This window comes from Talpa occidentalis, unplaced genomic scaffold, assembly GCF_014898055.3.
Source record: "Talpa occidentalis isolate TD23 unplaced genomic scaffold, MPIMG_talOcc4v2.1 talOcc4.10, whole genome shotgun sequence".
Lineage (NCBI taxonomy): Eukaryota > Metazoa > Chordata > Mammalia > Eulipotyphla > Talpidae > Talpa > Talpa occidentalis.
The window spans coordinates 75,963,893-76,085,788 of NW_023600993.1; the positions used below are offsets into that span (position 1 = coordinate 75,963,893).

Consider the following 121,896-nt stretch of genomic DNA (forward strand, 5'->3'; position numbering starts at 1 on the left):
AGCAGGATTTTGTCTGAGGTAAGAGAGGCCAGTGAAGGGACATTTACCCCCACTGGCTGGGACCCTTTCCTGACCCCTGAGCATCTCGGCTGTGTTGCAATATTTCCTCAGGAGAAGGTTCCATTCTCAGAGGCTCTGCCAAAAAAGTGCATGAGAGCATATTTTCATTCTTCCTGAGACATTCCTTCCTGCATCTCTGCTGGCTACGTCCTTTAGTTTCTCCTCGTCCAGACCCCAGATGGTGAGACGTGACCTGAAATGGGCAGCACCCACCTCCCAACATGCCGATGCCATCAGGGGGCAGCCTGTTGGGAGCATGCGACCCCTTTGGGTACTCAGCCAAAGAGTCCCTGTGTGTGATTTCATCAAAGGGGACATTCCAATGTCCTCTGCAGACTTTCACATTGCTTGTGCAATCTCCAACTTGAAAGCAGGGAAAGTGTGAGCCAGATATTCTCATCCGAGGATTGGGGGTTCTGCTCATTCATGAGCCTGGGAATGTCTCTGATTAGCTGGCGGGGTGAACACACTTGTCGTGCATGACCCTGGCTTCTGGACAGCTGCAAGACCCTCAGAGGAAGACTGTCTTTTTATCTCAGGCTTTCAGTGCCCTGAGGGCTTGTCATAGTCTCTGTGGACTGTCTCCAGCAGGCTCCAGGGCTTCTGACCAGAAAGCAATGCTCAGTCACAGCTCATCTTATTATACACATGGCAGACAGAACTGAGCCATTCTCCTCTCTGAAAGAAACATCCTGGAAATAGCTAAAAGTCAAAACAAACAAAATAACAAACAACCCATCCAGACCTGCAATCTGTGCCCCACTGGAAAAAAAAAACTCTGTCTGGGTTTTGGGGCAAAGAAATTAGGGAAGGTGAGCACACATCTGCAGTTCTGGAAAGCTGGCTGAGCATTGAAGTTGATTGCTAAAATGGCCACCAAATCTTCCTAACTTCATAACCGATCTCCTCAGGGAGTAAAGTCTATTTCTTATCGGATGAGTCTCAGCTTGCTGTGACTTGTTTTGACTATAGAATGTGGTAGCAGTAAAGCATATGCCAGTTCTGTGCCTGAGCCTTAAAGGGCGTTGCATGTTACCTTGTGAGAAAACCCAAACATTCCTGCTGGAAGAGGTGTGGCTAGTCACCCTATTGCATGACTGACAACCACCCAACCCTTGGACATGACGATGGCCATTCTAGATCAGCCAATTGTCAGCTGACCCTTATTTGATCACAGACCCATGGAGAGGTTAGCCGAACCAGCCCAGATGACAACCACCTGACACATTCATAGAGTTCTGTAAAATAATAAATGGTGGTGGTTTAAGGTCACCAAGTTTTCAAGTGATTTGTTACCTGGCAAAATTTCATCATCAGGAGGAGGGTGGGAAGAAGAGTGAGAGGTAAGAGACATCAGACGAGTTGGTTGTCATAGTTGTTTGCTCATCTTTTTCACCTGTGCATCACCTCCTTTAATCTATCATCAGCCTTAATTTTACAGGTGAAGTCCAAACGAGACAGGTAAGTTGCTTGGGGTCACAAAGACAGAGGTACATTGATACTCAGACTTGGGGTCTTCTCACCTGCCTAGTGTTCTGTAGAGTCCGCTTCTTCTCCCCAAATCCACATAATGGGTGTTCACAATATTTGAAAATGTAAAATGTGTGCCATAGTCAGACAGAGTGCCTGGTGGGTTAGGCCCCTGCCTTAGTTTGATAGATCAGGGCTCAAATCCAGACTCCACCCCTCCCAAGATCTGTGATCTTAATTAAGCATGTGGCTTAATTTCTCTGAACTTCTGTTTCCTCATTTACAAAATGGGATGACACTGGCATAATTGAGATGTGTAAGGAATAATATTTATAAAGTATTTTTCCCTGATCTTGCCACAAGGCAATGATATTATTATTTCAGCTCTTTAGGTCATTGCCCCTATCCTTCTCAAAATTAAACTTCCAGGCAATAGCCTGAGGTTGTCATCTTTGATGATTACATACGCCCTTGGTTCCTGAGCACCTTCTCTCTCTACTTGACTTAGACTAGAATACTACATTAGTGATCCCCCACAATGAACAATGTGTTTTGATATTTACATGCCCTGTTGTCCACACTAACACTGATTGGGGCTTGGCTATATGATGAGCTTTAGTCAAAGGAACCTAGCAGAAGCTTGATGACTGTTTGTCCACTGGAGCATGTCTTTTCAGGAAGCTCCCTCCTGGAGCCCTGACACTACCGTGTTGTAAGGAGGATCAAACTGACCATTCAGATAGGCTACTGGAGACATCCAAGGAACCTGACCGATAGCCAGAACCAAGGACAGAAATATAAGGTCCTAGACAGCTTGCCTTGTAAGATATTTGATTTTCAGCTCCAGAAATCATGGAACAGAGGTGAGTTATGCCTGCTGTGCGCTGCTCAAATTCCTGACCCACAGAATGATGAGAAAATAGAATGGTTGTATTTGAAACCTGTAGGTCTTGGGGTATTTTTGTTGTTGTTACACAGAAAAAAAGATGATCAATATAGCATATGGCTCTACAAACTAAGGTTCAGGCTCAGCAACATTCAGGAACTAAACTGTGAAACAATTCACCGGAACCCAGCTATTAATGTGTTAGTGACCCTGAAACACAAAGGCAGATACCACATCTAAGTATATGCAAAATGATGACCACAATAAGTCTAGCTAATGTCTATCACCTTCTGAAGGTATAATGCTTTTTCTTGTGATAAGAACTTCTAAGATCTATTGTTAACTATAGTCATGGTTTTCTTACTTTCAAAATGGGGACAAGAGGAATGAAATAGTGAAAGCTAAGGTGCTACAGGGACATCCGCTATTACAAAGAGGGAAGTGATTGCTGAAGTTGATTTAAATGGCAAGTTTGAAAAGTCTTGGGTTTTTGTCTGGTGTATTCTAGTAGAGTGGAGTTTTTTCTCAGCGATTGGGTATATCAATCAGTTAAGAGTACTGCAGACAAACTGTTATATTTGTAATAAAAATAAAAAAAAGAATACTGCAGACAAAATGCAATTAAGAATGGCTTAAATAAGTAGGCAGCTATTTTCTCACTTGATAAGAAGTCAGGCAGTGGGTGAGTGCTGCCATTGGTGAAAGTGCTCAATGATGCCAGGAATCCACTCTGCCACCTTCAAGAGTGTGGCTCATATGCTATTCATGGTCACAAAGTAGCTGCGACAGCTCCATCAAGGACAGAAGATGGGAGAATCTAAACTTTTCCCAGAAATCCCCTTAGGAATCCCCTTCTATTTAGGTTTCATTGGTTAGAAATATGTCGTCTAACTACCTGAGATGCAAAGGAAGCTGGATGACCTTAACCTTTTTTAGATGTAAGAAAATACTTGGCCGTCTGCTGGCTTAACTGACTAATCTCACAGTATAAATTTGAGTATTCCATTTTTTTTTATTTTTTGCTAGTTTCTGCTTCCTGATATTTTTGTAATAGATATATTTTATGAGTATAATAAGTAAGAAACTGATTAAGAGCTATTATTTTCAAAATAATCAAATAAAAGTCTTTGATTTACTGTTTTCATCTCGAGCATGGCCAGAGAACAGTGATCACACACATTTTACCCGGCTTTTGTGTCCCCTCTCATCTTCCAAATCCAGCAGATTAATATTCAACTCTTTTTAAAGACTGACAAATTTCCACTTTTGACATTGGGGGTACAAGGACCCTGTTTAATTGAGTTCTTCTATTCAATACCCTATGCAGGTCACTTTTTGAAGTGCTGTCTATTTCCACCAAAGGTCACATAACAAAGAACAGTCTTGAGACATATGGAAGTAAGTTCAAAAGCAGTAATGGCCAAATGTCAGGCTTTGATATGAATGAGGTCTGCAGGAAAAGTTTATAATCAAAATTTTGTTCTCTGAATCCAGGGGAAAAATCATCAACTGTTATTGACAAAGTGGTTGGTAAACAAATAAAGAAGGTGACAGATTATGGCACCAGGAGATGTTGCAATCTGCAACATGTTCCAGATTAACTGATGTTGTCCTGGCCAGTGAGACCAGTTTTAGGGAAATGTGGCTTGATTTAAAGTTGATGATATCATGTATCTAGTTATTGGAGATGAAAAGAAAACTTGCCTGTAAAACATTGCTAATGAAATCAGAGCAAAGGGTAGGCTCTTCTCCTGGGTGTGTGGAAGGGAAGATTTGTTCTGCACCAGGCCAGTGGGATGTCAGAGTACATTCTTTGGGACATGATCGTGGCCACATGACCTCAAGTTCAACCCCAACAGCCCTGAATCACACAGGTTTATCAATGTGGGTAATCACGTATTTTAATACCTGATGATTTGGAGATCAAATGGCTTTTTTATTTTCTTGTGATGTATGTCTACAGACTGTGTGTGTGTGCATGTGTGTGTGTGCATATGTGTGTGTGTGTGTGTGTGTATGTGAGAGAGAGAGAGAGAGAGAGAGAGAGAGAGAGAGAAAGAGGCTCATGGAGGGAGGGAGAGTGGAGGAGAAATTTACTTTTATATTCTCACTTTATAAGTCTAGATTTCGAATAGCCCATCTGTGATGATTTAGGATCTTTTTTTTTGGAACTAGAAATGGATATGTGGCGGATGAATTGTGCCACACCTTTCTTGACTGACTTTGAGGAATACTGAGGCAATTAAATTTACAGGCAAGTCCAAGAAGAGAGGGCAACACTCTTTGCAGTGGAACCCACACAGGGAAGGACAAAACAGCATTAGAATGAAACCCCGTTGGAAGAAAACCTCTGTATTCTAGAGCTCAGAAGAACTTAACCACAGTAGAACATTTTATCCCTTCTAAAGGCAAATTCGTTTTAAAATACAGTAGAGGGCCTCCCCCGGTGGCTCAGCAGTTGAGCGCTGGGCTACGAGCCTGCCTGCAGCTTCTGCAGCGCTGGTTCATTCCCTGGCCGCCGGCAAGGGTCCCACAATAAATAAATAAATAAATAAAATAAAATAAAATAAAATACAGTAGAAACCTTATTTAGGTTTTCTAAATTCCTGCTATGAGCGAGACCATCCAGTATTTTTCTTTTTCTTTCTGGGTTATTTCGCTGAGCATGATCCCTTCCAGCTCCATCCATGTTGCATCAAGATCAACAAGCAACTATAAACCAGAGACACACTATGAGGGGGTGGGGGGAGGAGGGATTAGGGTCAAAATAAGAGGGGGTGGGAATTGTATGGGGATGATAACCAAGATGAAATGCATACATTGTGCAAAAATGAAAAATGATGTAAAAAAATATATCAAAGAAAAAATAAACAAATGAAAGTTAAAAAAATTTATTTCTTTTATTTTAAGTTATCATTTTCTTTTCTTTTCTTTTCTTCTTTTATTTTAACATTTATCAATTTCTTTTATTTTAACATTTATCATTTAAAAAATTTTTTGACAATATTTGCTTCCCTCCACACCCTCAGATTGAGTCCCCATAGAATTGCCTTCCCCAATGCACCTGTGCACCATCACCTCAGTCCCCTGTGCTCCTCCCTCCCTCTGATCCCTCTCCCTCCTCCTCCCCTGCAGGATGTCTCTGGTTTATAATTGTCTGTTTTTGCTTTGTTGTGTTTTGTACTGTTATTATTTTTTTATACTGATGTCTTATTTTGTTCCCCTATATTCCTGTTATAAGTGAAACCGTCTGATATTTTTCTTTTTCCTTCTGGCTTATTTCACTGAGCATAATTCCTTCTAGCTCCATCCATGTTGCTGCAAATGGCATGAGTTTATCTTTTTTGATTGCTAAATAATATTCCATGGTGTATATGTACCACATCTTGATCCAGTCATCTATTTTTGGGCATTTGGGTTGTTTCCAGGTTTTACCTATTGTAAATAGTGCTGCAACAAACATAGGTGTACAGGTGCTCTTTTGAATCACTGTTTTTGTGTCCTTTGGGTAGATCCCTAGTAGTGGAATTGCCAGATCGTATGGTAGCTCCATTTAAAAAAAAAAAGAATTTCTGAAAAAAAAAAAGAAAAAGAAAAAAAAATACAGTAGAAACCTCTGGCCTTTCTCAGTTCTCTTTCATTAAGTTCCACTTATCCAAATTCCGCAAAGTTCCTGCTTGTAACAGCCCAGAGGTGCTGCAGAGCTGTCAGAGCCCCACTCAGAACTTCACTGAGGCCCTCACTTTTCTTTTCCTCCTGGCCTCTGGTTACTGAAAACATTTGCTGAAAATTGCTGTCCCACTCAAGAGCTGTCAAAGGTAATTGTGCTGCACAAAAGTTACCAAGAAGCACAAATAATATGGTTACCACCTGGCTACGAAGTTAATAGAACCTGTCTGATGAGATCCAAGGCTGCCCCACGTGTACCCGCCAGTTTCTGTCTGAAAACCATGATAGAAATTTGTGAGGAAGATGTATCAGAGGCCTCTTAAATGGCAATTTATAATACAAATCCTCATGGAAAGGGCAGTTGTTAGGTCACACACCAGTGAGGCCTGAGGTTCCAGGGGTGGCAGCAAGGAACAAGATTTTGGGGGAAATTAAGCACTTGGGGGAAAGTGGACCTGTGTGAAGCAGACAGCCATACTAACTGCAAAAAGCTAGGTCTAGTGTGAACTATTCTCACTGCTGGCAATGACCTGGGTATCTAAGAAAATGAAAATCAGAGATTCAGGATGTGGGAGGAGTCTAAACTGTCTAAGTCTCTGGGGAGACCCCTACCCCAGCCCCTTTCCCCCTGGCCAATTGTGCCCTTCCAGATGAGCAGCAGCCCTTCCTGTTCTTTAAACTCCCCAGAGAAGGAAATTCTCCTCATTCTTGGCAGCTATATTCAGGGTTATATATCCTCCCTAAGATTTAAGCCTAAACTTGAACTTAGAAGATCCCAAGAAATTGTTCAAATACAGGTGCCTCTATTCATAGGGCAAAAATTCCACAAAATGCCTGAATTCACTCATGAATTCTCTTAGTGGCATCTAGATTTGTCTAACGCTGCCATTTTTGGTCAGAAATTGCCTGTGGATATGAGTCCAAGGTCTGGTGTCAGCTCCCTAATCCAGTAGGCAGGTTGTGGCTCAGAAAAGAGGATTTAGGGCCAGGAATTTCCAACTGAGGGATCCAGGGATCACATTGGAACCATCCTGACTTTATTTAAAAAAAAAAACCAAGCAATGTTAGGAATATCTGTTCTTTTTATTTTTGGCGACATTCACATTGGAGTTTTTGAGGTATAAAAAGTAGGTCTTGCAAGCAGTCTCTCAATTGAAACCAGGGCTGGGTACATAATTATTGATGTCCAGTGCACAATGAAAAATATGGGGACTTTTTCCTCAAAAGCAAAACAATACTTTTTTCCTTTTATTGTGATCTTGCTCTTTCTCAACCTCTCATGGTATTTTTTATTTACCGTTTCAATGTTAAACTTGGGCATGGGGATACTTGTGTGGTAAGTGTAGGCCATCATAGCTACCCAGAGTCCTAACTGGCAACTTAGCGTGTCGGGTGGGTGTGCCTAGCTTTGATCTTCCTGCACTTGTAGCAGAGCCAGAGGGGTAGAGAGAAGCAGTGGTCTCTGGTGGGGAGTGTGAGGACCTTGGCAGCTAAAAATCCATGCCAGGTGGGTGAGGAGGGCATGTAGGAACTTCCAATTTATAGCTGATCAGTCTGAAATACAGGTGGCCCAAGACAAGTGATTAGCATTGTAGAGGCAGGAAGGGCCACTGAGCAGGTTTCTAGGATCCAAGCAGATAGGAGGGTAATCCTGGATTCCTCCAAGAGGAATCCTGGAGCCCTCGGTGGCTTTCTCAGGCTTTTATTGAGCTTTACATGTAGTGTGGCAGACACATGGCAGGCAGGAGTGCCGGGGGGCCAGGAGACCAGAAGGCCTCCAAACCCCCAGCAAGTCTTCACTCTGGGCTTCTCTGGCCTTCTTTCTCCCCTTCTCACTGCTGCCTCTTCTCCTGCTTCTCTCCTGGTTCTGCTTCCCTCAGTGACTATCCTAATACTCCTCCCATGGCTCCCAGAAGTAAAGAAGACAGCTTACAACAATGTAACAACTGCAGGTGCCCATGAGGCAGGGCAATCCTAATGAGGGAGGGGAGAAAAGCCTGAAAACCATTTACCCTACAGCATCTGCTGTAGGGCTGTCTTGTGGGACTGAGCCCTTTAACTTTGGGGCCTGACAGTAATTCTAGGTAGACAGTGTCCGAAGTGAATTGGACGTCCAGTTGGTGTCAAAGAGTCAGAGAAATGGTTTGCCGAGCATGTGCATGTGGTGTCTGGAAGAATAAATCCCTCAGTCTTTATTCAAAAGTGTGGCACTGTGATTGGGGGTACTAAGATCATGGATGGGACATTTCTCTGTACATCACCACAGGGAAAAGAGGAAGAGAATCACTGATGCATTGAAGAACTCCCATACTCATTCTCCAGGTTTCTCCCCCGGCCCCGGGAAATCCAGAGGGGAACCTGAATCTCCAGCCAGTGTGAGTTTGAAGTAGGCTGGGAAAGGAGATCCAGGAGGCCACAGTATGATATGTAGATTGTCACTACGCCCCGGCTCATCTCTGCATCTCTTGGACTTGCTTCCTAAGCCCAGTTACCCCAAAGAATAAACTCCCAAGTTTCTGCCAGAAAGCAAAGGAAGGGTTCTTGCTTAGATTTACACAATAAGAGAGGAGAATTAATGGGCTCGACCACGCTATAGGCAGATGTCCAGGTAATGCTTTTTCCCACAGTGAGTTTATCTCTCACCTTCGTCTAAGAATTTTCATTGCTTATAAACATTGAATAATTCAAGAGTCATCAAGGTGAAGCAGCTCTGTTCCCACTTGTCTGCAAGCGACTGACTTTTCCTTTCTTCATTCAGCCAAGGACACCATACTCCATCTATTTCTCACCTTCCAAAAATTTGCCAAAATCATTTGAGACAAATTATCTCATTCTCTTTGACGTAGTCTATTAATTTGTTTTTAAAAATGCCTTGACTGTCATTTTAATAAGATTTATAAGAAAAGGTAGTCATGGTCAATTCCCCTATTTTAACTAGAAGTTTTCCTTAGAAATCTTAATCTGTTTTTGAGTTGAAACCCAAGCACTTTGCTCTTAGGCAAAATCTAATTTATTAATTGAATAATAAATAATTTAGAGAAATAATAAATGCCATCTATTTCTCATAGCCTGTGTTTGCTTAAATAAAATTTGAGTCATCTTGGTCATTTAGTCTTCTAACTTTTAGTAGATTAGAGGCAGAATTTTAGCAAAAATGTGGGTAGAGTCCTGATAATCTCAAGAGTAGCTGACAGACCAAATGTGACAGAAAACTCATTATAACAAACTAAAAAACACATAATAGTACAATTTATATAGGTACAAATAGTCCATACATTTAAAATGCATTTCTCTCCACTTCTGTTGACGGTTATGTTACAGGGCAGGGAGAGGGGCACCCCAGACCCCGCAAACCTGCCTACTCTAAATGGGTTCTGCCATCTGCCACATCAACACAAAACATATGAGACTTTAATGGGAAGGAACTTTAATACAATCAGGAAACAATACAGAAAAGGTAAAGAATGTAGTTTCTAAATCAAGCACCCAAAGTTATCCGTCCCCTCGTGGGTAAAAGTCCCCCAAAGCAGGACTGGCCCAGAGCAAGGCCCCAAAGCCTGTCACAAATCTAATGCATCTTCTAGTGGGGACCCACAGAAAATCATCAGAAACACCAGACAAGTCTGGAAGGAAAAGAGCAAAATCAAAATCAAGACAAAAACCGCCATTGTCACCTCCCCACGGTCACTCACCCACATCTGTGTCACCCAGTCCACAACCAAAAGACAAGCGCAGTTTCTTCACGTGTCTCTCAGCTCCATGTGCCTCCTCCAGGTCTCCTTCTGGTTCCATCCTGCTTCCTTCCTTCCTCAGTCTCCTCTGCAGCTTCTTCTCTCCCTGCTTAGCTCCACCCTCCCTTGAGTGGGACGGGAAACCTGGAAACTCCCCTTTTCCTGGGGACCACCCTGTTACAATCCCCCTTTCAATTTTTATTCCATGATATCTATGGTGGCACAGATCTCAGGGTGTAGTCTTAGGAGACAGTCTTTTTTCAGGGTCACAATGTGTGTAAGAGAAGCAACAATTAGTCAGCAGCATTGTCCATGAATGTCCAGTATGACAGTTTTCCACTACTGGAAAATAGTCCATTATCCAAGCCAAAAGAAAAAATAAAAACATCTGGAGGCATTAGCCAAAACAAGACAGCAAATATATCAAAATTACAGGGGAAAAAAAATCTTAAAATTGCTTCAACTTATGTAAAAAACATATTATCTCAACTTTGATCCCAAATTTTTTTTTAAAGATTTATTTTATTTGTTTATACAAGCACTGTGTACAGTCAGAAGTGCAGGAGGGTGAGAGAATTCACCAGAGCCAGAGCGGGCAGCAGAACAGGCAGAAGGACCGAAGTACACTGCTGAGGGGAGCAGCGGGCGGCAGGAGAGGTCTGCGCGCCATGTGGGACCCTCCTCCGGTGGCCGGGGAGCAGCTGGGGATCGAATCGGCGCTGCAGAGGCTGCGGGCAGCTTCACAACCCAGCGCTCAACTGCTGCGCCACCAGGGAGGCCCTTGATCCCAAATTTTTTGAACAGCATAACAAAAGTTTGCAAACTAAATCTACTTTTAAACCATATTACCTATTTTTGCATAAAATCTCAGGGCAGAATAACTAAACAGCAATTTCAGCTGGCTTTGTTGGAATACTCAATATAGGATCAGAGCGAACTCTTGACATCCGGTACATGTAAGCTTCAAGAACAAAGTTGGTCTCGCCAGACTCCACCTGGGCTTTTCTCTTCTTGAGGGTACCAGGACATTTTCGTTTGCCAGGTCGTCTAGTCCTGCCAATGGAGACAAGCTTCCTCACCTTCTTTGGAATTCTCTGGAACCCTACAAACAAAGCAACAGGTTCTCTATTTCAACTTCCTGGAAGAACGCCATTCAAAGCCACACAATGAAACTCATCTCCAATTGTTTATGTTTTAAGCAGACAAAATTATGGAAGTTATGCAAAAATAGACACTGACATGAGTAGTAAAAATTACTACCACTATTTTTATACTGTGTTGGTATCAAGGGAAAAGAAAATGCAAACACAAGTTAGCTCGGCTGAAAAAAGAAAAAAAAATAATTAACATTGCTGCAGGTCCTGGTCAGTCAAAACAAGAAAACTTTGTTGAATCAGAACAAAATTTCCAATATTATGTCAAAACTTAGTAAAAATCAGGTGTATCTCCAACAGTCTATTCACTCCTTTGTAGTAAAATTTTTTTTTTAAACCCATCAAAAGTTCCACCTATAGGAATCTGTTGAGGCCCTTCCCCCCTATATTTTACAGAAACATTTTCTGTAGATAAACAAAGTATACAATATTACAAGGCGACAATCACCGCTGACAATTTACATGCATATCAGGTACTATAAGGTGTTTTATACACGTTTTAGAAAACCAATGTTAACATTTTTGTACATGTCAAAGTTTTACCATTTTCCCAAGTGGCAATGCTTCCCTTCTAGTTTTACTTTACAAGGTGATCCAAATAGGACAATTTCATCTAATGCCTTTCCCAGGAGGAAAGGGAGAAACTTGGTGGAGTGTCTCAGGAGCTCTACTCAGGTTCCACAAAATTTCCTTAGATCAACCAAAGACAGGCTACCAAATTTTTACTTGAACTTAGATTTCTGGGAAACTTTGCCATAAACATCAGAAAACAACAGCAACAATAATATTCAATGTCTATGAAGGCACCGGCTTAGTTCAGTAGTACAATGTTGACAATCAAATCATAACCTTTAGTTTTTTTCTCATAACTGGAGGCTCTTTTTTTTTTCCCCAAGGTCTATAGGCACCATGTATACCAATTTTTTTCAACCTCTAGAGGCCAAGACCAAGACACAAGGGAAAGACATAGACGTACAACATATAGACAGTTTTTTTTTAGTTATGCCATGTGGAATATCTTATGTAACTGCAGTTTAACTCCAAAGGTTCAGAAAAATGCAAAGTCCAAAAAAAATGTGGAGTGTTGAAGGCAGAAATCACAGGGTCCAGTTGTCATCCTACAAACCTAAGGCTTTGGAAATAGGAAACCTAAGGCTTTGGAAATAGGAAGAACAAGTTTTATTAATCACAAGAGTTACATGACCTTGTTTATCTCTTTAGGGTTTTCAGTGTTCAAGACTTTTTATTAGAAGCCAATCCTGGGGTATCCTGTACAGCAGCTGAAAAAGCAAAATCAACAGTTAACTTTTAAGCAAAAGGAGTCATCTCTTGTTAGCCACTAAGCAGGCAATACTTGGGTTTCCTGGAACAGAACCTGAAAAAGCAAAACCAAAATATCAGCAATTAATTTTCAATTAAAAGGAGTCATCTCCTTACTTTTGTTAGCCACTCTGGGACAGAAGCTGAAAGAGCAGATTCAACATCAAAACACAGATTACACCTTCCCCACACTAGGGAAGGACAGCAACAACACAGACATGAAAACCTGGTACAGTTACATGATGCATCATAAAGAGTGCTTTGCACAACAGGCCTTGCTCAGTAGGAAGCAGAAACTTAGAATCTTGTCTTACACCAGCAATTAAATCCAGAATTCAAATGCCCAAAACAAATTGTGTAGACAAAATTCACAGCAGCAAATCCTGTCAGACTCAGACAAAATCTTTTCAATTTTTCTGATCCGAATTTGTAAAAATTCAAGTTATCTCAAAGAATCCATCAAGGCTACCAGCAATTACCAGTTACTGCTTAGGCTACTCTTTCCTTAACAACCAGCCATATATTTGTTAATTTAAACACCACTGCTCCACAGTTGGCTTGCAAAACCCCTCAGGCAGAGAGCAGGAAGTAGTCAGAAGTCAAAGCAAAGTCAAAGCAACATTATCATTAAACAATCGTTATTGCCCTTAGAAATGCTAATGAGACAGCAGATATCACAAAAAGAAAAAAAGGTCCAAAGTCCTAGCAACAAGAACCTCTGAGTTTTACAAGAGCCTGCCAAGTGGCCTCAGACGCCATCTTTGACCTGGCCATATGGTCCAACGTACTAATTTATCTTTTGAGAAAAACTGCTGCATGGAACAATTTCCACAAAATTGAATCTCTTAGCAAGTGACCACAAATTACACACAGACACAAAGAATCTTCACAAACCCAAGCCAGTTTTTCAACAGCAAATTTACTTATGAAACAAACACACTAAAACCAAAAATCACATCTGCGCTTATGGTAGCCAGTGCCATAGGGAAGCCCATTTCCCCATGGGGCTGACTAACCACGGATGGCTCTGTCCTAAATCACGTTGGGCGCCAAATGTGTTACAGGGCAGAGAGAGGGGCAGCCCAGATCCCGCAAACCTGCCTACTCTAAATGGGTTTTGCCATCTGCCGCATCAACACAAAACATATGAGACTTTAATGGGAAGGAAATTTAACATAATCAGGAAACAATACAGAAAAGGTAAAGAATGTAGTTTCTAAATCAAGCACCCATCCCCTCATGGGTAAATGTCCACCCAAGCAGGATTGGCCCAGAGCAAGTTCCCAAAGCCTGCCACAAGTCCAAAGCACCTTTCAGTGGAGACCCACAGAAAATATCCAAAACAACCAAACAAGTTTGGGAGGAAAAGAGCAAAATCAAAATCAAGACAAAAAACATCATTGTCACCTCCCCATGGGTCTCTCATCCACATCTGTGTTACCCAGTCCACGACCAATAGGCAAGTGTAGTTTCTTCATGTGCCTCTCGGCTCCATGTGCCTCCTCCAGGTCTCCTTCTTGCTCTCCATCCTGCTTCCTTTTTTCTACAGTCTCCTCTGCAGCCTCTTCTCTCCCTGCTCAGCTACACCTTCCCTTGGGTGGGGCAGGAAACCTGGAACCTCCCCCTTTCTTGGGTACCACCCTATCACAGTTACTACTCTCTTTGTTCCATCTAGTGTCAAACACATGATCTCTGGTTCCAGTGAAACACCCTGCTCTATTTCACATTCATGAATTTCTATTTTAGAGCTTTAAATTTCTTGTAATCACATACACTTTCATATGGTCATCACAAGTCATCCTTCAAACCTCTTTTGAATTCCCATGATGTTCTCTCTCCCCCTTCCCTTCTGTGTTTCCTAGAAACTTGTTTAGATTCATATAATAGTCCTTGTCTTACTTTGAGAGAAACTTTGAACTTAGACTTTTGTCTAAGTTTTCCAATGGGATTGCAATCATTAAACAACAGGGGCCTTTGCAATGGGCTGAATGAATTCCCCTCCCCACATACCCCACAATTCATATGTTGAATTGCTAATCCCAGTGTGATGATACACAGAGGTGGGGCTTTGGGAAGTAATTAGGTCACCCCAGTGAGCCCTCATGAATTGGATTGTTATCCTCATAAGAGGTCAGAGAGCAAGTTATCTCTTTTTAAACCATGTGAAGATAAGGGAGAAGATAAATCAGGAAGAGGACATTTACCAAGAACCCAATCATGCCAACACTCTGATTGCAGACTTCCAATTTTTAGAAGAGTGAGAATTTCTCTTCGTAAGTAACTCAGACTCTGATATATTTGTTATACCAGCCCAGAATGACTAAGACAGTCATCACTCTTGGCATAATGCTTTGCCCATGAATGCTCCTGAATAAATGTTGGTTGAATCCAATTGAAAGTACAATTGCTTGATATTATAATCTTTAGTCCTCCAGAAAATATCAAATTGAATTTATATATTCTGTTTAAAAAAAAGGTGAATATATGATAATTTTTAAAAATATTTCAAAAATAATAAAATGAATCAAAAATAAATTTACACATGTGTAAAGGGCATATATTTTTAATTTATCATAACACTTATTTCTTGTTGATAGAAAAATGAGGCATTAATTTTCATGTGGAAAATAATCTTATGCTACTAAGTTATTTAAATTTGAACATTAGAGCTAACATATGAAACATCAACTATATCATTTTTAAGAGGCTGTGTAAGGAGGTTGTGGGGCAGATGGAAAAAATGTGAAATTTTTATTTTAATTTTTATTTGGAGACCAGCTTGACGTGTCTGACCTGATCCCAAAATGTTTGGGATTAAATCCTATCTTGCTATTGTCTCATGTTGTAATTTCCAAACTGCTTTTATCTTCACTTTGGATTGATCTTTGATTATGTGTGACTCCTGACACATTTGCTTTAAATTTCTCTTTCCTCCCCTGTCAAGTGGTTAATGATCTCAAAATGTTATGCTGGATTCTTCAGATTTCCCAGGAGGTCAAGTGTGGGTAGAACATAAAACAAATATTTCAAAATGCAGAATCACCTTATTCACAATTTCTACTTCTAAATGCCAGGTCAGCTTCATGAGTATATGACTTGGGTCATTGCACAGGGCCCAGGTTCAACAGGACTCCCTACTTGGTTGAAACCTCTGTTACTGCTATTTTGACATTCTTAATAACTTTATCTTTTAATCTGTGTTGTTTTAAGTGAAGTCTGACAGACCAATGGAGCATGTATGTGAGCAGAAAAGATACATACAGTATATGTGTCTGCTGTTTGTAGCTGCCTATTTACACATGGCGTTTGTGCTTGTCTACCAGCAAAGGATTTTTTAAAAAAGATTTATTTATTTATACATACAAGAACTGGGGCAGGGCCTCCCTGGTGGTACAAGGGGTTAAGATGCAACCTATGATGCTATCTGCAGCCACTGCAGCATGAGTTTGATCCCTGGCCAGGGAGCTACCCAGATGATGCAGCAGACCTCTCCTGACTCGCCTGCTGTTCCCCTCAGCAGTGTATTTCAGTCAATCTGTCTGTACTGTTCCCCACTCTGTCTCTGGTGAATCCTCTCACCCCCCATGCCTCTGGCCTGTACCCCAGTTCTTGTATGCATAAATATATAAATCTTTAAAAAAAAGAAGTGGGGTGTAAGCCAGAGGTGCAGGGAGTAAGAGGATTCCCCAGAGAGAGTAGGGAGCAGAATAGGCAGACCTACTGAAGTACACTGCTGAGGGGAGCAGCGCATAAGACAAGAGAGGTCTGCTGCACCATAAGGGTTAGCTCCCTGGCCAGGGATCGAACTCATGCTGCAGTGGCTGCAGTAGTTTGATAGTGCTATCTTTAACCCCTGTGCCACCAGGGTAGGCCCCCTTTGGAACAGAATTCCAGCAGACCCAGGATGCCTGAGATTCAGAAAAACTAACACCTTGTATGTCTGTAACATGCACTGGCAGTCACATTTCCCATTCAAAACAGAGCTTATTTGAATGCAGAAATAGCGGGTAGGAACTACATGGCATGGTAGGAAACATGAATGATCAAGAAACCTTCCCATATGTTACATTACTAACCATTTATGCTAATCTATATGAGAACCCTAGCATGACCTATAGCTCCCCTTCGTTTCAGGTTTTTCTTATGTATCAGTAAACCCAAAATAGACTATTGCTAAGATGTGAATGTATAGGGCCTCCCCGGTGGCGCAGCGGTTGAACGCTGGGTTGCAAAGCTGCCCGCAGCCTCTGCAACGCCGGTTCGATCCCTGGCTGCTCCCCGGCCACCAGAGGAGGGTCCCACATGGCGCGCAGACCTCTCCTGCCACCCGCTGCTCCCCTCTGCAGTGTACTTCGGTCCTTCTGCCTGCTGTGCTCCCCACTCTGGCTCTGGTGAATTCTCTCACCCTCCTGCGCTTCTGACTGTACCCAGTGCTTGTATAAATAAATAAAAATAAATCTTAAAAAAAAAGATATGAATGTATAAAGAAGTAAATTAAATTGTTTGACTTAGTTTTGAACATTTTTTGCACTGTTCTGGTAAGAACAAAATACATGTGCATGGATAAACTATGAAATCAAATTGTGTGATTTTGGGGATAGTGAGGAAATGATACAGATATGAGCAGAAATTGATGAAAGTAGAAACAGAAAAATAATAAAGTCCACTACAGTGAGAACTAGTTCTTTGGAAAGATCAATAAAATTTATAAATTTTAGCCAGATGAACAAAGGAAAAAAAGAGAGAAGACAAATATTACCAATATCAGTAATAAATGGGGGAATATTATAAAGACCCCATAAATATTAAAAAATAAAGAAATATTATGTATTTAATACATATAAATTTTACAATCTAGATAAAATTGTTAGCAGGCAGAGTGAGGCGCACCCATGAATCCCCAACCTGCATGCTCTAAATGGGTTCTTCCAGCCATTGTAGAAAGACAAAAATGCTCTTAGTGCATAAGACCTTCAATAGATAAGAACTTTAATGAAATGAGTGTGCAATAGAGAGAAGAGAAAGAATACAGTGTTTTCCAAAAACACCCAGAGATGCACATTCCCTCATGGGTAAATGTCCAGCCAAACAGGTTTGGCCCAAAGTGGGACCACTGAGGCCCCCAAATTTGCCACAGTCTAAGGCACCTTCTGGTGGGGGGCGCATAGGAAAGGCGTAGAGGGACCATGCAAGGAAAAGAGAAAAATCAAGTTGCAAGTTAAGATAAGGGCTGCCATCCTTAGCCTCCACACAGGTCTCACCCATGTCTCAAGTCTCCCCTCCATGTCCCCCAAGTCCCTGGTGCAAGTCCAAGGCTGAGAAGTTAAGTGTGGCTTCTTCACATATGGCTGTACTCCACGTGCCTCCTCCAGGTCATCTTCCTTCAGCCTCTTTCTCCGTACTTTTTAGCTTCCCCTTGCTGCTAAGCTCCACCCTTCAACCTGGAACCTTCCTTTTCTGTGGGGATTACACTGTCACAAAATGAGGAAATTCCTTGAACACCCCAGACTACCAAACTACTGAAAATAAAATGGATACTTGAATAGTCCTATAACTATTAGAAACTGAATACATAGTTTAAAAGCTCCCACAAAAGAAAACTCCAAGCTCTGATTGCTTCACATTTATAGAGGACATAGCACCAATCCTACACAATCTCCTCCAGATTACAGAGGAAGAGGTAACACTTCTAAATTTATTTATGAGACAAGCTATTGTGATCAGAGATTTACAGGAGTTTGGAGGGTGGAGGTGGAGGATGTGACTATAAGAGACAGTAAGAGAGAGATTTTGGGGGATTGATGAAAGTGTTCTTTAAAGCATAAAGCACCCTCCGTTTCAACCACTGATATTAAAAAATAAGGCTTTCTTTCAAGGTGAGTGTTAAATAAATACTCTTCACTTTAAATTTTCTTTGAGTAATTAGCTCTACACGTGGTTGATGCCATGCATTAGAAAAAAAAAAAATCAGGGCCTCCCCTGGTGGCGCAGGCAGTTGAGCGCCGCACTGTGAAGCTGTCCGCAGCCTCTGCAGCACCAGTTCAATCCTGGCTGGCCCACGAGGGCCCCACATGGCGCGCAGACCTCTCCTGTCTTGCCCGCTGCTCCCCTCAGCAGTGTCTTTCATCAGTCTGCCTGTTCTGTTCCCTGCTCTGTCTCTGGTGAATCCTCTTACCTTCCCGTACATCTGGCCTGTACCCCGGTTCTTGTATAAATAAATAAAGAAAAAAGAAAAAAAAATCACATGCAAATTGATGAAACAGTCTCCAAATGGTCATATAGAAATTAGAAGTGAATATTTATCACCCCGTTTTCAGTTGTTTGATGCAGTTGGAATTCTTCAAAGAGTTGATAATTCTGAATCTGGTTTTCTCTTAAAAAGGATCTTATCTTCTGAAGGAGGGGTCTTGTCTGTAGTTAGGTCTTTGGGAACATCCAGATGACTGTTAGGACACAGCTTGCAGAGGATTGATTTATTTTTGTTTTTTTAAATAAAGATTTATTTATTTATGCATACAAGAGCTGGGGTACAGGCTTAAGATGCAGGGGGTGAGAGGATTCACCAGAGACAGAGTGGGGAGCAGAACAGGCAGACCGATGAAATACATTGCTGAGGGGACCAGCGGGTGAGACAGGAGAGGTATGCCTCACCATGTGGGTTGCTCGCTGGCCGGGGATCGAACTTGTGCTTCAGAGGCTGTGGATTGCCTCGTAACGTGGTACTTAACCCCTTGCGCCACCAGGGAGGCCCCAGAGGATTGATTTATAATCCACCTCATTACCTTTCCTAGAGCAGAAGTGTGAGTCCTCTCATGACATCTAGACACAGTGCTCATCTACCTTGTTTGAGAAACCTATTACTTTTGGAAACAGGTATCAGAGGTACATGCAAGCAAGCAAAGAGCCCTAAATAAATATGCCTCAGGGAAAAGATTTGCATGTGCACAGATTTTCTTTCCCAGTACAGGTGTACAACCTTGCTTTTCAGAAGGGACCTAAGACCTCTAACCCCCTGCGAAGAACAAAAGGTAGTTGTCTTGTAACAGGGTGGTCCCCAGGAAGGGGGGAGGATCCAGGTTCCCTGCCCCACCCAAAAGAAGGGTGGAGCTGAGCAGGGAGAGAAGAAGCTGCAGAGGAGAGTGAGGAAAGAGGGAAGCATGATGGAGAGCCAGAAGGAGACCTGGAGGAGGCACATGGAGCCAAGAGACAGGTAAAGAAACTGCGCTTGCCTTTTGGTCATGGACTGGGTGACACAGATGTGTATGAATGACGGTGGGGAGGTGATAATGGCAGTTTTTGTCTTGATTTTGCTCTTTTCCTTGCAGACTTGTCTGGTTGTTTCTGATCCTTTTCTGCGGGTCCCCACTGGAAGATACGTTAGACTTGTGGCAGGCTTTGGGGCCTTGCTCTGGGCCAATCCTGCTTAGGTGGACTTTTACCCACGAGGGGACGGGTAACTTTGGGTGCTTGATTTAGAAATGATATTCTTTGCATTTCCTGTATTGTTTCCTAGTTGTGTTAAAGTTCCTTTTCATTAAAGTCTCATATGTTTTGTGTTGATGCAGTGGATGGCAGAACCTATTTAGAGCAGGCAGGTTTGTGGGGCCTGGGGTGCCCCTCTCCTTGCTCTGTAACACTGTCAGTTGTGGTATCATATGTGTTTTCCATGTGAAGGGACTCTCCAGAGTCACCCCCATGTGTCCGGCTATCCTGTGGGCACCCCCTGGTAGTCAGTTAGGGGGAAAGGTACTCTCTTTCTTGCATCCAGAAGATTTCTGGCTGGAACCTGTTGTGGGGAGATCAGGGTGAGGCAGCGGGTGGAGAGGGTTTGAAAGAATTCACCAGAGACAGAATGTAGAACAGGAAAGGCAGATTTATCGAAATACACTGCTAAGAGGAGCAGCTGAGGAGATGGGCGAGGTCTGCATGGGAAAAACGATTGGGGGCTCGCCTTTATAAACAGTTTCATGGGCTTTTCATGACAAGGAAGTAAGTTTGGGGCAGTTAGTGCTGGGATGTCTGGTCTTTGGTACTGACCTTTTGACACAGAATGTGTCCTAGCCCTGTTTCCGAATTCAGCATCAAAGTGGTTGGTCTTATGGCCTGGTTCCCATAGCAACCTTATCAATGCCCTTTATCTGTTCAAATCTCCCAAAACTTCCTGCTGGGCAAGAGGTGCAGGCTTAGATTTTAACCTTATTAAATGATATATCAACAGAATCCTTGGTATAAAATAAAAGAGAAGCATCCTAATTTGTTTCTTTTGCACAGTAAGAAAGAAGTAACTGACCCACAAGAGAAGAAAGAGTAGGAAAGAAACTATTTTTCTGACCAAATGGTGTTAACATGTGGTCATCAGAGCTAGGAGTTCTTGTGTTTTTCTTCAGCTGCATGAGCATGAGTAAGTCTCTTTGGTGCCACTGTGCTTTAATTTTCTAGTCTGGAAATTAAGAAATGCAAACTAAGTTGTTTCTAAGCGGGCATCTAGCTTTAAACTTATCAATGTGTTTAGTCAATTTCTTCTCAGAGGTGTTGAATGCCATTTTTGTCATATTGTTAGGGGGAAAGGATAGATATTACTAGGTATTAACCCTAGAAGAGATTAATGCCTGGAAAATTGAAAATATAAAGACAACTTTCAACTATCTATTTTATAGATGGCTGAACAGCCCTTCTAGTTTTTGCAGCACAATCTTCTTTAATAGATGATCATGATTTGAGCATAATTAAAAACAACTGAAACTGAGTTTAGTTTTTCAGAAGGTGCTTATCTGATCATGATTAAAACTAGTTCTAGTTTTAAACTAGGGTTTGATGGCGGTTAAGAGTAGAACATTTAAAATGGAGGCAAGACCAGAAACTGGAGGTAGAGATAGAAATGATTAACATAGGTGTTAATTCAGCTACAGAAATGAAATATCTTTAGGTTCCCTGGGCTGTAGCAAGTATCTGGAGGTGCAGACCAGAGGTGGGGATATGGAGATTAAGATCTTTGTAGAGAATCACCGGTCCTTACCAATCAACCTAGTCACACCTAAAAGTAATTAATTTTACAATACATAACAATTCCACGAAAGAATGAGCGCCTAGGGCCTCCCCGGTGGCACAGCGGGTTGAGTGCAGTGCTGCGAAGTTTGCTGCGTGGGTTCCTTCCCCTACATGGTGCGGCAGACCTCTCCCGTCTCACCCCCAGCTCCCCTCAGCAGTGTATTTCAGTCAGTCTGCCTGTTCTGCTCCCCACTCTGTCTCTGGTGAATCCTCTCACCCTCCTGCACTCTGGCTTGTACCCCAGTTCTTGTATAAATAAATAAATCTTAAAAAAAAAAAAAAGAATGAGCCCCTATCCAAAAGAAAAACATTATATCGGGGCAATTTCTGCACTGGCAAAACCCAGCTGTTTTGCTTGCCTGTGACTGTGCAGGTGTTTCTGTTCACAAACATTTTCCTTTTGCAAAGCAGCAGCAGCAGAGCTCTCCTGCCCACCTGTGACTATGCAGGTGTCTCTCTTTTTCTTTCTCCTGTTCGTAATAAACCTGTCCTTTTAAAATGTAACCTGCACCTGCCTGTGTCTGCACGAATATCCTCGTCTCCTAGGTAAACTTGCCTTACGATGCTGAAAGGGAAACTGCCGAAAATTTTCTCAGAGGTAACCCAACGACCCCTTTCTCTGAACCCTATACCTCTTCGCCGCGTGGGTTTTCAGAAACACATAGGGTTTATGATTAAATTTGACACTCCTGCTAAAAATGTGGGTAAGATCCTCATTCTATGGTTTTGGGTCACATTCATCATTTTGAGGCTTCATAAGCCTTGAGGCTAGAAGTTGTATTTGAAAAAGTCATCTCACATTTAATTATGTCTTACAGATAACAAGATTCCCTGCAATGTCCTGTGTATATTTGTTTTTTGTTTTGCTTTTGTGGGACCCTCGCCAGAGGGTCGGGGATGGAGCTGGCGCTGCAGAGGCTTCGGGCAGCCTCGCAAGCCAGTGCTCAACCTCTGTGCCACGAGGGGAGGCCCTGTCCTGTGTATTTTTAAGTGAGTCTCTTAAGTGCTCTCACCTTGGAATTCCTCACCTGTAAGTTGGGGCTGTGAATATCAGAGAGCCATGGGACATGTTTTGTAAAGGGACTCACAAATATTATCGAGTTATTAAAGCTGATATTTATCAATTTTATTTTTTTAAAGATTTTTATTCATTTAAGCAATAAGAATTAGGATACAGGCTAGAGGTGTGGGGTGAGAGAATTCACCAGAGACAGAGCGGGTAACTGAACAGGCAGACTGACTGAAACACACTGCTGAGGGGAGCAGCGGACTAGGCAGGAGAGGTCTGCTGCTCCATGTGGGTAGCTCCCCAGCTGGGGAGCAAACTTGTGCTTCAGTGGCTACCAATCGCTTCACAATGCTGCATCTTAACCCCTTGTGCCACCTGATATTTATCGATTTTAAAGCTGATTTCATCGCTAGATCCCACAGATGGTTACTTTTTTATTGCAAGTTATGTTTATTGGAAGGAAATCAGGTAATATTTCTGAGAGAAAGGCGCATCCTAAAAGTGATGGACTGTATAAGAATCCTGAAAGACTCACCAGAAATGAGGCATTGCTCATCAGTTTGGTTACTAAAAATATTGGAAAAGAGAACACAAAAAGATTTGTCTATTGTCCCATAAGGAACCCTACTTTTCAAATTGTTGGGGTTGAAGAACAAGATTTTCTTCCAAGGTGTATGATCAATATTCTTTCCAAATTTCTTGGTTATTAAGGTTAATTATTAAAATCAACTCCAGGAGCAGTCCACAGCATGCATAAGAAAAATCAGGTCCAAATTGATGAACCCAGTTCACCTAGTTAAAGATGTAAAGTATTAGTTATGCAGATTAAAGTTATTTATATAGTTATTAGTTATATTTTTATATAGCTATATAAAAATATATTTATATATTTATAGTTATTTATAGGTTATATAGTTTTATATATATAATATATACACATTAATTATTAATATTAAAAAAGATAATATGTAATTTAATGCTTAATGAACCAGGAGACAAGGAAACCTTAACTTCTTATGAATTGTACTGTATTGAGGTAGCCATCTATGTTTTTGGAAGAAAAGCATACAAGGTTATTAGCTTCATGGAGTAAGAAATGGTGCTGAGCTTTTTCTATGGTGACACATAGTGGGGGACACTGATTCAATACTCTTATCTGGAAAGATTTTTCTACCTTTGTAGAGTGATTTTTTTTTTTTTTTAAGATTATGCATACAAGAGCTGGGGGCACAGGCCAGAGATGCGGGGGGGTGAGAGGATTCACCAGAGACAGAGTGGGGAGCAGAACAGGCAGACTGATGAAATACACTGCTGAGGGGAGCAGCGGGTGAGACAGGAGAGTTCTGATGTGCCATGTGGGTTTCTCCCTGGCCAGTCGGGGATTAAACTCGTGTTGCAGAGGCTGTGAATTTCTTCGTAGTGTGGTGCTTAAACCCTTGGGCCACCAGGGAGGCCCTGTAGAGTGATATTGTTAACAAAGTAATCTCCAGGGAAAGGGGAGGTTCCAGGTTCCCTGCCCAACCCTCAGGAAGGGTGGAGCTGAGCAAGGAGAAGAAGCTAGAAGACTTGGAAGGAAGCAAGGGGGTCCACAAGGCCTGGAGGAGACATGGAGCAGAGAGACATGTGAAGAAGCCATGCTTGCTTCTTGGCCTTGAACTTGTCCTAGGGGGACTCGGAAGGAGACACTTGAAAGCAACAACAGAGATGTGGGTGAGAGACCCAGGTTAACATTGGCAGCCTTTATCTTGATTTTGATTTGCTCCTTTCCTTCCAGACTTGCCTGGCCCCTTCTGCCCCTTTCCTGTGGGTCCCCACCAAAAGGTGTCTTAGACTTGTGGAAGGCTTTTGGGCCTCAGCGGCCTTGCTTTGTGCCAACCCTATTTGGCTGGGTTTTTACCCACGGGTGATGGATAACTTTGGGTACATGATTTGGTAACTATATTCTTGCTCTTTTTCTTCTCTTCATTGCACACTAATTGTGTTAACATCCCTTTCCATTGAAGTTCTTATGCAAAGGAGTATGTTTTGTCTTGATGTAGCAAATGACAGAACCTATTTAGAGCTGGCAGCTTTGGGAATTCTGGGGTATCCCTCACCCTACCCTGTAACAATTCCAAGTTTTCTGTCTTGTATCTCTTGAGCCTTTGTGTTTCTAAGAAGTTACTTCCCACCCTTTGAACCAGAAAACAGTCTTCTTAGCACCTGTCTTTGCTTCAAGAGTTCAGCCCCTGTGTCTCCTACTTTTCATGAACATACCTGGACCCCTTCCCTGCTCACCATCTCATTCTTTGGAACAAGGAGTATTTGGGAGTGTAGCTCTGTTCTCTGCACCTCTATCTCATGTCATGGTAAATTGCTCCCTCATAGTGACTGTTTTTTCTCTTCATTGTCCTGACACAATCCCTGGCAGGTTGAGTACATGCTTATAAAAGTGGCCCTGTACTATTAAGTCTTTTGATTCTAAGATAATTGTGGGTGATCCACCAGTTGTTCATAGAAGCCAAGAAGGACTCCTGGCTTCACCACGTTTTTCCTGCCTGTTCTGTCAAATGTTGTCTCTTCTACAGTAATCCCAGGGACTCTTTTCATCCCAGGGTTTTATTCCAAATGGAACGTTAAAAGGGTTCAGATGAAGAGAGACAGGTCGGGACGGTGGGGGTGGGGAGAGGTGTGAGCTTGTCCAGATCTGTGGCTTTGCCAGGACTGTTTTTAAGTTGACACAGGGCTAAATAAAAAAGCCCCTTGCTTTGATCTCAGGGACTTCCCGGGTAGACTGTCTGATTAGATAAAGATCACGTATCCACCCTCACCCTACTCCGCCCCCACCATCCTTTAGGAAGTAATCTAAACTTTGCAGTCATTCCTTGTCCTGCTCCTGTCTCCTTCCCAAAGTCTGTTTCTTTCTGTCTCACTGGGTTCCTCCCTGGGTCTTGTTTTTTGTTTTTGTTTTTTTTTTTCCTGTTTGAGCAGGAAAAGGAGCTGAAGAAAACAGGGCACTTCTCCTTACTTTATTTCTTCTTAAGTTGTTTAGAAACAAAGTGAAAGCTTTGTTTGAGAGCCTCATATGGACCTCGTCTGGCCCTGGGCATCAAAGGGAATGGGTCTCTGCTGCATGGTCAGCTTCTGGGAGGCTGGGAAGCAAGGCAGTTGGCAGGTGGAGGGTTTGGAGAGAGAAATACAGTCAGTCCCTGCATTGGTTTCATCGGGGTGTGAGGTCTATGGGGGTGGAGGGGTGTTCGGGCGGTCTCTTCTTTTAGAGCAACCTGTGGCTGCTTAACTGAGATGTAACACCTGAGAGTTGTCTGGATGCCCCACAAACTGCCTCTGATGATAAACTGACTTGCTCTTGGAAGGGGGACAGTTTTCAGAAATTTTCAGAAATATTTGAACCCAAAGAGTTGCTAAAATGAAAATCATTTCAGCCCAGCTGTGACCTTTCAATAATTAAAGAATTATTTTTCTTGACAAAAGAAAGAAAATCATGTAGACCAGGCCATGGCTTTCTGACTTTGTTCTGAAAGGAAAGGAAAATCTCATCAAGATAATTAAAAAATGAGATTTTTCAAAAAAGGGTACTTATGCTATTATAATTGTGGTTTGTTTTTTTTTTTTGATCAATGTTCTAAGTGATTGTAGGGTAAAGAAAATATCAGGCTTTTCTGCCCTTCCGCCATCAGGATAGATGATGGATCCTTGTCCTGAATGCATGCCTGATGGCGGGCACCTGGAATAGGGTGTGGGCATAGGTAGATGGGATTCAGCTGAGCTAAGACTGTGCTTTTAAGGGCGGCGTCACGGGGGGACGCCAGCAGCACCAGCAGCAGCAGCAGCCGCAGCTGAAGCCGAGAAGCAGCAGAACGAACGCTAGAGAGCCCAGATAGAGTGAGGACTTGCTGGGGGCTGGGAGGCCTGCCAGCCTCCCAGCCCCCCAGCCAGCACCCCTGCCTGCTATATGCCTGGTGAACCCCAAATAAAAAACCTGCAAAACTACTGAGGACTCTGACTCCTCCTTTACCCGGTCTGCATGGGATCAGAAAACCTGCACTGCACCCCTTCCGGCCCCTTACAATTGGCGTATGTCGGCAAGATCCATGCAGACGGGTATTGGAGCCCTCCGAAGACCTGGAGGGACTAAGGAGAACAGACTTTGCCTGTGACGACGCTGGAGGCACCATGGCGGTATAGAAGATGGATACGTCCACGAGCTACAGGATGAGACCTGGCGTGAAGGAGACGCCCGAAAGGACCAGCCAACGACACCGGAAAGGACCAGCCAACGACACCGGAAAGGACCAGCCAACGACACCGGAAAGGACCAGCCAACGACACCGGAAAGGACCAGCCAATGACCCCTGAGGCAGCAGGCCATTGCTGAAGCAGGGAGAGGTCAATGGACTGATAGACTGATGAACTGATGATTTTGGACTGACAATCCCGCCAGAAGGCGGAGGACCTTAGCAGGTTATGTTTATTTTTTGAGAAACTGGGGGTGGCCAGTGGGCCTAGATGGCCAAAAGCAGCCTGTGTATGCCCAGTGGCCAGGTGGAGGAGAAAAGCCAACTAACGTGGCAAAAGCTGGTACTGATGCTAAGTTGAGAAGCCCTAAAGCGGCTGTTAAGCAGCCTGGGTATGCTGAAGCCCTGTGAGTCTCGTAAAATCACCTATGGGTGATGCCCTGCTCATTCTTGAGTGAGGGTGAGGAGCTGAGGAGCCCGTCCTTGGGGGACGGGTGGGGAATGTGGCTTGGGGTGGAGCCCAAGCCAAATGCAAAGTTTGGATCCCCAACCCATGTGCTTGTGCAGTGGGTTGGCTTGAGAGCAGGGGTCTGTGAGTCGCATGGGTGGCTGTGAAGGCCGAGTGTTGGAGCGACTGCAGACAGAAACCCTGAGGGTTGGCGATTACCCCCAACAGAATAAAATTGCCAATCCCAGAGCTAGTGCATCCTGGGGGTGGATGCTGTGTGTGCCTTGTAGCCGAGACTACAGCTAGAGAAGGCCAGGAAGCCTGACGGCTCCTGGTGTGTTATAGCAGATGCCGTGTGTGATTTCCCCTCCCTCGTATGAGCAGTGCCTTCGGCAGCAGATTTGGTGGCTCATCTGCTGGTACCAATAATTGTCTTTTGCACTTGGTTGGTGCCCTGCCTGGACTTATTTGTGTTCTGTTGTATTTTGTTATGTTGTATTTTGTTATTTGATGTATTTGCTTTTGTGGGCCATGGCTGCATTGTTTGTTTGCTTAGAAAATTGTGTATATATGTATAGACTGTATGGCAGAAAACCCTGAGGGGGTGGACTGTAGGGTAAAGAAAATATCAGGCTTTTCTGCCCTTCCGCCATCAGGATAGATGATGGATCCTTGTCCTGAATGCATGCCTGATGGCGGGCACCTGGAATAGGGTGTGGGCATAGGTAGATGGGATTCAGCTGAGCTAAGACTGTGCTTTTAAGGGCGGCGTCACGGGGGGACGCCAGCAGCACCAGCACCAGCAGCAGCAGCAGCCGCAGCCGAAGCCGAGAAGCAGCAGAACGAACGCTAGAGAGCCCAGATAGAGTGAGGACTTGCTGGGGGCTGGGAGGCCTGCCAGCCTCCCAGCCCCCCAGCCAGCACCCCTGCCTGCTATATGCCTGGTGAACCCCAAATAAAAAACCTGCAAAACTACTGAGGACTCTGACTCCTCCTTTACCCGGTCTGCATGGGATCAGAAAACCTGCCTTGTGCCCTGTCCTGCCCCTTACAGTGATACATACACACATAACCATATGTCAACTCATTAAATCTTCATGACAACCCTATGGGCAATAGTACCATTTGCTAACCATAGTTCACAAACAAGGAGTTGAAGGCACAGAGAAGTTAAGTAACTTGTTCAAGGTCACACAGCTAACAGATGGTTGATTAAGGATTCAAACCCACGCAGGCTTGCCCAAGAATTAGACTGTACTGCTCTATCGCTCAAATAGGCACACATTCTTTGGAAGGCGATTGAATGTTAAAATTCATTCATCAGTTTCACAAGCATTTTGAGAGGTGATTGCTTACCAGGGACGTAATTGCGACTAAAGTGTACCAAGTAATTGCGACTAAAGTGTACCAAGTAATTGCATTCAATCTGAGGCTTCAAACAAGAGACCAAAGATCTTGTTCAAACTGTAATGCGACTAAGGATTTTAGGTAATATGGGCCCGGGGTTCTGTGACTTTTGGGAACAGACGGTTCCTCTTCTTACTCCAAGCAACACTCTCACTCAGAGAAAAGGACCTGCGCTCTGAGGCTTGCTGAAAGTGGGTACCTGAGCTAGTCTGGCTACACTTGACATAGAATTTTGACTACAGCTGTTACAGTCAGGATTTCTTCCATTGTGGCCTAAACTATATGAATAATTTTCTTTCCAGTATATATGTGTGTGTGTGTCTGTGTGTGTGTGTACATACACACACATTATGTGTGTGGGGGGTCATAGATTGTTAGCTGGAATACATGGCTGCCCCAGATAAAAATATTCCTCATCATCTTTAGCAATTAATTATGGTCAATGACTGAGTTCTGGTCAATGGGATATAAAGATAAGTGTCCACTGAAACATATGAAAAGTTATTTGCACTTCCTGTTTGCTTTTCTTTTATGCTGGCTGGAATATGAAAATGATAACTGGAACTTGAGCAGCCATCTTGTACCATGAAATAGAAATTACTTGAAAAAATGGGGCCTCTCTGATGGCACAAGGGATTAAGTCTTAGCACTATGAAGCTATCTGCAGCCACTGCAGTACGAGTGCAATCCCTGGCCAGGGAGCAACCCACATGGCAGACCTCTCCTGCCTTTGGCCGCTGCTCCCCTCAGCAGTGTATTTCAGTAGATCTGCCTGTTCTGCTCCCCACACCTCTAGCCTACACCCCAGTTCTTATATGCATAAATAAATAAATATTTTAAAAAAAGAAATTGCTTAAAGAGAAATGTGGAACAATGAGATCAGAGATTGTAGGAACGTGGATCCCAGACCTACCTAGTTCTAATTTTCCTCTAAACTTATTTTTCACAAACAAGTAACAAACTTCTATCTTATTTAAGCCATGGTTACCTTGTTTGATATAACATTCTTCTTAAATAATATCTGGTGTGGTTTGAATCTTTCTTTTTTTTTTTTTTAAAGACTCGTTTCTTTTTTATTTAACTAGATTTATCTATTTTTTTATATAAGAGCTGGGGTACAGGCTAGAGATGCGGGAGGGTGAGAGGATTCACCAGAAAGCGGGGAGCAGAACAGGAGGAGCGGCGGGTGTGACTGGAGAGGTCTGCCACGCCATGTGGGACTCTCCCTGGCTGGCTGGGAATCGAACCGGTGCTGCAGAGGCTGCGGACAGCTTCACAGCACAGTGCTCAACCTGCTGTGCCACCGTGGAGACCCTGAATCTTTCTAAAGCTTTTTCATATCTGTTCACTATACTTCCGTTCTCTTTCAGAGTTAAGTTCTTTAGTTTGTACCTTTAAGCCCAACTGGTGCCCAGTCTTTCTAAATTTTACCCTTGGGTTTGCAAACACAGAAGGGAGCCAATGCTTTTAAAGTTAAAGTGCTTCCTCAAACACAAAGCTAACGTGCCACGCAGAAGTCAGCTGATGAAATCTGAGTTCTCTTGGATTTTTGGGAAGTGTTTTGGCTTGAGACACAGGCTACTCTCTTTTTTATGGGCTTATCTTACTTCTGGAAAAGGACACCACTCTCTATTTCTCTAAGGTCCCTAAACCCTTAGAAGTGCTGGGGATGGGAATGGGGGGGCCTGATTAGTGGGGTGAATGGTTTGAGTTATTGGTCACTTCCCACAGGAAGGAAAGCACAGGACCTCTTTCTCTCAGCTCCACCTGCTGTCCCTTAGGATTTGATTTGGAGTCTATGGTGACCTCTTCAAAGCAGGGTGGATAGATTCTCTAGTCCCTGATATTGGGTGACTCTTTCCAAACTGCTTGTTTTCTTACCCCCATCTGTCACCAGGATTTTGGACTCCTTTTTGCTCACTGGAAGAGCACTGCATAGTCTCTGGGGACCCATTCTGGTGAGAGTGTCCCCTTCCTTTAATGAGATTCCAGCCATTCTATGTGCCAGATGCCCAGTTGGGGTCGTAGCCCCAGAAATGACAGGATACCATGTGGGTCTCTCTCAAGTCTTGTGTGTGTGTGTGTGTTGAGTGTGTGTGAGTGTGTGTGTGTGTTTATGGTTGGGAGGGGGTTCACTTGCATTAATAGTTTTCTTGTAGCCCAAACTTAACCATTTTATATCTTCAAGCATCATAGCAACCTCAGAACTTTGAAAACCAAATTCTTTCCTTTTTTCTTTTTTTGACAAATAAATGAGATAGTCTGGGATTTTTTTTTCCCCAAGTCTCTGTTTTGCCTTTTCATCTCTCCTGTTCTCTGAGTGATTGTTCCCTGTTAGGATTAAGTGAGGCTCATTCTTCAACCCTTGACCTCTAAGAGACCCAAACATGATGTGGATCAGAGGACTCTGGTGTGTCTGAGCTCTGTCTTCTATAACTCCCAGTTTCTGACTAAAAGCAGAAACACCTGGTGTGCTGGGTTCACATCTGGTCAAACCAATAGAAGCCAGAAGTTGCCCAGTCTCATTGTTCTTACCCTGTTTGTTTTTCTGTAATTTGGCTTTACGGGAGAGAGGCTGTGGAAGAAATCTGTGGATAGATTTGAATGCTGAGTCATTGTGGTAAAACTGGTCAAAGAAGGACTGTGCGGGACCTGCTTGAATCTAATATGTACACAGGTTGAGAAGGAAAACTCTTTCAAACCCCACTCAGGTGCGGTGGGGTAGGACAGAGGGCAAAGATACCTTCTCCACATTTGAAGCAAAAACAGTGAAAGAAATACTGATTTGGAGCCAGACCTACCCAGGTTTGAATATGTATCTCCTGTGTACTCATGGGCAAGTCTTTCCACTCTCTGAGTGTTGGGATCCTCACATTTGATACTTTTTTTTTTTAAAAAAAAAAAGATTTATTTATTTATACATACAAGAGCTGAGGTACAGGTAGGCCAGAGGTACATGGAGGTGGGAGGGAGCGGATTCACCAGAGACAGAGTGGGGAACAAACAGGTGAATTGACTGAAATACACCGCTGAGGGGAGCAGAGGGCCAGACAGGAGAGGTTGCCTGTGCCATGTGGGTCACCTCCCTGGCCAGGGATCAAACTCGTGCTGCAGAGGCTCTGATAGCTTCATAGTGCTGCAACTTAACCCCTTGCACCTCCAGGGAGGCCCCCTTTGATACTTTTAAGATGATCAAGTGAGATGACTTCCCAGTCTGGTGTCTAGCACAGAGCAGATGCTCAGTAGCAAGCATTTCAGTCTGAAGTGGGAGCCAGTGGTGCAAGAGTTGACATTATTATGGGGTCTCTTGGTTCCTCCTGCAGAATTGTGGGTAGGACAGTGGGGTGTGATTGGGAAATATCTCTCAACAAGATAGTGGGACTGGCTTGAGGTCTTCAGTCTAAAAAATGCTGGATTTGGCACCAGGTTTCCAGTCCAGTGCTCTGTTTACCCCAGACTCTGCATGACCCAGAGGAAAGGAGAAATCAGGGAGAGGTATTGAGTGCTTCTTCTGGAATTATTAAATGGGAAGAGAGATTGCTTGAAAGCCAGTATGTACAAATATCCTAACTTTCTGTTACCGGTGTTAGCACATGCATCAGCCCATCCTCCTGTGTGTGGAGTCACCTGTACTAAGGGGCACTGGAATCATGATCTTGTAGGATACTATCTAACTTATGGCATTTATTTTTCCTTTTTAATTTTGCTTACTTTCAGTACTTACCTTAAAGTATATCACACACATAGGATATAATGTAATAATTGTGCATTACCCAATGCTCAGATTTAATCAGTATTAATATTTTGGCATATATTACACATATACCTACATGAAATAGTATATATACACATATATATGAAATAAAATATTACCTCTAAAGTTTCTCCCCTTCTTTACCCATTCCCTGACAGTCACTCCCAGGAGCAACTGTTTATCTTGAAGTTGGCAGTTAGATTTCCCATGCATAATTTAGTACTTTTATTACCTATCTCAGTGTCCAGACATAATAGAGTATTGTTTTGTGGGTCTTTAAGTTAATGAAATTGTATAATGCTTTACATTATCCACTTGCAATGTTCTCTTTCACATAATATATTTTTATGGCACATCTGTGACAATATGTATAACTCTAGACCATTTATTTTAACAGCTGGGGAGCATTCTATCTTATGAATTTAACATGGTTTATTTGTTCTGTTCACTGTTAGTGGACACTTTAAGTTGTTTCCAATTTTGGATTGTGTTGAATATAAAAAAGTCCTCTACAATGAAATTGGTAAATTCTGCAACTAGATAACTTCACATTTGCCAGGTATGATCACATTATTCTCCAACTTACATTACCACAAACAGTGCATTGAGCATTTTCTCACCATCTTGCTCACACTTTGTATTTTTAGACTTGTTTTCCTAGATAAAATGTGGCTACTGTCTTATTAATTACAACAGTCATAATTAATCAAGTGGCCCCACAACACCTACCCCATTGTATTATAGTCCTCTGATATAATCATCCCCATGGAGCCTTTCATGAGACTTGTGTTATCTTTGCTAACCTTTGGTCATAGGTGGATGTTATATAGGAGTGTTTACTTCATGAAGATTATTTGAGCCATGCACGGTGATATTTGTGCTTTTTTCCTGAATACATTTTATACTTCAATAGCATGTTTAAAGAGTATTATTAAGAAAAGATTGATCCCCCCTAAAATGACAATTTAGCTGCAAAATGGCCAATTGAGTGGCAGAGGAGCTGGGAGAAAGGAGTATTGGGGAAGGTAATTGGGGCAATGCAGTATAGAAATAGCAGAGCAGAGGAACAGAGAGTGAGTTTGCAATTTAATCTCAAGTTTCAGTTTTCTGTATTTGCTGCTGGTGATTTTAACTTCCCAGCATTGGATTCCTGTTTCCTCCCTATTTATTCTTTGTAATATTATGTAATGGCAGGAAGGAGCACTCAAGAATACCTTTTTTTTCCCTGTGATATGCAGCAGGCGAGCTTGGCTTCCACCTAGTTCAGCCCCTCATCAAGGAACCTGAAATATTCATGATGGAAAGTTCTACACTCCTGAGACATTGGTGCAGAATAATTCACTCTTTTTTGGTTGGAGGAATCTTGGTTACATGGTTGTGAGGGGTGAGGCTATTGGAAATCTCTTCCTGGTCTTGGCTAGACTGGATCCAACCATACCTGAAGGGGGTTTTGAAGACTCCTTAGGCACCTGTGGATCAGTGGTGTGAGTTTCCCATCTCCCTTTATAAAAATTTTGCTTTAGTTTTATTAGTTATGTTAACAACAGGGACAGTGGATTACTTTAGCAGCCCCAAAGGGAATTTCATCTTGGGAGATTCTAGCTTTTTAAATTTTTTTTTGCTTTTCTTCTTCATAAGCTGAACTCTCCTAAGTCTTAAAGAAAGTCATGTATATATAACCCCCAAAGACAAGCTGGTAACATTCATCAGCATGGCCCTTTTCTCTCTATTTTGTGCTTCTTGGGTTGTTGTTGACCTTGCATCTTGTAATCCTGAACAAAGTAATAATACATTTTGTATAAATTGGGAAAAAAGTAATGTATAGGGGAGGCCAAAGGAGGCACAACAAGACAAAGCAAAATTGTATTCAAGTGCTATAAAATTTTAAAGTGGTGCTTGTTAAGGTCTACTACCATTCCCTTCCACTAAAGGTGCATTCATTTAAACTGTTCTCTTCTATGGCAAATAAACCTAAGATTTAGCCATGACCTTTGTGAAAAATAAACTTAGCTACACAGAAAAAAATTCTTTTTCTTTTATAAAAGTCAGGCTTGAAATTTTTATATCCTTTGAGTCATGTTCTTGAAGCAATTGGCTGATTAATTCAAGAAATGTTACTTTCCCAATTCAAACATGGCATTTTGAAAATCATCCATGAATTACATGCCTAAAGAATGAAAGTCTTTTCTGTGCCATTTAAAGTTTTTTTTTTTTGCATTTTGAGGGCAGTCATGAATATCTATAAGGGCACATTTATTACTCCCAGAACAGATAGAAAATTAGCAAAGTCATAAAACTCCTACCCAGTTTTGCTATTGCAGCTGTCTTAATGCAGTCCCCCGGCAATTCTCCTGCTGCTAAAATGGTTGAGGATGATGTTATTTTTACCATTACAGGCAAGGACCTGGTCTTGTATGTTGGCTTTCCAAATCTCTACATGGAGATCTTAAAAAAAAAAAACCAAAAAACTGCACCTAAGCTTTGCTCTTCTAGAAGTGCTCAACAAAGAGTTTCTAGTCTCAGATATTTGTTATTGAAAACTCTTAACCTTCCGATCCCAGAAAACATCCCACTTCTTCTAATCCCATTCAGTAAGCCAATGCTAAACCTCAGAAAAGCAACCGACTGTAAGCGTTCTGCCTTAATTTACACTACTGTATTCCGGATCTGTACACATGGATGTATGTTTCTGTACATACCCACCCAGTAATTACCGAGGCAAGCCTTTAATTTGTATGAAATCATGCAAGCATAATGGTGACGACCCACACATTTTTCCATTGGAAATTGTAAATGGATGAGAAGAGAACCCCTTCCCATCCTCTCCCCACACACACTTCCTTGGGAAGCTTTTCTTGACTCTTTGGAGATGAGGGCAACATCACTGTTCATGGGGGTTTGAATCACCATCACTCAGTTAATCAGAGCAATGTTACTCAAAAAGTGTGGTCCTCAGAGTGGGACTGGTCTGCAGTCAGCAAGAAGCAGAATTTTATCTAGCTTGTTGATTCTTATCATAAAACATGGGTTTTGTTTTCTTTTTTCTTTTTTTTTAAAGATTTATTTATTCATTCATTTATTCATTTATTTATTCATTCATTCATTCATTCATTTATTTATTTATTTATTTATTTATTCATTCATTCATTCATTCATTCATACAAGCACTGGGTACAGTCAGAAGCGCGGGAGGGTGAGAGAATTCACCAGAGCCAGAGCGGGGAGCAGAGCAGGCAGAAGGACCGAAGTACACTGCTGAGGGGAGCAGCGGGCGACAGGAAAGGTCTGCGCGCCATGCGGGACCCTCGTCCAGCAACCAGGGATCAAACCGGCGCTGCAGAGGCTGCAGGCAGCCTCGCAACCCAGTGCTCAATCGCTGAGCCACCGGGGAGGCCCGGTTTTGTTTTCTTTTGTAAAAACTCAGTGGTATTGAAATCTAGTTGAGTTCCTATCTGTGGCCAAATGAGGCTGACTTTTCTCTTTTTTTCTTTCTTTTTTTTTTTGCCCTTTGATTTTTATTTATTTTTATTTTTTACATCATTGTTCATTTTTAAACAATATTTGCTCCCCCCCCCGCCATCCCTCTGGTGTAGTCCCCATAGAATTTCCTTCCCCAAGGCACCCGTGCACCATCACCTCAGTCCCCTGTGCTCCTCCCTCCCTCCCTCTGAATCCCTCTCCCTCCTCCTCCTCTGCAGGATGTCTCTGATTTACAATTGTGTTTGTTTTTGTTTTGTTGTATTTTGTATTGTTAATATTTTCCCCCTGATTTCTTATTTGGTTCCCCTATAATCCTGCTATAAGTGAAACCATCCGATATTTTTCTTTTTCCTTCTGACTTTTCTTTTTGGTAGATCAGTCACCAACAGCAAAACCTCATCTCCACTGGAACATGGTGGCACTAACAACATGCTAATATTTGAATAGTACTTATTTAATGTATTAAGTATTAATATTTTATTACTTATTTAATACTTATTTAAGTATTAAAGCATGAAATGATGTTTTGGTTTGGGATCCTTGCTCAGAAACAGATTTTGAAAGAAAGTCGAGCAATGATTCTAGCAAGCAACTGGAGGAAATGGGAGAGAAAGACAGGGGTGGGAAGGAGACCAATAAATGATGGGTTAGTAAGAAGGTGATCACTGTGAGTGATAGGAAGTAGGTACCACTGGGAGCTCTGGGAATGGTATGAAACATGTCAGTCATCTGTTAAGTATTCCTGGGGGGTTACAGTTAAACTATCTGACACTTCAGTTTGCTTCTATGCAAGCTGAGTAGGTCCCAGTGGCTAGAGAAAGTTGTCAGACAAAGATTTGCAGGTGCTGCCAGTTGAACATTGGGCTGGGCTTGCATGGATATGGAAAATGCCAAGGGGTTGTGTAAGACATCAAAAGCATCTTCCCATGAGTAGGTAGGAGAAGTGGTCTTGTCCTAATTTATAGATAGTAAACTGAGGTCCAGCTTAACATTCTAGAACAATTTGGATGAAAGTGATACAGTGAGAGAAATCGCCCCTTTTGATCATGTATTTTGGGTTCATCCAGAGTCCTTTCCATAAGCTATCCTTCCTTCCTATCATGTGTAAATTGGGTAGCTGGTAGGTCTATCTGTGTGGCAGAGACTGGCTGGGCCCTTAAGTATCCTCTTTCTGCTTCCTAAGACGTTAAGTGGATCTATCTCTCAGTATCCCTTACAGAAGAGTGTGGTATGTATCGGAAATATGGAGACTGGGTGGAAGTGACATACAGTACTTCCTGGTTGACCTACAAAAACCTGAAAGCATATTTTTCTTGTTTTTTACTCCTACATAGAGCATCTAGGGCATCCCAGAGAGTCATGCCTGGAGTAGGACAGAGTCAAAATAATGGATCCTTGGGTCATCTCTGAACCACTTGACTAGAAACATACTCTTTAGATTTTTTTAAAAATTAAATTTGTCAGTTGTTTATATCTCCATATAACTTTAGGATTATATTTTTACTCCTCTTTATGTGCACGTGCTTCACTTATCCTTCACCAAAACTCCCATGCCAATGCCCTAATCCCTTCCTTCCCCTATCCCTGCCTTCCTCTCCTTGTTCCCTCTGGCCACCATTGCATTTTTCAGAAAGTCAGAAATTTGTTTTTGCTGTATTTTGCCAGTATATGTTTTTGGTTATTTATATTGCACAGATAAGTAAAACTATCTAACACCTCTCTTTCACTTTCTGACTTATTTCATGTAACATAATTATCTCAAGGTCCATCTATTTTGTCTCAAAAAAAAAAAAAATAACCCACTATTTCATCTTTTTAATAGCTCAGTAGTATTCCATTGTATATATATTCCACAATTTCTTTATCCAGTCATTTGTTGAAGGACACTTAGATTGATTCCATGACTTCACAATTGTGGTCTGTGCAGCTATGAACATAAGAGTGTGTAAATCTTTTCATATTATTTGGGAAAATACCTAGTAGAGATATTGCTGGCACATGTGGGATTTCCATTTTTTCTCTCTTAAAAAAATCTACACACTGTTTTCCCTGAGGCTGAACCAACTTGCATTCCCACTCACAGAGGATGAGAATTCCTTTTTCTTCACATCCTTGCAAACATTTGTTGTTTCCATTCTTTTTGATATAGGCCATCTCCCAGGGGTGATGTTATAATTCATTGTGGTTTTGATTTGCATTTTCCTTATAATAAGTGATGGTAAACAATTTTTCATGTGTCTGCAGGACATCTGGATGTCTTCTTTAGAAAAATATCTATTTATGTCTTTTGTCCATCTTTAATTGAGTTGTCTGATTTTTTGTTGTTGGATTGTATAAGTACTTTGTATATTTTGGAAATTAGCCCCTTGTCAGATGTGTGATGTGTAAATATCTTCTCCCAGTCTGTAGGCTGCCTTTTTGTTTTTGCCATGGTTTCTTTTGAGGTTCAAAAGATTTTTAGTTTTGATGTAGTCCCACTTGTTTATTTTTGCTTTTCCCCCCCTTGCCATTGGAGTTGGGTCCCCAAATACATCTTTGTGGTAGTGTATCCCCTATGTTTTCTTTTAAGTATGTTATGGTTTCAGATCTTATAGTTAAGTCTTTAATCCATTTTGAGTTAAATTTTGAGTGTGGTGTTAAATGTGGATCTAGATTCAATTTATTTTGCACAAGACTACCCAAATTTCCCCAATATTACTTGTTAAGAGGCTTCTTTTCTCCATTGCATAGTCATACTCCTTTGTCTAAGACTGGCTGTCTATATTTGAGATTTCTATTCTTTTTCATTGTTCTGGGTTTCTATTTTTGTTCCAATACCGTGCTATTGAATACTTTGATTACTGTGCTGTGTTATTTATAGTTTTAAGTCAAGAGTGATAGCTCCCCATTTTCTCTTTCCTCTCAGGATTGCTATAGTTATTCAGGGCCTTTTGTGGTACCACACACATATTATAATTGTTTGATTTTCTTAAAAAAAATCATGGGATTTTGATAGGTATTGCATTGCATCTGTAAGTTGCTTTAAGTAATATGGGCCATTTTAGTAATGTTTATTCTTTCAATGCATGTGCATGGGATGTGTTTTCATTTTCTTGTGTCTTCTTTTATTTCCTTTAACAGTCTTAGAGTTTCCAATTAATAGGTCCTTCACTTCCTCCATTAAGCTTATTCTCATCTATTTCATTCTTTTTTGTGTGACTGTATACTTTGATTGTGATAAGCAGCTGTGACTTGTGGATTATCTATTATAGCAACTACTATCTTAATGCAACATACATGTTTGGCCAAATAATCAATTTTTCTTTATACTACTTACCATTATGTCAGAGCAAGTACTTATTTATCAGCTGTCTATATACCAATAAGAAGAGAAATAGACAATGATGTATCTCTGGCAGCTGGAATATCTGACAACTTGTACATTCTCAGTATTTGTCCAATGAGTAAACTCTGATGCCCAATTTTCATTGCACATGGTACGTGATAGGCCCTGTGCTAAGAACTTCATATATCTTATTTCATTATCACAACAGCTATATGTGGAAATTGGAATGTAAAGAGACTGATTAACTTATCTAGGGGTATCCAGCAGTCAAGTCAAGAAGGAGCTAGGATCAGAATTCAGGCACTCTGACTCAACCCTCAAACTCTGATGATCTGTGCACATTGCTCAGACACAGTATGAGGGTGTAGGAACTGGGGTATAGGAAAGCATGAAGCATAGCACCTGCCAGTGAGGTCTCCTCAATAAGCAACAATTATCATGGCATTGGTGTACATTGGGGAAAACAGTCTAGTCTTTGTTCTTACTCATGGAGCAGATTATCTTTAAAAATGTTCAGTTTTGTTATTCACCCAATCTGAGCAAGAGCTCAGGTACAGGATCAAAAATGCTCTTACAGAATGTGAGAAAACTAGGCAGACTGCATAGAGATAAAGACACATCCTCTATCACTAATGGGAATTACCATAATGGTTGATGCAGGAATATTTATCAGATTTGAACAATTTTAGAAAAGGCAGAGTAATTAGCTGGAGTAAAGAAACCTAATCTTGTGGGTGTTGAGAAGAGTTAGGAAGAGAGTAGAACAAAGGGTTTGAGTTAAGAATTTGGGTATGGTAATTAGACAAACTGGCTACAACCAGATCTGCCATATATGGAATAGTGTTATGACTTCAGGAAAGTTATCTAATCTTGTTGGGCTTTCTTCCCATCACCTATACCATGGATGCAATATGCCTGCTTCCCATGGTAAACTAATCAGCACAAAGGCACAGAGCATGCACTCAGGAAAGAGTGATGGGTATAGTATTTATTCTCGATCCCTTACCCCGGTCAGGGGTAAAATCTACCCTCTTGGACACTGAGCTATAAAGAGAGAAACAAGTGAGAGAGTCATCATGGGGGACACCTGAACTGGGGATGAAACTTGGAGCTCCCTTTACCCTTCCTATGAGCAGCCACTAGAGGGCCTTAAACATCTCTGTTTGCCACTGTTGGATTGCCCAGGTATGGCACCCCAGAAACACAGTGGATTAATATAAAAAGGGCTCTCTTTCCAGGGAGAAGGAAAGGAACAAAACATTTGCTGAGAGGCATTTGTAGAACAGATTCTGAGAGGTGCTGCTGGTGTGGCCACAGATAACCTTTGCTGTGGGTTAAGTCTTGACCCTTGAGCACATGATCCACTTCTCATGAAAAAATTACTGGGTGTTGGCCTGGAACTGGCTTGGGGCCCTGTATTGAATGAGATAATGTCTCCTTGTTTTATTAGATAACCTGAGTAGAGATGTCTGTATTCCTGAGGATCATTCATCAATCCCCTGAAGCTTTGGCATTGAAAAGTAATTTATCTTGATTGAAGCAGATTATAGTTCATCAAATATCCAGAGATGTGGCACTGTCCTGATTATATACATGGAGACTAAGAGCAGCAGACAAAGAGCCCAGGGCTACTCGTGGGCTTTTGATTCAAGCCTCCTTCCAACCATCAGTTCATCAGGTCAGCAAGGTGATAAGAAGAGGCAGAGTTCATTGAAAACATTCCTCATATCAGTCATTCTCACTGTAGTATGAAAGAGTTCTATTCCTTTGATCTTCCATGCAAAATCCTTAACAAAATCAATTTTGATATGGTTCCATAATTCATCCTCATAACTTTTTGTCTCTTTGCCCATGACTCTAAAGTTAGAAGTTTTCAGTATGCATCGGGCTCTTTCCTGGTTCCCTGACTTTGTTCATAGTGTTTCCTTATTTTCTTTTTCCTCTTCACTGCTTTATGAAATACCCCTCCTTCATTAGGCCCAACAAGTGCTTCCCTAATTCTTGCCTCTATTTTCTCATTGCACTTTGCAATTCTATTTTATTTTATTTTTTTAAGATTTATTTATTTTTGTACAAGAGCCGAGGTACAAGCCAGAGGCACGGGAAGGTGAGAGGATTCACCAGAGACAAAGCAGGGAGCAGAACAGGCAGATTGACTGAAATACACTGCTGAGCAGAGCAGCGGGCGAGACAGGAGAGGTCTGCTGTGCCATGTGGGATTCTCCCTGGCTGGCCGGGAATCGAACCCGCACTGCAGAGGCTGCAGACAGTGCGGTGCCCAGCCCGCTGCGCCACCGAGGAGGCCCTGCAAATCTATTTTAATAGAAAATTTATCAGAAGGCATTATTTCTGCATACTTTTGTTTTATCGTTCAGTTAGACCTCTCATGTGCTTTATCTAAGCCTCTGCTTGAATCTATGTCTTCACAAGGAACTTACCACCACAAAGGTAATATAATCCACTGCAACCAATTCTCTTTACATTATTCGAAACATCTCTTTCTATTTTTACAATCCAAATCTCAAGTTTCCCTGATATACAAACTTATTGATTCAATCCCTGCCAATTCAGTTGTCTAAAATTCCTTCAGATGCGAATAAGTCTCCTTAAAGATAAGCATCATCGTGAGAGTGGGCAACACATGGCTAATTTAATCTAAGATGTAAATGACAGATAAGAGTTTTTCCAAAAGAGCAAGATTTTATTAAGGTGGGGCCAGGAATACCAAAGACATCAGGTATGATTTAAGTTCAGCAACATTTTAATATATTAGAAAGAGCACTGGGTTAAGAAATGAAAGGTGTGTTCGATGTGATTTTTTTTCTGAGTTTTGGTTTTCTCATCTGGAAAAGTAATAATTTGCATGATGAATTGTTTTGTTTATTATAGTTGCAGAATTTTGCCTGCACTTTCATCACCTTTACTCCGGCTTTCTTAGCTCTTTCTTTGCTTTGTGTGGGCAAAAAGTCACATATGTTAATGAACTTTAGCCTCTTGGGGATTGGTGTGACACCCTTGGTACCAAAAATGCTATGACTTATTCCACAATAATGTCAATCAATGAGCCCTTTATAACCATATGGTTTGAATGTTCCTTTCCCGTGCCTTGAAACCCAGCTTTGCCAGGGCTTTTATGGTATTTGTATCATAAATATTTGCAGGTAACACATTTTATTCAGGTAACACATTTTATTATGATTTTATTATATATTCTCTTCCTGGAGTTTGCAAGTAAAGACTGCATAAGAACCAACACTTTATTTATCCTAAGTTCCACCCTACAAAACCAGGTCATATTAAAATTGCTCGATGCTCTGACTCAATGACTCAATAAATACTTTACAAAAATAATGTAGTCTTTTTCCTTCTTAAAACATAAAAAATTAGGATTTCCTAGACTTGAGTCCCTCTCCCTTTTTTATATTTATTTACTGAGAATGTATCAGTGGAGAAAAAATTATTAAGATGGCACTATAATAAAATAGATGAAATGAGGTTCATGTACCTATCTTATTTGTTTTGCATTTTTCTTTGGAAAAGTGCTATTCCCTGTTTTCATATCTACCCTTTCTGCAGCTTTCTGAACCCACTAAGTTGTGAGCAGAAATTCTGCCACCCTGGGGCCTTTTAGTAGAATCATAGCATTATACCAATAATGGCAATTATCTGAAAGTCTATTTAAAACCAGGCTTCAGATTTGCCCCTAAAACATTCATTTTCCCTTTCCCCTACCCAGTATGAAGCAAGGGCATTTCAGAAGCTGAGTGTTCAGCAAGATGCCCCACGACTAAATAACATTTGGTTTAAGGTGTGCATTTTCTTATTTTGATAGATTTCCATTGAACTATTTATTTTTAAAGAAATCTTTACATTCCCTTTCTCTTCCACTTCCCTAAGCCCCTTGGTGAACTCTCACAGAAGTGATTAAATAGTTTCATCATGACAACTCCAGAGAAAAGGTTATGCTTAAGTCACATTCATATTAAATAAGTTATATATAAAAATTGCTTATAACGTTTACAGCTTCAGTCTCTTTCCCCCTTTGCTTCTCTAGGAAACACCAGATCCAGATGTGAATTGAATCCCACCCACTATAATTCCAGGATCTTCCATTTCTCTGTCCTCATCCTCCTGTTGACATGATCCCTTCGAAGACTTCTGAGGCCTATAGGCATTGTAGGTGGCAAGGGTGGCTTCAGATGGTCACCTGGACCTGGCACACAGCCCTAGTGTAATTTATGAAAATAATCATATGGTATATACAAATATACATAATGTGGAGAAGAGGGACTCTGCCTCAGGTGGCAGATCAGTGCAGTGCCTAGTGTCACAGATACTAGAGGTGGCCCCTAGTTAATACTCCCTGGCTTCTTGGAACTGCTTGATGTAATCTTCATCTGAGGGACTTTCGGTGCACTTCTGTCCATTGTTGGGAGGCCGGGCCTCATTATACCTGCTCCAGTCGCCCTTGCAGATAATCCAGGGCAGGACGTCCACTTTGTAGTGAAGCTCTGCTGAGAACTCTGTGCTGATGAGGTTGGGCGTCCCCGCTCCTTTACCCCTGGTGATGAGCTGCATGTTGTCGCCATAGCAACAGTGCTGGGCAGCCAGAGTAGTGCTTTCCAGGGACAGCATGGAGCGAATGCAGTACCGGGCTGTGGGTTTGTAGATCTCCAGTTTCTCCTTGGGCCCACTGGCATCCTTCCAGCGGAAGTCCTTACGCTTGATGCGGTCAAAGATGTCTGCCGTGCTGTAGGCCACCTCCGTGGGGTAGGAGCATGGGCAACTGGGTAGGTCATTGATCACCTTGTGCATGTACTTCTTTAAGAACTCGCTTTTGCAGCTCATCCACCGCTCACAGCTGTCAGTGTCTGAAAAAGGCCACAGAGAAACCCTCTAACCAAATGCAAAAAGGGCAGAGGGTGATGTAAGACAACTCCCCCTCCCAGAGTCAATCTAACCCCATTGGCTTCCCTTTAGCCACCAGGTGTCCATGCTCACCTCTCTTGAATTTGGGAACTTGGTTCAATGCTGAATTAAAGGCAACTTCCTACCCTGCCCACTTTATATTTGAAAAATTTTTCAAAAACATAGTGGAGAGCACATAGCTTTGCAATGACTACCTGCATGCCACCAGGAAAAGGGAATCAGAAAAAGCTCTCAGGCAAGAACTGTAGCGCTGCCAACTGGAGGTCAGGCTGGGCTATGCAGACTTGGTGTGTGTGGGTAGAGGGGACGTGGGCTGGTCACCCACAGTATCTGCCTCAATAAATTGCAGTGGGTAAGATGAGGCATATTTAAGGAAGCCTACCGTGATGCTTTGTGGAGTGACTCAAAGGAGGCAAAGGAATAAGTGGTCCCATGGGTGTTCAATGCAATGTCATTTCTATCAGTGCAAGTGTGTGACTGGTCCTGAGACACGCAGAGCTGCATGGCAGCCACTGCATAGGTGCCCCGCTCAGAGCTCCTACAAGAAAACCCATAATGAGGACTTCGCAGAATGGTAGTCTCCAGCTATAGCAGCTTTGGATCTGCTCAGGTGTTCACATCAAGGTCACACTCAGGCTGTGCTACTCTCAGAAAATGACTGAGTGTTATGGGCACCATTTTGGGACTCCTCCAACAGACAAAGGCTTGGGATGCCCCCTTAGCATGACTCAAGACTTTATCAGACTTGCACTGAGGTATTTGCTTCCCAGTTCTCCTTCCGTCTCTTTCTGCATCTCAGTCTGAAAGTTCTTCCTGCCTATTCTTTTTTTTTTTTAAAGATTTATTTATTTATTTATACAAGCACTGGGTACAGTCAGAAGCGCGGGAGGGTGAGAGAATTCACCAGAGCCAGAGCGGGGAACAGAACAGGCAGACTGATTGAAGTACACTGCTGAGGGGAGCAGCGGGCGGCAGGAGAGGTCTTTGCACCATGTAGTACCCTCGAACCGGCGCTGCAGAGGCTGCGGGCAGCTTCACAACTCAGCACTCAACCGCTGCGCCACCAGGGGAGGCCCACTTCCTGCCTATTCTTGATTTCTCCCCTATCGCCTCCTCCAAAAATCTCTTGAAATTCTAATTCTACCTGATAAATGCTCCTTGGAGGACCTGAACTGACAGACCACACTAACAGAGGTGGAGACAGACCATGGGAAGGTGCTCCAGGTACACATTAATCATTCAAACCAAAGTTAAATAGAAAAAAACTGGTCTTTATCAACAAAGTTCAGTGAGACTCCAGAAAAATGGCTTTGTATTTTCTCTAGGGTGGAAAGTCATCTTAATTCATGTACCTACAGGACATTGATTGACTGTGCATCAAGCTTACATAGTGTTAAGTGTGAACAAATACAAATATTAACTCAGTTAACTTTACAATATTTCTATCAGGTTGGCATTATACCTCCTGCTATTTTACAGATCAGAAAATTGACATAGTGCAGATAAAGAAACTTGATCTTGCACAAGTCACGCTTTTCCCATCTCTGCTGGGCATCTTCTGTTTGTCCTTCTATATCCTCATTCCATAATTTTCCTTGCCCTGGAAGATTTTTCTGTGAGAACTGAATTAACAGGCTCCTTGAGCCCTGACATCTAGTTAGGTTGGGCCAAAAGGAGGACTGGCCAGACCAGAGGAAGGGAAAGGAGTGTGAGGGTATTTGTCCTCTTTACTCCCCCCTCCCTGTTATGAATGTGCTATAGCCTTCTGAGAGCCAGGATTGCTGTCAGATAGCCCTCTTTGCTGCTACCTGGTAGGTTCTCATAATCACTACTTCATCTGTTCCCTACATGGAATTGGGTGGTAAGAGTTCCCCACTCTTTCCAGCCTTGGGTTTTTCTACACTCCCCTCTTGGTTTACATTCATGCTGCTCATACCTTTGCAAACAGTTCCTCAACTGCCCTTCAATTACCCGATTTGCATGTGCCATGTATTTTTCCTGCCTGGCACCCAACTGATTCATCATTCTTACTCCTCCCTTTGTATCCATAGCTGCCTCTCAGGTGTGGCTTTGTGCATCTGGACCCATCCTTTGCGAAAGGTCAAATGGCAAATGGCCGCCTGCCTGTGGTGTGTGATACAGGAGGTCTGAGAAGCTCTTTGCTGTGAAGGACTGACTTTGCTGTTTGTTGGCCTTTACATTTATAAAATTCCCATGTTTCATCTTTTTAAATTTGTTTTTGGGTCAAATGCTTTGTGTTTGCAGAAGGCTCCTGCTACAGGCAGTTTATATGAACTGTGGTGGAATACCTGGATAGCAAAGAATTTCCAAGCTATCTCCAGTTTGGTTGAGGAAGCAGGGCAGAAGTGAAGAGGCTAAGAAAGAATTTTGGACGTCACAAAAGGAAATGGGGCAGAAGTCTTATTTTTCTATAATATTTAATTATATCCAGAAGTATATGAAACTATTTTTTCAAAAGAAAGCTTCCACCTTATATCTTAGTTGTCACTTAATTTTGTTTGTTTCCCATTTATTGAATTTGTTCTAGAATTTTCTAGCAAGTGAATGGCATGGTATAGCAAAAGTTTACAGAAAATTCATGTGGTGGAGCAGGGCAGGGATAACATTGAGAAAGTTCCCTCCCTCCCTCTGCTGGAGAACTGAGGACATCATTTCTTGCTGTCATTTTGGACACTCAGTGAGGGCTATAATGTTCCATGGGTCTTGCCTCTTCCTCTGGACTGATTCTGTATTAGGGAGGAGTGGTCCTAGCTTCACTGTGGCCATGGAGACTGTAGCTAGAGGACAGCTAGAGAAGGGATTCTCAGCTCTGTCTGGTGCAGGAGACACGGAACTGCTCTCTTGGAGTATATTCAGTGAGCAAGGAACATGCTGGGAGAATTGGACACCATAAGAGGAAAATGAAACATTTAAGTTAATCCAGAGATGGCCTTGCAATAGCAAAAGGAATCTTCAGAACACTAAATCAATATTTGGATAAAAACGAAAAAACCTTCTCACCAACTTCAAATAGTTTGGTGGCATTGAACTCCTCACTTCCCGCAAGCAGACTCACTTCCGTGGCAGCTGTCCTGAAGGTGTCTTCAATGCCTAAACACAGACAGGAGGTCATTTTTTCCCTAGTTATAAGGAAAAAGTCACTCCCCACCCCCAATTACAACAACAAATACACTCGAACAAAGCCTTTTTGTATTCATTACTACGCAAGGGCAGAAACTTGCCAGCAGAGGAAACAGTAAAAAGCTACATAGTTGAGCATAAAATATATTAAAACACCAGGTACCATTTGCAGCATGAAATCGGATCTAAATGTGCCAGAGTGGGTCCTAAGGAACTCGTTTATTAGGCCCCCAAATAGGGTTTTGGGCAATAGGGGACACATGCCTGCATGGTATCTGTCTGGTGTATCAGGGTGACAAACTAGAGGTGGTATAGGGTAGTGCTTAGTATCTTGTCTGGATAATACCTGCCTTAGGGAATGACTCTCCTTCAAGCCATTACTAGTGTGACCTTGGGCAAGTCACTTATTCATGTGATAAACAGTTTTTGTATCTGTAAAATGGGGAGAGCTAAATGATGCACCTTCAGGGTTGAATGGATTAAATGAATTATGTGTAAAGAAAGCACTTTGAATAGTCATGGTAAATGTTTGCTGATATTTTTCCCAGGGAGATTTGTCTAGCTCATTTTGAGGCTGCAATATTTTACAATTAGAGATCAGACATCGCATATTCTAGAACTTTCAGCATTGCTGATGATGCCACAAAAAGATTAAGTTGGGCTTGTCGTTACTTGCTCTGAGGAACTGAACCCAGGTGGCCTCAATCTTTCTGGCTCCCCAAACTACCACCCCCACCCAGGCTTCCTGTACAAACAGGAATCCTGTGTAAGCTAAGGCAGTGAGGAGAGGCAGGGGTGGTGGAACTTGGACTATTCGTTGGAGAACCTTGGCTGCCCTGTTAGGCGTGACTTGCTTCCTTTTAAGGGGTTCTTTCTGATTTTATGTGAGCGCCCTTAAACTTATTTGTAGGATTGACTTAAGGGACAAACTTTTACAGTTTAATCACTGCCAGGTCAGGGAGACTGCTGCCCCATGACTCTTTCCAGTAAGCCTGAGAATCAACAGACCAAATAGGCAGGAGGTCCTGCAAAAGGAAATCCTTCATGTTCCAAGGAGCTCTGAAAAGCTGCAAGATTCAGGAACAGAAAAGCAGAAAGGATGGAAGGAGGCTAAGTTCAGAAGCACACAAAGTGTATGAGCAGGACTGGTGAGAAGGAAATAGTCAAAATGGTGACAGGGAATAGCCGTCCCCTAACAAGATGACTAAGTCTGTCGTCTTGCCAGCTGAGAGCCCTGGATCTGGATGCCAGCTGTGGGAGATTAAAACAACAGATAAGACCCAGATCCTGATATTAAAGGCTGTTTGTATCTAAGTGTGGCTGAGCCTGATACCCTTCCTCCTAGTGACAGTGGCATAGTTCAGTGGTTAAGAGCATGAACTGTCTAATCAGACAATCAGATTCAAATTCCAGATGGGTCACTTTCTGCCTGTTTGAGTTCTAGGAAAATTAACTCCTGCCTCAGTTTCCACGCTGGAAGGGATCATGCTCAGTGAAATAAGCCAAAAAGAAAAAGAAAAATACCGGATGGTCTCACTCATAGCAGGAATCTAGAATACTTAAATAAGGGACCAGGAAAATGAATAACTATAAGAAAGTGAAAATCAAAACCAACAAAAACTATGAACCAGAGACACTTTTTGGGGGGTGGGGGGGCGGGAGGGGAGGGATTGGGGTCAGAATGGGGGGATTGCAAATGTATGAGGAATATAAAAATAAAATTTATTAATTTAAAAAAAAAAGAACAGATAGTTATTGTATCAGGCTATTATAAGTGTTACATTAAATAACATATATAAAGACCTTAGAAAAATTTTGATACTTAAATGCTCAAAAAATTTCTTATTTCTCATAATCTTTATTGTTAATTTACATATTTACATCATCTTTATTTTCACGGTAGTCACATTCTCTTTTGCTTTGTCTTCATCATTATTTTCTTCTTCATTTTCTTTATATTTTCCTTCTTATAGTTTTCTTTCTTTTCTCTTTCTCTTATTGTTATTATTATTATTATTATTAATTTCTACCCCATCCAAATTCCATCATACCAGATTGCAAACTTAGCTTCATTATGATGAGCTTGGGGAAGGTCAGAAGAAGCATTTGATAATTGCTATAATTTTTTGAAATCCATCTGCATAGCTGACAAGGAACCAGAACAACCCCTCCCACTTTTTTTCTTTATTATTTTATTAATTTATTAAGTAGAACATCAAGTGAAATGTTTTAAACATTTTCTCTTGAATTTTTACCTCTACTGAGAAAAAAAGAAAAATTATCACCTGGGTAAACCTAACATCAATTTATAGTTAGAAAATAATCATAGGGCCTCCCTGGTGGCTCAGTCAGTTGAGCGCAGTGCTGTGAAGCTGTCTGCAGCCTCTGCAGTGCTGGTTCCATTCCCGCCGGCCTTGAAGCAACCCACATGGTGAGCAGACCTCTTCTGTCTCACCCTCTGCTCCCCTCAGCAGTGTACTTTGGTCAGTCTGCCTGTTCTATTCCCCGCTCTGTCTCTGGTGAATCCTCTCACCCTCCCGCACATCTGGACTGTACCCCGGCTCTTGTATAAATAAAAAAAAAAAAAGAAAATAATCATAAAATAGGTGAGAGTCTCACATGTTCATTACTGGGAAGTGAAATGAAATAGCTAAGCGCTGTCATTTTTCTATAACCTACCTTAGCATTTTCTCCAAGTTGAAACTTTATAGTATTTGTAGAGAAACTGAAATATCATGAGTTTTTTTTAAATTGAAGTAACATTGATTTATAACATCATATAGGTTTAAGGTATCAACACCTGTATACACTACATTATGCTCATTACCAGAATTCTAGTTTCCATCCATCACCATATAGATGACGAATTTCGCCTGATTTATCATCCTCCTTCTCTTCCTGTCTGTAATCACTATTTTGTTCCTTTTGTGTAAGTTTGTTTTTGTTTTATTTAGTACATTCATGTGTTTTGTTTCTTCATACATAAGTCAAATCACATGGTGTTTGTCTTTTCATGCATGCCTTTGCAAATGCTAGGATTTCATTTGGACATCATCTTTGTCCAGTCATCTGTTGATGGGCACTTAGGTTGTTTTTTTCCAACTCTTGGCTATCGTGTATAATGCTGCACAACACACACCTCACATCTCAGCCCCATTTTCTACATATGCTCCCTTTCTAACTCACACGTGCCCAGTTTCCTTCCCTTCTCTCAGCAGAAACCCCTTTTCTCTGCCACTTTTTTTGCTCCAAATCTCAGCTGTCTGACTTGAGAACAGTTTCTAAGGGTAGGAAAAGGAAGTCTGGGGTGCAGAGATCAAATTTTTTGTCTCTGAATTTCTTTCAGATGAAGCCATTTAGAATGCGTGGTTTCTTGGAAGAACGAACATATTTTAGTTTGGCATTCTACCTGGCAATGGGAAATCCATATAATAAATGTAAAACTATAGACCTCCTGTTCTATTGGTAAATTTTTCTGTAAACTGTCACAGAGTATATATTTTAGTCTCTGTGGGTCATATATGGTTTTGGGTGCACAATCTTCCTCCCCCTTCCTTATCCTCTTCTTAATAACCCTTTAAAAATGTGTGGGTGTGCAAAAAATAGGCTGCGGTTTGACAATGACTGCTACAGACAGTCATGATTATTTTTCACTACTAAGTTTGCAATTAGTTTAGCTTTTAAAACACTAACAATGGAGTTAAAGCAACAATTAACTGCCAAGTTACCCCAGTTTCTCCATGAGAGCCTTCAGCTACTCTCAGGCATTACCTTCAGGGCTCACTGCATGGTTTGTCTGTAGATGTTTGTCAAAGCTTCACCCGACTTTCTTATCAGATCATCAGTGTCTGTCCTCATGTGTCTCTTCAAGACACAACAAATCCCACATCAAAGGCCCAAGTTAACCCGAGTCCTTCCTTTGAATTAAATAAGTACACTGTGGCATTGTCTTCTAGGTCATAGCTACTGCAATTGCGCATAAGAGTGAAAAAAAAATCCATCTTTTCACCCACTCAGCTTATTATATATCGCTTGTCTCAGTTTGGTCAGAATTCTTAATAAGGAAATGGTTGTCTTTTATAAAGTCAATTTCTGTAAGTTCTTAAATGACAAGATATCCCTTGAGCTTGGAGCTGCATCCCTTCATAAACACACCTGGGCAGTTTGGACGGTCACATGTCCTAGATTCCGTGGCAGTGCAGGCGTAGCCACAAGACCTGGTCCTTTTTTGGTTGCCGTTCCCACAGGTAACACTGCAGACAGACCAGATACTCCAGTCTCCTTCACCATCTGTGGAATCTGCAAGGGAGCCAGGGAGATGGTCACCAACCCAGAGTCCCCAAATCCCTTTGATCAAACAGCTGCCCAGTTGTCCTCTTCCATTGCTGACACTGTTGAGGGGACCAGATGCCTATGGGGTTAGCTTTTATAAGGCAGGGACTCTGAAGGACTCTTGGTGATCAACACATACCCAGGACCTGACCCATAAAGGTGACCACTAAGTTCTTGTTAAAAATGCACACATTTGCAGAAGATGGGATCTTCTCTCAGTTAGAGATGCCAGAGTACCTTCCATCTCTGTACATACATTCAAAATCTGGGCAGACTTTGGCCTTAGAAGGTCTGGCAGCTGCCAACTTTAGCTCGACTAAACCTGTGAACTATGGGACATCACATAAAAAGAGAGGAGCCACAGGAAGGCTCACCCAGACACTGGGTATATGAATAATGCCATCTTGAACTTTTTAGCTCTTCCCAGTGCACTGCAGAATGCAGCAAATCTCATTGGAAGTAGAGGAATTACCTGAATTTCTGAGCCACAGAATGAGAAATAATAACCTTTCCGTTGGGGAGGGTTATGTAAGTGAAGATAACCAGCACATAATGGTCAAGCTAGAAGTGGTCCTTTGAGGTCATCACTCAACATCAACCCATTGCATATTTATGGAATCCCTATTATATGCCAGACATAACTTTATAAATGTGGGAAATGTCATTAAATAAAACTCTCAAAGATTCCTGTTCTGATGCAACTAGTGCTTTAGTGAAAAGAGTCAGACAATAATCAATACACACAAAAAAATGAGCAAATTATAGAGTATATTAGAAGTCAATAATTAGTATGAGAAATGGAGAAAGAAACAAGATTGGGGCGACTGGGAGTGTGAGAGCTATGATGGAAGTTGGTGTATTTATCTGGATTAAATTCTTTTCTTTTTAAAAAAGTATTTTTAAATTTTTTTAAAGATGTACCATTGTTTTACATCCTTATTATTATTATTATTATTATTATTATTATTTTGGTTCGTATAGGATTTCTCTTTTGAGGAGAAACCGTAGCTTTCTTACCACAAAAGTATTCATAGTCCTCTACCATAGTGCATTGTGCTCTCCTCAAACACTGTTCTCACCCCTCTTCCTCTCACTGTCCCTCCCCGTCTACTTCTGGATGCCTCAGATAACTTCCTTTCTTTAGAAGTAAAGAAATGAAGTCCTGAGTGGTTGAGTGACTTATTCTAGGTAATAAGGGTAACAGAAAGGAAAGTCTGGGCTCTAGTGCTAAGCCCCAGATCTCTGAGCACAACTCTGCAGCATCTACACTCTGTAATACTTTCTCCTGGCTTGTCCAAATCTTCCTGCAGCCTTGGGGCCTCTACTGATGCCAAGCACAGAGCTAAAGGCATGTGCATTACAAGGAAGGGGTCCTCTCCTTTCATAACAGGTTGTGGTGGTGATTGTTATTACGTAGGCCCAGCAAGAATGTCGTCCACACATGTTTCTACCTGAGCTGTGGGCCCAGTGCCAGCCTCCAGGCTGTGTTTACATGGCACTCACTTTAAATGTTCCGCAGGCCAACATAGGGTGCTGGATCTCCTCAGTCCGTTAAGCAGTCTGGGAAGATTTCATGCTTGTGCCCTCCTTCCTAACCCAGAGCAGAGAATTTGCTCACACCTCGCCTACCCCCTAAAACCCCATCCATTTCTTCTCCCTCCAAAAGAAGATTTTTTCCGAACTTTGATTTTTTTTTCTAAGGAATGGTTTTCCAATCACACAGCCAAGCAGATGTTTGAAAATCCTGCCTTGTATGAGGGAGCTGGGCCTGCTTCCCCAGTGTTAGCTTTCTTCCTCTCTTCCATGTGTTACTGGGCATCAACACATAGAACTGAAGGGACACGTGGCTTTCTGGGGGAAAAAACTGCTGAGGTAGGGGCCTTGGCTCTCCTCAGAGACCTTTGCAGTTGATATCTCTTGGAAATCTCCTGAGAGCACGAGAGATGTTCCTGAACAACCACATCATCCACTCTTGTCAGCGGGAGCACCCGGGTACAGTGGGGTGTCACACAGGTGAACACACTCAATCACATTCCACTGAGGTAGGTTTTGCTAGAGCTCATCACAACAACAGAAAGTCACAACTAAAAATTATAATGTCTTTAAATTCATAAAAAGGGGTAGTTGCTCAGTTACGGAAAGCTTTGTAAGTCATACAGGTAGAGATCATGTTACCTGTGTGGTACAGAATCAGTGATACCCAGCGGTGTCCTGCATGGTTCAGCCCAAGCAGTGGGGCTGCAACCATATCTAGAAATCTCTTGCAATCTTTTCTTTCTAATGCAGTATTATGGGCAGCTGATTTTGGGAAATAACTTCCTTGAACTTGGACATTTTACAGTTTAATGCATCACAAGGCAAATATTGGAATCTTGAAACTGAAGTAATTTTTGGGATTTAAATTATTAAATATTAATACTGTGTCAGATTATGTGAAAAGTGACTTCCATACTTCCTCTCCATATATCGACTCTTTTAGTTACTCATCTCTCTCACCAACCTAGCAGATCATGTGACTTGCTTTGACCATTGGGAAAATAGCAAAAAATAGGTAAACAAAGATATAAAAGTGCTTGCCCATTAGCACTAGCCCTCACGGTGCTGAAGGTGACGCCTTCTACCACAATGTGAAGAGTCCAGGGCTAGACTCCTGCAGGGCTAAGGGGTAGGTGGAGAGAGACCCTAGCTTTCTCAGCACCTACAATGGTCCAGCTGGGACCCCATTATTTATTTTTTTAAAGATTTATTAATCTATGCATACATGAGCTGGGGTACAGGCCAGAGGTGTGTGTGTAGGGGGGCAGGGGGTGTGAGAGGATTCACCAGAGACAGAGTAGGGAGCAGAACAGGTAGATCCACTGAAAAACACTGCTGAGGGGAGCAGTGGGCAAGACAGGAGAGGTCTGCTGCACCATGTGGGTGCAATCCCCAGCTCCCTGGCTGGGGATTGAACTCATGCTGTAGAGGCTGAAGATAGCTTCACAGCACTGTGCTGAACCCCTTGTGCCACCAGGGAGTTCCCTGGGACCCCATTATTATAAGCAAAGCCATCCTAGATCATGTAGCTTTAGTTAAATTAGTCCAGACAACCTGCAGATGAGAGAGAGAGAATACGTTTGTTCTTTTAAGCCACTACATTTTAGAGGAGGTTTCTTAAGCAGTAAAAGCTAACTTACAAATGTACTGTAAAATTCTCCCTAAAATATGCTTTCTAGATGACCAGCCAACTCTGAAACCATGAAAGATTTATTATCCCAGGAAGTGGCTTTTTCCATGTCTTTATTTTAAATGTTCACAAAACCATGTATTTTCCAAACATATTTTTTAATATGGTCCCCTGAAGTTAGGCACAGAACAGTTACATAGCCACATGGTGAATCATTTCTATTGGGCTTGGAATGAAATGAAACAACCTGCCAGGGGAAAGTGTAGATGACAGCTCATCACCCTGAAGCCCCTGCAGCACGTGGTCCAGACGAACGGCTCAGCAAAGACCTTCCTCTCGTGGATTTCTATTTGTTTAATGTGTTCAAAGCACAGAAGAGGAATTTCTGACTGTGAGACAAAGCTGTGAGGGCAGTGTTCATTTCCGCTATAATAAGACAAGTCTGTTCTCCTTTGCTTCTAACCAAGGACCATTGCTCAGAGCAGAAAATGAATGTGAGTGGCAGTAATTGCAAAGACGACAAAAAAGACAGTAGACAACAGTCCCTGTGAACATTTATATGGGGCTTTCATAGCCCCTGTGACATCAAAGAGTGCAGTGAGAAAAGAAAACAATTTAGAGCAGTGGGCTGACAGCTGGGTTTCAAGGAGGTCATTTGAAAATTTAGAGTAGTCATTATACAGTTTCAGGGTACTGGGGTCCTGTGACCAGTTACAATGTTTGGGCAACTGAAATGATTTGAGCCTTGACCTGGCCACTGCAAGCCTCCACCACTAATCCTAGATGATAGTGGTAGCCAGTTGCTGAGGGCCCATTTTAATGAGTTGCTCTGTCTAAGCACATACTAACTCCTATAATAATTCTACAAGATAGCTAAAAACATCCTCCTTTTATGGACTGGGAAACTGAGGCTGAGAGGTTAAGGTACCTCCCTAATGGCACACAGCTCAGAATTAACAGAACTGGGATTAGATTTTCTGTTCCTTTTGTACCCTGGCCTATATTCTTGTGTTCCAGTGGCTTGGATTCTTATTCATGTTGGCTTCTTTTTTATTAAGACAACCACTTATGTGCCCCCAAATCTAACATTAAAAAGACATAACCTTGAAAAAAATCACACTGAAATCTTCTATTAACTCAGAACCATGACTAAGGACATAGAGAATCGCAAATAACTGAGTCCCAACCCAACTTACAATAAGCAGTGTCCATCTGATTTCATTATATGGATTATTAAGAATTTTGGGAATGGTGTACTACTATTTAACAGAAAAGTATTTGCTTTGACTCTCTCCTTGCCCTGGGTGATACCTTAAGAATCTACATAGGGGGCCTCCTCAGTGGCGCAGCGGTTGAGTGCTGGGTTGCGAAGCTGCCCGCAGCCTCTGCGGCGCCAGTTCCATCCCCGGCTGCTCCCAGGAGGGTCCCACATGGTGCGCAGACCTCTCCTGCCGCCCGCTGCTCCCCTCAGCAGTGTACCTTGGTCCTTCTGCCTGCTCTGCTCCCCGCTCTGGCTCTGGTGAATTCTCTCACCCTCCCGTGCTTCTGACTGTACCCAGTGCATGTATAAACAAACAAACAAATAAATAAAACATGCCTCTTAAAAAAAAAAAAAAAAGAATCTACATAGGGCCTCCCTGGTGGTATAGAGGTTAAGTCTCAGTGCTATCACCCCTGCAGCCTGAATTCAATCCCTGGCCAGGGAGCTAACCCACATATGGTGCAGCAAACCTCTCCTGTCTCGCCCACTGCTCCCCTTAGCAGTGTATTTCAATAGATCCACCTGTTCTGCTCCCCACTTTGTCTCTGGCAAATGCTCTCACCCTCTGAACCTCTATCCTACACCCTGTTCACCCTGTTCTTCTATGCATAAATAATAAACAAATCTTTTAAAAAAAAGAATCTACATAGAAAGTATTTAAAACACATTTCATAAAAATGTCTCTCAGATATATAGTCCAAATTTGAGCTGACTCATGATCACATTATATATTCCTACAATAGCAAATTAGGTCTATCTTCTATTGTGTATTTTATAATTTAGTCTAAAGATTCCATTATAATATTTTTATTTCATCAAGGATTTAAAAAAAATATCCTGGCCATCAACATTTAAGTTCTTATTAAAAATCCTACCCACAGAAATCTGAGATCAAAATTCTTTATGAAGACAAGTTTCTGGAACTTGTAAATTTTGTCTGTTTCAGGTAAGACAGCAAGCACTCAGGCAAAGTGGCTTGCATTATTTGCTAGTGCGTGAGTCTCACCTTCCTTGGCTATGTGTTCTCTGCCTGTATCCTTCATAGCACCCAACATCAGGATAAATATTTAGAAATTGCTCCATTGTTATTTGATTGAAATAAAAAGAGAACTCCGCACATCTGATACTGTATGGATTTCTGGAAATCACATGCTCCTTGTAAATCATCTGAGAAGCAGCGCTTATGTATTCATTTGGCAAATGCTGCCCAGTCTCTACAATATGCTTAGGGTGCAGCTGCTCAAGGTGTGGTCTGCTGGCCATCAATGTCAGCTTTACCTTGGCTCTGCCCATTTCCTACATCTGCTGCATCAGAAGTTACAGTTTTATAAGACCCCCACATTATTTGTGTGCATAGTAAATCTGAGAAGCAGGCCTCCCTTTGGCGCACGGGGTTGGGACATAACCTATGAAGCTGTCCATAGCCACTGTAGCACGAGTTCGATCCCAAGCCAGGGAGTTACCCACATGGCGCAGCAGACCTCTCCTGGCTTGCCCGCTGCTCCCCTCAGCAGTGTATTTCAGTCAATCTGCCTGTTCTGCTCCCCACTCTGTCTCTGGTGAATCCTCTCACCCTCCCACACCTCTGGCCTGTACCCCAGTTCTTGTATGCATAAATAAATAAATCTTTTAAAAAAATCTGAGAAGCACTGCTTTAGAAGCATTATAGGGGCAATATTTTCTTTATAAAGGCAGCCCTGATATCTGATCTAATGATGGGGAAGCTCCTAAGACAGTCTCCAAAATCTTAAAAGATGGGAGTTTCTCTATGACCCAGGGATGCTGTAAAATCCAGATGCAGGGATTTCCCAGGTGTTCTGGTCTAGAAGGAGGGGGTGAGGGTTTGAAAAGTCATAGTAACTGCTCCAGTAGAAGCAAATTCTATCCTCAAGGCCAAAATGGAAGGATATTCTTAATGTTCATGAATTCAGCTGAGTGTACTCTGTAAAAGCTTTAGATGAGAAAGTTGTTTCTCAACACTGTGTTCTTTAAACTTCAGTAAGCATCAGAATCACCTGATGATCTCTGTTAAAAAAGAAACAAAAAAGCAAAAAGAGACAAACTCCAGGTTACACTAATAGCTATTCTGATTCAGTACATGGACAGCAGCATCCCCCTACCTGGTCTGCGTTTTGGAGTTACCTTGGAGGTTTGAAAAATGCTGATGCTTGGGCCCCACCCCCAGAGATCACAATTTACCAGTCTAGAGAAAAGCCTGGGCATCAAGATTTAAACACATTTTTCCAGGTTAGTATAATTAGCAACCAAGGCTGAGAATCATTGTCTTGAATAGTGGTACTCAATGCACCAGAGCCCCCTGGAGGGATTCTTCAAACATAGGTTTTGGGGACCCATCTGATTCAGTAGGCCTGGTGTGGGGGCCTGGAAATTGCATTCCTAACATGATTCCAGATGATGCTGATGCAGCTGGTTTGGGGACCACACTTTGAAGACTACTGGATACAGGGAAGGGGCTGGGGTCCAAGACTTGCATTTTGAGAACATGCAAACAAGGATTCTGATATTCTGATATCAAGGGTCCGAACCCTGCTCTTAGAAACAATGTTCTGCTGTGGAGGGGGCAAATAGGCCAAGCTGCAGTCTGTGCAAAGGCAGGCTGACACCTGGGGATCCTTTGTGTTTCTCTTGTTGAACAGAATTAGACCCCTCCTCCCACTCTTAACCCTCTAATCTAAGTGTCCATTGCTGGGTCCACTCTACTATCCCAACAGGGGGTGCTTTTTTCCCCCTCAGAGAGGCAGAATAGCATAGTAGTTAAGAAGACAGACTCTGGACCCAGATTACTGGGATAAATCCTACATCTTGAACCTTCAGGTCAAGTTGCTCAATTTCCCACGCTTCAGTTTTCTCATTTGTAAAATGAAGTCTGTGTCTCAGAGCTGGCTGAGTGAACTAATATATGTGAGATGCCAGGAAGAGGACCGATGCAGGGTGAATGCTATATAAATGTTGATTACTATTCCCAGTTCTTATTCTTGGAAAACACAATAATTGGATTTCCCCTAGAAAAGGGGAAGGTTTCACAAGCCTTCTGGCTGAAAGGGGTCTGATAGCTTTTTTCTGTTCTCTAACATTTGATGTGTATCTCTATTCTGTTAGCTAATTTTTCTCCCGTGTCCATAAATAACTAAGATCCTCATTAGGGGAGGACTGTACCTTATTTTTGAATTTCTAGCTCTTAATAAATGCTTGTTAAACAACTAAACCATGTGGCTAGAAACAAAACTGTCTTGCTGCTTTGGCCATTGCCTAGAATCATCTATTAGTTTGCAGAAAATCAGGATTTTTGGGTGAGAGTGCAAATAGCACATTTCAATCAACCTTATCATCTAGTATTTGTTCCCAAGTCTGCTGATGGTGAAGCCACATGAACATCTCCCTGATGGAAGCATTTGTAAGACAGCAAATGTTCTTATAACATAGGGCACATGCCTGATTCCCCATAGAGGCTAGCCAGATGCTTGCCAAAGCTTTTTTTTTCTTTTTGGACACAAAAAACACATTTTCAGCCTCCCTGTGTCTGCGTGGGGCCATGTGACTGGGTCTTGCCAATAGAGTTTGAGCATGTGTGATATGTACCATTTCCAGGCCTTGGGGGTTAAGAGGATGCATGTCTTTTCTAGGCCCCCCTCTTTCCTTGGCTTCCAGTTAGATGGAGAACACTGGGTGGAGTACTCTTAGACCCTAGTAGTTGGTCTACTAGAGTTGGAACTCCAAAATGGAAGTACTGGGTTTCTGAATGATTGAATAACTCAAGTGAGAAATGGACTTTTATTATTTTAAGTCACTGCATTTGGAAGTTGTTTGTTAGATCATTTTATTCTACAAAAAAAAAACCACCCCAAAAAACTGTGAAGCTAAGAGTCCCAACTTGGGGTCTTGAAATTTGTTGGTGGGGTGGCCTTTGACAGCCTGGGAAATAGATGTTCATGTGGATTCCCAAGGGCCATTTCACCACCAGTGTCAAATAAAACATAGTTGCCTGGTCAAATGAAGCAACTAGATAGACACATCTCTTTTATTAAATTGATTTTCACTGTAAAAGTTTACAGTCTAAAATATATAAGAGGGTAAATTTGGTGATTTCTTCATTTTTAGTAAAAAAATATAAAAATTTGGGGGGAAAGGCAGAAACTCAAAGAACCCTAATCAAAAAAGAAAAAATTCTATCCTAGGATAATTGGTATGATTTTAAAATTATAGTCTTTCCAGAAAAATGTGGCTACTGGTACCTCCTTAGGACTTCTGTAGAACAGTTTTTATGAGGCCTGCCTCCTAGAAGACCAAAAGCCACATACTATAAACTGGGTTTTGCTTGGCTCCATATCTTTTAGGCCTCATCATTGTCATTTAGTCTCCCCACCAATTTTATATTACTGGGTGGTAAACTCACCATATTCTGGCTGCTCTTTGGTTTCAAAAGTTCGGTGACCTGGGGCTGGACGGTCCCATCCCCTGGGGGGGTTGAGGAAGTTGCTGTCATCAGAGGTACTGTCGTATTTGTAGTCCTGGTCCCCGCTGTTGCCCCTCGCCAAGGAGAAGGACCTCTGCCACCAGGCCCGCCAGTCGGGGGATGGGACTGACCAGCTGTGTTTATTCTCCGGATGCTGATCTTTATCTGCTTCAGAGTCAGGGCCATCCACCACCTCTATGGTGACCTGAAGAATTCAGAACAGGCCAGGGTCAATGAGGAGTCAACAGCCTCCAAACTGGGTGGCCCTTAGAAGAAAGTTTGGTAGAGCAGAAGGAAAGGATGAACGCATCTCTCTCAAAGGAAAGCTGACACTCATGATGATGCAGAATGGAAAACATCCAGGGGTGAGCAGTGAACTTACTGGTGGACATGGGATTTGGGTTGGGAGGATCCAAGAGACAATTCATAATGAATGGCCTTGATTTACTGGTGACTACATTGTTGAGAAGTCTTTCATTCAAGGTGTAAACATGTAATATATATGCTTCTGAAGTGACACTAGAGTAAAACTGATCATTTGCTGATACCAAACCTGTCCCAGGCTGTCTTCTAAATGTTCCACATATTCATTTATGTAGTCTTCATAACAACCTTATAACAACTGCTGTCATTGATTATCTGCAAAGATGTCCCTGGCAATTCATTTCTGTCCTTGTGTATGTGTGTATTACACAGGAGGTGAAATTTATTTCTCCTTCCCTTCTATCTGGGCTAGCTTTGTGATTTACTTTGCCACTAGACTATGGTAGAAATAACACTGTGATAAGTCTTATGAGTTCTTGCAGTTTCTCTTAATTTTCATGGACTAGTCTGACCTCTGTGTAAGATATCCTAGCCTAGACTGCTGCATACACAGAGGCCAAATGAAGAGAGAGGCTGCATAGATGAGGACCGAGCAGTTTCAGCCAATCACATGGGCCCACTGGGAATCCTCCAGCCCCAGTCGAGTCACCCCAGGCAACACCATGTAGAGAAGAAATGAGCTCTCCTGTGCTCAAATACCTGAACTTCAGCACTATGACAATCTGACGGTGGTTGCTTCAAGCTATTAAATTTTGGAGTGGGTACTAGACTACCACAGATACTTTTTACAGACTGGGAAAAGTGGCACACTGAGCAGTTAACAATTTGTCTAGTGATACACAGTCAATAACTGTCAAACATGGGTATCTGACTTCAAAGGCCAAGCTCTAACCAAATGGCCACACAACCCCTCAAGAGGCAACAAAGGGACTATCCCATCATGGGGCCATGGCAGCAAGGAAGTCACAGGTGCTGGTGGGGACTGCATGTCACAGGTTGTATGGAGTTATGCACACAAACTCCCCAAGATCCAGGCCTTCAGAGGTGCAATTTGCATTCATCCCATAGCACAGACCTCATGTGCCAACTCTTCAACCTATCCTCAGGGTCAGAGTAGAAAGACCTGAGACAAGGTCAGAACTTGCTCTTGGATTTACAGAGTCTAGTTTGGAAGTCACAGGGCTGGAAGAATACAGCTTCTTGGCTCTCAGAGACAATCAACATAGAGAAACTTGTTTTAAAAAATACCATAAAAGACTCATTGGGTTCCTTTGGCCATCACATAGCTCTTGCAACACCCCCTGGATGAGTTATGTGCAAATGAATCAGAAACATGCGCTCCGAGTAATCAGCGCAAGATGTACTGGGCAGATGCATTTCCAGTTTTGCCCTAACTCGACATCTGAGAGAGTTGCTGGGATGCTTTGCCAAATTGAACCAGGGTGTGCCCAACCCAGAGATAAACAGCCCCTTCCTTATGTATTAGGATTCGTGAACTCTGAATTCTGCTTACTTTGACATTCAAAGGAAGTTGCCCAATGTACAGTGGGTTTGGGCTAAGTGACCTTATGTGGCTCAGACACAAAGTCAAGTGTGAGACACTCAGTTCTAGAGCATACTCAGGCTGCAGCAGGTCAAGTATATCTTCCCCACTGGGGTAAGTTGCCTGGAAGGGCACTATTGACTTTCTTCTATACCACACCTTCACCCCAGTCTGTTAAGTTACCCTTGTATACTTATAAATGAGTATGGAGCTTCCAGTCATCCTCAAAAGAAAAAAAAAAAGGGAAGAATAGAGAGGAAACGCGTCTTATGTCTTGTATCACCACAGTGTGCTAGAAAGAACGGTTGCTGGAGAATCACAGTGACTGGACAGGACTTGTCCTGAGAAGGAGGGCACAGTAGAGCAGTGTAAATCTAAGCTGAGCAATGACAGGGCAATGCTGAGTCTTTGGAGACATAATCCTTCTGCGCGGTGCTGTTCCCCTCTGCCTGCAGACAGAACTGAGCCGCAACAATCGTCTGCAAGGCTATTAAGGGTCTTGGAGGAGAGAAGCTGCCAAGAGCCAGGCAAGCCTGCAATTATGGTAATGAAATCAGTCTCTGGGTAGTAGATAAGGGGGAACATGCCCAACAGTTTTGGTATTCCATTTGTATTCAGGCTGGAGTCAAGGGATTGCCTAAACAAAACATGCCCTGCAATTTCTTCAAGCTGGGAATAAAAACAATTTTATGTTTTAAGCTATTACCGTCAATACGATTTTTTTTCAAACTTATACTCTGATCCAAACAAAATAGATTTATTGCCTGGCCAGGCAATGAGTAACGAAATGCGAATTTACTCCAAAAACTCTATCAATGACTAAATCTCAACAGCTTAGAGGTTTCTTTTTCTCCTTTAATTTCTAGCCATTGCCCCAACTGAATTAAAAACAAAAACGCAAAAAACACACAATCCTTAGGATCCGCCCTTCCCTACAGTTAATAATGTGGAAACCTCATACTTTTTAATATCAAAAGGAGAAATCTAATCTGGAACCTGAAATTTCATAGTCATTCAATTAAAAAGACTTAATGAGCAATGACTTCTTGAATGGTGGGGATTAGTTTTATATTTCCTGTTGCTTTCATTCTATTTACATGTTCCCTACCCTCAGAGAATCTGTTTATAAAGATGTCTTGAATAATAAACAATGTGATGAGTTGAAGGTGTGGGAGTGAGCCCAGCAGATTTCCGAGCTGATAAAGATCCTAGATCTTATCATGCTTTCTTTTCCTTAATAAACATAAATTATGTATCTTCAACATTTGTTTCTTCTGGACTCTTCCATACCATAATCATGACAATAAAAGAAAGAGATTGCTTTCAAATAACCCAAGTCCAACTTCTGGCAAAATATCTATCACCAGTTCCCAAGAAAGAGAATACATAATAGACACCAATTTTGGAAATTCTGTCCAAGGCAGGAAATGGGGATCCTATGCAATATTATCAGCTTTTTCCCCTCCTCTTGACAATAAAACATTTATTAGAAACAAAATCTTTACTCTTGTTCTAAAAAGCACTTTCTATAGGAAAACTAACACAATTCTTAATCTAACTGATAAAAGAGTAAGGACACTGAGTACCCAGAAGTCTTGACACTCGAAATTCAAAAGAATCTGCTAGAATTTTCTAGTGTATTGGCCTTCTATGTTTTGTGAGCTGTGGGGACTAGGCAGGCATAGATTTGTATTTCCCAGAGAGGAAAGTGAGCCTTGAGAGGTGATTTCTTTAGGAACACTGACCATCCGGGGATAGGAAAACAGTCTCCAGTGAAAGATTAGGCCCCAGACTCCTTCACAATTACCACAGAAAGAACATAAAATGGTCTAGGATGACATATAATTCCCTCCTCTCAGACCAATGCCCTAAAAACAACTCTAGCAACCCCAGTTGAGTGAGTTGTGTTAAATGCTTTGAGACTTGTGTAGTGTGCTTATCCAAATATTACTGCTTACTCTACACCAGTTATACCCAAACTTCAAGCACAGAAACTGGATTGGAGAATTCAGCTTCCCTAGGTAAATACCAAGGAAGATGTAGAGCTTGTTTCAGAACTGGGTCTTCTGATTCTGAATTATTTTATACACCTATTCTCAGCCCTCTTCATCCCCATTGTCAACCAACATCTACCAGTTTAGGAAAGCTTACCATATATCAGTTCTAAGCACTTTACGTGGATGATCTCATTGGATCCTCTTAACAGTCCTACATCGGTGTAGCAATACAATAGTCATAGGTACTCATAGACAAGGAAACAGAAGCATAGGAAGGTCAAGTAACCTGCATGAAGCCACAGAGGCCAAGCCTGGTTGACTGAATGGTGGCTCTAGATCCCAAAAACAAGTCAGTACAGTTGCATCTCAGGTTCTGGATAGCAGGGTCCCATGAAAAGCTGACCAATACAGGCCCATGGGTGTGGGGTTCATATCTTGGACATAGACATTTCTTAGTTCTTATTCAGAAAGATCTGCCATTCCAGAAGATTTACAGAAAAAGGAGGGAAAATCATAAGTAGAAGCACACACAGCATTTGTAGCCCTGGCCAACTCATCTGATTGTATCTTGTGGCACTCAAGAGGCCTATGGCCATGCAAATAACTCTATGCAGGGAAAAAAGGTCTTTAGATGACTATTTTTAAGTCTCCCTCAATGGAAGAAAAGAAATAAGTATATTGGTTGAAATGAATACTAATCTCAGCTTGATCCAGAAAAGAGAAATATTTGGTTGTGAATAGCTACTGTGGTAATGAATTGATGCAGTAAGCCTAATAATGAGTTTATTTTAGAAATTTTTGTCTTTGCTATCTGGCCATCAGCTGCAGACCAAAAACCCAGCCAAGGATAGATACTAAAGTTCAAGTTTAACTTGTCCTGGGGGATTTACTTTCTTTCCTGAATGATTTTTTGAAAAACAAAACCCAACTTCTAGTATTGTTTTAAATTTAATATGGAGATTTGGTTCAAGAGTTTGAGGCTATTTCTTTCTATTTTGCACATTGCTGTTTTTTTCCCACTCACTTCCACAGCCTGAAGCCACTCTTACAAAGGGGAGCCTGATGCACTTGGGACAGGGGCCACCTGGCTTGGGGGGAGGGGGTTAAAAAACGCTTAAAAACGCAGGGCTTTTTGAAGGATTTTCCTTCTGAAAATTCAAGAGGTCCAAGAAGGATGTGGACCCAAGCAAACCCTCAGCATTGCCACTTTGGAAAGGTGTGGGCTGTTTGACAAAACGACTCAACCCTGGAGTGTGTGAAACACTTCCAGACACTGTAGGGGTTGAGGAGGAGGGCCTAGAGGGAGGGGTATCCTGTTCAGTTCCCCAGTTCTAGTTAGAGTAACTAGATGGAGACAAGGGGTAGGTAGCCAAGGGAGGGGGGAGACAAGGACAGGGACCCAGGCAGCAGAATCCATCCCATTGAGGCACACTTCATCTGTCCTCACTGCTCCCCAGGGAGAGAAGATGCTAGACAGGGCCAGGGAGACCAGCAGGGCTGACTGCTTGCCTGAATAGGCCCATGTCAAACCAATGGAAATCAACAAAAAAGCAGCATTCTAAGAAGGGGTGAGAACTGCCACATGGAAGCTCCCCCCACCCTTTGGAAAGAACCTTATCGTTTAAAGGGTCACTGGGGAGCCAGTTTACCCAAGAGCAGTGGTGAATGGGGCTGCAGTGACTAGCACTGTGTGTGCACATATGTGTATGTGTGTATGCATGATGTGTGTGTGCAATGGGTGTGTACACTAACAGACAGGTAGACCGAGGGAGGGCTGGGGTTTCCAGGGATAGCAGCTGCTTACTTCTTTTTTTGAACATCTTTCTGAGTGACTAACACTATCCTTTTGTGGTCTTTCAGAAAGAGAAGGTTAAAATACAGCTCAATTTTCTTTTCTCTGTGGACAGGAAGTCATCAGATCAATAGAACATAAGTTGTCCAACTCCTCCATACTGCCTGGAGGATGGTCCTTCAATGCAAGGATTGGACAAAGCAGAAATGGAATGACCCAAAGAGGGAGTGGGCAAAAATAGGCATTGCCAGAGTCTTATTGGGTTTTTAACTTTAATGGTATCAGATTGGCGCGTCAATAGTTTCAACCCATTTTTCTTTTCTTTTTATTTATTTATTTATTTTTATTTTTATATTCCCCATACAATTGCAAACCTCTTATTTTGACCCCAACCTCTCCTTTCCCTGCCCGCCCCCCCCCCATAGTGTGTCTCTGGTTTATAGTTGTTTGTTGATTTTGCTTTTTTCTTTCTTATAGTTATTCTTTTTCCTGGTCCCTTATTTAGGTTTTCTAGATTCCTGCTATGAGTGAGACCATCTGGTATTTTTCTTTTTCTTTCTGACTTATTTCCCTGAGCATGTTCCCTTTTAGCTCCATCCATGTTGCTGCAAATTGCATGTGTTTATCTTTTTTGATTACTGAGTAATATTCCATGGTGTATATGTACCACATCTTCTTGATCCAGTCATCTATTTTTGGGCATTTGGGTTGTTTCCAAAGCTTAGCTATTGTAAACAGTGCTGCTATAAACATAGGGGTGCAGGTGCTCTTTGGAATTAATGTTTCTGTGTCCTTTGGGTAAATACCTAGGAGTGGAATTGCTGGATCATATAGAAGCTCCATCTTTAGCAGGTTGAGGAATCTCCACACAAATTTCCATAGTGTCAACCCATTTTTCTAATACCTCTGATAGATGAAGGCTACACTTTTTGGAATGATGGTGATCTTTGCCGTACAAAGATTAACTCAATAAAATGTGAGCACTTTGCAGGAGTGACCTCATCCTTCCTCCCACCCCGGGCTCAAAGACTTCCTTTTGGACGCAGCACTGGAGATGAGCATGTTCCTGCACTGGGACAAGGGTAAGACAAAGTGAAAACACAGAGTGTTACTCTTCACTGTAATATTCTATGTAAATATGTGGCTCGGGGCTTCAGCGGGGACAAGGGCAGATCATTTTGCACTTGTGCCATCTCTGTAGCAGACCTTGTGACCTCACATGGGGAAGCTGCATTTTAAAAATGTCTCAGAGACTTTACCAGAGAGAATCTCAGCTGGGGCCTTCTTACAACTCCCCTTCCACTTATTCTCTGTTCCCTCATATCTTTTTCACAACTTTAAACTCCAACAGCTCCCTCACCCTCAGGAAGCCAGACAAAATGGTTCTGAAGCATTCTTTACTTCCAGTCTGGCTACACAACACAGCTTCTTATGATGAAAAACATATCACAGCCTTGGCTGCTCTGCTGAGCTCCTTATGCACAAACCCATTGTGTGAGCGCAGCACTTTGCAGCTGCCCTGTTCTTTTTGGAAAACGAATCTGGGGTTTCCAATTCTGAGGATCCTAGCTGCCTTTGTACCACTGTTCTTCCCTGATATTTAGGAAATAAGAAGGGATCATGCTCAGCAAAATAAGTCAGAAAGAAAAAGAAAAATACCGGCTGGTCTCACTCATAGCAGGAATTTAGAAAACCTAAATAAGAAACCAGGAAAAAGACTAATCAATACAAAGTAAAAATCAAAATCAACAAGCAACTATAAACCAGAGACACACTATGTAGGCGGGGGAGGAGGGAGAAGAGGGGAAAGGAAGGACTAGAGTCAAAATAAGGGGGGAGGTGCAATTGTATAGGGAATATAACCAAAATGAAAATGCATACATTATGATAAGATGTAAGAATTATATAAAATAAAATATTTAAATTAAAAAATAAAAAGTCCCAAGAGGGGCAGGATTGGCCTGGGGATTTTCTGATGAATGGTGTCATTTAGAAGAAAGGAGGAGGATCCTGAGAAATTCTCAAAATTCTCAAAATTTGGTTTATAGGTGGAGTCCCAAGTACTCAGTATGTTTTCGTTCTCCCCTGTATCCTTCCATTCCCCTGCACTGAGGCAAGTTTGATAACTTTATATGAGTGATTCTCAAATGCTGTACACTAAGCTTGATCCTCAACATAAAGTCTTGCAGTGACATTTCTCACCCTCTTTTTATCTCAAAATAAGTGTGTGAGACTTACAGAACTTAAACTTTTCTTGGGCACAGTATAAGTGCCATTGGATAAGGGCAGTTTCATCCTGAAATTATAAAATCGGGCCTCCCCGGTGGCGCAGCGGTTGAGCGCTGGGTTGCGAAGCTGCCCGCAGCCTCTGCGGTGCCAGTTCGATCCTGGCTGCTCCCCGGCCACAGGAGGAGGGTCCCACATGGCGCCCAGACCTCTCCTGCCGCCCGCTGCTCCCCTCAGCAGTGTATTTCGTCGGTCTGCCTGCTCTGCTCCCTGCTCTGGCTCTGGTGAATTCTCTCACCCTCCCGCGCTTCTGACTGTACCCAGTGCATGTATAAACAAAACAAACAAACAGATAGATAAATAAAACATGCCTCTATAAAAAAATTATAAAATCTATGACAAGGAAAAATCACTTCTGCAGATGAAGGCATGATGGCAACACTGTTGAGCAACTGTAAGAATATGTCTGTGAATTTTTGCCAATCTGCCCCACCCCTCAGTGGGTCCTTTGTTCTTTTTTGGGAAAGCCATGTGACGAGTTCCTGGGCTGAGGGTAGAGGAGAAAAGGGTCTGTTTTCTAATTAACCACTTAGGATAATACAAGACTCATCAGAAATATGAACTGGGGTATATGCAGTGACTGCTGGACACGAGTTCTCAGAGTGACCCAAAATATGTTTCACTTCTGTACCATCAACCCTGCCCTGCCCTAGATCTTCCATCTATTCATATAAAACCACTGTGAAACACAATGTTTTTTCTTCCTATGACTTCATGAATCTCTGACATTGTCTTTGGTAGCTGGGGTCTTCACATCTATGTCACATCCCTGAGAGAAAAAGTCTTACCTTTCTTAATCTCCCACAATCAAACATACATTTTACACAAGATCAGGGCTGGTCAATGTATTCTAATTGAATTGTGTTCTCAGTGACATTCACCAGCCACCATGACACTAGTGTTAGAAGCAGAACAACTGTGGTTGTGGAAATCTGATCTAAGATGGCGCCATGCAGTGTGTGTGTGTGTGTGTGTGTGTGTGTATAGAGAGGGAAAGAGAGAGAGAGAATGAAGGATCAGTAGCAGGGGGGGAGAGAGAGAGAATGTTAATGAAGGATCAGTTGTTCTGAGATTACATTCAGGAACTTTCTGTCATGTAAACTAATTGGAATTTGATATAGAGAGGAAGAATAAGGAACAGCTGCCCCTCTGCAAATGAAAAGAATTGACAACAAAGCTTAAAGAGTGTGGAAGCAGGCAAATGACTACAAAGGGGCTAGGCTGCCCCTGAAGGGTGAATATCCCTCTGTCATCATCCAGACAACCTCTGGAAGAAACAGGGTGGGCAGGGAATGAATACAGAAATCAAAATTAGGAATTTGTTTCTGAAATGTGGATTGGGAGGGTAAATATTCATAGAAACCTGAGAGCCTGAATTTGAGCCTCACAACTACTGTTCACTAGCCATGTGAACTGGGCAAACTCTTCCTGAGTACCTGTTGCATTATTGATAGTACTGGGGAATTGTGCGTCATCTCCTTCAGGAGGGTGTAAGAAAGTCCAATCTCACTACATTTGCTTTGAAAAATACTGTGCTATTTCAGTGTAGATAAGTGTGTTATTGTCATCTCAAGCTCCCTTTCCCTTAACCCCTGTTTCCATCAGCTACACCCCCTCCCATCTCAGTGTTCATCTCTCAGGATTCATCTTTTCCCTAAGAGTTTCAGTTCTCCCCTTCCTTCCTCTGATCACATTTTTTTCTATTAACCATTTAGAGCAAATGAAGTGTTGTTGTTAGGGGGAAAGGATGTCCTGAGCTAATCCCATACAGGCTTTGTGGACCCCACCCCCACTCCAGACTAAAGCCATCAGGACATTGGGAAAGACAAATCCCATCACCACCAAAGGGAGGGTGGCTGGGACCTGAGGGTGGAGTTGGGCAGCCAGGTTGGATATAAAAACCAAACACGTGGGCCTTGGGCTGGCTCGCTTTCGCTGGCCTCCTGGCTACACAGCTCCTGGCTCGCGGCCAGCTCTCAGAGTGCCATTTTGGGATTCCTGATCGGCGGATCGGGTAGGACTCATTTAAAACTTTGTCTCCCACTTTTCTCCCTGAGCTGTACATTTCCTCATTTCCCCTTCCCTTGTAAATAAACCTTTATTAACCTTTCGCGTGTGCCTGCAGTAGAGCATTGATAAGTCCTTTTAAGCGCGCGGGTGAGGACCCACAGTCAGGTACCCCGTTTTGTATCGGGGTTGCTCTACAACTGTTGTCACCTCCTGAAGGAATTTCTGGTGTCCACGGCAAGCTAGAGAGGCTTTGAGAGCAAGCGCCTTCCTAAGTACCTTTGAATTCATACCATGATTTGCTTCGTCTACTCCATCTTGGACTGGCTGCTTCCTATAGCTGCCATATATCATCAGTTTCATGGTATATTATTTCACTTCTTGTTTGTTCTTACATTTCAGCATCTCTGAAACCAGATATATAGCTCCTCATTAGTGTATCATATTTTAATTGTTTTCCTTTATTAGTGGCTCACAGAATCACAATACATCTTACAATAAGCAACAGGGTGTTACAGAGATGAAATACAACAGTATCCTTAGACAAAACACATGACCATAGACAGGATTCATTCAGGAGTTAAGAAGAAAAATGAGGTAAGGCACAGTTGCCTTGGATCAGATCAGCAAAGAAAGAGATGAACAATTTCACTTTTTTCTATCTTTCAACTTCTAAGCATTACCTGGATATTTGGATTCTGGCCATTGATATCAGCTTTGGAAAGATCTGGAAAGTTTGGTAGGTCTAGGAGAAAGGATCTGGGGCCATCTCTTTGCAATGAAGGGTGTCCAGCTTCTTGCCGAAATCGTTGTCCGGGGAAGGGCTGGTGTGCGGCCTGGTGGTCCAGATGCTCCCCTGGTGCTTCTTTGGAGAGAGGAAAGCTGGTTTCTGATGCTGAATCACTTTCTACGTTGAGATTATTCTAAACAAACAAATAAGCAACCAAACAAATAAATAGGAGATATGTGATTTAAAAATGCCATTCTTAACAATCATTAAATTCAGAAGGAAGTATAATTGCAGCAGCTGGAATTAGGCCAAGACAGTATTGCCAACTCATTTTCATTTCTCATGGTTCAGTTCCTCATCTTGAACAACCAAATCATCAGAACACTCCCTAGACTTCTATGGACTATTCGTTAGATACCAAAGCACATCAACAGAGAAGTGAAAAGGTGAATAGGTGCTCATTTAGAACTGAAATCAAATTATGATTTCCTTCTCATAGCTTCAATTGTGTAACCACTCTGGCTTTAGTTATAGCCCTTGTGTCCAGAGTTTGTTTCTTTGGTGTGGGACATGTATCAAAAGATCTGACCAAACTAGATAAAATTCTTGACTCAAATCAGTGATGTTAGTAATTTAGCCATCCATCCATCCATCCATCCATCCATCCAACAAATGCCAATTGCATTCTAGACATAAGAGATACACTCATGAACAAAACAGGCATGTGCCCGGTTCTTTGAGATCAAAGTGCTGACCACTAAGAAGAATAGAAAGAGGAAAATGATGGCACGTGACTGGGGATGACATTACATAGGTAGCTAGGGAGAGCTTCCCTGAGGAGGGGACATTTGATATGAGGCCCCTGAAGAGGAGGAGGAGGAAGCCTACAGAAACCTGGGGAAGGGTATTCGAGCAGTGAGACTAGCAAATGAAGCAGTCCTGAAATGAAGATGAACTTCATTCATTTGCAAACAGAAAGGCAGCCAGTGAAGCTGGTATGGAATGAAGGCAGAAAGAGCAGCTGGGGTAAGGATGAACACATGGGGCTAGCCAAAGAAAAAGAGGCACAAAGGCATTCTAAATTTAATGTTTTATTCTGAAAAGAAAAGTGCAAGTCTGTTGTTTTCCACAGTTACTGTAAAATGTCTATTTAGTTGGCATTTGGGGAAACTTTTTCTAGTGATTGAAGACTATAGTAGTTGGACTTCTTCTCCTTTATCTCCCTGGACCCCTCATTGGAGGTTTCCGCCATCCTGCCAGGAATGCCAATTTCATGTTTACTGGTGGAGGGGGATGTAGAGATGGAATCTCACCAGTGTTTGGGTCGGTGGTTAATGTTCTTGTTTTCCTGGGCATGTTTAGGGAGTTTTGGAGTGTATATTCCAGAACACTATCTCCACACACACTCCTCACCCCCCACCACAGTGCCTTTGACCCAGCCAGAGGGTTACATCTCCTGACTTTGATAGCCTAAGGTCAAGAATGGCCTGAGGATGAAACTCATGCAGCCAATAAAGAGCTGACCTGAGCCAATGGGTTCTGTATTTTCTTTTTTTTAAGTTTTTTTTTTTATTTATACAAGAGCTGGGGTACAGGACAGAGTCATGGGAGGGTGAGAGGATTCACCAGAGACAGAGCAGGGAGCAGAACAGGCAGATGGACCCAAAGCACTGCTGAGGGGAGCAGTGGGCGAGACAGGAGAGGTCTGCCGCACCATGTGGGTATCTCCATGGCCGGCTGGGAATCGAACCAGCACTGCAGAGGCTGCGGACAGATTCACAGAGCTGCGCTCAACCCACTGCACCACCAGGGAGGCCCAGATTCTGTATTTTTTATACCTCAACAGAAATGGGGTTAGGAATAAACTCACTGACACAGAGACTACCTTCGTGAATGCTCCAGGGGTTCAGAGCAAGACTGGGATTGGACAGCATATCTACAGTTACAGAAGGGCGGGCAGGATGCTCTTCATCATTTTTTGCTTGCCCTCCCTCTCTGCTCAGGAGTGGTGGCCAGGGGCAGTGTTTTTGTTCACCTTTCCGCTCACCTCTCTGCCATAGATTTTCTGTCCTGGCACATCATTGTGGTGGGAGTTGCCCTGGCATTCCCAGGCATTGCTCAATGCAATGTAGGCCAATGTATTATGCTGAGATTGAGTCAAGTAGAGAGAGAAAGAGAGTGAAGAGGAGAGGAGAGAGACGGAGACAGACTTTTCTCAACATAAGACTATAACAGCCTTAGGGAGGGTAATTGAATGCAATTGTTTTGTAACTTTTCTCCCTAGATCCCCAAACCTAAAACAGTGTAATGTAAGTTTACTTTTCAGAAGGAGTTTAGGATTTGCTTGCCAATTGCTTGACAAACCCCCTGCAAATCAAGTCCTAACTTCACTGTAGCAACTGGAGCTCTTTCTACTCCTAAAACTTCTATTTTAGAAGAAGAGGTGGAAATGCATTTTTTGTTGCTGTTTGGCATTTGTTTAGATGACTAAAAAAACAAGGACCGAACCTGACTGGTTTGTTGGTCTGACTCTGGAATGTTTCCTGGTAGGAAATACACCACCACAGGGTGACCCTGGCTTAGCCACAACCATGAAACCCCTCAAACTGCCTGTGGTACAATGATCCTCCATGTCAAACAGAGCAATTAATAAGAAGAGCCTATACCCTCCAGGCAGGATGGTCAAGGGAACTCAGGTTGGCTTGTGTGTGCGCATGAAAAGACAGGAGTAGAGTCAGGGTAATTGGCTGGACAGTTCAGACCACAAGTGCCTCTGCCGGGAATAGACTGGGGCTAAAGTATACTTTGGCTTGAGTTATGCACACAATTGTGGCATTTCTTTGTCTTTCTCCAATCTTCCCCACTCCACCCCCGGCTGCCCCTTACAAACTCAGTGTTTTAAAAATATTTAGCAGTTGGGCAGTAATAAAGAATGCTGATCATGACCTATGAATATCTGAATTACTCTTGCATCTTGATCCAATGGATTTATCTGGTAATCAGGGTCTCAGCAATGGTATGTCCCCAAACTGTTCAAAATCAGGAAGTTCTAGGATCAAGGATGGGTGGCTTAGAATGACTCACAGAAAATGATGCTCCAGTTTATTCATCTATAATAATATCTGGCAGTAGCCTATATGTTGCAATATAGATTCTAAGACCAGGGCAGGGGGTAGGAGGTAGCGATCTTCTAACGATGCAGGAAAAGTCTTGTCTCCATCCTTTCTCAAGTGGATACAGCACATCTCCTGCTCCCTCTGCTGAGGCCCTGTTGGTGTCTTGGTGGATGGGCATCACTTCATCTATCACCAAGCTCACTGTTGAGTGTCCTGATTTCAATTATTCTAGTGGAGTGAAGAGTCTCAGGAAGTCTCACTTTGCATTTCAAAATGAAGATTAAAATAGTTTGTGTTTTTTGCCTCCTTGGTGGTGCAGGGTTAAACACAGCACTATCAAGCTATCACCAGTCACTGCAGCACAAGTTCGATCCCTGGCTGGCCAGGATCAAACCCACATGGCACAGCAGACTTCTCCTGCCTTGCCCGCAGCTCCCCTCAGCAGTGTATTTCAGTACATCCAACTGTTCTTCTCTCCACTCTGTCTCTGTCTCTGGTGAATCCTCTCACCCCCCGCATGTCTGGCCTCCACCCCAGTTCTTGTATGCATAAATAAATAAATCTTTAAAAAAATAAATAATTTGCGTTTTATTCAGAAAGGCAAAAATTTTCCCTGAAGCCATCAGCTTGGAATGGTCCAGGAATTGAAGAAAAGGAAAGTCACCACTCTTTCCGAGGGGCAGCAGGATTTATTTTACCTAAAGTCATGTGACATAAGGGGGCCTGCTTATGTTTGGGAAATTATTTCTTTTTTTTTTAAATTTCTTTTTTATTTTTGCATAGAAGAACTGGGGTGTAGGCCAGATGTGCAGGGGATGAGATGATTCACTGAGACAGAGTGGGGAATAGAACAGGCAGATCTACTGAAAAACACTGCTAAGGGAATCAGTGGGGAGACAGGAGAGGTCTGCTGTGCCATGTGGGTTAGCTCCCTTGCTGGGGATAAAACTTAGGCTGGAAGAGTGATAACGCTGAGACTTAGCTATGTGACTCAGTTCTGCACAATGGATGAAAGTGGAAGGTGCTGGATGGAATTGCTGAGTAGAGACAGATTCGGTTTACTTTTTGCCTTTCTGTCTTCCACTGTCTGCCTGTAATGTGGAAACTGTTGCTTGTAGTGAAATGAGGCAGCTGGCAAGCAGAAGGATAACAACTATATTCTAGAGTAGGCAGACTGGAAAGGTGCAAGGGTCTGGGTCCCTTTTTGCTTTGTATATCCCTCATGAGATGTGGAATGGTGACCTTTGAACTTCTTTTACCATGATCGTGAACATTAATTTAACACTGACAATGCTGCAGCATCGATATCGTTCCCTAATGTTAGAGCTGCGCCTGCCCATAAAGAGGTTTCCCTCTAGCTAAATGACTCAAAGTGGTTTTTCTGCTCTCTGCAACTGAACATAATCCCCAGCTGATGGAGGTACCGACAGGGCATTTGAAGAATCATCACAGTGAACTTCTCAATGGCAGGCTACTGATGTTCAGCTCCGCTGCTCACTCTCATAATCCCTTTTCCTGGATCTGCCATCTATATCCTTATTCATATACTTACAGAATCTTCTCATTGTGTTAGCACCTAGGTATTACATTTCTTTAATCTCATAGCCACTGTGCAATGTAATAGTTCCTTTAATTTGTCCTAAAATGCTATTATTAAATTTGAAGGGATTTTCCTTCACTGAAAGGAACCAGAGCTTCCTGGACAAATCGCTGATTCCCGAGGGTAGGCAGGGCAGGTGAATTTGGGATATTTTACTGCACCAGAAAGCAAGGAAGTTTTCAGTGATTAACAGTGTCCTCTTAAAAGAACACAGGAGTCAGCTTGTAGAGCCCCCCATTGCACGAAGATGAGAAAGGTGGAGCACAAAAAAGAAATTGTTGCTAAGTGAAATAAATCAGGCAGAGAAGGACAAATATCACATAACTTTATTCATATGTGGAAGTAGACAAAACAAACTCTTAAATTTTAAGAATAAAATGGTTACTGGGGGTATGAGGAAGGGGTTATATAAACTGGGTTAAGGCAATCTATTGTATGGTGGCAGGTGGAAACTATGTAAACTTTCTTAATAATCATAATGTAGTATACATATGTTGAATGATAATGTTGTATACCTGAAACTACATAAGGTCATAAAACAAAGCTACTTCAATTAAAAATCAAAGACAAAGTTTGTCTTTCTCGCAACAAAAGAGAGAAAGCCAGAGAAACTACCGTTATCCTTTGAGGTACGTCTCTAGGACTTCTTCCTTTGAGCATTGGTGGTAAGAGGACAGAAAAGTTTTCCTGAGGAAGCAATGTTTAAGCTGAGATCAAAAAAGCAGATGAAAGTTAAGCAGGTAAAATAGGTGATGAGAACAGCAGAAGGGAAGTGGGCTAGGGGACACTGCTGTCCTGGGGAAGAAAATGGCCTGACAGGGCCTGGACACCAAGGATGGATAGAGTCTTGGGACTGGGGTCACTCTGCTGCCTAGCTTTCCAGGATGAACTGAGAAGAAAAAAATTTCTCATCTGCACACTGGGTACAATGGCTAAGACGACAAGCCCTTCATCACTTGTGTCCTTTCTCCTGGTATATCACCGGCCTGAGACCCAGGATGCTCACTCACTGCCTCCAGTCATGCATGCCTGGAGCTTCTATCAAAATTTTGGGCCTCCTTATGACCAGGATGGATCGCCATAGCACATCAGATTCAAAGTGGTCACAATGGTCAATGTTCCCCAGCAGGTTTGGCAAGCAAAGGGTGGGTTCTTTTGGAGAAACAAGTGACAGGGCAACATAGAGTGATCGGCTTGAAGGGGATGACCAGTGTATGGAAATGGGCAATGGGTTGACCTCTGCATATAGTCACCTGCCCTATTCCACAAACATTCACCAAAGGATGATAAATGAAAATCAGGATTCCTACCAGGCCCCCAGAAGAGGCCCAAATGAATAACAAATTGTGGCTGACTAGGACAGTTTGGGTGCCTTTCTTTCAAAAAAAAAAAAAAAAAAAGGCTGTGGTAACTACTCCCAGATTAACACAACCAGGCAGACTTCTTGGAGGCAGACGGGATGGCAAATTTCTGGAGGGCAAAGGATAGGCCATATCTGCAATCTTTCAACCCCACACCCTCCAATTCTACAAGCTCAGGGGGCACCCAATAAGTACTAGTTGATGATAATGATGGCTATGGGCCTACTTAGATTTTGTTTTAATTAGGCTCAGGCTACAGGCCTCATTACCCCTAAAGTGACTTTTATGTGGGATTCTAAGGGGAAAAAAAAATCCAGGAATCTTCTACTGAAGATATTAAAGAAGATATTATTAGCAATGCTTTTGGTCTCATAGACTTTGAACAACAAGCAACAGAGATTATAATTAACGTCACTGCAGCCTCTCTCCTTAAAACATACTAACAATATAGCTAATTAGCAATATGTCCTCATTTGGGGCTGGACATCTGCATATTATTATCAACAATGCTTATTTCCTTTTTCCAGATTAAAGAAAGCCATACTGCACCCAGGCATATGGCCATGCTCCTTCACATTAAAATGCTCCGTTTTCTTCTACCCACGGTAAACACACTCAAAGCTTTATCTGTGCTGGGCATCGATTTTTGTCTGGAACACTTCCACACATCTAAAAATAAGTTCAAGAATGCCACTGGTGGTATTTCAAAGGGAAGAGCAAAAGTTTCCCTCTTTGAGGAGATAAAAAAAAATAAAAGGGCATACTGATTATCTTTACACATGATTGCAGAGAGAGTGCTCCTTGGAAGAGAGAGCCAGGAGATTGAACGAAATGAGTTTCAGATTGCAAAACAGGCTTTCTCAAGGAGGCGCTCTTGTTCTCAGAGCTCAAGAAGACAGCAAGAGCAAGAAGACCTTCATCATGGGAGTGGCAGGAAGGGGGGAGTGGAGGCGTGTTCTCAGAAGTTTCCAAGGAAGCAAAGGGAAAGCACCAGGGAGAACCAGCGAATACACAGATTAAAAGGTTGCCCACCTCCTGCTCTCCCTCCCCTGTGGGTGATGGTAGTCATCCCCTTCAGGCAGCAGGAACGGAGTGAAAAGCTATGGCTCTTTTTGTAGTGAGCATAAAAATGCCAAGTCCCTGTAGGAACCACTCCTGGCAGATGGGAATATGGCCAGAAATGTGCTTCATTGTAGGAAGGGCTCTGAAGACAACCCTGGCAGCTAGTCACACAGTCACACATGTTTCAAGAATTTAAGAGTTTTGGCTCATGCTTGGGAATGGAGCCTTCTACTGAAAGTCTGACTAATAGCTGAGGAATCTTGCATTATGGTGGCCGAATGTATCATGAGGATGTTTACTTGAGGGTTGGGATCTCACTTAAGATCTCAGGTGAAGCTTTAGAAGAAATGAAGTGTGGTCAACTCATTGCACTTGGGTAGAGAGAGGTCACCCACCCATGTTTCTTTCTTAATTGAAGTTTCTTGAAAGTTAACACCTTACTGACTCATCTTTGATCTTTCAATAAACAACTTTGATTTTGAAAACATGGATTATTTGTGACTTTTCAACTTGTGCTTTCTCCACTGCTGGCAAAGAAAACAGTGGGAACTATCTAGGACCCATTTCCTTTATGTCCTGTTAGGTTCAAGAATGAACAGAAATGAAGCGCTAATTATTCTTTTGAGTCTAAGAAAATATGTAAGAAGACAAGTACAAGAACTGAAAGCCCGACTCAGCCAAAGAAACCTCCACTCATCATCTAAAACATCTCTGCAAATGTAGGAAATGGAGAAGTTATATTTTTCTGGAGCCTTTCTCCAAGAGAATGGTAGTTTTGTCTGCAAGGGACACTAGGAATCTCTTTGGGTGTGAGACAACCCTCCTTTGGACTAAGGTTAGGGAAGGCTGTGTCCGCTGAGGAGATAACTGAATTTGAGGCAAGACTAAATTGCTCAGGGCTATAAAGAACAGGCCAAGTGTGGCCACCAGGGGGCAACGATCCCTGCTCTTCAGCCATGTGTGACTCAGCTTAAGTCAAACTTTGAGCAAATATTTAATGTGTATGGATTATTGGGGATTTTTCAATTTGTGCTTTCTCCATTGTTGGCAAATAAAACAGAGTGGCAACTAATTATCCAAGGGTCCATTTTCCAGGACCCTATTTGAAAGGTCACCAAATTATTGTCATGCCTAAGTAACCCTACTCTGTAAATTCCATCTTTAATCAGGCAGGGAAGGTGTGGAGCAGGACAAGAAGACCCAGGAGGTGAACATCCCATGTAGTGATTCTGTGTCTCCCCACATAAAAAGGGGGACACAAACACCAGGTCGGAACTAGTATCCTTTTGTCTGAAGGAAGAATCAGGAAGACAAGTTGAAGAGCACGAGACAGCAGATTTCAAAATCTGGCTGGAGGTGGCATGGCCTGAGAACCCTTGCTCAATTCATTATTTTAATTAAGATGGATTTCTTTCAACAGCCAAAGTCAAAACCCCTCATTGAAACCTAATACAAGTATCTCTAAGTACTTGGAGGTGTTTGAAGTACCTCTAAAACAGGTTTGATGGGGAATGGGCCTCAGAATCCTGGAAAAAAGGCTCTTGGTGTTATAGAAGGGGCCTTGAATGAGAGGTGGAAGGTCTAGGTTTAGGTCCCAGTACTGCCAGGTTCTATAAGGTTAGATTGGTTCATAAAACTGTCCACAAATTCTTGCTCTAAATATCCATGTCTTGGGTAGTTTACTGTACACTGTCTTTGAACTTGACAGTGTCATTTATTTGGGCCAATGGGACAACTGTAAGCAAAGTGTTTGGGCATTGGGGCCTGGCTGTTTTTGCTGCTGTCTGGAATTCTGAGACTGCTGTGTGAAAAGGACTGAGCTAGCCTGTGGGATGGCGAAAGATGCTTGGAAAAGAAACAATTTATCCCAGACAAATCAGCCAGCCAGTAACTAGTCACTCAAAAGGAGACCATCCTAGACCATGCAGTCCCAGATTCATGAGAAAAAATAAATGTTGAGCCACAGAATCATGAGAAAGAATAAATGCTTGTGGTTTTGAGTGACTGAATCAAATAAATTTATTATTTTAATTAAGATGGATTTCTTAGGTGAATGTATCCAGAGTGGTCTGTTACACAGCAAAAGCAAAATAATAGCAGAACCTGTTATTTATTGTGTAAAAAGGTGAAGTCCATTGAGTTCGGATAGCCTAGGAATGGAATCTCAAGAGACGCTTGTGATGGAGAAAATATATTCCAACCACGAAAAAAAAAAATCAAATTGAGAGTTGGAAAGATTCAATAAAAAGCCTGATGGTACTAAATGCATAAAATGCAAATACTCTCTTCAGTGATTAGAACATCCTCTTTCTCCCATACTTTTACCTACTTACTGAAAGCTGGATAAAATCTGTTGGAAAGTAACCCCTGCCTACTCTTTCTGTGATTTACATGTGCTATTTTGTTAACAGCGCCATGGCCAGATTTTCAAAGATTTGGTACTGAGACTTAACAGTTCTCCTTTACACTTTCATGATGCACCTGTACAGCTCTGTGGGCTGCCAGAAACTTGTAATTCTCATTTATTAGGGAACCCCTACTGACACTATAAAACAATTATAGAGCTATCATAGACCAACAACTATGGCCTGGGGTGAAGAGAAAGCTGTACACCATCAGGCTGGTTCCTTTTGCCACCTGCCTGTACAGATTGTTCTTATTTGGACAGTTGTTCTGTTCTCCTCCAGGGAAACAGTTAGATTCCTGCTTGGAAAACTGGCAGCTGATATGACTGTGGGCCCTTGACTTAGTTTGGCTAACCTTTCTCTATAAATGGCTGGGGTGTTTGTTTTATTCATGGATTCACTCAACAAACACTTACTGGGCATCTACTTTGTGCCAGTGCTGTAGGAGTGAGACACTTTAATATACATGGCTTGTTAAAACAAATGATGCCAAACTTGGAAATAAAGCAAAAAGGATAATTGCAAGTTTATTGGTTCCTGCCTGCATCTGTCCCTTATCCTCTACCACTGCCCTATGGCCCACCACTGCAGTTACACTGATCCTTTTTCTGTTCTTCAAATATATCAAACAGATGTCTTACCTCAAAGTCTTGGCAGTTTTCTTTCTCTCGCTGATATACAGATCACTCTTTAAGCTGGCTTCCCCTCATTAGTTAGGGCTTAAGCTCAAGCCACCTTCCCGGAGGGGTTTTCTCTGATCACCCCGATGAACCCACATAACCCCAGGTCACTAGCCCATAGCCTATTTTATTTGAATTTATAGAACAGCAAGCATGTGTTTGTATACTTGTGTACTTATTTTCCCCTCCTACCCTATAAATTCCAGAAGAGCAGTTTCCTTGTTCATCTTGTTCAGTGCTATACCCCTACTACCTAGAACAGAATCTTGAACACGCACTGGAGTATGATATGACAGGCCTATCAGAGATTATTTAATTCTCTAGGAGACTGTGCCTTTGTTCCACCTATTATTTACTGTTGATTAGGGCCCAGACTAAAAACTACAAGCTAAATTGTAGATTTTCATCCTGCCGAAATACAGTATTATTTTTTGCTCAATAGAAACATCAACTCAAAGTTTACTCTGTTCTGGGGCCTCCCTGGTGGCACAGAGCTTAAAGACAACGCTATCAAGCTATCCCAGCCACTGCAACATGAGTTCAATCCCTGGCCAGCAAGGGTCAAACCCACATGGTACAGCAGACCTCTCCTGCCTCGCTCGCTGCTCCCCTCAGCAGTGTATTTCAGTAGATCTGCCTGTTCTGTTCTCTACTCTCTCTGGTGAATCCTCTCACTTCCCGCACCTTTGGCTTACACCCCAGTTCTTGTATGTATAAATAAATAAATCTTTAATAAACAAACAAAAAAACCCTACAAAGTTTACTCTGTTTTATTGCCCTAATGGACATTAACCAGTTTTTGTTTCTAACTTACAAATTTATTTTCTCATGATTTCCCAACTAATTTTATAAATATCCGTTACGCTGAACTAGCATTAACATCTTCTTAGATCCCTCATTAAATAGTTAAATAAATACTTACCATATATTTATTTAATATTTGTATAAAAATCATGTAACTAACATTGTGAAAATTGTGTTTAAATAGGGTTTGGCATTCCAGACTTCAGAGACCAGCACACATATAAAATGCAAGGTAGAACAAAAGAAGCCCTCTAGGAATAGAACTTTTCAATGCAAAAATTATCAGGACTCCTAATTGTGATTCTTTAGCTCAGTATCTCTTATATCTGTGTCATGATCATATTATGTTCTTTAATTTTTTCTTGAAGCCCCGACTGGACAGTGGCCCAAGGCACTAGCAATCTGAACCAACTCCAGAAACCCGTGGTTGGTGAGCAGGACATCTCTTGGATTTCCTTTTATGAGAGGTCCTAAGGGAGAGGCCAGAAGGTTAAGTGCCAGGTGGCAGAGGGCACCCACCCGGCCTTCAACCATTTTATTGCTCTCTGTCTTTATACAATTTCCTACTATGACCATAGAGAAACAAAGTACCTCTTGACTTTCTTCTCACAAAAATAATTCTCCCACTAGAATTCATTCAATTAGCAGCAGTTCAAGAAAGAGAACAAGTTTCCAGAGGCTTTGTTTTGGGGTTGGCCGTGAAAGAGGGTACAAGAGCATTCATTCTTACATGTTTACTACTCTCTCCAGTATACACATGTTCCTAGGGTGTATCAGACTGAATATGGGCAGGAAATGAATGGCACTGAGGTACTTGGTGAGAGAGGAGAGATTAATAAAAGAAGTTTACAAATGTCTTAGCAACGAGGCCGGAAACCACCAAAGAAGCATCAGGATCCATCGCCAGTAAACCTGGGGAGATATTCCACCCCAGGCCTGAAAAGGCATGGAAAGGGAGAGGTTACTGTTACCCAAAGGGCGGGAAGTGTGTGTATGTGCGGGCATGCACCCATGCATGGAGGGAGGAAACAGGGTTTACTAAATACTGCAACTTCCTTCTCTTCTTTCTCTGATCTCCTGCCATGTTTACAGATCAAATCCAAACAGAAGCCCCAGAGCAAGGGAGTGCATTGATGTAATGCATGCAGATCTAGCATCCAAGCCATAACTTAGAATGGAGAACTATGAAAAATAGATCTAGAAGTTATCAGATGCACAGAACAGGTGTGGGAGAAACCATGCAATCACGAGGCTAAATCTAAGAGAACATCTTAGCTTAGGGCCCTTGGCTAATAAATGTCACAGCACTATTTCCTCCCATTGTGCTGGGTGGTGTGAATTTATTCCCTGGAGTTGTTTAGAGTTAGAGAGTCTATAGCCACCTTAGAGTCCCTGTCCTTCCCCAACGGCAGGCTCCATCCAGGAGTACTGGATCAGAAGAACTCACTCCAGGACTCTAGTCTGCCACATGCTATTCATTTATTCCTCAACTCTGCTCTACCACATTGTTTTGTTGGGGGAGTCCTAGCCTCACTTTCTAAGGAAAACTCACATCTAGATACCAGCTCAGCCTACTACTGTTCAGCTGTATAATCTGGTGGCTTCACTTAGTGAGGTACGTCTGGTCAACCAAAACAGTTGATATATGGAGGAGGAAATAAAGTGGATGGTGTCTGGGCAGGAATGAAATGATACTTAGTGCTGCAGGCAAATACTGTGGGGTCATTCAGTGGGACAGATGAGGCAGGGGCCAGAGGAAACAGGTCACAAAGAGCCAGACCCTAAAGTCATATTGCTCTGGATATTAACATTTGGAGATCTTGTATTCTTTTTTTTTTAAAGATTTTATTTTATTTAGATTTTATTTTATTTAGAAAAGAACTGGGGTACAGGCCAGATGCATGGGAGAGTGAGAGGATTCACCAGAGACAGAGTAGGGAGCAGAACAGGCAGACTGATGAAATACAATGCTGAGGGGAGCAGCAGGTGGCAGGAGAGGTCTGCGTGCCAGCCAGGATCGAACCCTCACTGCAGAGGCTCCAGACAGCTTCACAGTGCGGTGCTCAACCTCCTGTGCCACCAGGGAGGCCCTGGAGATCTTGTATTTTTCCTCAGACCTGCTAAACATTTGGGGTGACTCTGAAAGTGTCTGGGGTCCTGATGACCATCAGCAGTAAAATGTGGAAACAAAATGCAAATGGTCAGCAGTCACAGAATGAAACACAATACAGCAAGGAAAATGAGGAAACCACACCCAACAACAGGGGTGAATTTCACAGATGTAATGCTGAACAACAGAAGCCAGATCCAAAAGCATGTAAAACTCGTTATTGTATTTTTGTAAAGTTCAAAAGTAGGTAAAACTAACCCACGAGGTTAAGAGCAAGGCTGGTGATGACCACAGGGCCAACGTATGGAAGGGAGCCCATAGTAGGGTTCCATGTTCTCTTTTTTGGTCTGGGAGTTGAATGCTCACTTTGTGAAAATGCATTGAGTTGTGCACACATGAACTTTGCTCCTTTTGTGTGCATGTTACTTATACATGGAACTTACATCAAAAGACCAAAACACAAGAGAAAATGGAAAAGAGGGAAGTGGCAACTGATAAGGTCATAGATAATTCCTAAAGACTTATTTTCAGAATAATAAAGGGTGTGGGAAAATATGGTATTTGAGAAAAGAGGGACCCCACCCTGGAGAAATACTTCCCTGGGTTTGGTCTTCTCACCTGTAAAATGGGAGCATCGTTGTGGTTTAAAAACTCATTTTTTCTTCTCTTTGCTCTTGCCATCTCTCTTAAGCCTTTCCAAGTACTCTCTTACATTGTTATCCTTTCTCTTTAATATTTTCCCTCAGACTTAGCTCCTATCTTCCAGAATCATAGCCACACCTCCATCTCCACCATCTTTTGTGTCTCCTCTGCATTATCCCTGTCCAAGTGCTCTTCACACATCATCTTAACGCCTCCCAAAGCTCCCCAGCAGGTGGTTGCAATTATCATCACCTCCGCTGAATAGATGAGAAAACTGAAGTTGACAGTATTACCAAAGCCTCCCAGTTCATAAAGGGTACAGATAGGGCTTGGCATCACTGTGATCCCTGTCGACTGACAGGGGCTACAGGTGTTGATGTCATCAGTGGAGACAGGACAAGGCAGCTTGGGTTGGCTTAAGCCACAGGAAGGAATATTAATACATGTTCCAATCGCCCCAGTGCACAGAGAGCGGGCAGGATGCAGAAAGAAGACTTAGATGACTGCTTAGCAGTCTGCTCAAAAAGATCCATTTTAGGGAGGGGTAGGGAATAGACTGTTCTTTAGTCTTTGAAGTTTTAAAACTATTTTCATATGCTCAATCTCCTATTAAAATACAGATCTGTGATCAGTCCTTTATCATTAGTGTTGGGTGCAAAAATGTTCTCCCAGTTGGTGGGGTTTCTCTTTGTTTTTGTTATTGTCTCTTTTGCTGTGCAAAAGCTCTTTAATTTGATGTAGTCCCAGCTGTTTATCTTTGCCTTCACTATCACTGCTTTGGGTGATGTGTCTGTAAAGATGTCTTTGATGTGCAAATCACGTAGTGTTTCGCCTATATTTCCTTCTATATATTTTATGGTTTCAGGTCTTATGTCTAGTTCTTTAATCCATTTAGCTGATGAGACTCAACAACAACAAAGAAAATAATCCAGTCAAAAAATGGGCAGAAGAGCTTAAAAGAAACTTCTCTGAAGAGGAAATGCAAATGGCCAACAGGCATATGAAAAAATGTTCAACATCACTTGTCATCAGGGAAATGCAAATCAAAACTACCATGAGATACCATCTTACACCAGTGAGAATGGCACATATTAAAAAAACTAGCAACAACAAATGTTGGCGAGGGTGTGGAGAAAAAGGAACTCTTCTGCACTGTTGGTGGGAGTGCAAACTGGTCCAACCACTGTGGAAAGCTGTATGGAGATTTCTGGACCTACTAAACATAGAGCTTCCATATGATCCAGCAATTCCACTCCTAGGTATTTACCCAAAGGACACAGAAACATCAATTCCAAAGAACACCTGCACCCCTATGTTTATAGCAGCACTGTTTACAATAGCTAAGCTTTGGAAACAACCCAAATGCCCAAAAATAGATGACTGGATCAAGAAGATGTGGTACATATATACCATGGAATATTACTCAGCATTCAAAAAAGATAAACACATGCAATTTGCAGCAACATGGATGGCGCTGGAAGAGATCATGCTCAGCGAAATAAGCCAAAAAGAAAAAGAAAAATACCGGATGGTCTCACTCATAGCAGGAATCTAGAAAACTTAAATAAGGGACCAGGAAAATGAATAACTATAAGAAAGTGAAAATCAAAATCAACAAAAAACTATGAACCAGAGACACTTTTAGGGGGGCGGGGGTGGGAGGGGAGGGATTGGGGTCAGAATGGGGGGGCTGCAATTGTATGGGGAATATAACAATAAAATTTATTAAAAAAAAAAAAATAAAATAAAATAAAATACAGATCTGCGTCAGCTAGATCTGAGACTGATCATACCACACCTGCCTGGAAGGGGGGACTTAGGATTCAACTCCCTATTTTTACAGACCATGGTCCAGGGGATCACTGCGGAGGGGGTGGCACATGAGAGGTAGCTGGCTCCGATCCAGAATACAGGGTCCCTGACACTGTCTGGGTCTCTCCTATTGAACAGCCTGCTTTGGAGACACTGCTGTGTTGCCCTCACTGAATGGATGAATGAACAGACATAATTGACTCCCCGTGGTTTCATTCAGGGCTGCTATATGCATTGAGAAATCTGTACATGGTACAAATGAGTCTGTTGAGGGACAAGTATGGGGTGAAATTCAGACTGCAGGAAAGGATGCTGTCTGTCCAAAGGAGGACCAAGTAACTCAATACAGAGGAGTGGTGCTGTTGGACCTGGAGTATCATACCTCTTTCTGTTTTCTTTACCTGAAAAACCTTTACTTCTCTGTGAACACAGAAAACTCCTATGTGTCTTTATTTTATTTTTTTTTTCTATGTGTCCTTTAAAATGCTTTCTCTGACATCTTCCTTGGTCTTCAGTGGAATTAATCTCTCCTCCTTTGCATGACTTCTTATACACTCCTTTTTATTATATCTGTATACACATTTTATTATGTTCATTTCATTATTAGGCTTTATTATTTTTTGTTCAATTTATGGCTAATAAAGGCACATACTGAATATTCAACCACACAAAGGATAAATTAAATTAGTCATGTTAATTTGCTCAAGTTCATTCTTATCTGATAAAAACAGTATTGTTAAATAAATAATACAATGCTTTGTCCATTTCTGAAATTCCTCTGCTAACAGCCTAGTGAAGGCTACCATCATCACCCTCTCTGCTTTCAAATCTCAGCTTATATATCACCTCCACAAAGCTCATCTTATATATAAGTAGTCTCTCCCGACCAACAGTTCACCTCCACCACTCTGCTTATTTCCTCTCCAGTGGTTAGCACAGACCGAAATGACTGCATTTATGGATTTTCTTCTTTGTTGCTACCCCCACTAAGGAGTCAGCTGCTTGAAGCAGGAATTGTGTCTATTCTGCTACCTCTATCACTGGAGCTTAGTCCAGAGCCTGACAAATAGCAGAATTGCACTAAATTCCCCCTGCATAAATGAATGGATGAAAGACTAGATGTAATGAAAGAGAAAAGAAGAATTCAAAGGCCAGGAGCCATGGGCACAGTTGACTCACCCATATCTTCGAATCCATATTTGGGGCCTGAGATGTTGGGGGATGAGAAGTTGGGTGGACAAAGTTCTCTCTGACCCAGTTTCCTGGTTTGGTCTCCACTTGTGTAGTAGCCCCACATCCTGGCAAAACATGCCAGGGCACATTTGTCTACTGAGCAAAGCTATGACCAGTGCCTGGCTCTTCCCTTTGCACAGAGAGAAAATGCAGAGGCTGCACTGAAGGTACCTGTGCGTGACCGATTTCACATCCAGAAAGTGCTCCAGGGATCAGTCCTGGTACAGCAACAAGGGTCAGTAGGAATTCAGGAAGTAGGGGCAGGAAGGAGACTCAGAAGGAGATGAGGCATAGGGGGGTGGCCAGGTACTTTGTTCTCTTGACTGCCACTGTGATTCTGAGTATTTTCTGAATCTGCTTGCTTCTTTTCAATGTCAAATACAAATGCAATGATTTTACATCTATCTAAATAAACATATAATATACATATATATACATATACTCATGTATACATAGATAATATAAATTTGTGTATATTTGTTTACAAAATGTGTTTATCATTACATAATATATACACATATTTAGATGACTATATAGGTGTGTTTTAATTTTAAGTTCTGTTTTAATTTTTTCATTTATGTTAAGGTATCCTATGGATCCCATTCTTCCTAAACAAACTCAAATAAAGCTGTTAATTGTGCTGAGCCATCACTTTAACCTAGTTTTCCTAGTGGGGTCCCCAGATTAGTAGCATCAGTATTATTTTGAAATGTATTACATTTTCTAATTCTCAGGTCCCATCTCTACCTGCAGAATCTATCCTGGGGAGGCCCAGCAGCTGGTATTTTAACCCACCCTCCCAGTGGTTCTGATGCTGTTTCTCAGCATCAGTGCAAAATTCTCTGTAAGCTCAATCTTGGCTCAATCTTGGCTAAGCCAGAGAAGATGCAGAATAGTGGCTGAGAGGCACATGACTCTGAGGGTCCCTTTAAGAAAGGGAAAGACCGCCTGGAAATGAAGGGCTCTAAGACTGTTGTTGTACTTTGACCTCAGGGAATGTAATCAAGCAAAGAGTAAAAGAGTCCAAGATGTCCAGTCTGGTCTGGGAGGGTCCTCTGAGCTCACCTGCTCCTCAGGGATCCCCCACGGAGAAGACACTGTGAGGAAGGACAAGCTCCTCACCCTCCTGGCACTGCTGGCCAGGAACAGGGTAGTCCCATCTCTGAATAATTAAGGTATCGCAGGATGGACAGGGAAACTCACCTCACCTCCTTGAGTGAAGGAAGCTGCTGCTGAGTCAGGTGACATTATAGACTAACACCTGGAATGAAAGATAAAACCCTGAAGGTGGAGGGTGAACTATAGGATTTGACTCTCTTCCTGCTTCCCCCCTCCCCCACCACATGGCATGAATATATCCTGGCCTCAAAACTCTTGATTAGGTAACAAGTGGTCCAAATGGGGCAGCAAAGTGTTTCCTGCTGATTCCTCCTTATTGCGTGCTTCTCTCTAAATAAGCCCCTCAGAACCCCGGGGGAGGACAGGGTGGGGTGTGCATCTTGACTGGCTATGGCTAGGATAAACATTTCTAGCTTAGAAGACCTGCTGAAAATTAAACAAGATCTGAGAGATGGCCCTTGGGCAGGCCTACAAGACAAGAGAAATCATAGATGAGGGAAGTGGGAAGAAAGAAAGAGGAAGACAGAAGAGAAAGCTGGAGAAAGTTTGTTTAAGGTGCCCCAAGTGCCAAGTGACTATTCCCATAGTTTGAAGAAAGCTGCTCTTTAAACCTAAGAGCTTCCTGGTATACCCCCTGCACCCCCCTAACCCTCATCTCCAGTCAACCCATCAGTAAGGATAAATCTCAGACTGTTCAACATCAGACTCACAGTTTTTTAGGAGACACAAACAATGACTGGTGTATAATCCCAGCAGTCCCCACTACAACCCAATTGCCTTACAGCAAAGGATGAAAAAACCTAAAATGCACTTATTCACTAACTCTTCTTCCCACTTGTTCCTTATTGCTCCAGGAAGATCTGCGAGAAAACAGAAGCCTGATGGACACATTCACACTTGTGTGTCTGAAGGCTCTGGAGACGGGATTTACTGCTGTTCAGAATCCAACCCAAGAAAAGGCTTTCTTGAAATAAGCCACATAAACCCTGGTTGGAAAGACTCATGTACAACCAGAGGTTTGCTTTCCTCAGAAAATTTATACCTCACCCTATGAGAATGCCATTTGTTTGTTCCAGCTTGACTGTCTCCTTCACCTCTGCAGACAGAAAAGTCTGGTTTTTAAATAGCGCCAAACATATTTTACACTAAAGCCCTGGTATTCAATCACTAAGAGTTCCAAAGGTTCACCCTCCCCGGTGATCTACAGAAAAGGCACACAGTAAGCAGCAAGTTCTCCAAAATGGCATGTTATCCAAATTCATGAATGGTTTCTTTCAAAATCCTGACTTTCGAGAGCAGGCTCAAGAAGATCAGACGATAGACTTTGTTATAAGTGGATCTGCTGTCTCTCTGACCAAGGGAAATAGTTTCGAGCTTTTCAAAAGAGAAAGCAAGCATCCTGTGATCCCTCCCTCCTGCATGCCACTGCTGGTTCCCTCACTCTCTCGCACCCCACTTTTTCTCATGCCAGATCATGATCTCAGGTCTTCAGCCCAACTAATGGGAGCTTCTGTTCCCTGGAATTCCTGCCTCCCACCGCAAGTAGAATTTCTGCCTTTCCAGGTTTTGAACAAAGATTTCATGACGCATGTTTGATCTCTTCACGCTCCATTTTCATTAGTCCTTCACACTCTCCATCACTTGGAAAAAATACAAACAGCATGGTTCAGTTTTAAGGTTAAGAACTGACAGTCTCCATAAACATTTTTACAATCAAAGCTGACTTATCCACTGCCAGAATTTGGTGTCTGTGGGAGGGGGTGAGGTGGGATGGAGGCAAGGAGTGGGAAGTAGAAACGTCCAGTGTCACAACAAGAGAACAAGTGCTGTCCCTTCATCCGTGGGAGAAAGATTGCCCCCCACATTGCTGGCAAAGGACTGACCCATATGAATAATTAAGATATTATTGGGGGGGGACAGGGAAATGCAACTTGCAGAATAGCTCACATATAAATGCCTGACTTTCAGAAAACACAAAGCAATCAGTAATCCAAGTTATGAGGTCACCAAGTTATAAATATTAAAATTGATTTGTGAAAAGCTTATAAAATCATTCCCAGTAAGTTTTAAGTAGGGAGACACATAGGCTCTAACAGATGGGGCAAGAAAGATTTAAAACTTAAGCCACACTCCCCCCTAAACCACCCAAAATATGTAAGTGCTGATTTCAAAATCCCAGTAGCTGGATTTTGTTTTGGGGTTTCAGGAACCTTAGTCATTTGTTCATTCCACATATAATCATTGAGAGCCAGTTGCTCAGTTCCAAACTTTGGGAAAATAATGGTAAGAAGGAGACAGATACAGGCCTTGCCTTCATGGGGCATATAGTTTCCAACAGGGGTTCCCAAATCATGCTCATCTCCTGCAGCCTAGGTCATAGGCATCTGTACAATATTTAAAAGGCCCCTAGGGATCTTAATCACATGTAGCAAATTTTGGCAACCACTTAGGGTTCTTTACTGTGTTTACTTAAGAATTGCCCATCGCTTAACCTTTAGGGGCTCCTGCTCTGCTTTCAGAAACTCCAGGTGCTCACAAGGATTTCATTCCAACATCTTCAAAATAAGTGCAAAATTCTCTGTAAGCTTTTTCTCTCTGACTCTTTCCAGGGAAGATTTCTAGCTACCTCTTTATTCCCTCTTTATTCTGGCCACTAATTCAGGACACATTACCCAGCATCTAATCTGATAATGGTATAAAATATTCAAAACCCAGGCCACTCCAGAAACCCTAAGCCTCTTGGCTACCATAGCCACCAGGTCATTTCATGGCGTGAATCCTGGGAGTAGATTCCCAGCAGGTTTAAATCACCCAATTTCTTTGTTAAGGTAGAAAAAGAGAACTTGCTTGGTAAGTCCTTTCTCGCTTTTCTCTCTGAGCTTTTATATCAAATTCCCCTTCAAGTGATCAATGGAAATTCATTATAGACTCTTGGACCTACTCCTGGATTTTCATCAATTTAGAAAGGAAACATTACATTAAGTCTTTCTTTTTTTCTGGAAGGTCCCAGGAATTTTCAAAAATGAGAATAAAAGAAAAGAGAAAGAAAAAAAGCATCTGCTTTGAAATTGCAAGGAACAAGCCAAAAACAACAACAACAACAAAAAAAAAAAAAACAAGAAACAACCAAAATCCAAAAAATGATGGATCCTGAGAAAAAAGTTTCAGGAGAGAGAAGTACTTCCCCCTGCTTCCCATTGTGCATTCTTAAGGGTGAAGTGGTCCCCACTCAAACCACCAGAGGCTGCCAGTTGGCCAACCCAGCGGCATTCCACTACAGAGATTAAAACCAACTTTATGATTGTGGTGCAAATAATAAAGAGCCTGGCAGGGTTTTCTTCCAAAATGAAAGCTCATTTATTTTCCGAGGTGTATAATTTGGTTGTAAATGTTTCCTTTGGGCCAAAACATCCCAGATTGAGTTTTTGCCTGGAACACATCACTGCTTTGCTAGAGAAGAATGAACTCCGTGTGGTCCTGCTCCGTCCATTCACTCGGGACACAGAGATGGTCAAGCTGGCCAGCTCTTGCTTTACATCTGGTGGTGGCAGCAGTGGGCAGAACCAGAGACTGGAGATGGGAGGTGCTTGGGCTGGATTGGCCACACCGACTCAAGTACTGCCTGGTGCATCTGTGAAATGGGCAGGTTCACCATTCACGCCTGTTTTGTCACCTCTCAGTGTGGGGAAGAGTATTAGAAGGCTTATTCCCTATGAGACTTGGCCTTTTGTCCAGATCTTTGTGTCCTTATTTTATTTATCTTTTCAAAAAGCATCCTAGAGAAATCTACCCAGCAATGACTAATATTTGTATAAAGGCAAAAGCCAGATTCTTTCCAGGGCTTATGGGCTGACCACACGCTACCGGAGACCAAAATTTGGCCCGTGGTATTTAGCCAATCTCACCCAAATATAAAGTTTTCTCTCCTATACAAGCAGCATAAGAAATAACAGCCCCTTCTACTGTGTTCACGTTCATCAACTGTCTTCCTTATATCATATACTTTTACCCTGTCTTCCGTTTGCATCTCCATGTTCAATTCAAAGCCAGTGATGTGTTTTGTAGACAAAAATATACTCATTGCATTGTTTTTGCTCCCCCTCCTCCCAATGGCTGGGACTGCAAAACAAGAAAACGAGGGATCAGAAGCCACCATAGGACATCTCTGAAGTTATCATTCCAACTGAAATTGGGGTGAAGAAGCAGGGAGAAGGAGGCTGAAAGGGGAAAGAAAATTACTGCAGCTCCTCAGGAAACAGAAAAACACTGGTAGAAATGAATGTTGTGGGGCCCGGCTCAAGAGGTGAAGTTTAATTGTTTCATTTATTACGAAGTCACCTGCAGGGAAATGATGAAGTGTGCTTTCACTCACCCGGAGATCCTCCTGAGATTAACCCGGAGGCAGTATGTTAGGCAAAATGTTGCATAAAAAGAGCTTTCAATGGAGTGCAGACATCTCACTGCTGAGTTGAATGGTCTGCCACCTTGTCAAAATTACATCAAATTTTCCAGTAGATCATGGCCCCTCTAAATCAGTTTATACACCAGCTATACCATTCATACTCTAATTCTGGATAATCACTGGCTGCTGGTCCCCTAATTTAAGTGAAGCAGTGAAAAACATTTTTAAGGAGGACTGATTAAAGAAATACTATAGAATAAAGGTTTCTGATAGTTTATACACAAAGAAATGTACTAAAACCATGCAGCCATGGTCTCAGCAACCCAGTGTTTCTAATTCCCTCAGCTCTTTTGGTTATTGCCATCATCCACAGCCCACCTGGAACTTGGAAAATCAGGTTCATACAGTATTTGGAAACCACAATACTGACACATGATGAACAAGTCACAGAGGAAATTCTGACTTCCCTTAGCATTAGACCCACAAAAGCAAAGGATTTAGACCACGCCTGTTGCATGAATGTCACTTGTGCACTGTGGTTAGAAGATTTTATTCCAGGGCACACACAGCAAACTGAGATAAAAGAGAAACCAAGATCCAGCTTCTTTTTGAAAACCATAATTCTTTCCTACCCCACTACGTTATGTCAATACATCTGAGCCTCTGGGGATGTAAGTTACTTCCTGTCGTGGTCAAGTTTCATCTCCTTTATAAAGCTTTCAATACTTCTCACAGTTCCCAGGTGCAAACATGACTTGGCCAAAAGTCATTATGAATTCAGAATATTGCCGACAGGGGTCTGGACAGTTAGTTTTGAGACATAGTTATTATCCCTTACACCTAAGTCTCCCTTTTAAGCCGTACCTTCTCTTTCTCTTTCTATTTATCTTTCTCATCTCCTCCTCCTCCCACACACACACACACACACACACACACACACATACACACACACCCCACACCCCACTTTCCAAATATAAATGTCTGTGGTTCTAGCTAAGGATCCAGAAGAGTTATCCAGGTCACTAGAAGCCTCTTGGCCTAGCAGGCTACAAGCTCCATGATAGCTTCATGATGTGGTCAGATATGGATCAGGGACAAGGTGATGTTTAAAAACACAGTTATTTCCTGATACTGGTGGTTTTTTTTTTTTGGGGGGGGTAGGTTGAGAAGGTTAATTCATAAAAGGAACAAGAAATTGCAGACTGAGGTACTCTGCCCCAGATGCGCTTTTATTTATTTTTAAAAATCTCTGTCCTGCTCTCTTTTTGCCCTGGACAATGGTTAAAAATAAAATTAAAGAGTAGGATCTCTATTACAATTTATTTCTACAAATTACTACATTAAAAATCAGGTCAAGTTAGGTAGTTTTATATTTAAATGAAAAATAGTTCTGAATAGAGAAGCCCAAACTAGTTACTTCCTTCTTGTAGGCCAAGGTGTTGGGAGACAGGACCCCATCTTGAACTTGGGATTTAACTAGGCTCTGCCATTTTCCACTGGCAGCAAGCAGGCTAACTTTCTGGATCTCAGTTTCCTCAACTACAAAATAAAATAAAATAAAAATAAATAAAATAACCACCTTATCTCCCAAGTGCAGTGAAGACTTTTGGGAAATCACAATACTTTCCCAAATGACATGCCAGACTTTACTAAACAAGTGTGAAATACAAGGGACTACACTCTGGGGTGTGGGGTGTAACAAAGAAATAAGCCACAATTCCTGCTATCCAGACCCTTACTATAGTGTCGTGAGCAGAGTGGGGATCAGGGACATTTCATATCCCCAGACAATTACATATAAGGAAGAATGTAATCATCACTTAATGAATGTAAAGTATTATGAGGGTTCACTTAACGGATATACAGTACTATGAGGATTCAGAACTGATCCCATTCCACCTTGACAGTTGACAGGAAAACTTTTATGGTTTGTCCAGAATGTTTGAAACTGAAAAGAGGGAAGAAAGCATTATGATGATGAGCAGAGAAGCAAAAGAGCATGGGGAGGGCACCCGTAAGGACTAGCAAGAGTCCAATTTGGCTGCAAATGCAGTCTACAAAGCAAAGGGCAAGGAAAGTTGATTAATTCCAGATATGCAGTTCCTTGATACCTGTTCTAAGGCCAGGAATGGAAGGACCATTGGAAGGGCTTAAGCAGGGGATGGCAACAATTTTTAAAATGATTGCTCTGAGCAATATTATCTAAATGAGTGGAGAAGAGAAAAAGCAGAATTGAGGCTAGGGGACCTGAGAAAGTAAGGATGAAGTGACCACACTAGAGAGGGAATGTAATTGTCAGCATCAGGACCAATAAGAATGGGCAAGAGCCTGTGTGGGTGTGGAGGGGACTATAGTAGGCAGTTTCTGAAATGACTTTCCAGGGTCCCTGAAATCTCCTGAAATTCATTTTTTTTTGTGCAATCCCCTGTTTGTGTTTGAGACACAATAAATAATTTGCTTCTAACAAAGAAGACATGACAAAAGTAGGATGTCACTATGATTAGTTTACAAAAGACTGTTTTGTCTTATTCACACTCTTTCTGGCTTTATTCACTTTGCTCTGATGAAGCAGCTGCCCTATTTAAATTGCCCCAAGGAGAGACCCCCGACCTGGGGAGGAGCAGAGGGTGCCCTCTGGCTGTCAGTCTAGTCAATAATCAAGCCAGTGAGCCTGGGAGCCAGTCCTGGTTCAGCCACACCTCGAGAAGACATTTGGTTGAGTTGAATAAACTTAATTGCACCTTGTGAAAGACCCAGGACTGGAGGTGCCTAGTTAAGTTGCACTTGAATTCCTGACCCAAAGAAATTCTAAGATAATACATATCTGTTTCTTAAGTAGCTAAATTTTGAAACAAGAAACTTCTACAAGGAGGATGATACTTCACTAACATGGAGATGGCGGGGCACAAATGTTTTCTGAGATTAAAATCCCAGACTCATGACCCAGGACTCTTTTTCCCTATGCTTTGTTGATTTTAGAAACTTTTCATAAAAAGAAACCTCTTTGCCACCCCTTTCTTTCACTGTTTCCTTGAGCTGATTAAAGAAACATGACTTGATTTTCAATTTCAAGCCACTCAGGGGGGCATTCCAATAGAAAACCGGCAGGAAATGAAAGCCATACACAGCAGGCAAGGCAGATGCCTCTGAATTTGACACGTAGGTGAAACACACCTTTCCTTTCTGTATATCTTGCTCTCTTTTGATTTTTCATTGGTTTTCAGAAGCCTAGGAAGGGGAAGTGGCCTCTCAATATGAAATGAGCCATTCAGCAAATGCATTAGCGCCACCCAAATACTCCAATGATAATTAACAAGAAACTTGGTGAAGGGAATTTTAAGAAACCACATTATCTCTCTATTTATGTTTGAATTATGGAGGGATTTAGCAAAGCTAATACCATGCCGTGAACTGCGGCATAAACCTCCATGCTAAACCTTTTTAGCATGTTTTATGTGAAACGTGATTACTTATAATTAAATTCTTTTCACCAGTCTTCTTGCTGTGAGAAAAACAATTTATAAAACTGCCTTTCCACAAAACTTGTAGGACTGAGGAGCATGTAATGTCCCGATAACTAACCCCACTCTATGTTTACTAGCTAAGGCTGGGTTTTCCAGAAAACACCTTCCAGAGTAGTGGAAAAGAGAGCTTCAGTATGTGAACTTGACTCCTCCTAGGAGTCAAGGGAAGGCTTAAGTCAATCCTAGGTAAGGTTTGTAGTCATGGTGGCAGGTAACTGATCCCCTGCCAGCCACTCAGAGATGCAATGCTCTGAATCTAGTCTCCAGCTCTTGTGGCCTTTTCATAAGGTCTTTGAAAGTGCAAGCAGACCGCTGCATTTAGTTCAAGGTTGAGGCAAGTTTTTCTCTCTGCTTGAGTTTACCTTGCTTGTCTGTGAGTGAAGAAGATAAAAGCATATTGTTTGGGTTTGTCTGTAAGTGTTACCTTTGAAACTGCTCTCCCCTTGCAGGTGGATCAGCACCTCCTCCATGGCAGCTGTGGTAACAGAGGGACACTCATTCTCTTCTGCAATTACCATGAGATTTGAGGCTTATTGCACTTTCATTCATGCAAACATCAACTAGGTAAGTGAGAAATTCAGTTCATCTTTCCTTCAAATATCTATCTCAGGGAATCTGTACCTGCTCCTCTAACGACAGAAATACTATGAATCTACCAAATTAGTATTTCATACCAAATACTATGAATACTAACCAAACTATGTTTTGCTGATTCATATTGGATAAATATTCACAGTACAAATAGATGCTTACATTGATGACTATGGCTTGAAATTCTGGGCATGCTTAATTTCTTCCTTGTGTTTTGGTACTGGGGAAAGATTACATCTTTTCTTGACTCATGTCTTATATTCTGAGAAGTGATGGGTTACATGGCATCAGGGTCAGTTATTGGTCATGCAATAAAATACCTAGCGATGAGACAGAAAGCCAACAAAGATCCAATGGTGGTACACAGAAGTGTACACAGAGTTTTGAAAACAGAAAGTCACATTGGGTAGTAAGACAGAAGGCTGACTGTCCACTGAGAGTATGTGCCCCTGCTCAAGAGTAGAGGTAACTCTCAGCAAAGGAATCTATTTCCCAGTGATAGATTATCAAGGCATGATCAATGCAAGCAGAAGTTATGTGTCCCTTCTGACCTGGAAACGTTAAAATATCAGAAACCCCATCAGCCTGGGTCCCTGAATGACTGCATGGAACTGACCACTAAGAAATCTGAGGGTGACAGAAGTTAAGTGGTGTACACAAGTTCACAGCCAGAAAGTGGCAGAGTCATGACTCAAATTTGTCTTCTGATTCTCAAGGCAAGAGCTCTTTTGGACAATGGAATAGGAACTTCTACCCTAAATCACTGTGGTCCTAGGGATTGAAAACCTGTACTCTGGAATCTAGACAGCCAAAGTTCCAATCCTGTCCCTAACTCTAGTAAATGTGTGACTCAGACAAGTTACACAACCTTATTGTGTAAAAAGAGGATAATAGTAGTACTACCTCCCAGTGCATTGTTTTAATGATTGACTATGTTAACATTAGCCAAATACTTAGAGAAGTGCTTGGCTCACTGTAAGCACTATGCAAATGCTTGACAAAAGTAAATAAAATCAGGTGAAGACTGTCTGACTACCAGCTTTATCAATCCATACATGAACACCAAGGCAGCAGAAGCCTCAAGCTATGACCACAGCCACCGGGTGAGACCTAAGTAACCCCTACCCTTCATCTGATACCTTTATACCAACCTAGATAATCATGAAACGAGAGCCCAGAGGCCCCCATGACTTTGAACAAATGGTATTGCTTCCATTCAAGAGAAGCTCAAGACTATTCCCATCATGGCTTCTCCAACTGCCACAGAGAAACCTTCTGCAGCCCAACCCCACACCACTCTGACCATCTCTTAACTGGACTCATTTTGTCTGTGTCCACCCTTCTGAACCCCTCTATTAGACCTTCTGGACTTTCACTCCATGATAAGCAATCTCCTTTAATTTTCAACCTCTTTTCAGAATATCCTTTTGGCCTCCTAAAAGACACACACACACACACACCCCAAACAAAAATAACCTGATCCTTTCAGGATGAAGTATGTTCCAACTGCTATATGGAGTTTCTAGTTATTCTCACTCATCATTGAACATTTAAACTTCTAGCTCAGTTTTCTTCACCATCTACCTCCTTATCCTTTTGGGTGACTTCAAAAACTATGCAAATGACCTTCCTAGCTGCTTATCTCCTCACTGGCACCAGCCTTTTTTCTTTACTGTCCCTCAATTGCCTTAATGCTTCTTTCCTAAGATTTTTTTTCCTTAAGGAAACTCTCTTTCTGGGTTTCTATTGACACCACAATCCTTGGTTTCCTCCTACTGCTTTGGCCACGGTCATGGACATGGACATGTTCTTACTCTGAGTTCCCAGTCCATTTGGATATTTACCTGCTCATCATCTGCACTTCAAATTCCATATGATTGATATACATCCATGCATTTCTATGGCCCCACTTCATAAAACTGGAAGTTACATTTAATTTCTAACTTCCCGGTTCTTAAACTTGAGCCATAGCACATCCTGTCTACTCTGTCTTAGAACTTTGCTTTACATCTGTCCATTCCTCTGCTCCCTGGCTGGAGTTCCTTCACCTATTGCCTGGATTATTTTATTATGATAATGTCTGTTCCCTTAACTCTCATTCTCCACAAAACCAACAGAGTCGTCATTTAAAATCTCTTTAAAGACTCTGATCACAGAAAAGGGAGGTTCTTTATTATGACCTATTCTATAAGTTCATGTATTACTTTTTTTTAAAGATTTATTTTTTTATTTATACAAGCACTGCGTACTTGTATAAAGACTCTGATCACAGAAAAGGGAGGTTCTTTATTATGACCTATTCTATAAGTTCATGTATTACTTTTTTTTTTAAAGATTTATTTTTTTATTTATACAAGCACTGCGTACAGTCAGAAGCATGCGAGGGTGAGAGAATTCACCAGAGCCAGAGAGGGGAGCAGAACAGGCAAACTGACTAAGTACACTGCTGAGGGGAGCAGCGGGTATGGCAGGAGAGATCTGTCACGCCAGGTGGGACCCTCGCCAGTGGCTGGGTGTCAAACCGGTGCTGCAGAGGCTGTGGGAAGGTTTGCAGCCCAGTGCTCAACCACTGCACCACCAGGGGAGGCCCTCATGTATTACTTTTGCCCTTATATGCTGTTCTCCAGTTTCTTTCATGTTCCTTAGTCAAGTCAATTACCTTCCTAACTCAAGGCTTTGATTTTTTGATTCCTTCTGCCTGATACACTCTCCTCGTTGTTCACAATTTGACCTATTCTTATTCCCCAACTGGGAATTTAAGGGTAGCTTTTCAACCAGGTCCTTCCTTGGTCATACTTTTTTTAGTTGGTATTTCCAGGTATTCCCTCTCTTTGCACCCCGTTTGATTATGCTACCACCTACTACAAATCAATGTAATTATTCATGCCTTATTTTCAATCTCCCCTTCTAGAACATAAGGTTATTCCATATTGATACATATTGAAATCTAGCAGAACCTATGAAAACAGACTTTCACTATGTAACTAGTGAGTAAGTGAAAGAAGGGACTCATGGAATGATTAATCTGTGGTCAGGCCATACTTCATACTTATATGAACATTATTTCATTTATCTGACTGCAAGGTGACTGTTTCTGAAATAAAAGAGAATTTAATTCACTCAGTTTCTTTTTAACTTCTCTAACAACCTAATAGCAACTGCAACATCACAGAGTCTGGACACTTTAGATGCACATTTGTTCTAATTGTCTGTGGCAAAGCAGAACCATGAACATTCTTCAAATTGTTCGGAAGGAGGGGCTGTGTGACTTTGTGAGAGAGGACTGGCCTGCGAACCAACTAACCTGAATAATATAATGGCTTTGGGCAAATCCTTTCCTTTCTCTGGATTTGGGGTTCCTCATCTGTGAAATGAAGTGTTGGGACTTCATGTTCTAGTTTCTTGCCAGTAACACAATTCTCAGACTTGAGTATTTGCAACCTGCCGTCTAAGCAGAGTGATATTTTGAAGTTGGGGGGAGGGTACAGGGCTTAGATCAGCCCTGGTTCAGCTCTGTACACAGACATTAACCCCTACCTATCCCATGGGAATATATCCTGGTAACACAAAAGGTGCCCCACTTAGATTGCTAAGACCAAGACACAGAACCATGCAGGGGCATGGTTAAAGCCATCCTTCTGCCAGCATCTGGCTTAAGATAAAATATAGCCAAGTAAAAACCTTTCTCAAATCTCAAGTGGGAGACTGCAGATGGCCTCCTGATGTTGCTCCAGGCTGAACACTTGGGTTTTGCGGGTGCCCAGTTTTTCTCTTCAAGGGTGTCTGTGTTAAAGACAGCTGCTGCCATCCAGGAAGGCTGCATCTCACTGGCAGGTTTCCACAGCACTTCTGCTTACATCGCATCTTAAGTGGCATGACAAACTCCAACCCAAGGGAACAACAGACACATACAGAAGCCCTTCAAGTAAAGTAAATTGAGTTAATGGTTTGAACAACTTGGAGCAACCATTCAGAGATCCAGAGAAAAGACACAGCCTCCTTAATTAGTGGCCAGCTCTTTGAAGTTTGTTTCCCTCTTTGCTCACATCTGAATCCTTTGTTCACGTTAGGAAGGTGGGAATCCTGCTCTTCTAGGCCCCAAGGCACACAACTTTTCCCTTGTTTGGGGCCAGGCCATTCTGTAATTGAGTTTCCTGGGTCTGCATGGACCCACTCTCCATTTCTCCCCCCTTCTCTCCATTTCTGAGCAAATGTAAGGTCGAGGACATCAATGTTCATTTTTGGGTTACCCCAGAGCTTAGCACTGGGCCTGGGCTTGGAGAATAAGCTGTAAAGAACCACTGTGCGCATGGGAGCTGCACTGGACTGTACTTCAAGGGAACAAGGCCAGCATGGAGAACTTGGAACAGAAAAGCTGTCTGCCACAGGTACCTTTGAAGAGTCTGGCTCTTGTGAATTCCATGTGCTGTCCATACTTAGAGTCACTCTCCGTGGTATTTCAGTCTCTCTAAACATTTCCAGTTTCATCCAGTCAATGCTAATTCCCCAGATTTATCTCATTTCATAATGTCTTTTGACTTGCATGTTTTACCTCCATCAAAACCTTAGCAGGAAAATCACAGCTGTCTCCAAAAGGTAGTGAAGGGAGCAGAAAGGAAATAATCTATTCAATAGTGGCCTTTTTCCAGTCAAGTGTGAAGTGCTGAACCTTTCAAGAGTAATGGATGAAACAGAAGTAGAAGCTACAAGCCAGGTGACTTGGCCACATTTTAAAATATTTTATCCCTTGTGAACTGATTCACAGTTATAATAAGTGTTTGAATATCAAACAGGTCATTATGTATTGTTCAGTTTTTAGAACACTGGTACTTTTGATTGTAGGTACCTCTTTCTCCAACACCTGGTCAGCCTCCAAATTAAGTTAAAGCCATTCTTTATGTTGTAAGTAATTTGACTTGCATGTTGTAGAACTGTTTTTTCTCTTAAAGACATACTAATGCTCTTAATTTTCTGGTAGACATAAAACAACTCCATTCTTTCCTTACCCAGTTCGACTATCTTTATATATATTAAGATTTGCATGCGAGGGGTATGTGAAGGAGTGTGGCAATGTGGATATTGGGGGACTGCATGTAATTGATCCAGGCATTTAGTTAGGATGCAGTCCTTAATAAATGTTCACTCTATGGAAGGGCAGGCAGCTCCACATATGTTAATGAGTAATGGGATATGAACTTTGCCATCTTGCTTGATTTCAGCCAGGTGGTCCTCTAGTGTGAAGTAGATGGCTTCTCATTAATGACTTTCCCAAGACCTTGCAGAACCCAGGGAAAGGGTGAGAGCATAAAAACATAACTCAATTAGTCCGAAAAAGTCATCATGTCTAATAGAAGGTACTCAGATCAATGGCTGGACTTCTGGTGTTTGGGCACATGTAACCACAGTGATGGAATGTTCATCTCACAGCTCTGTCAAAGGTATTCCTTTTTTATTTTAAGTTATTGCTTCTCTTTATTATACGTGATGTCCTATAAAGAAGATATATGTCCACAATTGAACTTTGAAAGAGGACCATGAGGCCAGTTCCATTTAAAGGGAATGAAGTCAAGCAGTAAATTTGCTGGTCACTCTTTTCATATGGATGGTATCTTAGCCAGCAGTTGGTCTTTGATGTTGTAACAATAGCACTGGGCCATGGAGGCAGAGGAGGATCCTCATAACACTGAAGCTAGTCCACATTCATTAAATTTTGGAGACTAGTCTGCAGGGTAGCGCACATCAGGAAGTGTAGACAGCAGGCTTCAGGACTGCTCCTTTCCTTTCCCAGTAAAAAATGGCCATCTCGTCTACACTACTGTACTGCTTGCTGTGGTCTTCATTTTATTTTTAATTGAAGAATTATATGCATGCAGAAAAATGTATTTTGATAAGTATATAGTGGAATTTCATAGCCAAATATGTCTGCATAAGTAAAACTCAGATGGTAGGATACTACTAGTTCCCAGATGGCCCCTGCTGCTCCTTCCTAGTCACTTCCTTGTTGAGGGTAGCTAGTGTCCTCTTCTCCTACTCTGTTTAACAGTATAGCTTAGTTTCTTCACTTAACTTCACTTAAACATAATTATCCAGCACCTTCTCTTTCATGTCTGACTTCTTTCATTTAACATTACATTTGTGCAGTTGTGCACACTGTGGGTAGTTGCTGTTCATTCCTAGTGTGTACACTTAGTGTCTTACTCATTCTACTGTTCACAGTAGACTTCATTTGACTTCATAGTAGACTTCATTTGACTTCATTCATGAAACCTTAATCAGTTATGTGTGTACATGTGTATAAGGCCATGATGCAAAATGTGATTTTAACAGTGGGTCTTGGAACAGGGATTTGAAAGTTGCTGTGTTAGTGTATTTACAGGAGTGGGGAGCAGAGTGGAGAATTTTTTTTACATCTACTCTTGGTGGGTCCTCTCGACTGCTTATTCTTCATGCTGCTTTGTCCTGACCAGGCTTTTCTGTGCTCGCTTTGGCAGCACATATACTAACCAGGCTTTTCTGAGCTAAGGCCCTGCTGGTGGGGGCCTGGGGACCAGGTCATATTCTGATGCAATGTTCCAAAACAAGTGGAGACAATCTACTCGCCTCTATTTCTTATGGCACAGGCCCTCTTATTTCAAGCTTGTAGGAAGATTTATTAAAGAATTAAGGAAACAATGAGAGAAATAGTTTAAACCTAGATGCTTAATTTTACTTTTCCTAAAGTCCAAGGAAAGATCATCCTGGATTTAAATCCTGGGAGGGGCCACTTCCCAGATTATTTGAGTTTATCATTGGGTCCCTGACCTCAAGGCTACATCCCTTGTTGCTGCAAGGCTCTCCTTCCAATTTTAAGCTTGCAAATATTTATTCATATTTTTAAGAAAATTCTATCCTGCACTCACAGAGTTCCTTAAGTTCTCACTCAGTTGTTTATATTTTTTAAAGGCCAGCCAGGTTTAAAATATCCATTTCAGATCCAATACCAGGCCATCAATCACTTCCCCTCCTCCTAGCACTGACCATGCAGTTTCTCCATGGAGACTTGGAGTAGGGGTGGCTTGTTCTGTTTTTTTCACTCCTTACCCTCCAATCTTGGGGGTATGTTTCACTAGGAAGGTTCTCAGGTCTTTGAGTGTATAGATGAATATATTTCCTTGGTATGTATACCCAGAATGGGATGCTGTTTGAGAGGGTGTGAATATATATTCTGTTTTAATAGTTATTTTGGAAAAACAACTTTCCAATGTGTTTATATCAATTTATCTTCCTAGGTACTCTACATTCTCACCAAACACTTGGCATTTTTAGTTATTTACCTACTCATTTTGCCATTCTGCTGGGATCATATTATGATTTCACATTTTTAGTGGCCTTAGCTTTTTTAAAAGTTAATTTCCCTTTCTATTTTAGTTATCTATCCAGTCAGTCAGTCAGTGCTCAATTCTTGACAATCATCAAGCCAATAAACTGTTAAGAAAATTGAAATGAAACTGGTCCCAATGCAAATGGCCAAGAGGTATATGAGAAAATATTCAGCATCACTTATAGTCAGGGAAATACAAATCAAAACCACAATGCGGTCCCACCTCACACTGGTGAGAATGTCCTATATTAAAAACAAAACAAAACAAAACAAAACAAAACAAAACAAAACAAAACTGGTAACAACAACAAATGCTGGTGGGGTGTGGAGAAAAAAAGGAACCTTCTCTTACTGCCAGTGGGAATGCAAACTTGTCCAGCCACTATGGAAAGTTATGTGGAGGATCCTCAAAACACTAAAAATGTATCTACCTTATGATCCAGCAATTCCACTTCAAGGAATATACCCAAAGGACACAAAAACACTAATTCAAAAGGAAACCTGAACTTTTAAGTTTATTGCAGCACTAATTACAATTGCTAAGATATGGAGACAACCTAAATGCCCCCAAACAGATGAATAGATCAAGAAGTGGTATATATACACAATGGAGTACTATTCAGTAATCAAAAAAGATAAACTGATGCCATTTTATAGCAACATGGATGGCGCTGGAAGGGATTATGCTGTTATGAAATAAGTCAGAAAGAAAAAGAAAAATATTGGATTATTTCACTAATAGGAGGAATATAGGGAAATTGAACAAAGGCTTAGTGAAAAAAAGACACAACTAGCAGGCAGATTATAGATCTGAGACATACAGCAGGGGAGGGGGGAGGTATGGGGTCAAAACAGTGGGGGGAAGAGCACAAGGGATTATGGTGATGGTTCATGGGTGATGTGGTGCTGGGAGATTTATGGGGACTACACCTAAGGGGAGAAATCAAATATCATACAAAAATGAACAATGACATAAGAAAATAAAAATAAGCAAATGTGAAATTATTTTTAAATTAAAAAAATAAGAAACTGATCCCAATTCAACATTTGGGGTGCAAAGGGAAAAGGAGAAAGAGGGTTCTGTAGAACACACCTGAATTATGAGGTACAACTTATCAAAAACAAGACACAGGACAAAGTTCATTGGGGATACAGAATAGCCAAGGACTTGGGAAGATTAACAGAAAAAGATCTGGAATGAGACTGGGCTACAAGCTGATTAGACTTTATCAATGTAATGCCATAACTGAAAAAATAATGTCACATTATTATTCTCAACTATGTGGCACATTTTAAAAGCTCAGAAGACCTTGAAGAAATGGGGTTGGTGTCACAATGAGAAAAGGAAAAATCTGATCAGGCAGAAAGGAGAAATTCTTCTGGCCAGTGACAATAATTAAAAAGCAGATTATACAGTTCCTAGAACTTAGGGAACTCCTGTCCCCAGGCAGGTTGTATTTTTCTTGTTATGTCTGGGAAGAAAGGTAGGAAAGGGTGCCCCTTCTTCGGCGAAAGTGGTTGCAGGCTTAAATTGTTAAAACTCTAGGAGTGATGAATAACATATTTGTGGGCACAGTTCCATCCCCACCATGGAGCACACGGTTTTTAAACATTGAAACTACACAAGGGAGACTATTGAGAAAGAAGAAGAGAGGGACGTGTGTATCTTGACTCAGAAACAACTTCAGTGGGTGGAGCCCCATGCTGATGGAGCAAGCCCCAGCTTTTATTCAGCTCTCAATTCTCAGAGGCAGGTTCCTTTGGCCCAACTCTGACCTGGAGCCATACTGGCAGCAGCTCCACAGCATAGCCCCAGGTGATGGTTGGGTCCCCCTGGAAACATGCGGCACAACCACTAGGCTTCTCCTTCCTGGGACGTGTTCGCATAGGGTGTGGGTGGTGAGGAAGTCTCCGTTTAACAAGGAGGCCAGTTGCCCTCTCTTTGCTATGGCCTGTTGCCCTCTCTTTGCTATGGCCACACTTGCCTTTTCCTTGCCTTCTCAAAGAGGCCACGAATAGCCTTTTTAGAAGCATCCCTAATGGACATGAGTCAGAATGTGTGTCAGCCACATGGAGTCAAACTGGACTGCATCAGTTCTGTGATGTTTCCCTCTATATGAGGTGCTCAGCACAATCAAATGTTAAACCTCAATTTCATGACATTGTTCTGCTTTAGTTCTCTGCAAAATGGAGATAATTTCCATGGGCTATTATGAAAGCTAAAGGAGTAAATCCTAAGCCCATACAGCAGTGGCCAGCACAGAATAAATGCTAATACTTATTTAGTTTTTGTATCATCCTCATCCTCCTCATCATGATATTATGAAGGCAAATTTCAAAAATTAGTAGAATTATTTTACTAGGGTATCTATTCATAGATAAGGATAGATAAGTCTCATTGAAGGGATAAGTCTCATTGAAGGGACATACTACTCTATAATACCATCACCCATACTTAAACTTTTATCCCATTTTATTGAAAAGACACAGAAGGCAGAAAACTGTGAGACTTTTGCCTAAAGGTATGTATGTAAGTGAGAAGCAGAAGTGGAGGTGTAATTAATCCAAAGCCTATTCTTCTGGCCACTCAGTTGGGTCTTGTGCCTTCTTTTCATTGATGGGATGTTAAAAGGTATGACCCAAGCAAAGGTTAAAGAGTATTTGTCCATTTGGACTTGACTTTGCCTTTTGTTTTTTCATTGTGACAAAAGAAATGCATGGCAGGTAATCTGTAGGTTGCAGATAATGGCAGATACATGGAACCAATCCACAACTTGGAGTCAACTTGGCCTAGATCTACTGAACCCATGTGACCAACAGACCCATGAGCATGAGAGTCCATGCTTATTGTGGTACAGCAATATTGGACAATGGCTAAGTTAAACTTGACCTATACTGAGTGCTTTTTGGGACTGCAAATTGCAAGAAAAGCATACATCAAGACTAGAGCTTCCCTCAAACTATAATGTGCATATGATTAACCTGGGGACCTTGTTAAAATGTAGATGTTCATTCAGTAGTTATGGGTGGGGCCTGAGATTTTAATTTTATAATGAGCTCTCATAGTCTGGGTACAAGGACAAGAAGTCAGCCCAAATTTCTCCTCATTATTTCTGGACCATGACTGTACCTGTTATTATTTCTGTACCTGTTGAGCACCAGGTTGGTGGATGTGCCACCTTAGATGTAAGGGAAAGACAGTCCTTGACCTGCATGAAAATGCTGCATGGATTTCTCATGATCTGCACTTTCCTAATGTCTTGTGTGGCCACAAGGTCAGGCCATTTCCAGGGCTAATAATTGAAAACATTTAATAATGAAATTTTCCCTTTTTAATTTTTGCCCTTCCTATTTCCTGGCTTCTAATTAATTTTGGGCTCAAAACCAGTACTAGATTTCTAAATCACAATGTGACTGAGTTCCTACACAGGAGATACAAAATCTATTTCTGGTTTTCTTAATTTCTATTATGTAGGACATGGGGACAAAAGATGAAGGGGGCATTGGACAGCAGTTTGGAGAGGAAGCAGAGACTCTAACCCGTTTTCTTGTACAAGACCTAATTTTCCTAAATTATCAAGACCATCATCACCACCATCATCTGCGGAAATAAGCCTCATGAGACTTTTGTACTTTGGGCATCTTGAAAAGATAAGACAGTTCCTTTCAAATAGTATCTGTTCTCCTTCTTTTAGCTTTTTGTAATATATTGCATACCACACACCTGTTTTAACTGTTAGAAAATATCATTGCGGGACTCAAATTTGACATTTTCCATTGGTGTCCCTAGGTTATCACAATTCTAAACACATTATGTGAGTATGTTAAAAAGACTGTCACAATTTCCTTATAAGCTAAACATATACCTACTATATGACCCAGCCAAAGTACTCACAGAAGAGAAAAGAAAGCACATGTTCTGAATGTTCAAAGCACCTTTATTCCAATATTTTTATATTGAAAACAACCTAAATGTCTTACAGCAGATGAATGGATAACATACCATAGTAAATAATACAACAGAATACTGATTGACACTAAAAGGAACAAACTCTTTATGCACAAAACAACATGAGTGATTTTCAAATTATTATGGTGAGCAAAGAAGTGACCTAGAAGTCTTATATTAGTCTTCATGTTGTAGTTCTACTTATATAAAAATCGAGGAGAAGCAATAACTAATCTATTGTGACAGAAAGCAGATCAGCAGTGGCCTGGAGATTGCTGTAGAATGTGGGAGCAATCATAAAAGAGCTCTAGGAAACTATTGGAGAAAGTAAGTTTATTCAACATCTTAATGGTGTGAATGATTTTATGGGTGTCAAAGATTGTTCACTTAAATGTGTACAGTTCATTGTGTGTAAATTATACCTCAATATTAAAAAAAAACATACATATAGACTGCCAATTTCCCCTTACTCTCTCTCCATCACTATCTCCAAGGAGTGAATGGGTGCCAGGGAATGTTTTCTCTTTGTTTCATTGGTATTGACATGAATATTGAATCTGGATGCCTGTGGGATTAAGTTAACACCTGGGTGGGCTATGACACCATTTCCACCATTGTGGCATTACTGCATCCTTCATATAGAATCTACTTGTTATTTTTGAAAAGAGAGATGTTGTGTTTAACAGGAAGCGAACTATTGCATTCACATCCTATTCGCCTTTTTCCAGGTCACTGCGATTGAACATCTGGGGCTTGGGGGTGTGTGTCCAAAACTGCCAATCTAGCAGGCCAGATTGCCAACCTTGAAGATCACTCTTCTTTTCTATGGGCTCTGTAGCACTTTCCCTTCCAGAGAAAAGAGGGGGTGTTGCTCTCTTTTGCAAGTACATTAGTCCAGGCAGTGTTCTATGAGAGGTGACTCAGTTTATTAAAATGTGCATGGGTCAGACCAACAGGAAGAAGGGATAGTTAACCTACTGTTTTTACTTCTACTCAATTTACAGAAACAACTTTACAGCGACACATGCTGGTCTGTACTTGGGGAATTGATACTAAACTATATTTATCCAAGCACCTTGGCCTCTGCCTTTTCAGGCATTAGATGACAATCCCACACACCTTTCAGGACTTCCCATTGTTTCTCATCCTCCTACCTAAAATAAAATAGGAAACAACCCTGGGATCAGGCTCTCAGGAAAAAATACCGGTTAACTCTATAAACATCAGGAATTTGTAGTCTGTACCTAGGTCTGACCTTTCCAGTTCTCCTAATTTTGGGATTCCTTTCTCCCCAACTGCTTTGGGAAGGCATAGTATAGCTCGATTCTTTTGTTGTCCATTCCTTTCTGGAGCTAATAGGGTTCTTTTGTTGTTGTTGTTGTTGTTGTTGTTAACTACAAGAAGTAACTGTTGGTTCATATAAGCTCTACCTACCTGTATCTTCCTACCTGGTTGCCACCTAATGAAGTGGTCACTATCACCAGTGCTTTGTTTAATTTTCATTTCCCCAGAAGCAAACCCTGAGACAAAGAGCCAATGGTATATTTGAGAGATGAGTTTAGGAAGCTCTGGTAAAGGGAGAGGAAAAAAAGGCAGAAATGGGAAAGATTATGTTTCAATCCAGTAAACACAATAGGCAGAGAGTATTTGGTCCCAAGAGGAATCTGGGCACTAGCATATTGGCTTTATTAGCATTGCATACATCTAACCTCTGGACTCTTAGGCCACAGAAAGAAATATATGAGTTTTCTATCTTTTATGTATCTAGTTTCTTATGAAGTTCTTATGGAAGTACAGCTAAGGCTTAAATAAAATGCAAAATAAGACTTGTTTTTTTACCTAGTAACATACTCTCTCACTATTTCTTTAAACTCAAAGTATATCATCCTGTGCATTAAACTGACACCCCTATCCCATACCCTAAATATTCTACCTTCTGGACAATAAGTACTGACAGAGATCTACTCTTAGCTGTTACTGGAGAAAGTGAATTCATCATCATCCTTTTCTTCATGACACATAAAATCCTAAGCCAAGGATTGCAGAAAATGTTTTCAGAAAATTAGAGAGAAACAAAAGAGCCACAGAAATCACTAAAACATTGTATAGTAAGAGCAATGATGACACATTAAAGAAACTGAAATAATTGACTTGGAGAAGAGAGAGGAACTATTAAACAATAATTTTCAAATCCTGCATGAGATGCTTCATGAAAACATGGCAGTCACCTGCTCATGATTACTGGGAAGAAAAAGCAAACATGAATTAGGATGTAGTGTAAAAGATTTAAAGGACTTATCAGAGGAAGAATATTCTGACATTAAGGATGTTCAAAAGATACTTGTATGAAATATAAAATATGGTTGTGGGATTTGTTCCTTTGTAGACTTTAAAATGTAAATAGAGGTGGCACAGAGGTTGAGCCCCAAACTGTGAAGCTGTCCGCAGCCTCTGCAGTGCTGGTTCGATTCCCCGCCGGCCAGGGAGAACCCCACATGGTGCCTAGCCCGCTGCTCCCCTCAGCAATGTCTTCAGTCTATCTGCCTGTTCTGCTCCCCGTTCTGGCTCTGGTGAATTCTCTCACCCTCCCACACTTCTGACCTGTACCCTGGTTCTTGTATAAATAAATAAATCTTTAAAAAATGTAAATAGATTCTTCTTTACTCAGTTAAGAGTGCTCATGAATTCTGAAGGTGACAAAGCCTCAATGTCTTTTCGAACAAGATGAGGAGACTGAATGGGGGTGGGAGGTGGATGTTGCACAAATAATCAAACTTTTTATGGTTTGTATACAGGAAATAAAATTTTAGTGTTTCAGATAAAGGTGATGGGCCAAGTATTTTCATTTACTTCTTTTCCTTGTCAAAACTGTACTGAAAAGGCAGACAAAATATAAAAATAAATTCACAACAGAAATGCAAAGTTGAGAGGGAGTTACGTACAGAAGAAGAAATAATTTCTGGTAGAGATGAAACAAATGGTAACTGAAGGTAAAAAGCATTACATAATAGAGAAAGTGAAATAAAGATCTCTAAAGAGGGTTTCCCTAGGGGAATTCCCATAATAATATCAAGAACAGAGGCTGTGTCAGTTTCACTACTAGGTAATTACTCACAAGAAATGAAAACATATGTCCTCAGAAAGGCTTATAAAAGAATGTTAACATGGTGTATTCATAATATACAAAACACTGGAAATTACCCAAATGTCCATTGATAGGAAAAAGGATAAATCACAGGATAGTCTTACAAAGGACTACCACTCAGCAATAAAAAAGAAAAATCTACTAATATGCACACCGACATAAATGAATCTCAAAAACATTACATTGAACAAAAGAAGCTGTCACACACCAAACTGCATATAGTACGAGTCCATCTACATGAAGAAGTGAAACAGGCATAACTAATCTGTTTAGATAGAAGTAAAACATTGATTGTCTCTATGTGGAGTGAATTGCTTATAAATGTGCACTTGAGATGATGGGGATGTTATATCTCCTAATTTTGATGGTGGCTACATAGGCATATATAGTTGGCAAAACTGGAAGTGAACACTTAATATTCATTCATTTATTATAAGCTAATTACTCATTAAAAAATCTTTTAAAAAATGAAGACAAGAAAGAATAGAGAGATATTCATTCATTTATTATAAGCTAATTACTCATTAAAAAATCTTTTAAAAAATGAAGACAAGAAAGAATAGAGAGAAGAGAAGAGGCAATAGAATCTAAGAAAAGAAAGTAAGGACTAGAGACTGATTAAAAAGTAGAAAAGATAGCCCTGGGGTTACAAAAGCTGAAAGAGAGTGCCAAGATACAAACATGTTAGAAAAAAACACAAAAAGATGAAAACATGAGAGGAAAAAAAACTAAAAGATGTGAAAGATATATGTTTAAATTCCAATTTAGTTTAGAACTCTAACAGGAGTTCTAGGATAGTACAGGGATATTGGAAACAAACAAAGGAATTGCCAATAAATTTTCTCAAGCTGAAGACAAACTTGAGGCTTCAGATTGAAAGGGTTCACTAACAACTAAAACCCTAAATCTGAATACAACCTGATTTAATTTCAAAATATTATGATAAAGAGAAAAATTCCAAAAGCTTCCATTCTAAAAAAAATCACCTCCAAAGAAATAGCATCAGAGTTTTCACTGAAATGTGCAATGATATAACAATATTAGACTATATCTTCAGAATTCTGAGGGGAAACAAATAGAACATAGCCAACAGCCAAATTAGCATTTAAGTGTAAAAACCAAATAATGATGTGCTAAAACCTTGGGATCTCAGCCTTACCCTTTGATAATACCTTTTTGAGATAACATAAAAAATATATATTCCAGTAAAATAAAGGCTAAAAATATGACATGAGTAACAGCAGCATCAGTAGCAGCAGGTATATAAGCAAACCTTATAGTTAAGTCAAAATAACTACTGAGAACATAATAAAACTGCTAATAAATGACTCTTAATATGGATATAATAAAAAGAAAGAATAAAAAGAAGGGAGAAAGTAATAAAGGAAGAGGGATAATCAAATGCTAAATATTTGGATGATGTTATAAAAATTTGAGCACTGTAAAAGAGGAAGATAAGGCATGTTAGACTCCAATGGTGGGCTAGGTTATAACTACTGATTTATATAGTATTTGTAGAATAACAGAAAAATTTAAGTTCAAATATGTTAAAAGTTTAACAGTAACAGAAACTGAACATGTAAACTTTCAAAATGTAAGGGAGCTCAAACAAAATAAAATACTCATAAAACATTTAATAAAGCACTTTGCATTCAGTGTTATAATGCAACATTAAGAGGTAGATAATATATATTTATTTTACAGGTGAGAACATTTAGACAAGAGAGGCTAACTCATGTCAAAGTCACACAGATAGCTGTAGGGTCAGAGATGGGTGGGTAAAATGGGAAAAAAAGCAGAAAACTGAGAATACAAAGCAAAATGAAAAAAACCTTGAACTCTATCAGTAATTACAATAAATATAAATGAGTTAAATTCATTTATGTATTGCATGGAAAAAAAATTTAGCCACTAGTTATTAAAGAGAGAGATTTTAATCAAAACAGGAAGAGAAACATTTGAAAATAAAACTTGGAGGAAAAATCACCACAAATATCAAAAGAAAAAATAAAGGAAGAGCAACAATCTTAATATTAAACAAAAAATGTATTCAAGAAAAAAGGGAATAAAACATTGCAAAAGCAGCAATGAGAAAAAAGGAAAAGGAAGCATCACATTTCCTATGATCCTACTATAAAGCAACAGTATTTAAAACAGCATAGGCGCAGGGGTTAAAGTCTCAGCACTATCAAGCTATCACCAGCCACTGCAACAGGAGTTAGATCCCCAGCCAGGGATTAACCCAGCTGAACTCTCCTGTCTTGCTCCCTGCTCCCTTCAGCAGTAAATTTCAGTGGATCCACCTGTTTTGCTCCCCACTCTGTCTCTGGTGAATCCTCTCACCCCCTGCACCTCTGGCCTACACCCCAGTTCTTGTATGCCTAAATAAATAAAAATAAATCTTTAAAAGAAAACATAGCATTGGCCTAAGAATGGTAACATTGATTAATGGGACAGGATTAAAAACCCAGAAGTAAATTCATGTACATACCATCACCTAATCTATGATGAAGGCAGGTATCACCATACAATGGGGAAAAGATAATCTCTTTAATATATAGTGTTGGAAAAATTGGAAAATCACACATAAAAAAATGAAGCTGGATTACCTGCTAACACCATGCACACAAATAAACTCTAATGGATTAAAGATTTAGATATAAGAACTGCAACAATAAAATACAAGAAAGAAAACATTGGCCATATGTTCCATTATACCAACAATAAATATTTTTTTGGGGACTCAACCCATCTGTGGCAAGGAAATTAAAAACAAAGATAAGTAATTGAGATTGCCTTAAGTTAAAAATCTACGCAGTAAAAGAAAATTCAAGACAATGAGACACTTTATTGAACAAAAAAAAAATGTTTACAGAAGGTAACTGGTAAGGAATTAATAGCTAAGATATATAAACATATTATATAATTCAACATTAAAGAACAAATAATTAAATTAATAAATGGGAAGCAGATATGAATAATTTATCAAAGAGGATATCCAGAAGGTCAAAAGGCATGCTCATCATCACTTCTAATAAGAGAGATACAGATTCAAAACTACAATGAGATAGTATCTCACACCTGTGAGAATGGCATGTATTAAAAGACTTCAAACAACATGTGTTAGAGAGGATGAGGAGAAAAAGAATCCTATTACACCACTGGTGGGATTGTAAAATGGTCCATCATTGTGGAAGTAATCTGGATTTACTTTAAACAATAAACATAGAAATACTGTACAATCCAGCAACCCCACTTTTGATGAAAGTATTAATAAACTCCCCCTTATCTATTCTACAATGCTAACAGAAGCATTATTTACAATAGTTATGATATGGAAGGAGCCTCACTGTCCATTGATGGATGAATGTATCAAGATATGGTATATACATACCACGAAGTATTATATAGCTATTGAAAGCATGAAATATATAATCATTTTCAACAGAATTGAGGGGTCAAGGGCCAAAAAAAGGGAAAGGAAGGACACAAGGAACGATGGTGATGGATCATAGGGGCTGTGGTGAAGGGAGAACTACAGGGACTATACCTAAGGGGAGAAATCAAATACTGTCCAAAAAATTAACAAAGATGTAGGAAATAATAATAATAATAGTAATAGAAAGCAAAGTAGTCTGCAATTCTAAGCAAAAAATGGTCAATGAAAGTGTTAGAACAAAATATGGTTTTGACCATCTTTGATTGAGGATATCTTTCTTAAATAAGAAAACCAAATCATAAGGGAAAAGACCCAAAGTTGATTACATTTAAAATACAAAGTTTCTGCACGACCAAAATAATGTTAAAAGACAAGTACAAGATTGGTGAAACTTTTACAAAGTACATGAAATAAAAGGTCAACATGGTGGATATTTTACAAAGATAGGACTGGAGTAATTGCTCCCAATCCTGTATACATGAGCTTTTGCAATGTTATTTTACTGGTTCTCCTATAAAGGAGGAATCTGAGCTGCCCAAGCAATTCCTTTGTCCAATAGAATGTGGTGGAAGTGACTGTGCAAAATGGTCAAGAGGCCTTACAATTTCTGCTTAACTCTCTTGCTGCTTTGAGTCCACCTTATAGACCTGTGTGCAGACCCTCAAGGATGAAAGACTCTGTGGAGAGAGCCTAAGTGACAAAGAGCAGCAACCATCAGACAACAAGTGAGGTCATCATGAACCAATTAACCCACGTCAAGCCAACAGGTTGTAACCACATGAGTAACCCTAAGATCAGAACAAGAACAAGATCAGAACAAGAATCACCCAGCTGATCCCAGGGCATGTTGTTAACATAGAATCTCAATAAAAAATGAAATGATGATTGTTTTAAGTCACTAAGCTTTAGGATAGTTTGTTATGTACCATTAACTAAGTGGGACAGTTGTCCATAATTTATGAAGAAGTCCAGTAAAAACAGCAGATAGTACCTCAAAACGGTCAGATAAGTCATGAAACAAGCAAAAAAAAATGTTGTTGAGTCAAAGTTACTGACTTGAATCAAAGCTGGAAGAGACTTGGTGATGAACTGGAACAAGAGCTTGGACTACACAAGCAACCGGCCCGGATCTGAATACTGGGCCTCTCACCACAGCTGTGTGGTCTTGGGCAAGTTAGTCAATTCATTCTGGGCTTCAATTTCCTCATCTGTAAAATGGGTATATAAATTCTTTCTATCCCATAGGTCTTTGTTAGGAATCTCACATTCCTTAGTACAAAGCCTAAGAGTACAAAGATTAACACATTTGTATTGAGTACAAGTTAGCGTTGCTTGAAGCACTGAGTAAAAGTTAAGCTATTTACTGAATGCAAGGGGAATAAAAAAGATATATCCTCCTGTATGCTGAAACTGATAAAAAATATGTTAGATCATGTTCATATAAATATGTGTGTATAATGTATATATGTATATGTATATACACATATATTCATATTTGACACAATAGGACATGAATATGTGCTTGAAACTATAATTGTTAGACTTTTTCTCTCTTGTAGCCAGCATGATATGATGACTTTACCAAGAATTGGAATATAAATTTTCTTCAAAGATTTTTTTTAACACCATAAATTAACAAAAAGTATTAAGCAGCTTCTACCTGCGGACCTTTGGAAGTTGCAAGTTAATAATTCAGTTTTTTTGTTTTTTGCAGGGATAATGACTGTGTATAATTCAGGGCACTTTCAAGGAGATTTAAAATGTTAATATATATGAAGTGCTATGAAGACTGCCTGACATATAAAAGGCACTTGACAAATCTCAGCTACAGTAATTATCTTTATTCTTACTATTATTTTATTGGATGTCCTTGATATGTTAAAATCAGCAGATCTTAAATAAGGGTGCATCGCTTTTTAAATAACCCCCCAAATATACTACAACTTTAAGTTGTGATGTACTTCTTCGGTCAGAGATACTAAGAAAATAATGCATATAAGGATTGATTAGGTTCCTAGTTGCAAAGAATGATTTTAGCAGCTTAAGTAATCATAGAGTCAGCAGATTGAGAGAGAATTTAAGATGGGTGAAAAAACCATCCAGTAAAGAGAAAGAATACAGGGTCCTGGTTTTGTTTTCAAGAATGCCTGATACTAGTGAATCCAGTTTCTGGGGCTGGAAACAAGAGACAAATACATGTCTTTTGCAGACCTCCTCCCTTGGCAGTACAAACTTGTTCATTTCAAACGCAATGCCTTCGTGGAGTTAGAGGGCCAAAGGATAACTTCAGTCAAGCAGAATATAAAACTTTTATAATAACAAATTACCAAAAAAAAGTCAAAATATAAACTAAACTGTTAAACTCATTATTCTGCCTGGATCAGTATACTGCATGGACAGAACAAGGCAACATTATCACAAGGTAAACTGAAGCTAGTGCATTAGTAACTACTTGGGATCCAAGATACTCCTAGGAGCATTACTCTTTTTGAATCCTCATTTCTTTTGCCCTCTTGGGGCAGCTCTTCATCCAAAGGCCCTTGTGAGAATTTAATCCACTTCCTCTTTGCAGTTTCCACTTCCACCAGCTGCTTCTCTCATTACCTTACTGTTCAGGCCAAAAAAGGCCAACCCCAGGTTATTCTAATGATAGCAAACACCTCATAAAGAAATCTGCCAAATTTGCTTTTCCATAGAACATCATTTTTATGGCTTTTCATGAGTCCACGAGGAAAGAAAGCATCATGAAAAAATATGACTTCCAGAAATCTTGAAGATATTAAGAATTATTCCCACAGTGTTAGACTGGCAGATGCACCACAGTCTACAGAAGGTGGTACCTTCAATTCGGAAACACAAAACTTCTGTCACTCTACCTGTCTGCTCACAGGAGAAATTGAGAGGACCCCCAAAAGATAGGCCATTTTCATAAATGTCCCAAATTTAAAAGGACTTTGGGGTCTAGGGGTATTCTTTCCAATTCCGAGTTTTGTATTCGTGTACAAGATTTTTAATTTGTGTTTGAATCTATGACACCTTGGCAGAGAGAAAACTTGGTATTATGAATCAATAGTTTGCAATGTGTGACCCTTCGCAAGTTTCCTAACCTCTCTGCACCTCAGTTTTTGTGTTTGAAAGGGGGCATATTAACAGTATAGTATCTCATTAAATCAGTTAAATTCTGCAAAGCACATAAAATTGCCTCACATAGTAAGCACTATGGAACTATTTAAATGTAAATTCTTCTCTTTTTAATAGTAGTTTTCCCACTACAACATACCTAAAGATGTGAAACATGAATCAGCAGGGTCAAAGATTGTAAAGTCCTTTGGGAAGATGAACAATGCTTCTCTCCACATTGCAGGTTACAGTTTTTGAGCGGCTAATTTAAGGAGGCGTTTTAGGAATCACAGAATCCCACTGCTTACTGGGAAAATCCCTGCTGACATCTACCCAAGCTCCAAGCCGACAACCACACCTCTAAACGCAAGGAAGGGCGCTTTCCAAGGCAGCGGCAGACAATCTCTACCGTGAGTCTGTCGCCCACTATACCCTCGCGACTAGCATCCCTTCCTCTGCCTCGGAGCTGAAATAGATCAACAGAATCCTATCCCTCTGGTGAAGGTCACAGAACTTTGCTATAAGTTTTAAAAATACAGATAACCCCTGCGCCAAACAAGGCAGGTGCCTGGACTCAAAGCCTCCGCGGTGGACGAGCTCCGGGGTGACTGGAGAGACCCCAGAGGGACACCGGGGCTCCGGAAACACGTGGGAAGGGATGTCTACCCCTCCTCCTTGGGAAGTTATTTTCTGACGCTTGACCTTGCTTCCGAAGGCGTCCGGGATGGTCTGTCTTCTAAACTTTGGGGACCACATCCTATTGTAAAGTCGCCTTCCACCCCCTTCTCCCTCAATGTTACTCAGCCTCTAAAAGGCAACCGAAGACTGGCAGCACCCCAAAGAAAACACATACACACGCCACACTTCCTTCTCCCACCTCTAGCCTCGCACCCTCAGATACCTGATTTCAGAGCGCCCCGGAGGAGCACGTCTGCCAGATCCTGGAGCCGGGCTCAGCCTCCAGGCACAGACCCCGGCTTCGTCTCTACCTTTGAAGGGCTGCCCCAGCAAATCTGCTGCCAAAACAGTTGCTCCACGGCGGGGAGGCGGGGACCCGCCTCCTCGCTAGCATCTGGCGCGCCCGCTCCACACCCCGCCGCCCGGGGCCGGCCGCCGCGCGCGCCCCTCTCCGGCAGCGCAGCGCACTCACCTGCAGCAGGGTCCGGTTGGCTTTGCCGGCGGCTGCGTCCGCCTCGTCCGCCGCTCCGGAGCCGCGCAGCACGGTGATGTGGAGCGTGAGCAGCAGCAGCCCCAGCAGCAGCAGCAGCTCGGCCGCCAGGCGCACCATCCTCTTGAGACGCGCGGCTTTAGGACCCGGCGCGGCGGGCGGCGGCCGTGGCGCCGGGGGAGGAGGAGTCGGAGCCCGGGAACCCGGCGGCGCGGCTCCCGCCTCTGCCCCCGCCGGGGCCCCGCTGCCGGAGCCCGCGGGGCTGGCGCTGGGTGCGGCCGGGCGCGCCGGGCCTGGGGAGCAGGAGCCGCCGCCGTCGCCGCACCACGGCGGAGCCACCGCGGGGCCGGGGGCGTCCAAGCCGGCTGCGGAGCACACCCCGGCGCTCCCCGGCGGCGGCGGCGGCGGGGTCGGGGTCGGGGGGCTGCCCGGGACCCGGACCGGGCCGGGGACCACCCTGCGGGAAGGGGGTTGCGGGGGCGGCGGCGGGGCGGGCGCAGCCGAGCCCCCGAGCGCACATGGGCGCCCCAGATGTGGCCGCGGCGCCGCAGCTGGAGCGGGAGCGGCCGCCAGAGGAGCGCGGGGAGCAGGAGGAGGAGAGAAGGAGGAGGAGGAGAGGGCGGAGGAGGGCTTCAGTGGCAGCCCGGAGTTACCTCCACGCTCGGCTCCCCCGCCCTTGCCGCCCGGAGCCACTCACCCGACGAGCCACCTCCCCGCCTCCCCCGAGTTCCTCCGGGCCGTGGGCCGCGCCGCCCCGCGGTGGAATCCTGGGGTGAACCGGCTCCAGATGGGGTTCCCGGGCACACGGGGGTTGTCACTGTTTGGAGGTGACCTGGGCGCCCCTCGGGAGTCCGCGCCGGCTTGCCGGAGTGTGCCGAGTGCGAGCCGCTGCTGCTGAGGTCGCTGTGGTCGGTGAGGGCAGAGCGGGGTGTGCACTGAGGCTCGGGGCTGTGGGTGGGTGTGGGTTCCCGGGCGAATTAGGGAAGCTTTATTGACAAAATGGAGTTGGAGTTGTCATGGAGAACCGAGGGGGCTCCGGATAAGCCAGGTGTCTAGGACTGTGCGCCCTGGTCTGGAGCAGGCGTGAGTGTGTGAATGGAGGGAGACGATAACGTGTCGTTCCAGAAGAGTCTTGACACTTGTCCTGGGCTGTGGATCGCCCGCTCCCAGCGCAAAATACGCTCACGGGCGGAGACTCCCGGTGGGACCTGCGGCGCAAGGCGAGTCCGCTTCGCTGGGCTTGGGTCGGGTCGAGCTCGCAGGTGTCACGCTCGGACGAGTGCCCTCCGCTCGGGCGCTCGGAGCGTAGGTGGGTAACTAAGGGTGAATCTCAGCTTAAGCAGTCGCGGGTCCGGGGGCTCATCCCGGGGGCGCCGCGCCGGGAGGGCACCTGGGGGCTGCCGTCGCGCAGCCGCTGCTCCTGGGCCATCGCCTCATGACCGCGCTGCAGCCTCCGGCTCCCGCGCGCCGCTCATGCCGTGCAAAGGAGCAGCTGGCGAGTGGAAGCCTTGCTGGGTCGAGCTGAGGGCTCCCGGTCTTCACTTCGGACGCAAGAGCGGACTGAGCGCGGGCGGTGAGCTCAGATCACTGCAGTGGCATCTCTCGTTTCTCCCTCGCGTTCTTGTTCCGACTCCCGCCTTCCCAAAGTGGCTCTGAGTGGCGGACGCGCTGTTTGGCTGGGACCTTTTATACTGCGATTCCCCCGCCTCCCACCCAGCTCCCTCCCTCCCTCCACCCCCGCGCTGGCCCAGCCCTTCCCTTCCCGTGAGTGGTGCACTCGGTCTAGGCGTTCGCACACGTCCCGGTCACTAATTGCCGTGCTCATCCCGATTCCCAGACTCCAGTCCTCCGGGGTCTTCCTTGGTTACTGAAATGAAATAAACCTTTCTTGCCTACGCCCCTCTCCTCGCTCCCCTCTCTGTTCTCTCCTCTTCTGTTCTGTTCTGCGCTCCTGCTCCTTCCTTGCTACAGACTGAAGATACTTAAATCAGCTACCTTCCAAGTTCATACCTTCATGCAAGACACAGCAGCCGAGACTTAATCAGACAAGAAACATTTTCATCATTCGAAAGTTCCGCAGATCACCGTGGCATTTGGTACAATTTAAATTAGAAGTGGTTAAGGTTTGGTGAGCTGGTTGGGTTTATTTGTGTGAAGGGAAGGAAAGGCTAGTTGCTTCTCTAAAGATTCTTTGGGTGTCTTTATTTTTAACCAGAACTAGCAAACTTAATGAATTTGCCGTTGTTTATAGAGCACACAGTGTATTTTTCTTTTTA

At 42.0% G+C, this 121,896-nt stretch overlaps 1 protein-coding gene across 1 annotated transcript; it reads right to left on the reverse strand.

Moving 5' to 3' along the window:
- Positions 1-41,352: 41,352 nt before the first annotated feature.
- ISM1 (isthmin 1) lies at positions 41,353-119,740 on the reverse strand. The gene is made up of 6 exons (XM_037494587.2): positions 119,603-119,740; positions 70,932-71,171; positions 60,240-60,504; positions 51,222-51,365; positions 46,947-47,036; positions 41,353-43,867 (listed from the first exon to the last, which is right to left on the reverse strand). Exons 1-6 carry the CDS (start codon positions 119,738-119,740, stop codon positions 43,350-43,352), a joined length of 1,395 nt encoding a protein of 464 aa, XP_037350484.1. The 3' UTR covers positions 41,353-43,349.
- Between the last annotated feature and the right edge of the window lie 2,156 nt (positions 119,741-121,896).

Bases quoted from the DNA above. Each gene is read 5' to 3' on its own strand.
- ISM1 (XM_037494587.2), bottom strand. From the start codon at position 119,740: ATGGTGCGCCTGGCGGCCGAGCTGCTGCTGCTGCTGGGGCTGCTGCTG. The intron at 71,172-119,602 runs GTGAGTGCGCTG...TTGTTTGTTTAG, and splicing joins CCAACCGGACCCTGCTGCAG to AATAATCTCAACGTAGAAAG. The intron at 51,366-60,239 runs GTGAGTTTACCA...GCTCCCTTGCAG, and splicing joins CAAAGAGCAGCCAGAATATG to ATTCCACAGATGGTGAAGGA.